The sequence below is a fragment of the Amblyomma americanum genome, chromosome 5 (genome assembly GCF_052857255.1).
Source record: "Amblyomma americanum isolate KBUSLIRL-KWMA chromosome 5, ASM5285725v1, whole genome shotgun sequence".
In the NCBI taxonomy this organism is placed as follows: domain Eukaryota; kingdom Metazoa; phylum Arthropoda; class Arachnida; order Ixodida; family Ixodidae; genus Amblyomma; species Amblyomma americanum.
In genome coordinates this window covers 175,977,482-176,121,660 of record NC_135501.1, presented here as the reverse complement: position 1 = coordinate 176,121,660, position 144,179 = coordinate 175,977,482, and the positions used below count along the sequence as shown (strand labels likewise).

The 144,179-nt window shown below is 47.4% G+C and overlaps 2 protein-coding genes and 1 long non-coding RNA gene across 4 annotated transcripts; all 3 read left to right on the top strand.

Annotated features, from left to right (window-relative positions):
• The first annotated feature begins 39,024 nt into the window (after nucleotides 1–39,024).
• Fntb (Farnesyl transferase beta subunit) lies at nucleotides 39,025–97,396 on the top strand. Of its 2 annotated transcripts, none has more exons than XM_077665903.1 (12): nucleotides 39,025–39,053; nucleotides 70,384–70,451; nucleotides 72,596–72,671; nucleotides 74,690–74,781; nucleotides 77,455–77,504; nucleotides 80,019–80,115; nucleotides 81,560–81,643; nucleotides 81,868–81,954; nucleotides 82,063–82,192; nucleotides 85,767–86,011; nucleotides 88,897–89,011; nucleotides 93,427–97,396. In XM_077665903.1, the coding sequence occupies exons 3-12, from the start codon at nucleotides 72,636–72,638 to the stop codon at nucleotides 93,529–93,531; spliced, it is 1,041 nt and encodes a 346-aa protein (XP_077522029.1). In that variant the 5' UTR covers nucleotides 39,025–39,053; nucleotides 70,384–70,451; nucleotides 72,596–72,635; the 3' UTR covers nucleotides 93,532–97,396. The 2 variants fall into 2 exon arrangements, with proteins under 2 accessions (XP_077522029.1, XP_077522028.1); XM_077665902.1 differs by lacking the exon at nucleotides 39,025–39,053 and adding an exon at nucleotides 69,929–70,135.
• A 12,076-nt stretch (nucleotides 97,397–109,472) lies between these two features.
• LOC144135329 (uncharacterized) lies at nucleotides 109,473–117,791 on the top strand. The gene is made up of 4 exons (XR_013315453.1): nucleotides 109,473–109,648; nucleotides 111,765–111,861; nucleotides 116,387–116,458; nucleotides 117,777–117,791. It is a non-coding gene; the product is annotated as an uncharacterized LOC144135329 (long non-coding RNA).
• A 1,736-nt stretch (nucleotides 117,792–119,527) lies between these two features.
• Nucleotides 119,528–141,569, top strand: LOC144134383 (uncharacterized). Its single transcript, XM_077667306.1, has 10 exons — nucleotides 119,528–119,551; nucleotides 120,353–120,545; nucleotides 124,439–125,128; nucleotides 128,158–128,371; nucleotides 130,611–130,761; nucleotides 132,114–132,235; nucleotides 135,476–135,596; nucleotides 136,846–137,028; nucleotides 138,078–138,194; nucleotides 141,348–141,569. Exons 1-10 carry the CDS (start codon nucleotides 119,528–119,530, stop codon nucleotides 141,495–141,497), a joined length of 1,965 nt encoding a protein of 654 aa, XP_077523432.1. The 3' UTR covers nucleotides 141,498–141,569.
• The last annotated feature ends 2,610 nt before the right edge of the window (nucleotides 141,570–144,179 follow it).

Below are 144,179 nucleotides of genomic sequence, written 5' to 3'. Positions count from 1 at the left end.
GTTCGTTTTGAGAGACCACTGTAAGGCAATGAATGAAGGCACCCCCGGTGTAACGTTTAGCTGAGTGCAACTCAGCGTAACTTTTGTGGTTGCCCAGCTGAGACTGACATCGCGAGTGCGTTCATCAAGCGCATTAATCAAGGCACCCGCGGCACAGCGGTAACGTTTACCGTGGAAAAGTGCGCTGTAGGGTGCACCATGGCTCCATGGTTCTTGCCAATGACTGGTTCGCGCCAGTGTTGAGTACGTGCTGTATCACTGACGATGTCCTCCTTATTGTTCAGCTCTGTTCATTTCCTGTTCACTTTTATTTTTTGCTCGCGTTGTCAATCCGGATTAGAAACACACAAATTTCAGAGGTGTAATTTCTGTTCTAGCGGTCAGGCATTACACGGATGCAAGGATGCTTAAAAAGACGAATACGCCGATTACAGATACACAGAGTGCCCTGTGTGTTTGTATTTCACTGTCTTCTTTTCGACCGTTCTTACATCGATAAAAATTTGGCTTGTGTTTGAAGACTATTTGTTAGTTAGTAAGCTCTCGTGTGTATCTTGGCTTTGGTTGATCATTTGGCAATCGTACACGATATGGACGCATTCCAAACTTTCCCGCTTCTATTTCAGTCTTTTGAAGACTCTTCCGATCGCAGAATTCATTTTACGATTCCCATTACTGGCGCTAATCTGACGACACACCTCCTGGCAGCCCAAGACGATTGGGTGGGATCACGGACTAAAGCTAATACTTTTTACGAGTGCTTTTCACCCTTACTAAGCTAAGCAGAAATTACGGAGTACGATAAGATCACAAGAAGGAAATATCCTCTTCCTCACAAAACCCGAAGTAAATATGAAGAGCACACAATCAGGTGACTACAAACTAATACCCTGCCCAATCCTTACCTAATGAGTAAATGGTACCCAGACACCTACAATTCGTCCTGCCCCTTCTGTGGAGCAGTTGGCACACTCTTTCACGCGGTTTGGGAATGTCAAGAAAACCCAGACTTAGACAGCAATCCCGATCCGACTTATGAGCTCTGGGAGGCAACCCTTCATAGCCACAGCCCACTCGACCAGAAATCGCTGGTTGAGAGGGGCCGGATTATAATGGCGACCAATGGGTTCTCGTACTCAACCCACCCAGTTTTTTATGCTCTGAATAAATGTTTTTCCTCCTCCTCCTCCTCCTGCCTGGCATCGCCCTAGTTTCGAACGAAGAACATTTCTTTTTAATAGCCTCAATTGTCCAGGCAGCATGTAAAAAAATGGAAGATAGCGTTGTAACTTGTCACGCGATGACAACACGTGACACGATAAGCAGCTCCCTGGCGAGGCCACGCGCGGGAGAGGTGGCCGTTTTAACGCATTTTGTAGACTGTATTGTAATACCCCTGTCACACGGGCATTTCGAGGGCCCTCGAACCGATAGTCTATCGACTCAAAGGCGATCGAGCGCTGCCACACGGGCAGTTTCAATGGCGATCGAGTCAATAGCCTATCGAGTCAACGGAGTAGCACAGAACTCCATCGAGATTTCGAGGGCCTTCGAGCGCTGCCCAAGGTTGCTAGCGTTGCTTCGAGCGGCGCCAAGCGCACTTTCGTACACGGCACATTCACGGTGCAAAAACACGAACAAACATTATTGGCATAAAATTTAATGCAAGCAGTCTGTAAAATTATTTTAAAATTATATTAGACTGGTTTTAAGCGCATTAAGCGCATTAATTTTGCGTTGCAGTCTTTGCGTTGCTTGCGTACTTAATGTTGACAACATGGTGGAACCCTGCCCGCCCGCTTCACAGCGATAACAGCTTCGTCGCTAATCCCTCAAAGCAATATCGTGTTCTAAGCTGTTGTATTCGCCTTCGATTTGTCCATTCTTACCCTCGCATAAGGTTTCCAGAGACAAATAGCTCTTGCTTTTCAGATATCATGGCGATTTCCCAGGTCTTAAGCCTGACGAAGCAGCGCTCCGCCAAAGTTGGACTGGCTTGGTTTTGGCTCGTCTTGTATTAGAGTGGCTACAGCAGTGTAAGCATATGTCCGTCGCGTACGTGCAATTAAAAGGGTTTTGAACGACTTTCGCGTATGCCTGTATTTCAGCATTTAGTATACATTTATCAAATATTTTTGTTATTTTTGCAAAATCCAAAGTAGCGATTGTGGCGCCACACATCCGTGGTGTAAGACACGAGAACCATTTCAATGGCCATTGAGATTTGCCGTGTAGCAGCGGCGAGTTCGATGGCGATTGAGAATCTCGAAGACCCTCGAATCGAGGGGGATTGAAACTGGCCGTGTGACAGGGGTATAACTCTGTTCCCAGCGAGGTTGTATTTCCGAACCTTCCTCGCGGCTCACCCTCCTTCCAAGAATTCAAGAGCCGCCCGTTTCTGAGCCCTCGAGTCTCCTGGACGCAGCTGCGTTCGAACGCAGAATGCAGAGGGCCCGTGCGCTGGAAGCTTGCAGCTTTGCAATGCAAGCTTCCTTGGAGAACCAGAGAGATGCATTCTGCTTGCGTGACTTTCACAGGGCAAGTGATGCCAAGCAGGCCATGAAAAAAAAAATGGCGCTCATTTTTATCGCGTTACCCGCCGCGGTGGCTCAGTGATTAAGGCGCTCGTCTACTGAGCCGGAGTACCCAGGGGTGGCCGCCCCGTGTGCTGTGCGATGTCAGTGCACCTTAAAGATCCTCAGGTGGTCGAAATTATTCCGGAGACCTCCGCTGGCACCTCTTTCTTCCTTTCTTCTTTCACTCCCACCTTTATCCCTTCCCTTACGGCGTGGTTCGCGTGTCCATCGACATATGTGAGACAGTTACTGAGCCATCTCCTTTCCTGAAAACCAATTTTCAATTTCATCGCGTTCTCGGATGGACAACGACATGGCAGCCAGTATGACATACGTCGGTGCAAGTCCTCTTTACATGCGCATTAGTTGCTTGCTACCTTTTGTAACACTCGAGCAATGATATCTTTTCACTGATTCAAAGGCAGCCCTCCCCGCCACGGTGGCTGAGTAACGGTTATGGCGCTCGGCTGCTGGCCCGAAAGATGCGGGTTCGATCCCGGCCGCGGTGGTCGAATTTCGATGGAGGCGAAATTCTAGAGGCCCGTGTGCTGTGCGATGTCATTTGGTCGAAATTTCCGGAGCCCTTCACTACGGCGCCTCTCATAGACTGAGTCGCTTTGGGACGTTAAACCCCATAAACCATAAACCATCAAAGGCAGCCCTCGAAGCGTTACAATCTGTTCTTCGTCATGGGTCCCATGAACAACTTGTCGCCGAAATCTGAGAGCTCCACCACACAGCCATCAACAAAGGGCACGATACTGTTTACCAATGGCTGCCAGGACACAGCGGCATCGCAGGCAACCACCGCGCGGACGAGGCCGCGTGAACTGCTCACCATGAGGACGGTTGTGTTTCCATCCCCATCTCGAGAGCCGACGCACCGGGTAGGCTTAGACCACTGTCGCGGGACATCGCGCTTGCCGCGTGGAATTCAGGCCAATTCTCGCATTCGCGTTTAAAATCCTTGGACCCAGATCTGAAGCTTCGGCTTCCATCCGGCCTACCACGACGTGAAGCAACTTTGTTGTGTCGTCTGTGGCTTGGTGTAGCTTTCACCAAGCACTACTCTTCTTAATAGGTATGGCTGACAGCCCTGAATGTGCCACCTGCGGGTGTGACGAGACTATAGCCCACATTCTGTGTGAATGCCCTGCCTACAGCGCCGAAAGACAGTCTCTGTGCCGTGCACTGGAGCATCTCGACCTGCGCCCACTGACGGAGACGAAGATTCTAGGCCACTAGCTGGCCGCGGCGATCGTCGGCGGTGAAGGCCTCCAAGGCACTCCTCCGCTTTTTGAGGACTTCTGGCCTGCACGATAGGCTGCGACTTTAACGAACGCTGTGACTTTGCGTAGTGACTTTAATTTCCTGCAACTGTCTTTTCTCCTTCATCTTTTTATCCCCTCACCCCTTTCCCCCCGTGCAGGGTAGCAAACTGGCTATTCGTCGGGTTAACCTGCCTGCCTTTCCTCCTCCTCCTCCTCATTGTCCCGTTTTTTTCCCAGTTCCTCCCACACTTGCAGTTTTCGCTTGCTTATCCCCATATGACTTCATTCTTTTTTAAATCTTTGCAAGCAATCCGCCTGCCGGCGTTGCTCGACGGGAATTTCTGACGGTTTCTATTCCTCACCCCCTCCCCTCTTTTTCCCTACCTTCTTTATCTGCCATACAGAAATTATATCTGTGCCCGACTGGAGACGAAGTATTTGTAGGACTGTAGCAACAGACCAACTAATTCAGAGCGGTGTAATCGTCCGGATTCGCAGATTAATTTTAAATACAGTAAAACTCTGACAGACTAGAAAGCGTGAAGCTTCCCTTGAAATTAGGATGTCAAAATAGGCTGAAATGGAAGAGTGTCTTTGCCTAAGAGCAGTATCGGCGATGCTTCCTCTTATCGGTGTGCGCTGTATTGAAGCGCATTGAAACAGCAAGTAATGGCCGTGTATATTTTTCTTCATGTACATCTTATATACGTCATGAACAAGTGATTTCTCACCTTAACGTGGTATACATTCCTGCAGCAAATATAAAACGCGAAAGGGACATTAGGAGAATGCCGACTGTGAAGACAGGATGTTCAAGACAGGCCGTAACGAGTAAAGTTAGTATTTTTGTTTGCTGACGATGTGGCATAGGTAAGCTTAAAAGCCACTCTACCGCATTTCACTTCTTCATTCCATCGTTCAGATGCCTATCATTCGAACGTACAGCCCACGAAGATGTTCACCCTTAGGGTGTACACTTAATTGATCGGTGCACATCACTGAGGCACCCATACATGCCTGGGTGAACTTGAATCGGGTGCCGGTGTGTATAGCGGAGATATGGCGCAATGTAAATTATGCACATATACTCCTCTGGAATCACTCAATCGATCGATCGATCGATCGATCGATCAATCAATCAATCAATCAATCAATCAATCAATCAATCAATCAATCAATCTTTACTTTCAACATCGTGGTGTCTAGGCGCGAACCTAGAGAGCCAAGAGAAAGCTTGACGAGGAATGTGCCCTCTGTACAAAGAGTTCACACACGTAATAGAAGATACGCAAATTTTTAGTGTGCATAGCCCTCCCCGGTGCCTTCTCGCCATCGCACTCATCCGTACTTAACCTTGTTATCATTCCCATGTCCGTTGTTTTCTTGGCCAGCCGCAGCTCGGATGCTTAACATCCATTTTATTCTTTTTGTATTGTTTTAATGAACAACTACTACCAGGTTCGTATATTCCGTAACTAGACTTCAGCTGTGCTGTCTGAGCTCCATTTAGTACCGGGCCAGTTTTAAACAAGAATGTTGCTATGCGTTATTCCCTCCGGTGTGTGTCGCGACATCGGAGAGTTTGCGCCGAGGTCCACAACAAGGAGCGAAGGACAGGAGCTCGATATGCAGTTATCCTCCCGACAGCGCCTCAATGTATACACGCAATGCGTGTGACGTTGTAGCTCCGCATCTTACAGTGCTAGCGAATCTAAACGACGAATCCAAGTGAGGACCGAGGTGACATGGTGGTAGTGGTTAATTTATAAACAAATAAAAAAAAAATAGAAAACAAGAATTTTGCCGGGCGCGACAATTGGTATCTAATATCTTAAGCACCCGAGCTGCAGCCGGTGGAGGTGAAAGGGAAAGGGAGAAGATAGCGAGAAGTATAGAGGGGAGCGATAACAAGAAAGGACAGGGGAGAGCTTTTGTACACTATTTACAAAATACATAAAACAATAAAATTCGCGCCGCTCGCGCGAATGTTCATGCCCTGTTCAAAAATAAATGCGCGCGAGCGGCCACCGCGCACAATTATTTACAGGAAAGAAATAAACTATATATACGAAGTGACATAATAATAATAATTGGTTTTTGGGGAAAGGAAATGGTGCAGTATCTGTCTCATATATCGGCGGACACCTGAACCGCGCCGTAAGGGAAGGGATAAAGGAGGGAGTGAAAGAAGAAAGGAAGAATAGGTGCCGTAGTGGAGGGCTCCGGCATAATTTCGACCACCTGGGGATCTTTAACGTGCACTGACATCGCACAGCACACGGGCGCCTTAGCGTTTTTCCTCCATAAAAACGCAGCCGCCGCGGTCGGGTTCGAACCCGGGAACTCCGGATCAGTAGTCGAGCGCCCTAACCACTGAGGCACCGCGGCGGGGCACGAAGTGACATGCTGTTCCCGCGCTCTGACTTGAGGAAGCCGGTGAGGGCTGCCTGACCAGATTTGTTGAGAGAATGTGCCTTGCACATTCTTACAAAATATCCAAGCCAAATCCTGCGTCTATAGTACGTCCTACGTATTGAGAACCTAAGAGTTAAGAAGTCAAAATATGTGCGGTGCAAGTGCCGCGGGAATACGAAGACCTCGTACGGTTTACCAAATAGTAAGCGCGAACTAGGTTATTTTTAATCCTTGGCAATTCATACTGCATTTTTTTTTCATAAGCCATAAACAGGCTCTTATGAGAACCAAAGCACGAAATAGGCGCGACTCATCATAAACGTATGCCAAAATAGAAAGAAAAATACACAGAATCCAAAAACAATGTGTACTGACGAAGAGGAAGAATATATCGATAGGCGTCAAACCGACTCGGATACGAATAGTGTAGTTGTGCTACTGAATCGGATACGAATATCTTAGCTGAGAAACCAATCGAATATTTTTACTAATATTCGCTATTTGTGTGGATATTAAATCAGCAATCGTGAGAAACAGCGAAGTGCTGCTTTCGCAATTATAGCTGCATCTGTTAAAAGACGCAACACTGACCTCCATCTGGAGATTCGCGACTCGCAACACGAAGTCGGTGTATCAGCTTCTTCATTGTCATGTTTTGCGCATAGAAAAAGTGCCTTTAACGGAACGGAATAGCGGAATATAATATACTACAGTGCATAATAAGGGCGAGAGCGACGTATGAGACATGGCCTCCGAGATCAGGCACAAAGGCCGGTTTAGCTGAACCTCCCTTGGCCATGCCAAAGTCTCCAATCTCTGAGGCCATACATTAGTATTATGAACACCGCCACGCGAATGGACCGCACCGTGGCGCTGAACCCACTATCCGGCTAGGTGGCTTGAGCCACCGCCCGATGTAAAGGGTTCAGCCGTATCCATCCATCCATCCATCGCATCCCGATCGCGGCAGCATGATACCCGGTGTGCATGGAACATGTTTTCGGAATAGGCCTGGGAGAAATATACGGCAGGCCTTATTCGAAGTACGTGAAAATTATTCGAAACATTGAGGACATATTCCATTCGTTTCGTACAATTTGGAGCATACACAATTTGACGCGTTTGAATCAAATAGGTGGGTGTTTGATTCGGTATTCGAAATTTCCGAATAATACCGCATCCCTATATAATACTGCAACAGGGCCACATAACTTAAGAAAGGAAGAATTAGCAGCTCCAATTGCAAATGATAGTAATAGTAGTAGTAATCGTGGTTTATTAAAATATTAATAAAGAAAGGAAGAAAAAGACTTGCTATCCCCGGCATCTGCCGCCGCTACGGAAGCACCTGGGCTTGGGCGGCGGAAATAAAGAATAGCAGGCAGACTGTTAACGCGCCTGCAGCGCGGTCGGAACACGGACAAGAAGCTGTAAGCTGTGAAAAAGATGTTGTTTATTCAATCCGCCTCGCATGTGGTAATATCTATATCGGCCAGATGGGGAGATAGATGCCTGAATACAAGGCTACAGGAACAGAAGATGTTAACTCGGGTGAGCTAAGCAAACACTGCAGGCAATGTAAAAACTGCGCACCTGCCTTTGAAAGAACGGCCGTGTTGCGCAAGTGCCGTGACATCACCACAAAGGTGATAGTAGAAGCTGAGGCAATATCAATATTCTCTGATAAATGTGTCAGAAAGCCATCCGTACAGCTGAGCAAAAGAGACCTAATCTTTCGAAGCGCCCATCAGCATGCCAATGTCTGGAGGGAAGTTTACGGGCCAACGAGATAATTGTGCCACGGGAAAGTGGTTTGTTGTTTCCCTGAGTTCTCACGGGACTGGGCCTATATAATCCAGTTCAAGGCAATAAACGATGTTGTTAGTCAGCGCCTGTGTTTGCGTCAATCTTCCTTGTCCGTGTTCCGACCGCGCTGTAGTCGTCAATATGTGTAACGAACAAGCCAGCCACTACATATTAGGTAGGCCTACTGGAAAAATGAAATGAATGAGGTGAGCGGACAGATAGAAGGAATAGGGGGAGAAGTCCTATATACAAATAGTCCAGTTACATATAATATGCATACAAATCCAGAATAAAGACAGTAAAGCACGCGCGCACAACACAATGGATAGTAATACACAGCTTCCAGGCCGTCGGCTTATTTTTCAAGCGATGCGCGGCGGCGGATTCCGTCCGCCCCGAACCTGTGACCCCAGGGTGACCGCTGACCTGCTGTTCGGGCAGTGGCCACCACCGGAATCTGTTCCGAGAAACAAGAGCGGTGAAACCGTCCCCGAGAGGCCGCGAGGGAAGGCCAGGAGGCAACGCGCAAGTGGGAGTTCAACGCTCGCTCAACCAGCCATAACCAGTAAAACGGGTGGCAAGCGACGCACGGGAGAAGTCAATGAATTAAACTAAAAAGAACAGGAGAAAAAAGAGGATACGAAAGGAATAGAAGGAACGAAAACGAAAGACGGAGGACCACCTTGCGGGGAAACCGCGCATTTTCTCCAAGAGCCGAAAACGAAGCACAAACAAACCGACGCCACACGGGCACTGAAGCGGGCACAAGGACCCGAACAGCTCGGACCGAGAGTCGTGTCATCCATCTCTTCATTTTACCCCCCCCCCCCCGACTTTTTTCCCGAGCCCCCATTCCCGGAAGAAAGAGAACGTTCCACACGCGCATGCGCAAAAAGACACGCGTGACGGTTTCGAAGGCAGAGCTGCCGGCGGGCTCTCGGAACCGCGAAGACAGGGAGCCCGTTGCAACGCGCGCGCCTTCTGCTTGGTATGGTGCTTGCGAGCAGAAGAGAGCGAAGAGGAAAGAAAGCTAACGAACAATGAACGCACAAAAGAAGAAGGAAGTAGTAGCCAGTGAACGGCCTGCAGCTATAGCAGCGGTGGCGGCAGAAGCTTACAGCCAAGCTGTGGACGCCTCGCCGAGAGCAAAGCGAAACACAGCATTAGCCACGACTGTCGAGAGCAACCGGTAGCTCGCGGAACTGCTTTGAAAGGGGTGAGAGAGGGAGAAGAAGGGTAAAAAGGGGCTGTGAAGGAAGAGACGCGTGCCGAAAGAAGTGGAAACACGTGTTCAAAGAGAGAAAAGAAAAAGCGAGTTGAAGAGTGAGAGCGGGGTAGGACGAGAGGAAAAGATAACGATGTGCCCAGCATAATGACGAAACTCATCGCGCATGGGCCCAAGATGTTTGTTATTTCCGTGTGCTCCGTCTGCTCTCAGGAGCAAGGCAATAGAACGAGAGCGTTTCGCAAAACGCATCCCCGGCTTTGCAAAATACGCAGATGGGTGGAGATAAGCGAAGACAAGTTTTGGGGAGCCTTGCACGCAAGGCGTATCGAAGAGTCCCGGGAACGAACACTTGCGGGTCCCTTTTGCCGCTTGTCAGGTCATTGACCTTGACCTCTGGCTGGAAGGGTGCTGCCTTGGTGTAACGTCGTACGTTTGCTGTAACTAATTTGGAACCATAGCAAACACGTTTTCTTTCACAGATCGGATTTTGTAACGTGCACTTCCAGTTACCATATTTTCCCGCGTAAAGAATGCACTAGCGGAGTAGACACGCCCCTACATTAGTCGTTAAAATTAGCCGGAACTATATTTTAGCTGAGTGTGAAGTTCGCCCTGAGAACTACTCGCCTCTGCCATATCATCGCCTTCTTTTTTTGTTATATTGAAGAGAAAAAGTCGCAGGGCGATTACAATAATCGGTAGCACGTTATGACATAGCAGTTATTGCGGGTGATTTCTGCGCCCGAATGAAGAATTTTTTTGGTTATTTCTGACGCTGATTGAAGGATTCACTACATTTTAATTCACATCCGCATGCTTTGTCGTTCATTCATACCCAACAATTTTGGGCAAAAGCGTTTTTGAACGAGAAAGAGTTTATGAACACATTTTTTTTTTTCATATAATATATCCGCAGATCTCTCGTCGACAGGCTTGCATTTTTTTTTCCTGTTAACGTTTTTGTTATCGTCAAAAGCGTTCCTATTGGTTTTCTATGCCAGTCCTAACTGCTCCATGCGAGGGATGGAAAAACTTTAAAAAGATTTTGCTACGCATAAGAGGAATGGACCATTACCTTCAATATTTCTATGCCAGTACCGTACAATTTTCCAATATTCAAAATATTCAAAAAATTGCCAAAAATTGCTCTTTCTGGTTAACGTCCCTGCCTTTCCCTCCTCCTCTTTATCTATCTATCTACCTTCCTATAGCCGTTCACTTATTATTCTATTATTGGTTGAGGCAATGCATTCTACTTGGCAGCACAGTTGTAGGGCTTGCATAGCAGTTAGCACAGTATATATATTATATAAGACGGTAGGTTTTGAGCCTCGTGATTTTTTTTTTGGGGGGGGGGGGGGAAATCAGGTTGTTTGCGACTGCTACTCGAAAATGAGCAGGGTTGCCAGTGCGTATGCTTGCGTGTGCTAACTTCGCCGTCTTCGGAACTCGGCGGGCACGTGACGTCACGGGCGCCATTTTGTTATCCAGGGAGTGCGGCTTCAGTGGTGGGACAGCCGGATCAGGAGGCGATAATTTCGTGAGACATGCGCACGGCCTTTCGCAGTGTTTCACAGACAACAAATTGATTGATTGATTGATTGATTGATTGATTGATTGATTGATTGAAACAACTTTTATTTCCATCAGAAAATAGGCGCTTCCCTCCCCGCCCCCGGCAAGCAGGCCTGGGAAAACAAATTGGCCGCCGCTGTGACGTCATTGAACACTCCCGGTACCTAATGAGTTGGAAGAAGCCTTCACAGCCTGAGCGCCAAAGTCTCCACTGACCTCGCCTTTACCTCCTCCTTTCGCACTCGCCCTATCGAAAAACGCAACAATTTTTTCGTAGTCACAACAGATATTGCTGTAGTATTTTGGGACCTGAAAACACAAATTCTTGTAGTAGTAACAAGATGATTTTTCTGTAGTATTGAGCAGCCTCGTGTCATAACGACAGATTTAATTCGGTCCCAATAGACAACTTCACAACACAACAGCAAAAAAACCTGTCGTAACTACAGGAAGAGAAAAATTTCTGTTCTATTTTGGGACCTCCCGGCACTCAACCCAGGCATGAGCGCCTAATAGCTGCACTGTAAAGGTGCTTCCATGATGTTATTAAATATAGTTACTTAGTATAGTAGCAACGTTTCCTAAGCGAACCGGTAAGTGACCTCAAAACGCACACGTGAGCATTTAGTTCCCGTCTAACGAGACAAAATTGCAGGCACACGTTGTAGGTACCGCGAAGCGCTCAGACATCATAGTTTTGTGGAAATTTTGTTCTGTTTTCTTTTAGTTCGTCAAAGCGCTGAAGTAAGAGTAGCTGTAGTGTAACTACATTCCTTATTTGCCTTTACGTAAAAATTATTGTATTCAATTGCTATGGTCACCAAGAACGTATTAATTTCTATTATGTACACAGATCTGTAAGGGGCACACACCTGACAAATCGAAACTGTTCTCAACTTTTTCTTTGTGCCGCGAAAGTCACGCATGGTTATCGAATAAATTTGAATGGAGATTTTCTTTGATTTCGTTACACGTAGAACACTTGGCTTTCTCTTCGCTGTTCGCCCCAATACAACATTAAAAACTGCGGAAACGCTTACACCTTATGAGTGGAATGTGATAACATTAGATTTCACATCTGTCGCAGCTTACATGGCAACTACATTGATTGATGGAATGAGTTGCTTTGCAATTGTCGCTCCTTTAAGCGGCATCCGGTGTGCACTATGATGTTATGGGGGCGGCATTTGCGAATATCATTTTTTTTTCTGATTTTCGACTTTGACTCTCTATCTGGGTTGCTGCCTAGAAACTAGTTTGCTAACAACCCGCTGGAAAGGTTGTGATAACATCACAAGGTCATGTGACCCCTCTACAGCAATCATTAATTGAATTTCCATCTGCCATGGTGGGCAGATTGCTCACAATGCGGTGGCCATGTTTCCGCCTTCCATGGTGGGCAGGTTGGGATGATGTTCCAATGTTACAGGACCTTTCTCTACCAATCAGACTGGCCCATCAGGGCAGGTTGTGATGACGTAACCAGATTATTTGACCTCTTTCGACCAATCAGCGAATTTCGAGACATCGGAGGGCGGCCTTTGCCCCTGATGTGAACTCTATGCTATCGCTTTAAAAAATGCCTGCAAGAAGCGTTAACGCCGAGGCCAAGAGAGAGTATCCATTTCTCGACGTGGCAACGGGTGATCAAAAACCGGGCAACTTTCGCAAGAAACAATAAACAAGTCCGGAGCCGAAACAGGATCGTGCTCTGCGTCTGATTCAACTCGGCATAATATCGACCGTCAAAATGAGCCGTTGCACATCGCCGTCAGGCTACAAACTTATTGCATGTGCAACCCGGCGCTTTGCTGCGAATCCATTCCCGTTGATCCGAGTCTGAAACAGGTCGCGTTGGTGCAGCTGCAAGGTTGCACGAATGGGCACCGAAGCCTCCGATAATTCCGTGCAGCAGCTGCAACGTAGCAGAGTTCATGAAACAAGCGGCGACTGTTCCAGGGCGGGCGTGCATTCTAAATACAAGCACGCCTATATGGGAGTAACCAATTCTCTAGCGCACTCTCTTTCGACAGCTTACCATCTTCTTACTCCCTTCGGTTCACAGTGTAGTGATGCAATAATCTCTCACATAACACTGGTTTTGTTTATGATTTCTGCCGGTTTAACGTCCCAAAGCGACTCAGGCTGTGAGAGACGCCGTAGTGGAGGGCTCCGGAAATTTCGACCACCTGGGGTTCTTTAACGTGCACTGACATCGCACAGTACGCGGGCCTCTAGAATTTCGCCTCCATTGGAATTTGACCGCCGCGGCCGGGATCGAACCCAGGTCTTTCGGGCCAGCAGCCGAGCGCCATAACCACTGAGCCACCGCGGCGGCTCTCGCGTAATACTGACTCTTCTTTACTGTACGCTTGCATGCTCTCTGTCACAAGTATATACACTGCGCTGCATACTAAGCGAGAACAGCTGATTAGTTTCCGAGCACTGATAACATCTCAAGCTCGGCATGAAAGTCTTCCAGGCAAACTTTTTTGAAAAATAAACACCTTTTCTCTAAAGCTTCATATCGCTCGCTGTCTTCCGGGTAAGGGAAATAAATCTAGCAGCTTTGACATTAGTACAAGCTACCTGTTCCCTCTAAATGTGAGCGCTGCTCTACTCTAAAAACTTTTGTAACGCTTCATAAGTGACACTATTTCACGGGTGAAATAAATGTTGCAGTGTCGTACACAGCTCTGCAGCCCTTTCTGAGAAATCAGTCTGACAGAGTGACGCATATGTTGTAATCTAATCCAGTGCATTGCACCTCCGCAGATCACTGGACCCCGGTCGTCTTCTCGCCTTTGCCACCCACGATGGCGTACACTGCACGTAACTAGCTACAATGAGCATGGCGTGCAAAGAAGACGACTTATGCAGCAGTTGCGTGCAATGCGTGTACATACGAACGACCCGAGTGACGCCGGCGTGCAAGCGCGGAGCGCCTGTTGAAAATTACGCGATGATCGCCAGAGAAATCGAATCAGAACGGACGTCCTCCTAGCTCCCCCCCCCCCCCCCCCCCTCACCACCCACACTTTCGGATTCACAACGTCCACTGTTCGTCACGTGATTCTCGCGTTTCAGATCATGAGACACGAATGCATTGCGTGTTGCATAGTCCACACGCAATCTGGTGCGTGCTAATGCACATCGCGTGTTGTTCACGCTACGTCCGTTATATATACGCATATTATATTACAGTTCTGAGAGCTTTGGGCGTAAGCGCGGCGGACATGGTCGTAATTGCGTGACCCGACTTTGCATTTCAATTTTCGTGTTTCCTAGACTTTCAAAGTTTTTTTTTTAAGATTTGTATTGTTGCCGGCAGTACCGGGCACCAGTCGACCAAGCGTGGGCGTTTGCGACCGGCGACACCTAGCAGCGTCTGGCACTGGCTCACTGGCCTGGTGAGGAGTGAAAATTACGCACGCGTCGCAATGCAATGCACAGCGGGAATCGATCACACGTAGGGTGATCGAAAAAGTTTTTTTTTTCTTTGAAGACAGACAAGCTAATGTCCAGTTTCCGTGTATAGAGCAGTACGCGTATATGTTCTGACATATTAGACAGTGAAGGACAGCCTTTCTAAATGAGTGAACGCTTCTCCAGGAAGCGTTGTGTTAGCATTACAACAAGCGTCATACCCAGCAATTATGGACAAAAGCATTTTTGAGCGGGAAACCTTTATGAACGCAATTTTTTCACAATGTAATAATAATAATTTGTTTTTTGGGGGAAAGGAAATGGCGCAGTATCTGTCTCATATATCGTTGGACACCTGAACCGCGCCGTAAGGGAAGGGATAAAGGAAGGGGTGGAAGAAGGAAGGAAGAAGAGGTGCCGTAGTGGAGGGCTCCGGAATAATTTCGACCACCTGGGGATCTTTAACGTGCACTGACATCGCACAGCACACGGGCGCCTTAGCGTTTTTCCTCCATGAAAACGCAGCCGCCGCGGTCGGGTTCGACCCCGGGAACTCCGGATCAGTAGTCGAGCGCCCTAACCACTGAGCCACCGTGGCGGGTAAATTTTTTTTTTAATGTAAGATTTCACTTTAACAATCAATATATCCGCAGATCACCCGGCGGCAGTCTTGAATTCTTTTTTTCTATTAACGTTTTTGCTATTGTCAAAAGCGTTCCAAATTGGTTTTCCATGGGAATCTTAAGTGTTCGATGCGACCGATGGAAACACTGGACCATGAACTGGACCATAATGGACCATTAATTTCAATATTACCGTAAAATTATCTTACAACTTTGCAGTTTTCAAATTTTTCTTTCAATTCGCTGGACTTAATTGCTTGCGTATAAGAGCGTTTGGGCGTGTCACTCGAAATGCAAGAAAGGGCAAATGTATCTTTTCTTTCCCTGTGCGCATTTCTCGTAAGACAAAGAGCTTACTTGTTCTGTCATAACTACTTTTTGAAAGCAATTAAATAAAATGACATAGATTTCATGAAAATGGCAATTACATTACCAATTACTGTCCAGAGAAAGTAATTACGTAACATTACAATTACTTATGGAAAGTGATTTAAATTGTTCTTAAATCACTTTGTAATGCTCGTGCATACAAAAATACACCGGATGCAGACGATACAAGCATATTAGATATCTGAGCTTCAAAGTGGGCGTTGAAATTTTTGCCCTTTGAATGTATCCTATATACGCCACGCACATCTAAATAGAAAGGAGTCAAAAAAGAGTAAGCTCGCCTGTGGGCACTCCCTTTTATAAAGGGAGGACGCTAGAGAACGACTTACTCCCTTCTTTACTCCCATATTGGAGTCTTTGGGTTCAGAAATTCTACTGATGCTTTTTGGGGCAACCCTGTCTTGTCTATGCTCGAAAGGCCTCCTGGGATTTTTAACATGTATACTGACGTCGCACAGTCAACGGCCGTATTTTGTTTTACATCCCGAAAGAAATTGGGACTCCATTCCGGGACCTGGCTCTGAGCAGCAGGACCTCTTATTAGCTACTGAGAAAAAGCTGTGGGTTTCTTTTTTTGAAGCGTATTGATAAGATGGTATTGATAACCAGAGAGCTTCTGCCAATAACGATATAAATTGTTATCTCCTAGGTCTTTTTCGCAGCTCTAATTTGCGGTTACTGCTTGAGCGATATGTATGCAGTACGTCACTACTTGTAATGTACGTCATTGCCTACCGTTAACCATTGTTTTTTACCCGAACTACTTAACATTGCTCAAATTTTTCTGAAAAAAAAAATTATCAGTTTTAACGTACAGTGCTCTGTATTTTTAGGCCCTCGATCATGCGTTGCCACATAAAATAATAATTGGTTTTGGGGGGAAAGGAAATGGCGCAGTATCTGTCTCATATATCGTTGGACACCTGAACCGCGCCGTAATGAACGGGTAAAGGAGGGAGTGAAAGAAGAAAGGAAGATAGAGGTGCCGTAGTGGAGGGCTCCGGAATAATTTCGACCACCTGGGGATCTTTAACGTGCCCTGACATCGCACAGCACACGGGCGCCTTAGCGTTTTGCCTTCATAAAAACGCAGCCGCCGCGGTCGGGTTCGAACCCGGGTGCCACATCTGCGCCGAGTTACTCAGCAGAATAATGTCACCTTCAAATCGAAGGTTAACGTTTCCTCCACTGACTCATTCCAAGCTTTTACCACTTCGTCTCTCTATGTACAGTCTCTCTTATAGAAGTAAAAAGTCCAAGAACTCTGGTTCTGAGCCGTGCGGTGGGGCTCTCTCAGACTGCTTTGAAGTCTTAATTATAGGAGAGACGGTGACGAGAGTGCATCCCACTTCTGAGATTTTAAACGCTGGCGAAACATTATACAAGCCACACAGCTAGCGTGATCTAGAATGTAACCCTCCCTCTTGGGCTCTATACCTCTTACAAAATCTGTACCTCTCGTTGGACATGCAGGGAATGAAGCTGCAGTCGAGAACGACCAACTAAAATGTTCTTCAGCATAAGCGCCCCATACACTAACGTCTTCTTTGCTACCGTGGGTCTCATTATCCTTGTTCAGCTCTTTGGTGAACGTTCAAGCGGCACATGTTTAGATAGCGCCCAATGGGAGAGGTGAAAGTAGTGGTAAACAGTAAGAGTATTAGAGCAACCGTAGGACTAGTTTAACTAATTAAAAAATAAAACTATAATTCGTAGGAAAGCATAAACCAAGATCGACCACCGGCCCAGACATCAAACTCAAGATCATGGAACGAGACCGAATACGTAGGCAAGTTTCCCACAGAAACAGGAACAGAGTTAAAAGCAAACAAGAGGGGGGGGGGGGGGGGGGGGGGGATTGGAACTTATGGCTACAGCAAAGAATAACAAAAGAAAAAAAGAATCACACTCGCAGATATATCCAGGGGGCGGCTGTGGTACGCTGAGGCAAGCGCCATCTATGAATAGCGCATTGCGTACCCCGCAAACATGTCGCGACCCGGCACGGTCGTGCGGTCTACGGCGAAACGCTTAAATATCGCGCTGTCACGCATTCATTGTTGACCCCACTCTACCCAGACCTCGTCTGTATGTACCCCGGGCTTACGCCAAACCCGCGACGCCCATTACGCAGCTCGATCGTCGGAATAAATCAGCGTCCAAATGCGTACCTGTCCGCCGTATATGGCGATCCGTCGCCAGATCTGAAACGCGCGACACGTCACCGCGACCCTGTCTCCGGCATACTGATTAGCCGTGAAATGACATCGCCGCCGGCGCAACACTGGAACGAGCACTTATCCCAACTTGCGACCCAAGAGTCGATTTGTTATAAAGTAGACTCCATAATGCGTGTGTGCGTATACACTCTAGATGGGGGGTGCTGACATTGGGGAAAGAGTAGTACTCAAAACTTCTACCAAGTCTCTTTCCTCCCTATCTCCTCCCTTTAACTCCCCTTTCCCCGTGTTCCCTCCGAGACCTCCCTATTTATTTTGCTTTCTTTTGTGTCGCTCAGGACTAAGTAAGTCATTACAGCGCTGTGCTCGCAATGTGCGCTGCTTCTGGTGTGGTTGTTTGGCGTCGAGTAGTGCTTTCGGCGCCGCGGCCGCAGAACGGCGCGCCGTGATGCCGATAAGGAGCCTGGCGTAGCGCAGCTCGGACAATTAACCTGCCCCCCCCCCCCCCCTACACTCTCTCCCGGCATCAAAGAACATGCCACGACTATGGATCTCAGTACCAGTCTCAGTCAGCTCCATTGAGGTACTTTTTTGACATTTTTCCTATGCAAACTCCCTTCTAATTGCTGCTTTGATTTTGATAGGGCACTGTATCTGCCTGTACAAAGGGAGGGACAGTACCATCATATGTGTGCACAGCCGCAGCGGCCGTTCATTGCTTATGGCACACGGCTTCTGACCCGAAAGACGCAGGTTCGATCCCGGCCGCGGCGGTCGCATTTCGATGGAGGCGAAATTCTAGAGGCCCGTGTACTTGCCATGTCAGTGCACGTTAAAGAACCCCAGGTGGCCGAAAATTTCCGGAGCCTTTAACTACGGCGTCCCGCATAGCCTGAGTTGCTTTGGGACGTTAAGCCTCCATAAACCAAACCCATAAACCAGACATGTGTGCACGGTCAGCGACTGCATGGCACCGCATGATTGCTCCGTTTATATATACGCAGGCATACGTATAAACGCCTACGCTAGTACTCTTCCCCTGAACTATATATGACTCACTGTAGTCGGATGCAACTCAAGAACAAAGCGTCTTTTCCCCGTCAAAAGACCCCATTCCAGCCAATGGCGCCGGCCGGTTCTCTCCACCCTGCTAGCGTGACAATACAAGGAGTGGCAGACGAAAGGGGATAATCTCCTCCCTGCATTGTCACGATAGCAAGCTCATGAGAATCGGCCGACGCCATTGGCTGCAGGGCGGTTCTTTGTCGGAGAAAAGACGCTTTGTTCTTGAGTTGTATTCGACTCTAGTGACATTGAGAACAGCGTGCATGCGCAAACCACTGACTTGAGGTGCGCTATTGTCTTGCGCCTGTGCAATGGCGCCCCACCATTCCCATGTCCCCCTATAACAGATATGATCACCCTATACTAAACCCCTCTATGCTTAGAAAGTTGGCACACTAGTGTAAACGTATTCTGAACCAGCTGGCTGCCAGATGCGCACGCGCAGTAGGACTGCGCGTTCCTACCCAGCCACGGCGCCAGCCCAGGCGGCTCCCGACCGGTCCGGTATACGTCAACGCTGTAGTACGTCTCAGCGATAGGCTAAAGCTCCCTATGTTAGTAATGAATACTTAATTGTTAAACGTGATTTGTGTTTCTTTTGCCCTGTAACGGCAGCATCTGATGTCATACCTGCCCGACCGTCAGGTGAACCGCTTTTGTGCAACTTGCTTTGAACACATGTGCTTCCAACACGTACTACCCATCGCTGTTTGCAGTAAACTTCATCTTGCGCTGAAGTTTTCGGCGCCGATTGCAGCGCCATAACACACTGCCTAGCGAGAAGAGCAAGCAGTTTTGGGTAGTACTCTTAGTACTTTTCCGCGCCACCTTCAGGCGCTTATTGGCGCGAGCCTCCGCTCTCTGTCGAAGGCGCACGTGCCGTGCGCCAGCTATCTGGGCTACGCCGAGAGAAGCTAGGCAATGAATGCTGTCAGCCAAACGGGGGTATCTAATCGCGCAGAATGTGTTCTCGCGTTTACAGCGGCCCAAGCGGCTGACAAAAGCAGTTTTGAGTCACCGAATGGAACCATTGCAGTGCCACCTTGGCAGCGCAGGTTCCCCTATCTCAAGAAAGCCTAATTTGAGACGATGTTTTTTTTTCTTTTCGGCGTCTCTTAATGGCCATTCACTGACCTTCAAACGTATTATTTCCTTGCGTATTTCAGCGTCTTGTAAGAATCAATATTCTTTAATGCATTGGGCCTCCGCAGTAATGCGGCGAGAAAAAAGCATAATCGTGCGTAATTGGAAAATTATTGTTATTCGGATTTCGGTGCAGGCGATATTCTGGAGGCCCGTGTACTGTGCGATGACAGCGCACGTTAAAGAACGTACCCCAGGTGGTCGAAATTTCCGAAGCTCTTCACTACGGCGTCTCTCATAGCCTGAGTCGCTTTTTGGACGTCAAAGCCCCATAAACTATAAACAAGTCCCTTCGTTGGTTCGCTTGTTTCTTGTAGAATTATGCGCTGTTCCCAGCGGTGCTGATTTATAGTAACTGATTTCACCGAACACAATGCCTGGTTTCATAAGAAACGCTGGTCTCACAAATTGCGCACGACTCTTACATGTATTCTGATAAAACAAAATGATAGATTTTGTGGAGTTAGCCTAAAATAAAATTAATGAACGGCTTCCCTATTAGGAAAGATTGCAATATGGGTGTTATAACAATTTTACCAAATAATGCTGTTATGACGATGTTTTAAGTATGGGAAGCAATGCTACGCAAATGTGGTACGCAGTTGCGAGGTGAATTAGCGGAAGGAAGCCCCTCCGGTACCGCAGTTGTCACTCCGCTTTCATACAACAGTGAAAGAGAGGTAGAAGAGGGGGCGGGGGGTAGATAAATGAAAAAAAAAAGCTCAAAATCGGGAAGGATCACAGACATCTTGCTTACAACACACAGAGCAGTACGTATTGGCCTCCGGCCGGAGGTCGAACAGGTCATCAGAGGTCTAGATTCACAATCGTTCTGCATTAATTATGGATAAGGGCATACACAGAGGGAGCGTTGTTACTCCAGACGGCGCTTCAGGTTACTCAGCTTTGCAGCGGCGTTACGAGCCCCGAGATTTGAGATAGCCTGGTTGGTACGTGACCGGTCGGACAGAAACGTCTAGTGCGTCTACGATTAGTACACTTGTGTTCTTGGAAAGAAAAAAAAAAACAGCAAACGTGCGGAACGGATCGGCGACGTATCGATTTTCCGGTTTTCTATTATGCTGCTGCCATCGTTGTAGTGTGGTTGAGGGAAAGGGAAAATACGTGATGTCATCTCGCCGACCAGCACGCACTGTGTCCGCTTTTTTAAAAGAAGACACTACGCTCAAAACAGGGAATCATTAGCTAAAATAGATTTGACAAGGGTTTCAGATGTTTGTGGCGCCGACCACCCTTTGACCAATGTGTTTCTCTCCAGCTCATCAGTTTCTTCTCAATGACGTCATAATTGCCGCGGGACTACATGTCGACCAATGAGAAAGGGTCCCTTTTGCAGCCAATCAGCATTGAAACTCTGCTAGTGCGTAGCATATCGTTTATTATGCGAACAAGTGACTGCTAACTGGGAGGGGAAAATGAAACTTTTCTTCCTCATTTTTTCCCTTTTTTTTTGTTCCTCAGACAGTGTCTAAGAGGAGGCCAAGGCCTTGGCCCCTTGTACAAGTTCTTGTATCGATGAACAAAACTCAGAGATAACACTTCGGTCAGCAGTAGAGATAACATGTAAACAACCCTCTAAAAGGCAAAAATTGTACCGCCTTGTCGAATATAGGGGCGTACGGATCTTTGGGAGGCAGAAGTGTGCGAACTAGATTGCCGCAGTTAATTTTCACCTTTGTCCAAAGTCGAGATATATGGCGTCCTTCCATCGCATTAGCTTCATTTCGCAAGAAACCCAAAGCTGCTTGCGCTGAATATACAGCAAATGGCTGACGGTTGTGTAATGGTCTCTTAGCGTCTTGAATTTTCGGCCACACCACTGAGAAGTCATTATGGCGGGCTATGTCCTGTTCTTTCTTTGATATTCTTTGAGCCTTCACTGCAATCGCAAAAACAATTTGTTCATTGCCCGGCTGGGTGATGGTGATGACGATGATAGTTTATTGGGAAAAAATTAAAAGAGCGCATAACTTTTCGGGCACTTGTGAATGCAAAAGTGCCCGAGGGATGGTTCTCTGCCTCCAAATATTGATCGATAATTTTGCCGTTATTGCCCCGTATGAACGCTTGCTTGGGCACACCTAGAATGCAGGTAATAGTAATATTTTAAGGCTTGGTGTTTTGGGTGACGTGAGCTTAAGAAAAAGGAACTCAAATCAACAAAGTATGGCCGCGAAAGTGGCGGCCGCAAATCTGAGGCCTTTGTAATGGCGGAGACCGACGCTCATAATGAGTCAACGGCTCGAATAAGTTGCGGCATCCCTTTTCGGCGGTCCATTTAACCTGGACGCTGTCACGAATTTGAAACTTCATCTGCTGGTTTTACAGTGCAGTTAAAAACTAGCTAACTCATCCAGCCACAGATGGTCATGCAGCGCCACCTTCTTATCGGCAGGACTTGCGCAGACACAACGCGAACAGGACTGCTGGCCGCGCATCTTACTCAAGATTCACTTGCGCGCAAGAAGCATAAGATGAAGATGATTCTCATTTTTATTCGTTGTATATTTGGTTTCTGAAAATTTCTGTTCAGATCACACGTTTATACATAGTTCATCAGGTAGGCAAATAAAGACTAGACCGAAGAAAGGGCCAGTCAGGCCGACTGGTACAGAGCTCCCCTTAGTTATTACGAACTTGGAACGCGGGTCAAAAGTCACAAGACCAGGACAGTGTATGCAAGGCATAACATGAAACGAGTACGCGTTCGAGGTACGTGACCCACGCAAAGGCGACTCAGTGATTCCCCGATGGAGAACAGTGCCAAACCTTTCTACTTGACGGCATTCATTCAGTGAAGCAGATATTTCGTTCGGTGAAGTGTCTTTCTACTCACCGATAGATGTGCTACGTCAGGCGATGATCGTATTCCTGACCGCAAATGCCACCAGAACTCCACCGAGCATCGTTCGAGATAATGCGCGAATGCGTACGCTGGCACACGTTTGGGACAGTATATATTATGACTATATAGTCATATAACTGGCAGAGATAAGGTTTAGCCCGTGATTGCCACGTCATTGATAGTGAAGTTTTGTGCGACGTCTAATTATGCTGTAGATGACTTACGCCGACGTCACAGCAGCTGCCTTTTTGGCGAGCTGTAAGCGCAGCTAGAACTTAATCTACTTATTCACTTATCGCCATCTACTGCAGCCTGCACCATGGAAGCGGTGATTAGTTAGACAGAGTTGCTGGAAAAGAAGAGCGCGACAGGTTTAACCTACGTCATTAAATGGACGCAGGATTGTTTTAATCACTTAAGCTTATCAAATTAAAGTCACGCAGACTTACCTCGTAGTAAGGGCTGGCTCTGGCTGGCTAGTTCGACCTTCTGGTTACCACCACGGGCATGACACATGTCATTGATGAAGCTGCTATTTGCATGTCGGCGATGTCTCTTGAAAGCACACGAGCAAAACCTCCGACGCTCAGAAGCCCAAAAACTGACGGAAATGGAGCGATCAGTGTTCGGCGTTTACACACGGGCACGAAGAGGAATTAAAAACGGAGGTGGCTTATTCACGAAGAGGAGTATAGTTGAAAGAGTCCTGTACCCGCTATAGTGACACGTAGTGCGGGAAATAATCGATCACACTTTCGGACGCGCGCGATTTCAGCCGAGAATCTGGCGAGCAGCTTTCATGAAAGCGACAGAGACGTCGATACGCGCGCGCTCTGCACGCGTTTACTGTCGCTCCATCTCGATGAACAAACTTTGCGCAGCCTGTTGTCGTTGCGACCATACATCGCCGATGTTGGATTGGTGGGACGGCGCGGAGGATGACTCGGTTTCTGGCCAGTCCGCCGCGACATCTCCAGAGCTCCAGCTCAACAGATGCTCCGCTTTTTCCGTCGTCCTCGCTCGACCAGTTGTGTAATCAATCACGGAACGTAAAAGAAAGAGGTGAGAGAGATAAAGAGGGGAAGAAAGGAGGGAAGAGAGGGAGAAAACAGAAAGAAAGAAGTGAAGAGAAAGAACGGACGATGGGAGGAAAGCGAGATGGAAAGAAACAACAAAAGCAAGAAAGAAAAAGGGAGAAGGAATGATAGGACGAATTGAGGAATGAAAGGAGGAAGTAAAAAGAAAGAAAGAAAGGGAAAGAAGGAACGCAAGAAAGAAATAAAGAAAGGGAAAGAAAGAACGCAAGAAAGAGATAAAGAGAGGGAAAGAAAGAAATAAAGAAAGGAAGAAGGAAAGAAATAAAGAAAGGAAGAAGGAAAGAAAGAAATAAAGGAAGGAAAGAAAGAAAGCAAGAAAGAAGGAAAGAAAGAAGAAAGAAAGGAGGAAAGAAAGAAGGAAAGAAGGAAGGAAAGGAGGAAATAAAGAAGGAAAGGAAGCAGGAAAGAAATAAGGAAAGAAAGAAAGAAGGAAAGAAAGAAATAAAGGAAGGAAAGAAAGCAAGAAAGAAAGAAAAGGAAAGAAGGAAAGAAATAAGGGAAAGAAAGAAAGAAACAAACAAATGAAGAAAGAAGGAAATAAATAAAGAAAGAAAGAAATAAGGAAAGAAAGAAAGAAGGAAAGAAAGAAATAAAGGAAAGAAAGAAAGAACGAAAGAAGAAAGAAAGGAAGCGATAGCAGTAAGAAACAGCAGCTAGCCTTAAGCAAGCAAAGCCCACATATCGCTGCTTGTGCGTTACAGTATACGTTTGTCAAATTGCCTTGCAGCTGTCAAGGCAAACTCTAACGGCCTCATCGTCCTATTCGAAGGTACGCCGGTGTTGCTCAACGCTGCGACGAAGGATTTCGTCAGTGCAGAGTCAAGTTGGACGCACAATGTATATAAATATCGCGTTTTCGTAAAGCGGGTGCGATAAAAAAACGGGGAAGAGAGGGGAATGTCATGCGCGAAGGAAGCCGAGAGATTTGTGACACATTACGCGAATTCCGCTTAGCGTCGCCTGCTTGTAATAGATGGCGCAGTCGCAATATGGCTGGAGACGCTTCGCGGAAATTTAGAGGCAGGTGACGGCCGACGACAGGCTGGAACAGGACGGGGCTAACCTGAAATTATTGGGAGAGGCAGTTGTTCTGTAGAAGATGTGTGGCGTTGTTGGTGCTGCTGCTGCTGCTGATGCTGGTATTAAGTGGCAATTAGGAGGAGGACCAGAACGGTTCCTGTTCACATGAAACCACGTTCATACCAGGCAATTCTATCCGTCGCGATGGCGCAGTGATTAGTCCGCTCGGCTACTGATACGGAGTTCCCGGGTTCGAACCCGACCGCGGCCGTAAATGCTTTCCCTGTAGGCTTACCACATGACACGTTTGTCATGGTCTTGATTAAATGCACTGTTATTGCTGACAACACACTGTCGCTTTCTCGTGTCATAGACGACTCGGGCACAGAACAAGCGCGGAGTAACACGGCTCCCTTTATTTTCCCGTCCGGACTACTTCCGTACCTTTCACAGCGTTGCACCTGATGTATGAAACGGAGTATAGTATAGCATAGCAGCGTAACTCCGGTTATAAGCGCTTCATGCAATTCCTTATAATTTCCAACGGGCGTATACGCATTGGACGAGATCCGCTTTCGCAGTAAATAAGAGATAAATCAAAGCGGGAATCCAGGTCGTCGTCAGTCAGCTGTGTTTGACCAGAAGCGGCTCGTGTCCAATCTGGCGCCATCGTTTCATCATCCAGTGGGCACACACACGTGCACTCGCGGACGAGGCGATCCGAATAAAGCACAGAGAAAGGGAAGATGGGGGAGAGATCAGAGTTTCATTTTTTTTTCCCCTCCGCAACTCATGGCGCCTGCTTGCATCACGAAAGAGCAAGTCGCGTTCGCACATGCCACGTCTTTGTAGCGTGACTGGTTATGTCTTTTCCTCCACTCATGGCACGACCGTGACTTATGTGGCTTGAATCTGGCATCCGCTTGGAGATTCCACTCCTCTTTTTATATCAGCCTTAATATTGGTTCCACATAGGCTCTGCGGGTGGCGCATATGAACACTTCTGTAATGCCTCTGGCCCTGAGGGTAAATAAATAAACAAGTTCCCGTTAAAAGGACCCTGAAATTATTTCTAGGGGCATGTTCTAGTGCAACAGATCTGTAGATGTGGTCTTTGTGGTCATTCGAGTCAAATTTAAGAGCTCTGCGTGGACCCTGTAATCCAGAAATAATTTTTGAAAAATCACTGCTCGCAGTAGATCGCTACCGATTAGGGCGACACACCTCACAGCGCGTGCCCTTCTCCGATGACGTCAGTGGGCAGAAGAGCCAACCCTCAAGATCACCCCATCTATTTAAATCACAACTGTTCAGAAACATTGGACAGAAAACTATCAGCTGCATCCACAGGACGCACAACTATCACCTAACCTAGAGGAACTGGCCGCTAAACGTGCCTGAGCTTCGATTGGGTGCTTCGAAAGTGGATCGATTGCAAAACTTCTATGGAATCTCGATAGATCGAAGCAGAACAAAACAAACCCGAAGTCAGCACAATACAGTTAGAAACTCGGAGGACCACACAGTAGCCTAATCCAGACAACTCGCAAACCAATGAAATTGGGTGGAATCTAAATAAATCTTTCAAATATTTTCATCCATCTGTAATGGGGCTAGGGTCGTACTCCCATGAGAGCAGATAGGAGCACCTGCTTGAATAAATGCTTAACTTTACCCACTCCGCTCCTTCATGCACACTATCAGACTTTGAGACAGATCTCTACAGGATTCTTAGTCCTTAGTAAAATAGCATTATTTTGCTTACACAGCGCATTTAAGCAAAGGTGTTCGAAAGTGCTTGCGAACAGGTCATGCATAAGATTTATGCCGAACGGTTTGATTACAAGTCCCTCTCAATCAGGATGAATGAAAGACTAGTTAGGCGCGTACTTAGTCAAAGTACACGGCTGGCGGACTTATAAAGAGCCATAAATTTGTGTAGACAGAGGAATCGAAAGAGGTGCTGGTTATGACATACGTGACGGAAGCGAACAGTCATATCGAAACCAAAGAGCATAAGGGATGCCTTTCTTTTTAACTATGTTGTGGCTTTCATCAATGGGAGATTAATAAAAGCAGAAGGAAAGCAGCCACACGTCGCCGGTGGGATTCAAACCCACGACCTCCTAATTTCGCGTCCGGTTGATAAAAGCGGACAAAAAAGCAGCCACATGCTGCTGGTGGGATCCGAACCCAAGACCTCCGAACTTCGCGTCCAGACGCGAAATTGGGAGGCCGTGGGTTCGGGTCCCACCGGCGGCTTGTGGTTGTTTTCCTGCTGGTTTTATTAATATCCCACTGGTGAAAGCCATAATTAAAACAAAACGACATCCCCCCTGCTCCTTGGTTTCGGTGACTGTTCGCTTTCGTCACAAAAGGGTGTAGAAAGCAATCCCCCCTCCAGCAACCGTAAAGCATATAGAAAACCTTTTTGTTCGAAGAACGCATTACCTTTTCCTCGCTGGAACGTCAAAATCGGTCCCTCACGCAGACAAGGGGAGCTGTTCCGCACGATCAAGGAAGCGACGACGTCGTCTTCAGTATGCCCCACAACTTCACAGTGCGTCGTTACACAGACATCACTGACCCCACTCTCATTTCGCACTTGAACGCGTCTGATTGCGCATGCGCTTAGTGCCGAAAGTGTCCCAGAGTCGAGTGGAGCCCAGTGTTTGAGCTCCGTGCATATGTCAAAGTTCTAGCGGCCTTTTCCTTCTCTCAGGGCTCTCAACTCGTACACCACACACAAACACAAACACGCACACACAAGCGATAGGCAAGCACGAACTATTGACCGCCACACGCCGTTGTTAGGCTTCGCCGCGCTCACGCCACAGGTCTCGTTTCCCACGCTCCGCACGTTGCCTTCGCGTATTTAAAGCGAGGGCAAAGTAAAATCAAAGTTGGCCCCGCTGCTGTTGCTGCTGCTGCTGACGAACGATCGGCATCACATTATAGACGCAGAGACAGAGAGAAAGACAAAAACAGAAAAAAGAAGGAATAGGAGTGTTGAGAAGGGACACATTCACGCATTTGGGGCGCCCGTAAATGGATGCAACGTGTTTGCAGAAACAATTGAACACACGTGAAAGAAAACAAAAAAATTCGACTTTTTTTTTACTTAAATTTTCTTTCTGGCACACTGTATTTTGTCACGCTATAGGCGGACTTTCTCTCTGGCGGCTCAAAAGTTGTCGAGCCGTGCTTTAATATGCATCACAATCACGGCGCTATTCGAAGGTTTTTATTTTTTTTTTGTAAGCGGTTTTGTTATTGAAAGAAAAAGGGATGTATATATGTTGTTAAATCTGTTGCCCGTTCGAAACGACCTGCGGCCTCGGATTGGATCTAAATGTATTGTGGTTTATGCGTTGCATTACAGAGGGTGCTGACTATAGAGTATGAGTTGCAAGCAGGCATTTCCGAGAGAAACTGAAAATTGTAAAAAAAAAAAACGATCATAACCCGAAACAATGAGCATGGGTCGGGCATGCATGCGCAGCGAAGGCGAATTAGTATTTAGGTTAAACGGTACTTTTGCAATCCTTGGGCTTAACGGCATCCTGAAGATAAATAAGATTTTTAGATAAGAATATAAGATAGGAACTATAAGATTTTAAGACAAGAATACAAGAAAGTGAGACATGAAGGATAAGATTTTAAGGATAAATTTTAAAGTAAAGCTTTTTCAATTTTTCTTTTCAGTTGTGCAAACTTTTCAGAGCATAGTCATGCACTTGACCGATGCCGACTTCGGTGGTTACGTTTGCGTTTTTTTTGTTCTTATTGATGGATTCGTTGATTACCTTCTGCGCTGTAGACTGTTTATTGCATGCACAAGGTATGGTTACAACAGCGTGGAAATCAAAAAATAAAAGAGATGTAAGCATCTCCCTCTTGGCAAATATCACTTTCTGCAATAGTAAGATCCTATAGCAATTAACAGCTGCAAACCTGATCTTCGTTCTTGAGTATCCAGTCCGCCACTAAGTAACGGGTATCTCAAGGGTAATAATTTTCAAATAATTGAAGTTCTCAGAAAAATGAAGAAAAATCTGTTCTCACTAAGAAATAACTCTTTTTCATGCAATTAGTGCAAAAAAAAATCTTTCATTCAACACCTCACTTTGCCCATTCAGTAACACCGATGACTTATAGATAACAACGGATAACTAATGAGGAGTAAATATAGCTGAATCCTATGGCAATAAAATTAATGCGCGAAAAAGACAAATAACATCTCCGGGGCTCCATGTGTGGGGAGTCGTGTCCGATTATATAAAGTGTAACATAACGTTCCTATTCTTCCATTCGTATTCACTTTATCACTGAAGAAGGATCATTATCACTCTATCATTTATATGCAATGGCTACCTCTTAGAAACTCCTACGCCGTATTGTCCAGTTCATTGCCTAAGTGCAATGCAGAACATCTCCAACTCTCGTCTGCTCCACAATCCTTGCTTCCATTTTCTTTCTCTGTCCTAAAGCTGCGAAAAAATAAACACACACTCACAAAGCTATCAAATATAAACTAGTAAGTCACTCCCAATCCACTCAGCGTTCACAGGGAACAGGGGACCAGTTCTATCCTCCTACAACTCCCGCTTTCTCGGGAAAAAGTTTTGAAAATTGGAAAATTGTAAGACATTGTTATGGAAATGTTGAAGGTAATGATACATTGCGCTGATATTTAGCAAAATATTTCTTGTCAAGTGTTTCCAGCGATCGCATCGAACTGGTAAGACTCCCGTAAAGAAACCAATGGGGAAAGCTTTTGACGCTAGAAAAAAAAACGTGAATTGGAAAAAAAATACAAGACTGCCGTCGGGTGACCTGCGGATATATTAATTGTTATGGTGAAATCTTGTTATAGTGAAAGTTGGGTTCATAAACAGTTTCCCGCTAAATAATGTTTTTGCCCAGAATTGCTGGCTATGTTTCGCATTTTATTCTTTGTTTTTTTTTGTGTGTGGCTGGAGTGTGTTTGCAATTTGCGCACCACGTTGCGCTAATAAAAAGAAATACAGTGACTGCCATCGGGTGGCCTGCGGATATATTGATTGTTATGGTGAAATCTTGTTATAGTGAAAGTTGCGTTCATAAACGGTTTCCCGCTCAATAATGTTTTGTCCATAATTGCTGGCTATGTTTCGCATTTTATTATTATTATTATTTGCTAGAGTGTGTAATTTGCGCGCCACTTCGCTCTAATCGCCTCACTTCCCAACGCTCGCGCCGGCGACTCCTTTGAAATTTTTTCGCCATTCATTTTTCAAGCACTCTCACTATTCGTCCACGAAACCTGCAGCGGCGCCAGCGCTCTTTAGTCCCGCCTTCAACGGCGCCACAGCTCCTCGTGCTCAAGAGCTGCGCAGATGGCGAAAGCGCTCCGGTTCACCGCGCATACCAAAACACGCAGCACTGCTAACACTCGAGCATTCCTTCTGCCGCGGTGCTGCCGCTCAGTTGTTTTTCGCCAAGAAGTAAGAGGATTCGTCCGAAGAGGGAAGGGGGGGGGGGGGTAGGGGGGGTGGCGTGTTTTTCCGAACGCCCCCTCCAGAAAACGCGGGCAGGCAACAGCGACGTAGGCGTGCCGTGCAGAAACGCCGGACTCCCCGCTGCGAAATGCTGGCACGGTCCGCGGGCAGCGTTTCTGGAGGAGCGGCTTGCGAAGTAGGGTGCACTGGCTTCGTAGAAAGCATTCTCCGCTTGCGGAGACGCGAAACACATGTGGCTAACGGGGTGAGAAGTGCCCCTTTTGTTATCACTTTCTGCTCGGCGTATAGTAAGAGTCCCTAGAGGGAGTAAGTGAACGGACGCGGGGAAAGGCGCGGCAGGAATGCGGTGGACACGGAAAGATTACCCCCCCCCCCCCTCCTTTTTTTTTCCACATGAGTGTACAGAAGAGAATTAGCAGAGTGTGATCGAGGTCCGGCAAACTTAAAGCAAGCCATGTGTTTACTAAGCAAGCCGGTTGGGGGCTTCGAACTAAATGACCAACTTTAGCAGTTAAGCAATAAGCGGCGCTGTTTTTGGGTCTGGTTTTAGAGGACGGCTGCTAGCGGCATGCCCTAAGCGGAGACACGTGTTTACGAACAACATTCAGACTGGTTCTGACAGTGGCGTAGAGTAAATTTGGGGTGAGGTTAAAGAATTGAGCCGCTGCCGGTTTTCCTCACAGGCACTTCCTCCTACACGTGCAGCTCAGGATGGCTTAGAGCACTGAAATTTAAATGTTTCTAACCCCATGCGGGGTGATCCTTGAGGGCTCAGCCGTCTCCGCAACAAACTGCCTGATATCGTAGTTTTATTTAGTTATTTTTTTTGCAATTTAAAACCGAAAAGGAGCGCAGCAAGTGAGACAACTTCCATCGGCCAAGTTGCAGCCTTCTGTTAAAGTGGCTTTCCGCGATTTATCGTATCCCATGCGACGCTTGGTGAACACATTCTGGAATTAGAACCGCGCCATTTCCTTTCCCCCAAAACACCAATTATTATTATTATTATTATTATTATTATTATTATTATTATTATTATTATTATTATTATTATTATTATTATTATTATTATTATTATTAATTAGAACCGCAGCGCTTCCAATGTGTGCATGAGGCTTTGGAGAGAGATAATTAGAAACTTAGGAGTTGCTAAAAGGGTATATGCATTTCTGTCAGAAAGCTGCTTTTTTTTTGCTATGTTGTTGTGCTTTGTGTGCTGTTCTTGCGCGCCATATTTTGTCGTTTGCTACGTTTTCGTGTCCGCTAGAACAGCCGGGGCCAACCTCCTTCGCCGGAGAACGACATTACCTGTTCACTAGCACTTCTCACGTCACGAGTTGTCGCTGCCAGCGATAAAAGTTCAAAAGAATAATTCGGTATGCACTCATTTGAGTGCGAAATGGTTTCACTGAAGAAATCCTAAGCGGTAGTGGAATGCTTTTTGAGGAAAAAAATGACAATTTTCCTTAACTCTAATCACGCGCACAACATGGACACATTTCTTATTGTGTAAATAGTTTGTACATATTACTTCTCCCCCTATCCTCTCTTCCTGTCCCCTCACCTCTTTCATTTCATTTCTCCATTCTGCCTGCTATCCTTTACTTCCGCTGCCCCAGCTCAGGTGCTTCAGTATCGATGGCAGATGCCGGGGCTAGCAAAAATCTTTTCCTTCCTTTTTGCTATTATTTTAATAAACAACCACTACCACCACCACCACCTTAACTCTGTTATACCAACTTGTTGTTGACCACAACCACATCGATTTATTTCAGAATAGGCCTTTACTAACAAGTGAAATCGTTGTAAACAGCCCTTTATAATGAACATTTCCTAGTCATTGAATCTAATAAGGGAGTAATTACTCACTGACACCCACCCCAGCGGAGTCATTCGGCTACAAAGGAAAGCTGTACAGCTTCCACCGAAACTACGTAGTTAAAGAAAAATTCGTCCTGGAAAGCCCTGGATGCATGCACATAGCAAAACACATATGGCAGCCAGGGATGGATTTAAGGGGCGTAATGAGAGAGGAGAGGGAAAAGCTTCAGCAATAAATTCTAAAATGTTGGACCACCTGCCCTCCTCAACCACGCCCTCCAAGTCACCCATTATAATACGTCGCAGAATGCAGCTAATTCGGAAAAGCAAAAGTAAGTATATGAAAAGAACTCGGTGACAATTGTGGGTAAATATCATCGCACGCACACTCCTTGATGATTCTTATGGAATCAACATAAATGCCTTCTCAGTTTTTTTTTACTTTCAATCCCTTTCTTCAACTACAATGTTTGCCATAGAGAAGCCGCTACAGGAAACTAGACGGAACTGCACGAAATACCTTCTACTGTGCTTATGGTGCCTGTTGATGCCTCTTCCCGGCGAATTCTCGAGCTCACTAAGTGAGCTACAACTACAAGTCTTGTAGTTGGACCAAATTTCAAGCGGACGTGTGTGAGTCAAGTTACCCGGGATATTTTTGAGCTCCACATTTTAAAGCAACGCTGCAGAGGCTGCGGGTACCGCCGATGAAATAATCGATGAAACAACTACGTAAGTTTGCCATAGAGAAGCCGCTACAGGAAACTAGACGGAACTACACGAAATACCTTCTACTGTGCTTATAGTGCCTGTTCATGCCTCTTCCCAGCGAATTCTCGAGCTCACTCGTAGTTGGACCAAAGTTCAAGCGGACGTGTGTGAGTCAAGTTACCCGTGATATTTCTGCGTTCCACATTTTAACGCAACGCTGCAGAGGCTGCGGGCACCGCCTATGAAATAATCGATGAAACAACCCCGTTTCGACGCCATTATCGAACGTGAAAGAAAGAAAAATAATCACCTCGCATCTTTTTTACATATCATTTTATCGCACGTTTCTGAAAACGGGGCGTGCGTTCAGGTCGCACGTACGCATACGCACGCGACACCTGAGCGACGCCAGCGCCAAAAAGCAGTGACTGTGGCCGCGCTGGAAGATCGTGCAACCATCGGTCACGCTTAGCAAATGGACCTTTGACGCGGTGAGCGCTAAAAGCCGATGGGACGCAATAATGCCTCCAGCGCCCTCCGGTTCACACGCGAGCTGCTGCGTAGGGGGTTTCTAGGTGCGAGGGGTGGAGGAGGAGGAGGAAGTGCAGCGGGGAAACCGGAAGCTGCCACCGGGACTTCCGGTCAACCTCCTCCCGTCCACACCGCTCCGTGGGAGGCGCGCGTTCTTTTTCCGACTCTCGTTTTCAGGGCTGGCGTGCATAACGTTAACTTTCACCTCCTCTTATCCTTTTTTTTATATTTATTCATAGTTTTCCCTTCGCCAGTTCGATTGTTCCACTTCATGCACGCTTTTACAACGCTATGGGCGGCGCAACTAGCACGTGAGCTCGGCGTTCGGCCGTATTCCTGGCAGACTTACTTGAGCAGCAGTCGTTGGGCCGAGGGAGTACCGTATATCCTCGGCCGTTACTAGCTAAGACACGTTAAAGATCCCCACGTGGTCGAAATTATTCCGGAGCCCTGCACTACGGCACCTTTCTTCCTTTCTTCTTTCATTTCCTCCTTTATCCCTTCCCTTACTGCGCGGTTCAGGTGTCCGCCGATATATGAGACAGATACTGCGCCATTTCCTTTCACCAAAAACCAATTATTATTATTAGTATTATTACTAGCTAAGAAAAGTGGGGTTGGTTTTATGTTTTTGGTTTTTGAGAAAAGGAAACGGCGCAGTAACTGTCTCACATATCTCGGCGGACACTCGCACCGCGCCGTAAGGGAAGGGATGAACTAGGGACCGAAAGAAGAAAGGAAGAAAGAGAACTGGAGATTTTTGTGAAATAAGATGGCCGCTACTGGTGCCGGAAAAGATTAATGGCAGGTGGATGGGTAATACCTTTGTCTTGAACAGGACGTATTCGGATTCATGATGATGCTGATGATGATGATGGTCAAGTGCAGAGCTTGGGAAGTAGCCCGCTGGCCACACTGCAGTTCAAGTTCTACAGAAGTGTGCGGTGACGGGTTAGTTGGTGCGACTTTATAAAGAACAGGAACAGCCAGCCCCGTACTTGTCGAGCATTTCTTTTTTATTATAATCACATCGATTAGCTGACCGCTACTCAGTAGCCCTTACAGGGGGTCGGGGCAAGAGATAGCTAATTGCTCTGATCACGCACACATACAACCCCCCCTTTCCCCGACGTGTTGTTGAGCTCATATAAATAGATACAAAACTCGTTTTGCGCTTCATTTCCATTCCTGCATCAAGAACCACGACATCTTCCACCCCAATCCCAAAATTACGCCACATCGCCAGCCCTCTCTCTAAATAATGAAAACTGCTATCTCTCTAAATGCGGCCCTGCTTTAACGCTATAGCGTTAAGGCTGCCGTTCTGATGATGCATGGTTATGGATTTTTATGGCGCAATGGTATCTATGGCCAAAGAGCGCCATGGCACAAGGTATTTTCGTTTGCTCAAGGTAGGTTCAAAGACGCATTTCCCAAGCATTTCACCCTAAAGAAGCCGAGCTCCAGACCAGGGGAAAGCCTGTACCCATTGTATCACCGGTGGGTATATACCTGGCGGCACTGGGGATCGAACCCCGCACCTCCCGCACGCGAGGCGGTTGGTCATGCCACTTGGCCTCCACTGCTGTAAGGCTCCCGTTCTGCACAAAATTCGGTGTCGTCGGCGCTGTCGAGAAATCCTCGGAGAAGCAGCCAAGGTGGGCCACCCAGGTCACGTGACCTTGTGGCGTCATCGCAACCTGTCCACTGGACAGTAAGCAATATGAACACCATGGCACCTGGTGGCAGCACCTGCCATCGCAGAGCAGTGGCGCATCGCTTAACCGCTGCATCACTGCGCCAGGAGTGGTATGAGGACTCCCAGGGTTCTATGAATGTAAAGTGGAGAGTGACCAATTCTGCATATATGGGCATGGTAACTCATTAACGCTATCGCGTCATACACTTAAGGAGGGGCTTAAGTGTCCCGTTAAGTTTTCCATTACAAGGTTGCCGTTTCCACTGCAGGGCGCTACACGGACTGTTCGAGCCGCCGCAGTGCACAGCCACCCGGGTGCACCGGAAAATGGAGGGGCTTTGGATCAGTTCCGATCCGATCACAAGCGGTGTTCAAAGTGCACCGAAATCTCAGTTTTACACGGACCTTCTTGCACATCGCCCGCATCGAACCCACGACCTTGGGTTCAGCGTCCGAACGTACGTCACAGCCACCGAGCAACCACGGTGAGTAATAATCCAGTAATTCTCAACAAACAACGGCCGTATTTGTGAGGTTGTCCTCTTTCCTCCCCAAGAGACGAGGCTTGGACTCTTTCGCAGTGGACCAGTCCGTGTTTTCTCTGTTTCCTTTAGCTCATGTATATCTCTCGAGCCAAGAGTGCTCCGCCCACTCAAACCTCCGTATAGAAAAGGATGAATAAATAGGAGCAGGAAAGACCATAAATAATGACTTCATCCTTTATATGTTGCGAAGATGAGTGTAGTTTTCTTTCTAATATATATATATATATATATATATATATATATATATATATATATATATATATATATATATATATATATATATATATATATATATGCACACTACTTTTACATGAAACAAGGTATTGCATGGTATACCCATCACATCCAAAGCCAGTGTTTTAGTGTCAGCCTCATAATAGCCAGCAGCGTAAAAAATTTTCGGGCGTAAGAATAGATAAAAGGAAAAAAATATCACTGCTAAACGGCGCTGCTAATACTACTACTAGTAGCAATAATTATAATACTACAGCATTCTTCTGAACCCATTGTGGACCAAGTTAATCCACTTCTTTTTAACGCTAAGCTTTGCAGTAATAGACAGAACAAGTAAGCAATGCATTAATGAAATGAAATTGCATAATAGATTTAATACAGCCATACACCTGCCTCTCCGTAACACTTTTATAAGGCGTGTGTTTTAGCCGTTACACCGCAATGCTTTCCTTTAATGCATCACGCCGGATTGGATGCTCGTGAACCCCCCCGCGCCAGCCCGCGCAAAAATGCATCCTCTGTGGTGAAAATGCGATATGAGGCAGCGTTACCGGCTTCCAAGCCGGACCAGCACTTATCGGAAAAGCAATCACCGCGAGGGTGGAGCCGCGCTTTATCGCTTTTCGTGCATCGCGGCCACCCGCGCAGGAAACGCTCAGCGTGAATGAGGCCGGAAATGCATAATGACGGGTGCCATTATCGCGTTATACGAAAACCGCCACAACACCTATGCGATGAAAAGAAGCACAATTTTTGCTGTCCCGGCCCGTTGATGAGATGATGGCAGTAGGTGTTGTAAGCCCCTCTGTGGCCTACCGCTACCAAGCATGCATGAAAAAAAAATGGAGAGGACACTTTAGCTCTGCCTCAAGGCGTGACGCAAATCATAATGGGTTAATAGCCATATATATAGAAGGTCATTCTCTACAGGCATAGATCCCTGGGAGTCCTTATACTCCTCCTGGCGCAGTGGTGCAGCGGTTAAGAGATGCGCCACTGCCCTGCAATGGCAGGTGCTGCCATCTGTTGGGCCTTGTGCGGACCAGGTTGGTCTTCCCGAGCGAGCAATGATTAATTTAACTGCCACCTGCCACGGTGGGCAGTTTTCTCACTATCCGGTGGGGCAGGTTGTGATGACGCCGCAAAGTCACGTGACCTAGGTGGCCCACTATCTGCCTCCTAGGTTGCTCTCTGGGGACCACCTGTCAGAGCCATGCCCGTGATTTTCCGCTCACAACGCCGACGCCCACAACGCCTTAAAGGACGCCAGCCGATTTGCGTAGTTGGGCCAAATGTGAATAAGTTGCGCCAGCACTTCGGTTTTTACTTTGGTTGCGATGGTCAGGCGCATTGTTCACGGATGGAAATTGTTCGGATAGCGTTAATGGGTTAATTCCAATATATGTGCGGAATTGGTCATTCTCTGCTTTAACATTCATAGATCCCTGGGAGTCCTCCTACCATCCCTGTCGCTGTGGTGTAGCGGTTAAGCGATGCTTCATTGTCCTGCGATGGCAGGCTTATGACCCAGATTGCTCCTCCTGAGCAACATCTCGCGATTAATTGAACTTCCGCCTGCCACGGAGTGCTCACAATCCCGTGGGCAGGTGCGCAGCCTGCCGCAAAGCAGGCTTCAGTCAAACAAACAGACAGACAGACACACAACGGCTAAAGCCTGGGAATGTCCTGTGTAAGTGTTAACGCACTATTATATCGTCGTCGTCATCATCATCATCATCATCATCATCATCATCATCCGAACCTCGTATATAACGAACGTTTGTCTGCTAACGCATTCAAATGATCCACCGAGGATCACTTAAGAATTTTTCTTCCGCTTTGTCACCGCTCTCGATCAAGACGCCGATCTGCTGACCTGTGCTTCGATTATAGGATTAAAATAAGCAGAGCATTGGCAGCGGTGGCACCACGTTACCTGAAAACAGATTATTGTTGCCATATTTGTACAACTAAAAGCTGCTCATTTGGTTCGTATATACGCTTCGTATCGCCTTATGGTGCTCTCATTTACTTGAAAGTTCCCTTATTGCAGTCAATTACCCTTTGACATTCATTTGTTACCAGTTGGCATTCCAAAAACTATCCGGTAATTATCAGCTGTTTTTTTTTTTAGGAATCTCACAAATTCGACTGCAAGCTCAAGCCAGTTTCTCGTGCGTCACTGCTTTTTCGTAATCAAGCGTGGATTTGAAGCCAGTTGCGTTTATATTAACGATAACCAACAGAACACAGCGCCTATGCGCCGCTGACGTAACCAATCACCTTGTATAACGCCATTTTAAGGCATTTATTTTTTAAGACGTTGCGGTTAACATGAAGCAGTAACTATTCTGTACCGATAGCATGCATAGCTCCGCACGGAAACAGTTCACGGCAAGACCCACAAGTTTCAGCTCTACAGGAACCATCCGGGGCTTATCACTGCCTAGAACCGAGTCCCCTCGTTGAAAACAAAGATAATAAGGGCCCTAATAACAAGCAAACGGTCCGAGAGGCAACTCGGGCGTAAATCGAACGCAAATCTTATCGCCACGGTCCGAACATTAAACCATCCACACACAGTTTCTCAGAAAAAGCCCCGTTTCCGCCACCCCCAACCCTTCAACTGCGCCTTCGCTATCAGCATAGGAAGAGGGAGGGCTTCGTCCTTGAAACTGTTTCTCGGGGTTGGCCCGGACCTTTACCTCGATAAGGCCACCAGGCCTTTGGCGCAAGCCCCCGGGGTCCACGCAAAAACACTCTCCTCCCTACGTCCAACAGCGCCTCACCCCGCGTAAGACACTCTACTTTCAAGGTCATAAACTCCCTTCCCTGCTTCACTATCAACACTATCACAGTGTCAACACGACTACGTGGCTGTAAAGGGCCGGCGTGTACGTGCCCGCGGACCGGTTAGAGGCGGTTAGTATTTGACGAGTCTCGAATCTCACCGCCAATTTCCAAAGGCATGTGGAGTGCCGTCCGTATCGCTATCGACAGCCGAGCCCTGATTGGGGCAGCAGCAAAAGAAAGGGGGGTTATGATGGTGGTGCCACGATGCTTCGACAGAGTGGACGCTCGCTCATGCTGTCGCAATAACAGCCGCTTTCTTATCGAGATAACTCGCCGTGTTATCGAAGACGGCGCAGCTACGCATATGCGGCAGTGCTGCTTGTCGGGCAGTTGTAAACACTCTACACACAAGTGGCTCTATCGGGGAGAGCAAAGAGCAATCCCCTGCGCTCTCTGGGGCCGCTCAAAGGGTCAGTGTGTCGATGTTGCTGGCGTGCAAAGGGTTTGGCGAAGCGGAGATAACTGAGACGGGACGGCGTGAGCTAGCCCTCCATGCATGGCTGCCTATACTCACCGTTTGAACTGCCTGGTGTACGGAAAAACGATGCTGCACCCGACCGCGGCGGCCGGGTTTCGATGGAGGCGAAACGCAAAAGGCGCCCGTGTGCTGTGTGATGTCAGTGCACGTTGAAGATCCCCGGGTGGTCGAAATTATTCCGGAGCCCTCCCCTACGGTACCTCTTTCTTCCTTTCTTCTTTCACTCCCTCCTTTATTCCTTCCCTTACGGCGCGGTTCAGGTGTCCGCTGATATGTGAGACAGATACTGCGCCATTTCTTTTTCCCAAAAACCAATTTTAATTATTCCGGAGCCCTCCACTACGGCACCTACTTCTCCCTTTGTTCTTTCACTCCCTCCTTTATCCCTTCTCTTACGGCGCGGTTCGGGTGTCCAACGATATATGAGACAGATACTGCGTCATTTCCTTTCCCCCAAAACCAATTATTTTCATTTTCACCCTCAGAGACGCGGCGGCGCTGGTAGCGCGGACCTCTTCTATTCGAGGCTTTAGTTTGACTGCCGTGGAACACGAGTGTTTAGAAGAAAGAGACACCAATACGAAAATAAAATAAAAAAGCTCTGAAAATAATCAAACGCAAGCGATTTAATTGCACCTTTGGTTACGACGAGGTGTACACGTCCAACATTCCTGGACAAAAATTTTAAATATTGGAAAAGTGTGAGGTGTTGATGTGGAGATATTGAAGGTAACTGTCCATTCTTCCGATATGTTGCAAAACGTTTCTTTTGCAATGTTTCCATCGCTCGCACCGGAAAGTTAGGACTACCATATAAAGCCTATTGGGAACGCTTTCGACGACAGCAAAAACGTTAATAGCAGAAAAAAAAGAAAAATTAAAGCCTGCCGTCTGGTGATTTGCGGATATATTGATTGTTAGAGCGAAATCTTACAATATATGCAAAAAATTGCTTTCATAAACTCTTTCCCGTTCACAAATGCTTTTGTCCAGAATTGTTTGGAACGTTTAAGTTGCACAGCGCAGCAATTACAGCGACCAGACACAATTACCACCCTAGTTTTTCGATTAAAACGAAAGCTCTAAAGGCACCGAGTCCTGACCTGGAAGAAAGCATTTGTCTCACTGAAAATGCCGCAAACACACGACCATCGACGCGGTGACTGGCTTGCCAATCCGCGCTTTCCGCTCCCAAAGCTGCCTTCTCTTCGGGCTGCTATAGCAGTTGTTAAGCAATGTCTAATACAACTCAAGAACGAAGCGGCATTTCCCTGACAAAGGACCCACTTCCAGCCAATGGCGTAGGACGATTCTCATGAGCCTGCTAGCGTGACACTGCAGGGAGTGGCATGACAATAGAGGAGGGCACTATCCACGACCATTGAGTAAGGGGACTATCCCTTTCGTCTGCCATTTCCTGCATCGTTACGCTAGCAGGCTCATGAGAATCGGCCGACGCCATAGGCTGGAAGTGGGTCCTTTGACGCTTAAAAGCCGCTTCGTCCTTGAGTTGCATCCGACTATAGTTCGCGGCGTCGATTTCGTAAAAATCGGCGATAAACAGCAGCTACTATGGCTGCACAGAAGTATACTAAGTACTGTTATGTAATATCCGACCAGCCAAGATCGTGAAACTATGCTCACTCCCACAGAGAATGGAAGCAGGAAATACGACCCAGCAAATTAGCTTGCGACAAGTGCAGCCGAAGCTGGCCAGGCGAGTATGTACAATCTGGCTCAGTGTTGCCTGCATCACACCGACGTTGTCCGTATACAGCGGCTTTGCCTTTAATAGCAAATCAACACCCCCCTGACGTAGGACAGGAGCTAACAGAACCGTGCCGGCGCTGTATCGCAATGTGAGCTTTCCTTGCGCATTGTGCGTCGCAGCTAACACTGACCTCGGTTGTAAGCTACCCTCGTTGGTATCATCCAAGGAACTTGGAGCCTAACAAGAGCAGATAGGCCACCTATAAGCGTGCATTGCATGCGGCTAATGTCTTAGACCAAAATACCATGGTACGGATACTGAGGACAGTCAAAAGTTTTTCTGTTTCGTGACTGTCTTCAAGGGCACGATAACGCCACCTTTATATATTGCCACAGTACCAATCAATCCAGTGGCGCCATACTGCGGCCGAACTGTTGCTCCAGGCCCCAGAAAAACGGTTCGGAATCTTTCGTTAGGCGAGTAAGGGGTTCAGCGATCTGGGAGAAGTTCTGCACAAAACGCCCATAATAGGCGCAGAGACCCAGAAATCGGCGCACGCTTTGCTTATCGGTGGGCACAGGAAAAGCAGCCACGGCGGCTGTCTTACCGGGGTCGGTACTAATCCCTTTAGCACTCACGATGTGACCCAGAAACTTCAACTCTTCGAAAGCGAAGTGACACTTTTCGGGCTTCAGGGAAAGACCGGCCGACCGAATTGCTTCGAACACAACGCGCAGGCGTCTCAGGTGCTCTTCGAACGTGTCAGAAAAGATGACAACGTCATCCAAGGAGGCAGGACTGCCATTTGAGATCGGCAAGAACGGTGTCCATCATCCTCTGGAAGGTTGCAGGAGCCGAGCACAGGCCGAAAGGGAGCACCCGGAATTCGTACAGACCGTCCGGTGTTATAAAGGCGTTCGTCCACCTCGATTTTCCAATAGCCGCTGCGTAAATCTAGCGATGAGAAGTACTTGGCGTGGCGCAGCCGATTCAGGGAGTCATCAATGCGCGGGAGAGGATAAACACCTTTTTTTGTGATTTTGTTTAAACGTCGGTAATCAACGCGGAACCGTAGGGTTCCATCTTTCTTTGCTACTAGAACAACAGGCGACGCCCACGGGCTCGTCGACGGCTGTATCACGTCGTCCTGGAGCATTTCTTGAACTTGGCGGCGGATGCCATCACACTCCTTCGAAGAGTTTCGGTAAGGCGGCTGACATAACGGCCGCTGGTTGGCGTCGACTATAATTCGGTACTTTGTGAGCGGTGTCTGCCCAACATTAGAGGTCGAGGCGAAGCAGTCACAGAAAGACTGGATAACGCTTTCGAGGCAGCGTTTCTGATTAGACGGGAGGTTCGGGTTCACGTCAGTTTTTATGGGAGTGGTCGGTGCCTCCACTGATGCCGAGGCTTCGGACAAAGCGTGCTGTCCCGCGAAGTCGCCGCGTTCTTCGAAATACGCAATAACTGTTCTGCCAGGCAAACACTGAGGTTCACAGCCGAAACTGGTTACCAAGAGCTCGGTTCGGCCATTGTTCAGCTCAACAATTCCGCGAGCAACACAGACTTGCCGACCAAGGAGCAGCGACATGTTGGTTTCAGCGATGCCACGAGTTCCAGTGATGTCGCAATCTACCGTATCAAACGTGCTAGCTCTCGACGGGATTAATACGTGGATTAATACAGAAACAGTGCTGGCGTGGCCAGTTCCAGAGAGATCGTTCATATACTGCTCAGAAAAGAATCGTATAAATGCGCATACAGATATAACACACCGGTGTGTGCCCTTCTCCAGAATGCTGCTGCGTCCACATTTCCTCCATTCCCATTTTAACCCTTTCAATCATCACACTGGGAGGCGGGTGGACGGCAAAGAGCGGCCGGTCACTCACCCGCTACGGTCACTCCAACCGTAGCTGCGCTAACATTCTCCCTCCTCCTTTACCTCTTCCCTAAAGCTTTTCTCTTTTTTATTTCTTTCTTGCCTCCCATCCCATATTCCTCGTTCTCCTCGACACTCACTCAGCCGCGGGTTGATTCCCCCCCGATTGCCCTCCAACCTCTCCGTCCAGAGTGATATCCCGAGTGACGCACTGCCTGTCCTCCACTGCCCAGCACGGTCAGTCCCCTCCCTTCTACCCCCCCCCCCCCTCCCTCCCCAATACAAGCCGGCCCAGTCTCCCTTTACGGACCAGCCTTTTGCGGAACCCTTTGGACCCCAAAAACAGACTCCGCAACGCAGGCAGTAAGGGGAGGGCTAGAAGAGCAGGAAAGACCTCTTGCGCCGGCTTGGCTCACGCGGGATGCAAGCCCTCTGCAAGCAGACCCGAACGAGGCGCACGCTTTTTGCTGGCGCAGACACTCCCGCACACATACGCGCAAGCTCCGTGCTCCCCCCCCCCCCCCCCCCCCTTTCATCTTTACCTCCACTCTCTCGAACCGTTCTCCCTCCCCTGCTTAGACCGGTCCCGCGTTCCATCAATGCACTTATAACCGGACAGGAGTTCAGCTGTGGTCTCAACATGCGGAGCGGGCGTCGCGCGTCGTTTTGTGAAAGTTCTCTTTGAGGATGCTGAGCGGTACGCACTGATTGTGATAGAAAACAGTGTCTCCCCCCCCCCCTTTTTTTTTTTCACAGCTGTTAGTGAGGGCAAACAGACTCTTCGTATTAGTGTGGTTTTGCTGAAAACTCCAGCTTCCACCCCCTGTCCGAGAAGAATGTTGTTCAGGTATAGGCATGTGCCGTAGACGACATTGGACAGGATGTCGATTTCAAAATCCATAACGTAATCTTGATGGACATGGAAGTAGTCACCCTTACTGGGGCGGATAGAGTGATACACCGATTTTATTGTATCGTCTTTATTTGTTTTTTGTGTGTGGTTTGCCCAAGGTTCGCGCATTTCGCTTTTTTTTTAGACCCGCATTCGTAGGCGCCTTTGAAGAACAGTGAACATGGTGTAAATGTGGCTTCTTTTTCTAGACAGCTTAATTTAAAGCGTATGAGATGCTACGATGTTGCGATGGTTTGTGCACCCCGAACGTGGAATGCGCACATATGTTTTTATTATAACGTTCACAAGCATTTCACGACGCCTTTCTTAATGCGCCATAACTCTGCAGTTGGTTCGTAAACACATAGGAGATAGCCTCGTCTTCAAAATATCGTATATAACAGCATCAGCTAGATCGTGAAGGAAGTTGCTGAGTAAGATGAAATTTTTACGCTTCTTTGTCTGGTTAGGATACCCTAATTTCGGTGCGGTTTGACATAAGTACACGCTTACGTATTCGACATGTGAAACGTGAAAACTAACCACTGTGCAGAGCATCGTCGGAGTAAGTTTATGATCATGAAAAAACCTAAGGTGACAGCATGCGAGTGTTTCACTGAACCGACAGCTGCCAAAACGGCTCAGATTGAAATGCGTCGTAATCATAAAGAACTATTGCCTTTACTTAGAACAAATGGCGCCTAATTTCCTTTTGAAACCTAACGCAATTTACTCCGACCGATGCAACGAAACATTAGCTTTAGCCAAGCAATTTAAGCGTTCCCTCAACACCGTTAAGACAGCCTTTGTTAAGACAATGTTCATCTTAATTAAAGTACCTTTGCGTAGCTACGACAGATCACAACACAACGTTACCGATCTTAGAGGGACACCAAGAAATAGTCCATTTAATCTTCGTTGCGAATAAAAATCTTTGCTGCGGTTCTTTCCGGCTACATATTGATGTTTTCCCACCAGCACGAGACGAATTTCTTGCTGAGAAATGAGCAGTTAAAAATTTTCCCGCCAGTCCACTCACACTCGTTACGCCTACACCGATGATCACGGCTTGGCAGTGAATGGCAGTTTGCCTAGCCCCTATGATCTTACCTTGCGAAATCAAGCGATGGTGGCGACATCTGCATGCCATATTTTGCGCTGTCTAGCTTACAGAAACTCCGTTTGCATGGAAAGAAGCGTGTTTGGAATTGTAATGCGGCTATTATACCAATACAGACCAACTGAAATAAGTCCCCGAGGTTCCTGCAGAGCTTGGCTTTGAGGGTTTCGTTTGAACGCCCCTCCCCCCTTTTATGTCTATTCATTTATGACTTAATATTTGAAGAAGAGTCTGCAAATTTTGTTAAAAAAATAAATTCACTAATTTATTGCCACACTTCTAGCACTCTGCTTGGGTTCAATTCGTCGCGCAGGTGCTAACCGCTTACAAACGATACACGCTAACACACTTCACCTTATAGGCTTCGTTATATTCGTTATATATATAGGCCCATTTCTTAAAAGCGAATAGAGTCGAGCCCGGACATATCGAGCCAGGATACTTCTAATCATTGCACATATCGAACACACAAATTAACGGCTTGAAAATTCAGTGTAAAAGTACGGGAAAGTCGCGTAGTATATCGAACCCCAAATCGCCGGTCATTCGATAAAGCGAACCTCTTTCCGCACCCCTACAAGCCGCGTTTCTCCTAACGGCACTCTTCGATCACTTTTCGTGCGCTGAGACGGATGAGCTGTGTGGCCTTGGGCAACTGCTGGCAGCGCTAACACTGTGAAATACGTGACGGGGTGAACTTTGGATGTTCTTGAGGGTCACCTTCGGTCTATTGTACTCATTTTCCACAACACATAGTTGCCGCGCGGTGAAGCCAGCCTAACTAAAGCCTAACCGCGGCTCATGCGTGTCGTGCTTCGCTGCAGAAGGCGTTGCGGAAATCGACTGTACCGTAGTCTTAATGATCGATTATTCTATTAGTGTGCTGGGAACAGGATTAGACGTCTCGTGATAAGGGAGTACTTTATTACGGCAACTCGTGTCCGAGCAATGTTTGTGTTGGACGCACTCGAGCGGTGTGCTGCCAACGCGTCACTAGCGTGCGTACAATGTATCCTTGCTCCTAGGTAACAGATGCGATTATCTAATGGCACTTTTTATATGTCGAATTCTTGATATATCGAACTGCTTAGTGATCTCCTTCGAGTTCGATACATACGGGTTCGACAGCAATATCGCCGAACGTGTATCTGAAAAGCGACAGCGCGCTCCTTTACTTTTATTAATTAACTGAGGCCAAGAAGTTGCTTCAACATGCTCCACCTGGGTATCGCAGGTGAAAGGCGCTAATAAAAGTAGGAGCCAAAATAAAAGTTTTCATAAAATGAAATAAAAATAGAGATATACAGAAAACAAATGACGAAGTCGGGTGCAATAAAGGAGCCGGAGATATTCGAAGGGTGGAGTAGCTGGCTGAAATGAGTTCTTGAGGCACCCGGTAAAATGTTCTTGAGGAGTCAACTTCATTTGTGGCTTTTTTTTTGTTTGCAGTCACTACTGCCAACGACTCTCATACGAATGGGATGCGCACCAAAATCTCAGCACGTCCACTCCGTTCACACGCGCGAATTTACATCCCTACAGCTCCGCCGCACAAAGAACCCCCCTAAACCAGCCGCAACCCTTTGCGCCCGAAAGCTGGAGCAGCGTCAGGAGCTTACCGCATAGCGCACGTGCGCTGGTGTTCGTGCGTGCGTGCGTGCGTGCCTTGTGTGCTCGTGCGCTTCGAGACAGCAATGCACTCTCTTGTTGTCACTGACCGGGCGCGCGAAAGAGAGAGAGAGGGGGGGGGGGGGGGGTGGAGGACAGTCGGTGATTGCGAAGTGCGGGAGCGGGTCGGGTGGTGCTCCCGTAACAACGCCAGCAAGCTGCGCCGGCTGTTTTGCCGGCCACTGTCCAGTCCAGCGCGTGCAGCGGTCGCCATCGACGCGCCCGGACTACACGACGGCGGTGCGGCTGGGTTCAAAGGGTTCGGCTTCCCCCCCCCCCCCCCCCCCCTCCTCCGGTCTCAGGCCTGGAGGCCGCAGCGCGCCCGAATAATTGAAACTGGCTCGCAGTCGGCGGTGCGGTGAGGTCCGGAGGACCACTCGAAACGACAGACGGAGGAGTAGTAGTACTGCTGGCTGCTGCTTCTGCTGCTTGGGATTTAGTGCATGAACAGAAAGGGCTATAGCTGGGGAATAAAGGTGAAAGGAGATGGGGGCTGGAATCGAACCCCCGACCACCACCACGGGCACGCGCTGGGAAGAAATTGTCTCGTTCACTCCCTCATTGCGCCTCCCTTCCCATCCGATTGGTGGACACCGTTTCCTTCATATTTGTCTGCTTTATTTTCTCTTTTCACAGTCCGAGGATTGTTGTTTGCCAGGCGCTGCCACTCGCGTGTGAGGACAGCAGAGCTGTGCGATTGGTTTACGCGATTTTGATCTGTATAGGTAAAGGGTTGAGCCGCAAGCTTTTGTTTTGGTTTACGTCCTATTTCTTATTTCCGGCTCGGTCCGGTTTGATGGCCTCGTTGGGTGTGCTTTCCCACATTGCGCGTAGTTTTATATCGGTCTGATACTCTTCTACGGGTGTGCTTTGTGGAGCGCCTGCAGCTATATGCACCACGACATTAGTCACCGACATTTACTTGAAGCTAACTAAGCTTTCTTCACTGCAGAGCTTTCATTTTCAGCACAAAAGTAATCATTATACTAATCTGCTTGTCAAAATATAGACCATCTTCACACACTCATTCAAGACCTTTGTGAACCGCTTTTGCCAAGAGTAATCTTCATTATCCTAATCTACTTGTCAAAATATAGACCATCTTCACACACTCATTCAAGACCTTTGTGAACCGCTTTTGCCAAAAGCAGTCAAGTGACGGTGTTTGTTTCTTCGTAGCAGATCACATCTGGCACCCCTTAAGCTCTAAATGTGCGTAAAGCAAGCAGAACCCTTGACTTCGCTTTTCGAGGCCTATTAGTCCTTTAGTCTATCTGTCTGTTAGTGCAGGAAGGGCTCCACTATACAGAGCTGAGAACCTAACACTGATGCGTTGTCACTTGTGACAAACTTCGGCACGTTGAGTACAGTGCCGCATTAATTCCTGCCTGTTTGTCTGTCGATATCAGGAACATCCCGAGCGACATTTGGTACTCTAACCGGTTTCTGTGTTTGCCTTTTTTGTACATTTAGGAGTTGATCATGGCCTGGAGTTTAGATGCTTGCGTTCTGAATAACAATTTGGAACAGCGTGCACGAGCGATGAACTGTCATATAGTGGTGTGAACATATAAAAAAGCGGTTTTTAATGCACTTTTGTAAAAAAAAAAAGACATCTTTTTTTTAATAGTAGACTGTAGCCGAATACAACTCAAGAACAAAGTGGCTTTTCGCCGTCAAAGTGCCCTCTTCCAGCCAATGGCGTCAGCTGATTCACATGACCGTGCTAGCCTGACAATGCAGGGAGTGGTGTAGATGAAAGGGGATAGTTCTCTCCCTGCACTGTTGGGCCACTCCCAAGTTCACGCGAGTAGGGTCATGCGAATCGGCCGACGCCATTGGCTGGAAGGGTGTCCTTTCACACGGAAAAGCCGCTGCGTTCTTGAGTTGTGTCCGACTATAGGTATAGAACTTCCATACTCGAGTCAGGGGCGCGCTCGTTACGTCATTCTTTCTCGCTTTACACCGAGATTCTCGGTCGCTGCCGCACAACGAATGGCGCCGAAATGAGCGCTGGTTGGTACAGCGTACGTGCCTAAAGGGGTGCGTGTCTAACGTCCAAAGATTGGACGCAACAGTGAAGCGCTCCAGCTATGGGTATAGATGAGTGAAAAGGGGGCGACATCTGCGTTTTGAAAACAGGCGATCCATAACTCCCCTGACAGCATCTCCGGACGCCCGATGTGCCTTGTCGCCTTCCCCTCGGCTTCCTCCTTTCCGTGTACTCTCTCTCTCTCTCTCCCCCTCCTGCTAAGAGGAAGAGGTGTGATAGCGCCAAGTGGGCTTTGCGTTGACGTAGAAGCAATGCAAAAACCGACTTTCCCAAATTAGCGGGCGGAACAATAATCTGCAAGTGATTTTTATAAATTGGGTTTTCGAGGTATAAAGTCTGATTTTGCGGCCTAGTAATACGAGTGAGCTGCCGCGGTGGCTCAATGGTTATGGTGCTCGGCTGCTGCATACCCAGCAATTCTGGACAAAAGCTTTTTTGAGCGTGAAGCCGTTTATGAACACAATTTTTTATATAATGTATTGATTTCGCTACAACAATCAATATATCCGCAGATCGCCCGATGGCAGCCTTCTATTTTTTTTTCGATTCACGTTTTTGCTATCGTGAAAAGCGTTCCCAATTGGTTTTCTATGGCAGTCTTAACTGTTCGATGCGATCGATGGGAACGCTTTAAAAGAAAGATTTTGCTACATATCAGAATAATGGACCACTACCTTCAATTAGTTCATAGCAGTGTTTTATAATTTTGCAATTTTCAATCTTTTTGCCGAGAAAGCTGCGCTTGCGAAAGACGCGGGTTCGATCCAGGCCACGGCTGTCGCATTTCGATGGAGGCGAAATGCTAGAGGCCCGTGTATTGAGCGATGTCAGTGTTCGTTAAAAAACCCCAGGTGGTAGAAATTATCTGGAGCAGTCCACTACGGCGCCCCTCATAGCCTGAGTCTTTTGGGACGTTAAACCCGATAAAATCAAAAAGCAAAAAAGCCTTGAGTATGAGGTTTTTTCATAAGGTAACGGCGAAGTTTCGCGACCAGTAAAGAGGTGCTGAAGGATTTCGCTGGTAGTGGCAGCACTGCTACCACCACCACCACCACCACTACTACCACTACTACTACTACTACTACTACTACTACTACTACTACTACTACTACTATACTACTTTGGGTAAAGTTAAAAATATTGGTTGGCGTCAGTTTTCTCTCAACTATCTCAAGAACCCAACAAGTACTACAGTGTCCAAATTGCAAAAGCTTTTTCTTCAACAGAAGAAAATGCTACGAGTCATTACAAATTCCTGCTATGACGCCCCAACTCGCCCCATTCGAATAAAATACAAAATAATTCCAGTTCCTAGGTTGTTTGAGTACAGGTTTGCCTGTTTTTATAAAAAACAGACTGCAAGAGATGACCCCTTTTTGTCCCGTATTGTGCAGCTGGTACCACACAACACGCCGTATACCACTAGAAACGCTGAAATGTTTTCGGTACCCAGATGTAGAACAAACTATGGTTTTGCTATGCTGAAATATATACTATCAAGATGTTTGAACTCTTCTCTTTATAACAATATAAACACAATGTCTTTTCGTGCACTTCGTGAAACTTATTGATTAGGTTGTATTAGCACTGAAATACATATGTCGACCGTTTTTTCTTTATTTGTCATTGTTTAATATATCTAACCCCCTACCTGCATTATAGCACAATCTGTTTTGCTTGAGATGTGAATTGTTATTTGTATGCCGCAAGAACTGCCGCTGCTGTCATCGTCGACTTTTTCGGGTGACGAAGCCCGTCAAGCGGTTATTGTGAACCGCTTTTATTTCGTCACCCACGCTTTCTGTAATGGCAAAAAGCGAAATAAACAGTCAGATGTTTTCATTCAAACTACTACTACTACTACTACTACTACTACTACTACTACTACTACTACTACCACCCCTACTACTACTGCTGCTGTTGCTGCAGCTACTACTACTACTACTACTACTACTACTACTACTACTGCTGCTGTTGCTGCTACTACTACTACTACTACTACTACTACTACTACTACTACTACTACTGCTGCTGCTGCTGCTGCTGCTACTACTACTACTACTTATACTACTGCTGCTGCTACTACTACTACTACTTATACTACTGCTGCTGTTGCTGCTGCTGCTGCTGCTACTACTACTACTACTACTACTACTACCACTGCTGCTGTTGCTGCTGCTATTACTACTACTACTACTAATTACGTTGACTGCCATTACAATTAATAGTAATATTTGTAGTAATGGTATTAAAGAATATTTTATAGGCAACAGATCGACAAAAAGTCAATCCGAAGTCACTCGGCGTCCACATACTCGTGTAGTCCTTGCAAGGCTAGTACTCTACTCCCTGAGCCATGAGTGAATTAACGTTGGAGCTCTCTCAAAGGAGTGTTCGGTGACGTGTTCTTCCTCCGCTTCGGAGTGAGCTAGCCCATGAACGAACTTCCTCAGCGACCGCCTTCAACAAATCAGCCTAGCTTTCACCAATGGACTACCGTTCCCTGCATCTTCCCTTGTTATGTGTACCCAAAGTCCCCGCGAAAGAAAAAAAAAAAGAAGCAACATAAAACACGCACTGCTCCCTTCCTTATGCACGAAATGTCAAAAACCGGACCGCAGAGATGCATCCGGCCCTTTCTCGAAGGAAGAACCTTCCTTCCTTTGCCGCAATCTTGAACCCATCCGGCCAAGCGATCACCCGCCTCGAAGAGGGCGAAACAAGAAGCCGTGCTAGCTAGAAGCAGCGGCTTCAAAAAAAAAAAAAAAGAGCAGCACCAGCGGCGCGCTCAGATTGCACGCGCCGCTGCGTCGCCTTCACTCGCAAGCCGCACGAGCATCTGTTCCGTTGCGAAGATGGGGGGAGGGGGGTGCACAAACCCTTTTCTCCCCAAACATTCCCAAGGACTTCTTAAGCCTCGCCGCCGCACACAGCGGACGCGTCCTGCTGGCCAGCCGGCCCCTCACGCGCTGACCAAAACGCCGATCGTTCAAGGTCACGTAAGAGGGGAAGAGAGAAGAAGAAGGGTTATGACGGCTCATTTTTGACGAGCCAAGCCCCCAACGGGGCGCCACACATGCCGAACGCAAACAAGTATCGAAAACGCAAAAACGCAACGCTCCTCAAAAGCACGGGCACGGCTCGAAGCCTGAGGGAGAGGGGGGTTGGGTCGTGTTACGCGGCAAACTGTACTACGTCGAGCTCGCCTCTGCTGTGCATAGTACTTTAACCCTTCTACCCTCTCTCTCTCTCTCTCTCTCCCTCTCTCTATCTCCCTCTTTCTCACGCATGCCGGATGTAAACCGCTGCGTTGTGCCACACACAGTGTGAACGGGCACTCTCGGACCGTCCACCAAATGCAAGACTCCAAATCCCCTCTTTCCTCCTAGTCTTCCCCTCCCCCCATCACACACTGCTTAACCCTCTCTCCCTGGAAGCTCACACAACCCTTTTCCTGTGCCAGAGCGAAAAAGGCCCGGAAAAGCGTCACACATATAAACACACCCCTGCACACACACGCTCGCGCGCGCATGACGAAAACAGGACCGGACGGAGGAAGATAGGAAAGCCATGGGAATAGGAAAAGATGACGGATTCGGGCAGAGGGCATATGCGCGTTGTGTGTACGGCGCCAACTCCTGTTCCCCCTCTCTCTCTCTCTCTGCTATCCCCGCTTCTACGGGGGGTGGGGTGGGGGTCCTTCTTCGACGCTGCTTTTCTTGCGATGGGAAGCGTCACTCACGAGCGCGCAAGACGCTCAGTTTACCCGCTCTATTTATGAAAGACGGGCGTCCTGTTTACGAACGCGCATGGCTGCTTATTCTCACCTTCTATTTTTACATTTTCCCTTGCGAAGAGGACGGGGGGGGGGGGGGGGGGGAGATAGGGAATGGAATCGCGTACCGAGCATTTGCGCAGTCGAACAGATGCGGCTTCGGTTCGTCAGTGTGCGATAGAATTTCGATAATTCGAACTCAAAAGAGACAGAACGTTTGTTCGATTTAAGCGGAGTTCGATTTAAGGGGAGTCCGACTGGCTACTTCATGCTGACGGGACTAAAGCGGCGCTTCGAATAAACGGGATGTTCGAGTTAAGCGGGTATGAAATAACTACATTCCACAGTGTTGTTTGAATTTTCAAGGAGATATTTAGCTCCCTGCAGACCCAATTGTGTATGAAATTAATTACAGTAATGTACGTGTAAAAGTCACTTTCAGCCGTCGCTGACACTTGCGCGAGTGCCGTGTTTCATTGCACTTGCGCATTCGCGAATTAACGTCACCCGAAGACGCCAACCTTCTTCAGACCGATCTTACCTATGTTTCTACTTGGTGCAGTGATTGGCTCATGGACCTAAATGCTCACAAATGTAAAGTTATGAGAATATCCCGACATGCTAACACTCCTTCCAGGTGCTACTTAAATAACGTCCCCTTAGAATATATCACTACATATAAATGCTTGGGCGTCGACATTTCTGCAGACCTCTCCTGGTCGCACCACATCGAGTACACTACTAAGCAACGCTAACTGGGCTACACTCGCCGAAACTTTACGAAAACCCCGTCTTCTCTTAAATTCTCTTTACAAAACGGTGATTCGTTCAAAACCGGAATATGCAGCATCGGTATGGGATCCCCACTACGAAAAACTAATAACTTCGCTGGAGATGGTTCAAAATAATGCAAAGCGTTTTATTTTATCTAACTTTAATCGAGGCGCAAGCGTAGCCAGCATGAAAACTTATCTCTCTTTGCAGCCTTTAGCATGCTGCAGAAAGATAATTCGTCTCAGTCTTGTTCATAAATTGCACCATCATTCCACTCTACGGAACGCACTCATTGCTCCTCCCCACTGCGTTTCAGACAGCACCGATCATCGCCACAAGGTCGGAATTTCAACATTTCACACCTTATCAGCATTTCATTCCTTCTTGCCTCGTGCTTCACGTGAATGGAACCACCTTCCTGCTGAAATCGTCGACATCAATAATAACCAGCATTTTCGCAACGCAATAGCTAACATTGTATAAATAGCAGAAATTTCTTATAATTATAATTTTCTTGTTTATGTATTTATTTTTTGTATCCACTCCCCTCATTAAATCCTCTGGCCCTGAGGGTTCAATAAATGAAATGAAATAACCACACGCATTAATGAGCGCAGATTCTGCATGCAAGTCAGAAGTTTTTCACCACGTAGCGCTTTATTATGTATAACACGCGTCGATTGAGCGACAGTCGCAGGTGTAAAAGAGTTCGATTGGAAATTGGACGAATCACACTCTTGTCCGTATTGTTGCATGGAAGCCTCCACATCCTTGAAAACTTGAAAATCGCGGATTTGGCGTGTAGCTTACATGGTTCGTGGGGACACAGCGAGCAACGTGTTACGCATACGAATTAGAAATGACTTCAGCGAGCGACGTCTGCCGTAGTTTTGATGGGTATCAACTGGATACGTCAGACGTTTGGAGCGAAGGCTGTCCCGAAAGTTCTGAGCTGCTTGTAGCATAGCAAGATGGATGCCACTTTCAGCAAGGACAGATTCATGCTTTTTAAGTTTAACATAACGCAGCAACAAGCAGGTGGTGCTGGACGCAACTGCCACGGCTGTTATCCACCAGCTCCGTGCATCCAGCCTACACACATTTTAGAGTTTTAGTGCACCCTTACTGCATGCCAGTACTACTACCGTTCCTGCTCGGCACCAGCAGCGCACGTAAATAACGTGCATGCGCAGTTTATTGGAGTCTTGCTAACGGTAGCGGTGTGCTGAGTCACTCCGCTAACCGCGAGTTAGGGTTTGTGCGTTCTTTGGGCTCCACAACAGGTGCCCCGCCGTCCGAGACGGTATAACAGACGAGATCAGGCAACACTTGTCTGAAGGAAGGCCAACTGAATCTTTATACAGGAATTCACATATTTACAACAGAGTAAACAGCGAGCATAATTACATGGAACTGGCTAAGAAAAAATCTTCCCTCCTTGGCATCGCCGAAGATGAAAGGGATATAAGTCTAGCTCAGAACCGTTTTCCAGGGCCCGGTTTTAAAGACCTAGGAGCCTGGCCCAAATTTTGCATCACTCAATGACAACAAAGCAACACATGGTTGGTTTACAGACGGCATGGCACGCCTTGCAGTTTCCGCAAGGTTCCAAACCCTCTCCCTAAAATACACAGTGCGAAAAGAACATCAAAACTGCTTTAAGAAAATGAAATTCCGGGAATGGGACCCTTAAAATGATTGGCCCATTAGGTTTACCTGCCACGCCCCATACTTCCACATCATTACTCAAACTCTCTCTCTTAAAAAGTAAAAAGAGAAACACACGAAAATACATCAGAAACACTCTCACGTGTCGCCGGCTTCCTGAAAAACTCGTCACCCTGACGACTCCCAGCATTAGGGCAATTATGGATCACAACCGAGCCGCTACCACCGCGAGTAACAAACGGGAACGTTACACCCTGTTCCTAACTACTCTTCGTGACGACTGTTGACAGGCCTCCCCCAAAATCCGGAAAGTGGCGCCAAACATACCGTGGCTGCCTTTGAAAGCGCGCCGGCATCCCTTTTGTCCATCTACGTTTCGCTAAGCCGGCCCATTCCCCGAGAGCTGTTGGCATACAACGTCCTTCGCGTTGGAGTCGCCGCGACCCCTGCTAGCCGCTTCCGCGCCCGGCGGTGATGACCCTTCAAGCCTAGACGGTCTTTGCTATGACAAGGCGGGACAGGGTCACTGCTCGTGTCTCCGCGCGCAGCCGCATGCTCGCCTCAAAACGGGGACCTCGGGGAGTTCCGGGAAAACCTGTCCTCTCCTTTCCTCTAGCTCTGTCGCTGCCTTGGCTGGTAAGTGTCCGCCTGCCTTGCCCTGCACGCTTCTTGCTGACGCACCGTCGGGGATTGACCAAGAAATCGCTGCTTCACGGCGTCGGGCCAGCAACTTAAGAACGGATGGTTCCAACAAAGCCGCGGGCATCCACCTATCCCTTACACCACGCATGTTATGTTAGCAGTATACGGTATGCTAAATCTCTCCAAATTAGAGAGTTATAGCATATCGTTACCGTGTTTACGTTACCGTTTACCGTGTTACCGGACGCCGGATTTTCCGGTTAGCGCGGCGCACGCCAGAAGATGTTTTAGCGTACCGTCTGTCCCGTAACAAGTTACCGTAGGTATTCTAGGCACTGTACCGTAGGGCTAAAACGAGTGATGATGATGGCAGATGCCCAGCTTTTAATGATAAAAAAACGGATGCATTGCAATCATTTCTATGAAGTGAAATGCTACACTTTAATAATCTTTTTCTCTGCATATAAAGACGTACCGACCACACTTCAGCTAACAGCCTACTCAGCGGCTTTTCAAATGTGCCCGTGAAGCTAGACACCTTTGCCTACCCTGGCCAGTAGACAATTTCACTACGTAGACCTCAGTAAGCTTGCATACACAGCGCACGTTGCGTCGCGAGCGGTGTAAAAAAAGCGCAACTACGACACCTGTTCGCCGTGCCGCAACGTCGCTTCTTTGTTTTTGGATGTGAACACTGTGGCGCCATCTAGTGGCAGTAAGTTAAAGCGCGCCAACACCGGCCGAAGAAACTTTTATTTTCTGAAATTACTGATGAATATACCAAGAGAATTACCAGCCTTTTTTTCGAGGAAAAAATCATGAAAATATAAAAAAATGTTAAATCGGGCACGAAACTGAAGAGCTGCAGTGTAGTCGTTGCTATTTGGCTATGTACACGACATATAGTCAGGCTTAACTGCTCAAAAATCGGCAAATAATCTCAAAAACATGGCCTAGTTGTTACTCAAACCTCAAAGTATGAGTGAGAGTTTGCAAATTAAAAGCGAATGCCTTCATGTATAGCGAGAAATGGCGCCGAAGAACGCGGAGGCGGTGCTGTATTTGGTCCGAAGCGGCCGTGCAGGGCGCCGCCATGTTTGTTTACAAGCGAACGCTAACTCTCCGCAACGCTAAAAGGGATACCGTAAATTGTTTGCGGACCGGTAAGTGGCGGCGCATGCGCAGACGTCGCTTGCCGGGCCCGGTAAACGGTAACGTAAGCAAGGTAACGATATGCTATAACTCTCTATTATCCCTTCCTAATTCCACTGTAAATGTTCACGCCACGTCAGTCTCTATGAACAGTTTTAAACCGTGGCAGTTTTATAATTAGTGCTACTGGCCGATGTCGTGCACGTTTGAGCTAGTGGAAGCACGATTAACAGACTTCGTTGCCTGGCAAAGTGACCAGCCTTCCCGATTTAGGCGGGACATTGTAGTAGAACACGTTCTTGGGCAAGTTGGTTCATAGCTTGAGTGGATGAAGCGCACAAAAGACACGGCACATAGGCAAAGACGGACACGACACAGGGCATGTCCCTCTTTGGCGAGCGTGGTCCCACTGTCCCGCCAGCATGCTTGTGGGACGGCGTTTTGTCTAGTCTTCGCTACACTGGCTACACCTCCTCTGCCTAGCTCCACAAAATCAGCCTAAATAATGGAAGAAACAAGCCATAGCCAGGCGCTCATAACTTCATAGTTCAGTCACATCCGTCTTGAAGAGAATGTTTTAATTGGCGGAGCCTGTAACGCTATATTATGTCACGACTGAAAAACTAGAGGAATGGAAGAGCCAGAAGATTGATTGATTGATTACAAACGTCTTTATTTCTTCAATGTTCTCCGAACATGTGGGTGGACCGCCTAGTCCGGTAGTCCACTGGCTGCTGCTGCTGCGCTGGCCCTCCCCACCAGCCAGTGCTGACGGTCAGGATCATCGCTGAGCAGAATAGCCTCCCACTGCTCCTCCGAGGGGTTGGGAATGGGGTCAACTAAGGGATTAAATTGGCATGCCCACACCATATGGTAGAGGTTAGCTACCGCTCCACAATGTGGACACTGTGGAGAGTATAGTGTAGGGTACCACTGGTGTAATTTAGCTGGTGTTGGGTAGGTGTTGGTTTGTAGTCTCCTAAGGGTGTTCTCTTCTAACTTGTTGAGGGATTTGTGTGGTGTTGGGTACTCCTTTCTGGCTGTTCTGTATGGCGCAAGATTGTCAGCATACACTGCTAAGCCTATTAGGTCGCGGCACCCTTCATGGTCATCAGGGGGAGACGTCCGGTATAGAAGAGCTCGGGCATGCCTGTGGGCGGCTTCGTTTCCTCCTGGTAGTTCCAGGTGACCGGGGAACCAGATTACTGAGACCTGGTTGGGTGGATGCTTAGTCAGCAATGACAACCCTGACTTGTGAATTAATCCGTTATTGAAGTTTCGACAGGCGTTCTGGGAATCAGTGAGCACAACGGCGTTGGGGTTAGATGCTACAGCTAATGCAATAGCTGCCTCCTCTGCGTGAGTGGGGTTAGATGTTTTCACCGAGGCGCAGTTCACCATCGACCCTGAAGGCGTTGAGACCACAATAGTCATGACTCCATTATTTGGTCCTGCTGCGTCCACGTAAAGGGTGTTAATTTGCTTGCCCCATTTCTTCTGCAGGGATTCACCTCTTGCTTTCCTCCTCTCGGTGTTATATGCGGGATGCATATTCCGCGGAATGGGGTGCACGTTTATGCGTCTTCTCACATCGCGTGGGACCTCTTCCCTTTGGTCAATTGTATAGGGCAGATTAACATGGATTTTATCGAGCAGTTCTCTGCCGGGTTTTGTGAGTGCGAGCCGATTCAGTTGTGAGAACCATTGTGCTTCCCACATCTCTTTGAGGGTATTATGTACTCCTAGAGCCATGAGCTTTGCTGTTGGCGTGCAGTTTGGTAGCCCCAGTGCCGTCTTGTAGGCTTTCCTGATGAGTACCTCCAACTTTTCAATTTCCGACCTGGAGAGGTTAAGGAATGCCGTCCCGTACATTATCCGAGAGATTACGAAAGCTTGCACTAAGCGGATGGTGTCCCTTTCCTTCATGCCATGGTGTTTATTTCGGATACGATGTATCATGCGGAGGATTTGCTCGGTGGATGTTGTAAGCTTCTTCATAGTGGTGGTGTTCTGTCGCCCCTGCGGGATATACTGCCCTAGTATCTTGATCTCCGTGGGTTTCTGTACTGGGTGGTTCTCTATATACACCGAGATGTTCTGCGCTAGGGGTGTCCTCGGGTTCTTCAGGATTAGCAACTCGGACTTTTCCGGCGCACACTGGAGACCTCTCTCCCTGGCGTACCGGTCCACCGTGTCGGCTGCTGCTTGAAGACGCTCCTCGATCTCGGCGTCACTCCCCGAGTTGCACCAGACAGTGATATCATCCGCATATAATGTGTGTTTGACGCCGGGGATTTCGGAAAGAAGGCCTGGTAGATCTTTCATAGCCAAATTGAACAAGAGGGGTGACAGTACCGCCCCTTGCGGAGTTCCCCTCGGGCCTAGAGTGATGGGATCTGATTTTATTCCACCGAAGTTTATAGTGGCTTGCCTGACTGATAAGAAGTTTTTGATATAGTTGTAGGTTCTTGCGCCACAGTTGGTATCGGCGAGGCTTTGCAGGATGTTTTTATGTAGAACGTTATCGAACGCTCCTTTCAAATCAAGTGCCAGGATGGCCCTTGTCTGTGACTTGGGAGGTGTCTCAAGGAGGTCTTTGTACAGGTACAAGAGGGCGTCCTGTGTCGATAGGTGAGGGCGAAAGCCGAATTGAGTATTAGGTAGGAGGTTGTTTTCTTCTAAGTATCTGCTCAGTCTCGTGTTGATGACCCTCTCTATGAGCTTCCCCAAACACGAGGTCAGCGATATCGGTCGTAGATTATCCAGTTTAAGGGGTTTGTTCGCCTTCGGAATGAACCGAACCTCGGCTGTCTTCCAGGATATTGGTAACGTTCCTGTAGCCCAATGCTGCTCGTTGAAGCATTCCACCAGCGCGGTGATGGTGTCATCGCTGAGGTTAAATAAGAGCTTCGCTGTTATTTGATCTGGACCTGGAGCTGCATTTTTTCTCATGGCCGCGATTTCTGCTTTGATTTCTTCTTTCGTGAGTGGGAGGTCCAGCTTGGGATTTGGCAGTCCAGGATACTCCGGCTGTTCCACGACTTGGTCCGTGCACAGATACCTGGTCTTGAGCTTTTCGATCAACTCTGTGTCCGTACCCGGGGTGGTGTGTACGATCTTCGTGAGCCTGTCTTTAGTGGCCGACTTGCTGCTGCTGGGGTCGATTAGGACACGTAGGAGCTTCCAAGTCTTTGACACACCTAGCTTCCCCTGAATACCATCGCAGAGCGAATGCCAGTTCTGTCTGGTTAAGGATATGGCATAGGATTCTGCCTTTTTGTTTATCTCCTCTATTTTTTTCTTGAGTTTGCGGTTAAGCCGTTGTCTGCGCCATCTCTTTGTCAATGAGTGCCTCGCTTCCCATAAATGTAGAAGGTGCGGATCGACCGCTGGGCAATCTTCTGTCGTGCAGACCTCTTTTGTTACGAACTGGGACAGGTGGAGAAAGGCCCAGGCATCTACTGCAAATACTATCACCGACCTAGAGGAATGGGTTAAAGATGAGGTGCACTCTTTGAAAGCCAGAAGAAGCCGTTCGCGGAACGGTGGGCGTATGTTCTTCAGCACTTTGAGACGAATGATGCGCCTTGCGACAACATGAGGGCAATTATTGAGTACTGCATGCGCTTGCCAGGAACAAATGTACCAGATGGAGATGGTGTTTCCTTCGATGAACAAGCTGTGGTCTGCAGAGATGACGCGGCTTCAAGTGACTACACTTAAAGCGATGCTGATGCTCAGAGTGAATGTGCACATGATGTGCGAACAGTACCTCGGACACATCTGCAAAAAGTGACTGCTGAAAAAGATCTATTCAAGCCAGAAGTATTAGCTGTATGCGCCAGCTAGGCAAAAGCTGGAGGGAATGAAATTCTACATGACATATACAGAATAATAACAACTATACTAGTCATGTCATTATGAGGCAGCCCCCCTGTCCCGCTTTGGGGTCTGAGGAATATGGTCGGTTCACGTTACCAATAAGCAGTCGCGTTTGACACACATTCCAAGAACGCATGTACTTGACAGAAAACGCAACCCACACTCACATTTAGAAGAAGCTTTGCCTTAAAGACGACGAATCTTTAGGTCCAAGTAGGTCAGTACGCTGCCTCCTGGGACCAGTAAACAGTGACGCTGCCGGCTCGCTGCCGAAGGAGTTCTCCGACACCTCCAGATCTCTGGATCGTGTGCGCCTGCAGCTTCTGAACGCACCAACGACCAACGACGAAAGTTGTCAACAGACCGCGCCACCACACCCGGCTAACACCGGCATCGCTCTTCAGACACCTCCACAGCCATCGCGCACAGGATCTCGCTCTCGCTGCCACGGTGTTTGAAAGGCGGTGCGTTGCCACTGGCTCGGAAGCGGACTCATTAAACAAAAAGACATCGTTGCTCCTAGAAAACTTGGAAAGTAATAGCCATTCGTTGTTGTTATACATTTCTTATACACAGCTCTCAAGCGTCCAGCCACATCTCTCCCCTCTCCGTAACAAATGTCCACTAAAATGTGAGAGAAAATAGCGATCGAACTAGATTGGACTTTCCTGTTTCTGCTCCAGAGAGGAAAACTATCCCTCTTTCCTTTCCTCCTACTGGTGGCAGTTTGTGGAGGAGGGGACAATTTCGGCGCCGCTCATCTCAAAAGGCGACGAGGGGGCGCGTAACAAGTGACGCCGCCAAGCGTAGCTTGACTCACGCTCGAAATTCGAAGAATAGGTCGCGACGCGGAGCATTTTTTGGCAATTGCTTAGCCGCTCGGCAACGAGGCCATAAAACCATAAAGCGGCCTCGCCGACTAGTGCCGGCGCTACAAATGAGAAATATTTAAACAAGTAACAACAAGAATAACAACAACAACAACAACAACAAAACGGAGCACACGTAACGAAGGCGAGACGAGCCGAACGGCGGTATACGGGAGCTTGAAGGAAAGCGGTTAGTGGGGTACGAGAGAGAAAAAAAAGAAAACGTTGTATACGGGATGCCCTTCGGCAAGGCCCTTTCCTTTTCAGGAGCCGCCGAAACGGGAGTCGTCTTGCCTATCTTTCTATTTTTCTCAACTTGGTCCTTGGTCTTCTTCGCGTTCCTTCGCTACGTCAGCAAGAAGTAGCTCGCAGAGGGGGAGCTAGAGATTGAAAGAAAGTGAGCGTGAAAAGTGTGAGGCCATGCGTTTATGTCACCGTGGATTCTTCCCTTTCTTCCGGCGCATGAGGGACACCTCCTTCGTTTGTCGCGCTCTTTTTCAGCGCTTCTTACTTTCCCTTTCACATCGCAGAGCCTCGCCTAGAAAGGGAATGAGCGATGAGAGAGATAGGTAGAGAAAGAGGTGGAGAGGGCAATGGAGAGCAATTGGCGAGGGAATTCGCGCCACGCTCCGCCCCCCCCCCCCCCCCCCCCTCTTTATCTCCTTTCTCCCGGTTCGCACAAGTGATGCGGATTGTTTGTTGTCGGTTTTCAAAGGCTCGCCACTGGTGCCGCCGCTAGCTGGTGGACCGCTACTCCCGCCATTTTGTCGCCTTGCGATGCCGACAGGGTTTAAAAATAATAATTGTTTTTTTGGAGGAAAGGAAATGGCGCAGTATCTGTCTCATATATCGCTGGACACCTGAACCGCGCCGTCAAGGAAGGGATAAAGGAGGGAATGAAAGAAGAAAGTAAGAAAGAGGGGTCGTAGTGGAGGGCTCCGGAATAATTTCGACCACCTGGGGATCTTTAACGTGCACTGACATCACACAGCACACGGGCGCCTTAGCGTTTCGCCTCCATAAAAACGCAGCCGCCGCGGTCGGGTTCGAATCCGGGAACTCCGGATCAGTAGCCGAGCGCCCTAACCACTGAGCCACCGCGACAGGGTTTTGACGAACCGGAAATGCCCGACGATCTTTACGTAGCAAACAATTGTAGATCGGGCCGTAGTTATGCTTTCATCAGAACCGGTAACATCTGGGAGGGAAACCAAGGACGAAATAAATTTTATTGCGAAGCCCGTGGAAAATGTAGGCTTGTCAACCCGCCGAAGAAAAAGCTTGAAGCAAAAGCATAAAGTAATATCCCGAAGGGAAAGAACGGAAACAGAGAGAGAGGGAGAAACAACTTTATTGAGCCGAGCTAATTACGACGTCTTCTGAGACGCCGTCGATGGAAGTGAAGTGGTTTCCTCTTCACGGGACCCATATTCTTCCCTAGCCGCCTGGCCCCCGGCAATCAGGACTACCTGGTCTTCCAGGGCGGGGCTGTTTAGCAAGGTCTCCCATCGCTCGGTAAGGGAGGGTGAGGGATGGGGTGGGGTAGTTAGGGCAGGTAAGAGGTGGGGGGATTGCCTTGACGAAATCGCATACTCCAATGACGTGTGGGAGCGTGCCTAACTGGGTCTTGCAGAAATTACATTCCTTCTCGTACCTTTATGGTATACATCTTGTTTTGAAGGTAAGGGTGCGGGAAGGATCCTGCCTGTATCTGCCCGTAAATCGCTTGCTGTTCTCTGCTAAGCGATTTGTGAGGATCGGGGTAGCGTCGCCTCTCCGTCTTGTAATGGTTCGTAATGTCCCTATTATGGACTGTGGCTCGCCTTCCTCTACCCGGTGTTCCATCTCTCGGGCGAACTGGTGGGCAAGTTCGTTGCCCACAATACAAAGGGACCGTCCACATAAACACCTACATATAGATTCGAAGTCAACCAAAATGTTCTCACTGTAAAAATGACCGTCCACATAAACACCTACATATAGATTCGAAGTCAACCAAAATGTTCTCACTGTAAAAATGACCGTCCACATAAACACCTATATATAGATTCGAAGTCAACCAAAATGTTTTTACTGTAAAAATGACCGTCCACATAAACACCTACATATAGATTCGAAGTCAACCAAAATGTTCTCACTGTAAAAATTATCGGAAGCACTTACTGAACTTACGTGCGACTAATGCGAAATCATTGCAGTTCTATATCAATTATATTCTCTTTCGAATTCTATTCCTTTGTAGTTGGTGCAGTTGCAACCACTATAGTATGAATGAATGAATGAATGAATGAATGAATGAATGAATGAACTTTATTCCCGTCATCATGGGGCCTCACGGTCGGCGCGCAGCAATTAGGAGGGGGTGCCTCGCGGCCGGCTCTCAGCACCAGAGACCGCGAAGAGAGTCTTGCAGTAAACTGTCTCCGCCTGACGGATGAGGAGTCTTTGCTGATCCGGTTCGTGGCTCCGGATCAGCTCTTCCTGGGTGGTAAGGTCTGGGATGCTTTGTGATTTAGCCCCAGGAGAATCCTGACACTCTCAAATTTAGTGAAATTAAGTGATTAAATCAGTACTATAGTGCTTACAACTACTGGTTAACATTTCGTATTTTTCCGCATTTGATGACGTCACAGCATTTCGACCAATCTCGATCTTTGTAAAACATCGCCACTTAGGGGACGCTGCAGTTTTGGTGTCGATTAACTATCTAATGTTTTCGCATTAATAATTACCCGGCCTTGGAGAATCTCCTTTAGGAATGTCGTTACGCAAAGCGCTCGGTGAAAGCTCTACTGATCCGTCCACTGCCCGTTGCGCTAGAATCAACTTAATCTCCTCCAGCACAAAATTTTAACCGACTTCTGTCCGCCTTCGTTCAGCATGTCATGAACATGCTGATATACTGGGCGTTGCACCTGAGACTTTACACAAATGTTTAAGTATATAGGCTTTTTGAGTTAGAAGAGCACTTTTTTCGGCATAACATTGTCAGTATTGAAGAACATCAGAATACAGCTAAGGCGTGCTAACTAGGTAGCTGGTTGACTGATGTTGAATAGTTAGCTTTTCAACTATTAATTTTAGGCTACTTAATTATTGAGAGGCGTGTAGCCCACAGTAAGTAATATCTATATCAGTTTATGGAATTTCGAAAAGGCGGTTATCCTCGGCGCTGCGGCCCAACAAATTTTGCCATGCGCTTTCGTGAAGCTTGCAATCAAAGCAATTTCTGCAGTGCACGTAACTCGCCGAAATTTGTTGGTCTACAGTGGCGAGGATAATAGCGTTTTTGAAATTATGAAACTGATATGGATATTACTTACGGTGCGCTTTACGCCTCTAATAATTCAGGAGCCTAACGTAATAGTTAAAAAAGTATTCTGTTAGATATTAGTTAACCAGCCTGCTAGTTAACACGTCTTGGCAATATTCTTAATATTCTGATGTTCTTCACCACTGACAATTCTGTGCCGAACAAAGCGGACTTCTAACTCAAAAACCTATGTCTAACGTAATAGTTAAGAAGTTTTCTGTTAAGTATTAGTTAACCAGCCTGCTAATTAGCATGTCTTGGCAATATTCTGATGTTCTTCACTACTGACAATTCTGTGCCGAACAAAGCGGACTTCTAACTCAATAACCTATGTCTAAAAATTGTTAAAGTCTTGGGTGAAACACCCTATATATGTAAACGTAGTTTTCAACCAACGCGGACATGGTTCTATTAATGAGGCAGTGTTTAGCATCTGACGTTCTTGTCGTCCTCGTCTGCAGCACTGTTTTTACATGTTACACGCACGATCGAACAAGCATAAAATTACATATCTGGTCTGGAGATTCTCTGTATGCCTAACGGTATCATCTACACTGCGCGTATCATACTGCAAAAGAAATCAGTTCTGCAGTTGGTTTAATGTTTCCTGTCTGTGCGACAGTTGACGGACTCCTCTGACGTTCTTCTGTTGTATAAATTGGGGTAAGTGTATATGAAATAGTGTGTTCCGAACCTCTAGGTAGGAAACATCGGAATAACCTTAACTGCGTGCTCTGGGACAAGCGTGAGTCAGTATGTGATGACTTGTTGGCACACAACGAGAGGCGTGAATAGGCTGGTTGTTTTGTTCGTTTTTGCTTTTGTTCAACACTCGATCCTAAGAGGAAATTGAGCATCGAGGGAAAACGTATTGATCAGTGCCTAAGTTTCCACAATGACTCGACACAAGCAGACTTTAGAGGAACAGCAAATGGGTATTCACTTCGGCAGCAATCACCACGGCTGATTACCTATTATTTAGGTACAGGAATCAGTGAATAAAGTATACAGTAACCAAAAGTCTAAATCACCTTGACGTACAAAAAAAAAAAGCAGACGTTTGGTCAACGCCATGGAAGACTGTTATTGAAGTGATGTCTTAATCGCCCTGTAAACGTCGTTCCACTGTGTTGAAGTGAATTGACTACTTTTATTTTATTATCACTGTTTGCTGATTCCTATTTCAAAGTGTTTTCTACTTATTTTGACCAAATCGTCCGCGCTGTACAAGCCATTGCTCTGCGGTGCGTAAGATACATGTCGCCTATGCAAAAAGCAGAAAGCACCTTTCTGTCGTGCCATCTTTTTTGGTGGCAGAAAATAAACTTCTGCATCGACTGACTAATTAATTGATTGTCTGGATTGACTGATTGATTGATTGACTCACTAACTAACTAACTGACTAACTAACTAACTCACTCAGTCACACTAAGTCAGTCAGTCAGTCACTAATTAATTGATTGATTGTCTGGATTGACTGATTGATTGACTCACTCACTCATTCACTCACTAACTAACTCACTCACTCACCCACTAAGTCAGTCAGTCAGTCAGTCATTAATTGATTCGCTCGCTCGCTCGCTCACTCACTCACTCACTCACTCACTCACTCACTCACTCACTCACTCACTCACTCACTCAATCACTCACTCACTCACTCACTCACTCACTCACTCGCTCACTCAGTCAGTCAGTCAGTCAGTCAGTCAGTCAGTCAGTCAGTCAGTCAGTCAGTCACTTACTCAGTCAGTCAGTCACTTACTCAGTCAGTCAGTCACTCAGTCACTCACTTACTCACTCAGTCAGTCAGTCAGTCACTTACTCAGTCAGTCAGTCACTCAGTCACTCACTTACTCACTCACTCAGTCACTCACTTACTCAGTCAGTCAGTCACTCACTCAGTCACTCACTTACTCAGTCAGTCAGTCAGTCAGTCAGTCAGTCAGTCAGTCAGTCAGTCAGTCAGTCAGTCAGTCAGTCAGTCGATCGATCGATTGCTGTGTGTGAGTGCTTGCAGTGCCTGCACGTAATGTGTGAATGTTTGCAGCCGGCTGAACAAACAAGATTAAAATATGATATAGAAAGATAACAATTCCTGACAGCGAAATAGATTGCGAGGCACCCGACACTGCAGACAAGAATAATTGGACGCCTCTTTTCGTGCTTGGAAGCATTGAGAGGCGCGAGGACATAGCCGTATAAGTATACGCCTAGCAGCCCCAATGTGGACATAAAACAAAAAATGAAGAATGGGGAAAATGGACAATGTTTGTGACCTCCTTGCGTGCGCCAAACCGCCGAATTGCCGGTCACACGTGCGTAATTTATGGCCGCTCCGTATATGACCAGCGCTGTGACCCCGGTTGTCGTCGTTGCAGCGGCTGATTCAACGAGCGCGGCACTTCGACTCCATCTAGCCACTATGATGAATGGGAGGAAGTCTTGTGCACGTGTGATGCGCTGTCCGCGCACCGGTGCAGCATGTGTGGGCGGGCTGTGAGGAGTGTTTCTTTCATTTCAGTTTCATCCCCAAGCAGAGTATTATGCAGGCAGGGTGTTTCGCCTATTTTATACACATTTTTTTTTTAATACGCTTCTTGAGTCAGAAGAGCGCTTTTCTCTGGCAATATCATTGTCAGCGTTGCAGTACACCAGAACACAGCTAGGACGTGCTAACTAGCAGTTACTCAATAATTAACTTTTTGACTATTACAGTTAGGCTCTTTAATTATTTACTGAGAGCCGTGGAGCCTACCGAAAGCGATATTCATATCAGTATTCAGAATTTCCGAAAACGCGGCTACCCTCGGCGCTGTAGCCCAACAAATTTTGTCTATTTCGACGAGTTACGTGATCTGGAGGGGTTGCTTTGCCTGAGAGCTTTTCGAAAGCGCATGTATTTGGGCGCGATGTAGCCAAAATTTGTTGGGCCACAGCGCCGATGGTAACCGCTTCTTCGAAATTCTAAACACTGACAAGGATATCAGTAACGCGGGTCGACACACCTCTCAGTGTAGTTAAGGAGCCTAAGAGTAATAGTTAACAAGTTACCTATTCAATATTATTTCACCAGCCTGCTAGTTATCACCTCTGCTGTATTCTGATGTACTACGCCGCTGACAGTGTCATGCTGAAAAAAGCGCGTTCTAACTCAAAAAACAAACAAACGGCCGTGGCTTAGCTTGGTTAAGCCTGGTGATTGCGAAGCAATAGTGTGTTATTCTCGGATCAGCTGGTAGTATGGCTGGTGGTAGTCTTGGGTTATGCTAGTGTTACGGCTTACAGTGAATCATCTAAGAGGAAGTCATCCGTCGAATCGTTGTATGCCGACAAACATTTCCCTCACCAGCGTGCCCATTACAAGAGGAGGTTGCACGTTGTCGCCGAGCTGCATACTTTGCACGCCGCTTAGAAAGTCGTTCTTCTTCCGTCTCCGTAGCTCGCTGATGCTTCCTCTTTGCATTCTGCCGAGCTGCCTTGTTCGTAGGCACCATCGTAACATCTGGCTGTATGACTGCCTTGGCGAGAGGAGCGGAGCTGTTGTATACAGCTGGTGTGACGTCACTCTGACCGTAGCGCCCCTGGTGAGAGGAGCGGGAGTTAGGCCGCCGTTTGTGGCTACCGCCTCGCCTCGCGACGGCGTGAGATGGGGCCCCGTTTTTACACAGCTGGTGTGACGTCACTCTAGGTCACGTGGTGTGACGTCACGCAGCGAGGTCACGCTAAAGGTTAATGGTGCCTACCACCGCCTCGCCACGGAACGGGCTGAAGTGCGACCTAAAGTAGTATTGCTTCGCAATAAAAGCATATGTTTAAAAATTGTGTAAAGACTTAGGTGAAAAACCCTGTACACTCCATCTGGGTACAGTTCCTTGCTACATTATAAAAGCTGCCATGAGTGCAGAGGCGTCGTAGGCGGAATGTAGTGCTAGTATAAAAGGACATGTGGGCATAGGGATAACTTTGTTTAAAGTGCGCATGCGCAAAAAAAAAAAGGCTGATCCAGCCTTTATGTGCTATCGCATTGCGTATAGCTGTTTTTCCGAGTTTTGCGTGCACGACTCTTGCTTACGCCATAGAGTTTCTTAATGTTAGTTGCAGGAAAATGCTGGGAACGCTGCTCCAAGAACAGGCGTAGGAATGCCGGGAAAATGAGGTTTCGTATTCGGCTTGGCCATTGTTGGCTTAAAGCGTGGATTCATCAGTAACTACACCACTTTTCTCGAGGCATACCTCGAAGAAATGCCGTGAAAGTTCCCATACCAGCCTCACATCGCTCTTTCACTTGCGTTGAATTTATTGAAGAAGTGAAAAACGAACTGTTGAAATTATTTATATACCGATTCCGAGCCAGAATCCACGCTTTCGGTCCGACATTAGCCAAGTAAAATAATAAACCTTGTCTTCCCGGTATTGCCGCGGAGAAACGGGCAATTTCAGGGTGGTGTGCAGTAAATTTGTTAACGCGAGAGCGTTACCACCCCCATGTAGGAAAAAAAAACTATCCTTCGTCTGTGTTGGTGACCGCTTGAAGCTCGCAGCCGGAGCGGACGGGGCACGCAGTGGGGATGTGGCGTCTGCTAAATACGTCAGGTGACCTTGCGATGTCCTCTCAACTTGCCTGCCGTGGCATATGGCGACCTGCTCGGTGGACTGTGGCAGGTGGCAGTTAAATAAATGATTGGTCGAAAGACCCACAGTGGCTGTGCTTGAAGCGGCCACCGGTTGGGGCAACGGCGCATCGCTTAACGGCTGCACCACTGCGCCAGGTGGTATGACGACTCCTAGGGAACTGTGAATGTATAGTAGAGCATGACCAATTCCGCATATATGGGCTTTAACCCATTACGCTACCGCGTCATACCCTTAAGGCAGGCGGAGCTTAAGTGTCTCCTGTAATTTTTGCTCTGGTTTTTGTCGTTAATTGGACGTCGGTCGGATGTCCAGTGGCATTTTGGATAATTATGCAGCTGGGAAAATAGCGGACCTTTCTTGTCTTTCTCTAAGTTTCTTCTTAGTGCAAAATAATGCCTCGTTGCCCTGACCAACACTAGTCCGGCCGATGTACTGGTTACCGCATGGCAAGACATTTTGTAACACGGCACCTTTATCGCAGGCGACGTACGGTTACTGATATTTAATTGTGTCCACACACATTGTTGTTATCAGTGCTTCCTACCATGCACAGCGCGCGGCGAGTTTCTTCGGAGCCGAGAACCCGACGGTTGCATTCACGTGTGGTCGAAAAGTGGGCTGTTGGATTGCTTGTCGATCACATTTTTTAGTGTGAGCGACGGAACCGTATGCCTTTTCTTGTGAAATGTGTTGTAATGGGAAGAAGAAAAGCTGAAATTCATACCTGGCCACTCGTTTCAAGTTTCCCGCCTGGAGAACACGTATTTTAAACTTTAGCCGGCGTATGCTCAATGCGCCTGGCAACAATTTAGTTGGCCAGAGTCGAATCCAGATTTGAATCCAAATCCATATGTCCGCGCTGTGGCTGAAAATGGCAGCTAAAGGTGTCATTCTTGGGCGGTGACATTTGTGATACCCGTAAACATCGGTTGTCATGGCTGAGGACAGTGGTTGCTGCGTTTTCCCCACACGCTGCTGCAGTCCTTCTATTGACGCTCAGCGTTACAACGATGATGGCTACCCGACAGCGTCTTCCGAAGAGCAGGTATCACTTACGAGCGGCTCGTTTGTTTTGCCGGGTGTCACCCGGTGTTGACGCCTGTCGCAGCGTACCCTGTTCTGTTAGCTGTGTTGCTGCCATTTTTCTCTCATACTTTTGGCATCGCATGCTTCGGCTGCCAGAGCATCTAGAAAGCTAAGGACTGAAACGAAGTTTATTTGTTTGGTTTCACTTATGATAGAGTAGTGGACGATTGCAAACCGCTCAGTAATTTGGTATCGTTTCGCTTTCAGAAAAAAGTGGAGGCCTCCGTTGATTGCTTCTTCAAAGGTGCTCGGACCACAGCTAGGGTAGAAGGAGGGTAAGTCATGGCCTGATGCACCCGCACCGCTTCGTGTTTCGCCACTGATTGGCTACTTAAATCGAAGTACATCAGTTCTTTCCCTTTTTCTTGGCCCCGATTCCCCTGGGACTGTTCATCGGGGCCATGTGCTCGCGTGAAGTACTTGCCAATGATACAACTTGAGCACAAGCTTGAGAGTAGTTCCTTTGCTATTTTTGCGGCCCCTCTCGATTAGCGGGAACCTTGAGGCCCTGCAAAAGATCTCAGTCCACGCGGCTCGACACAGCCAAAACAGGAAGCAATGAACGATAGTTTGCGCATAGTACAACAAAAAAGGATAATCCCAGCTCGGTCAACATAGCAAAAGGATCATCTAAGCTCCATTTAGATAGCACTGTAGTGGTTTGCAGACCACGCTACAGTGCTTGGAAGTGTTGAACTCGTTTGTGAAGTCTTCGCACGTTTTATTAATATTGTCTGCCATGAGTAAGCTCCCATTGGGCTGCACTTAGGTCATGTTCAACAGGCAGAACTTCAGTTCAAGTCACGTCTGAAAGCTGTGCGATATTTGGCTGACATGCATGTTGACTGCTACAAAAGCATGGCCCAGATACATCCCTTCCTTATAGTCGCTTGTTGTCCCAATAGCATTGTAGTTTCTTGCTGACACTGCATTGCATGCAGCACGAACCTTTAGTTAGGAGCACCTTATTTGCCGAAAGATGGCTGTGAGAGCATAAGCTCTCCACTTGAGAGTGCGAAAAATCAGTCAATCACTGCTGTTTTCATGAGAAAATGTCGCATGACCTTCCGTAGCCAATAAGAGCCCTCTGCAAGGAGAATTTTGCTCAGGAAGTAGTGCTGGCTGCTGGCAGAATAGATGCTGCCTTAACAGTATAGTGCTTTTGCCTTTCTTCTACAGTAGAGGAGAACTGTTAGCTGACGCTCAGCTGTCGGTGCACAAAGACTTTAAAATGAAGACTGCGCATGTTTTTGGGAAAACAAAATCAACCTTAAGAATGGCACGTGCAAGTTTTTCATTAGGGCTTTCAGCATTAACTTCGTTAATTAATAAGAGCTTTGCGTTTCAGCACCCTTGCAGGAGCAGATAAACGGTTTATGTCTGATCACATGTATCCTTTTATGACCCTTATGAGTTTAACTGAAGTAGCGTAAGGGCTCCCGTTCTGTAAAAAATCCGGTGTTGCCCACAGCTTCGGCATTGTGAGCAAAAAATTCCTGGAGAAGCAACCTAGGTGGGCCACCTAGGTTGCATGACCTTGTGGTGTCATTACAACCTGCCCACTGGATTGTGAGCAAACTGACCACTTTAGCAGGTGGCAGTTATATCAATAGTTGCTCACGAGAGGTTGCTCAGGAAGAGCAACCTGGGTCGCACAAGCCCCACAGGTGGCAGCACCTGCTGTCGCAGGGCAATGGCGCATCGCTTAACTGCTGCACCAGGAGTGGGGTGTGGACTCTCAGTGATCAATGAATGTAAAGTTGAGAATGACCATTTCTGCATATATGGGCGTTAATGCATTAATGCTATTGCGTCATACCCTTAAGGCCGAACTTAATTGTCCCCTCCAGTTTTTTATTCTCTGTCACACTTTCTTTAAGTTTTCCTTTTGCTGTTTCTGAAGTTTTCACTTATTTATGTAATTTTGGCTTTGCACAGAGAATGGTATTACCTGGAAGAATGTTCCTTGAGTGCAAGACTTTTGGAATGAGTACCCTTGGACTACAGCCATAAGCAGGCTTGTCTAGACCATTGGAGTTTTTTTTATGGTTGAAAATAAAAAGGAGCAAAGTTACTTTGAGAGGCGTGGTGCTTGTGCCTTTTGTTGCTCGCATATCTGTACCTCTCTCTACACTCTAGTGCAGAAGTTGAAACCCTGCACCTGCCTTAAGATTTCACTTCCTAAGATCTTCAGGGCATTGCTTGAATGCTGGAGACAAGTCTACTCATGTATGTTAGAGGCTTGAAGGTCTGAGCTAGGGAATTCGAGATTTAGAGGCTACAACAATGAAATTAGATGTGCTTGAAGTAATGTTTTAATCAGATAGAATGGTTTTCAGTGATCTTATGTTTACCTTACTCTATATAGGGCCTGTTTATGTCGCACATACCTGTTCATGATTCATCTTTCCTTTTTCAGATTTCCGCTTCTTCAGAGGGAACGACATGTTGCTTTTCTTATGAAAGGCCTAAGTCATTTGCCACAAGGGTACCAGGTGTGTAAGAAGTGCAGTCAACTTTTTTGTATGCCAATATACACCAATTTTTCATAGGCGCCACTATTTTGTAAAAGTAGGACTATCAGGTTCCTTGTCTGGTCATGATCGCTGCGCCAGCTTGTTCGACCAGGTCACTGCTGCATTTGGCCGAACAGGAGCAGTCGCCAGCTGTGCTGTATGTTCTTTTGAGCATTTAGTTCCTGGGCAGTGGCTTTCTTTAAATAACAAAAATTGATTTTCCACAGCTCTGTCAGTTGCGTCAATCGTTGTCTCACATTGCCGTCACCGACACGGCATGCCTGTGCACATGCCAAATGTTGGCAAATAAACGATGCGACTGGAAAGCTAGGTGTTTGGAGCTTTAAAAGACCAGGAATTGTCATGGTATATTGACATTATCGTATTTTACAGCTTTAAATCCAGCGTACCGGATGCAATCAGTAATGCGCAATACATGAGAAAAACGCTCTCTGCCTACTCATACATAATATTTCAACACTTAATCAACTCACAACTGGTTCTTAACACTTTGCATGCATTTTGCTACCCAACACTTCTCCCGTTAAGACATGAAAAAAACGACAAAGAAATCACCTTCAGGCAAATACTGCTCATTTGAAAGATTCAAATCTGTAATCACATTTTTGAACTTTTCTCTGAAGGCATTCTTGAGAGCACAAATTCGATATGTCCTCAAGCGGAATAACTTTGTGCTTTATTGAAAAGGACATGTTCTGTACACAAGGGGACCTGAAATTTTCATGTTAAATTTGATTTAAACTCTACAGCATGCTTTTTTTTTTTTGGTATTGAAAACATTCAGGTGATGCTTGATGTGTTTATTACGCTCCTATGTGACAGTCCCTGAAAAAATCGACCACAGGGTATCGTATATGAAGGTTCAAAGCATAGCAGTAATGCTGCACCGGCTAGCACGGAGCACCTTTCTTTTTCAGTTTTTCTTTTCTCAAAATCCAAGTATATCAATCAATCAATCAATCAAAGGAAGCTTTATTTCATAATTCACAAAAAAAATTGTACAAAATATTTGGACCGATAGCCTGCTGTCCAAAAACTATGCTTTGTTAAAATGCCCTGAAAAGGCTAGAAAACAACTGATTTCCAAGCCCAGCACACAGCTTATGCAGACAGACTGCTTGTTCGTCACACATTTTAGCGACAAAAAGATAGTCCCCTCCCCTGCTTTGTGGCTGCTTTCCTTGTCACCTGTGAAAATGATCTATAAGCATGACTTGGAGGCAGGAGCAGGTAACATGTGCATGATTTCATAGCACAACAGAGGAGTCACTGGCTTGTGGTCAGTAAACTAGCATGCTGCTGACTCTACTGTTGAATCTTAGACAACAGTGTAGGGATTCTAAATGCTGAATCGCATGCAGAAATTAAACTAAGCTATCGTTTACAATAGTTTCCATAGTAGAAGTCTTGGATTACTGTTGCATATTGCTCATCCATGTTCAATGAAAATGTAAAAAAATTATGTACAATTTTAAGAATGCTTCCTTTATTAGTTCCCACCCCTTATGTAACACCCCAGTCATGGGACCTTTAAGGAAATAAAGTGAAATGAAATTTGTGCTCGCTTGCATTAGACAAGACACACACATTTAAGATTAGGCACATTTAAGATTTGCTATACCACGTTTGTATACTGAGATGTTCTTTAATTGGGCCTTGTTTCATGTGTTTTTAATATCTAGTAAGTTGGTACTGCATTTCACCATCGCATGGGCAACAAGGTGATGTTTACGGTCACCAAAAACAACTTGAGCAGCTCCTACTGAAAAACTACCTGACAATACCACACTGAACCTTGGCTTAAAGAAAGGGATTTGACTTGTTCGTTCTTTGGATTTGTGTTCTTTTTGTCCTTTAGCACTGTTGATACTTGCGCTATGTTCTGCTTGAATTCCCTTTGAGGAAATGCAGTAATATGTGCAAATGAATGTATTTTCTTAGGCTGCCATAAGCATTCGTTGATTCATCCATTTCAGGACCTCGATGCAAGCCGACCCTGGTTATGCTACTGGATCCTGCACGCCATAGAGCTTTTAGACGTTCAGCTTTACTCAGAAATGAAACTAAGGTAATGACTTGTGTAGTGTTTATTAGTCAGTAACCCTGCGACATTTTTTTTCTGGTCTCAGAAATATCCTTGTGGTCCTCGCATTGAAATCCTTCTATGCTATAAGTTCTGCAACATTGAGATTGAGTGCACCAAACCTGCTTGCTGGACATCCATACATGGGGTCCACGAATGCTAAAGTCTCATTATCTGTAAAGCTTGCCAGATAAGTGTGATATCAGCTTTAAGAATTTTTAGTGCGCCTTTTAACTACCTTTGGTGTAATTTCGCTTGTTTCAGCAATTTTTTTGCATAGGTTGCACCCATTGCAGGGCATGTTCATTGCCTAGTAGTTTCAGGCAAAGTCGTATTGACTGCACAGTGCGAAACACACAAAAACAGGATGCATAGAAACATGAGGATTGGTGCCTACAATCCACTATCTTTATTCCAGCATACTTACAGTAATTTATAGGAGGCCATCTGCCCATGAGGACTGAGCAAACATGTTATGGCAAGAGGCTGAAGATAGCTTTTTTTTTTTTTGTCAGCACTGAGCAATCAGCATGGTGCAAACTGCAAAGTATAGTATAAGACCTGAATACACAAAAGCATGAAGGCAACCATGATGTGGACTTGGAAATGAGCAGGGCAAAGCCAGGTGATGAAAGCCAGGTTGAATTGAACTTGAACAAACCAGAAAGAACACTTTACACAGGTAAATATTAAACCGAATGATGAGCTTAAAAACCAAACTGAGCTAAGCATGGCTGAGCAATCCCAGATTTACAAGATGAGAACACCAGGATGTAGAAGCAAAATCAGAATAACATCAACAACAAAAATTAAAGTAACAAAAGGTGGTAAAGTTACTTGATGGACAAACTAGCTTAAACCAGCCTTCTGATCAGCTGTTGCTTCGCCACTGGTTTTACATTTTGCCCCTGCATAGCTCAGTTCGGTTTTTGAAAGCTCAATGCAGAGTTCAACACTCGTTTCTAAGGCGCTCTTTCTGGTTCATTCAAGTTTAATCTGATCCGGTTTTCGTCGCCCTGGCTTCGCCCTGCTTATTTTCAAGATCACGTCATGGCTACCTTTTTGCTTTCTTGTGTTCTCGTCTTATCCTGCCTTTCTGCAGTTGCCATTATGTCAAAGACTGCTCAGTAATGAAAACAATAAAGCCGTATTCAGCCCCTTGCCATATGATACTTGCTCAGCTGTCACGAGAAGGTGGCCTTGTTTAAATTACTGTGTGTATGCTTGAATAAAAGTAGTTGATAGTAGGCACCTCCACTTGTCATTCTTTGTATCTTATCCTTGTGTGTTCTGCTGTGCAGTCAACACAAAAGTAGACTAACTTGCCAAAACCAGAACTCTGATTCAGGCAAAGCACAAGGCACATGCCATCTGCAGGGTAATCTGCAGGCACTTCCTATCAGCACTTGTAACTGCAGATAGCAAAGGCTCTCTAATTACCACGATGTTGTAGCAACAGTTGGCTCACGATAATTGAACACAAGGCTGTCTTTACTGACGAAACTCAATCGAACTTCGTCTAGCACTTGGCCGCAAGTGTGCACACTCTCGCTAGCAAATGTGCACTCTTGTCTTGTGTTTTCTCTGCACACACGCACATGCATATGTTGGTTTCACCAGACATCGCAAAGGGTGGGTCCTGTGCCTTCTCATGTGAATGCATGCTGCAGCAACACCTTTGCCTTCCCAGCTTCCTAGAAAAAGCTGCCTTCCACCATTCGCCATGAAAAAAAAAAGGGGTGGGGGATGCTACATGACAAGGGAGTGAACAAAGAACAAAAGAATGCTCATTTACTTATCTAGGATCATTTTGAGTGTATGTTCAGCCAAGCCTCTTAAAAAGTGCTGTTTAGTTATCGAGGTACAGAAGCCAGGCTTTGATTACATTTAGAACGCTAGATCAGGAGAAAGAAATAACTAGAAGAATGAGAGTGAGGTGGAGTGCATTTGGCCGGTTCTCTCAGGTCATGAGATACAGTTTACCAATACCCCTGTAGAGAAAAGTATCTAACAGCTGTTCTCGAGGTTCTCGAGAAAGTCATAATAATTTGTGTCACCAGGAAATGCCTCCATTGTCATGTCTGTGTTGTTAAGAAAATAGATATAACGAAACGTTGCGCAGATACCGCAGCTGGGCTTTGGAGGGAAAGGAAAAATGCAAGAAATGGCACAGAAGTAGGGACCGCAGGGTTAGAACAGCCCTGGTGCTCTTGGCAAAGGAACGTCATTGAAAGCCGTGACCCTCTTAATGACCAACGATTCAGCAAAGGAGCCACAGGGTTTGACACTAAGCGCTCTGCATCGCTACGCATAGCCAGGTGCCTGTGCACGGTTTCAAAAAAAATGGGGGAGGGGTATGTTGGAAGACGTTCGCAACCTATTTAGAGCATAGCTCTTCCCCTGTTATCTTCAGTCCCCACACGCTGGCTTTCGTTGAACTTGAATGCGCCGAAGACGAAGCTTTTAGGAAGGCTGCAGCAGCCTGCATGAGTGGTATCAGCGATGAATAAATGGGGTTGGACCGGGATTACGTCTGCATCTCATCACCTGCATTACCTTGTGTGTAATCGGCACAAATTTTTTTAATACCACCAAATGAAAAGTGTGCTTACAAATCCTTTCTGCTTTGACACCTGCCTGTACACTACATTGTTTCAGTGTTGCCAACTTTTTGGGGCGATGTCAGCACCCAGATGGAGGCTTTGGTGGTAAGTTGTGACACTTCCTGCTATAAATTCTTTTATCGCCTCGCTCTGTTGGCCTTGTCGCAAAGATTGGTATTCAGTGCAGTGTAAAGGTGTATAAAATTGACATGTCGGACAGTTTAAGGAGGGGACGTGGCTTTCAGAACAAACTTCACAAACTTCTTCATTTTGTGATGGATTTAGGGGAAATCATTTTTTCGTGGTAGTAATGCTTCCAAAACTGTATGGACAGTATTTCAGCATTTTATCTTGAGAAGTTTGTTTTTCTTCTAAACCTTGTGGAAAGCCTGCGGGTTTGACGAAATGTGGTAGAAGACTGGTTCAGCCTTCACTGGATTTATGAATGTACACTACATGTCATGACGATCTTATATTTTTTTCCCCCAACAGAAATTTAGTAGCCATTTTTTTGCAGTTGTCATTTCCGTAGATAAATGGGGACTGCAGACAACATATACTGAGAATTCACTGTTCATCAAACTTAAAAAGTGAGACTGTCGTTGCAATTGGCGTGTTTCTGGGAGTGCTACAAAGCAAATGGGGTCAAAATAGACAACAGTCACGAAGAAATCAGTTCCACAAGTTCAGTAACTGCTCAGAAAAACACTATAAAAGGCATTTCAAGGTTGGGCACTATGTTTACTTCTGAGGGCATCGCTTGTTGTAACATTTGGTGTTGTTTTAAATGTGCATTGCTTGACTACCTGGCCTTTAGCCTGATACACTTTGGATGCCTCCTTTCTCCACACGGCATACTTCTCAGCTGCTTGTAGTAGATTGTTGTGTAGTAGCAGCAACGCCCAAAGAACCCGGCTGCATTTCCGTGACATGCACCGCTCGGCTTCCCCCACAGATCAACCCCCGTGTACTGTGTGATGTCAGTGCACGTTAATGAACCCCAGGTGGTCGAAATTTCCGGAGCCCTTCACTACGGCATCTCTCATAGCCTGAGTCGCTTTGGGACGTTAAACCCCCATAAACCAAACCAAACCAACCACAGATCTACCCACTTTCTGCAGATTCGTTACCAGCAGAGCCTGAAGCGCTCAGATGTGCAGTTATGACACCCTCTGGGATAAATTCACTCACAGGAGCCCACAGAGAGGTCTTCTTACCGTCCTTGGCCATTGATGGCTTTTGCTTGCGGCCGCTGTAACAGTGCAACATTTTGTACTTCTTTTCGAAGGCATGTCAGTGTCCAAAGTTAGGAGTGTCGCCGAAGTTCAGACATTAAACAGTGTAATGGGAGATGAATTTGCACAGCTAGCCGAGTGCAACAGCAGACACCGCACCATCGACTGCAGCGCGAACTTCACCGTTTCTTTGATGCAGCCCCTAAGGAGGCAACTGCCGACATGGGGCACTCATCTATTTGCTGTGGGTGTATTTGGTTGGGTGTGTGGAATCAAGCTGAGGCATGATTTGAAGAAACAAGCTTTCTGTCGAACTAAAGATAGCTCCGTTCGGTAGTACCACTGCGAAGATGCAGGAGGTTTTAAAAATGCCTATTTTTTTCCCCATTGCAGAATATGCAGCACCATTGTGGCTGATAAATCAGTTCTTTTGGAGTACTTTCTGTTAGATTTTAGCAATGAAACTTCGGACTGCAAAGAATATTAGTCATATGAGCGGATACTTTGATTTTTAGAAAGCCGGATTTTTCACCATTTTCCGTGATTTGAAAGCCGCGTACCCCCTTAACATCAAGCCTAAGGGAGACGGAACAGCAGGACCTCCTAAAAAAGTGTGGCAATGATGCTGGATATTACACCTATAAAAACCAATGTGCCATTAAGCTCCTTTCTGTAACATTAGATGGCACTAAACTATGAAACGCAGTGCATCTAGTGCTCACGTGTACTACTCTTAGTGACGATATCAATCAGGATTCCAAGCTGCTGTGGTGGCTCAGTGGTTATGGCGCTTGGCTGCTGACCCGAAAGACGCAGGTTCGATCCCGGCTGCGGCGGTCGAATTTCGATGGAGGCGAAATTCTAGAGGCCCGTGTACTATGCGATGTTAACGCATGTTAAAGAACCCCAGGTGGTTGAAATTTCCGGAGACTTTCACTGCGACGTCCCTCATAGCCTAAGTTACTTTGGAACGATACACACCCATAAACCAAACCAATCAGAATTTATTTTTTTCTTCGTTCTAGATAGTCAGACCATCACGTTTTGAAAAGAATTTCTTCCCGATTGGCTAATACTGTGGTGTACCGACATCTTTTCTGTTTCAGAGCAGTACTTCCCACATGAAAGCAAGTTTTTCTCTTGGAATCTGTTACAGTATCCCAGAGTTGCAATTGTAACAGATTGAACATTATCATGAAACTGAAGGCCCAAGCCTAAAATGATAAGCAGGCATTTGGCTGCCTATTTTTATCTCACAACACCATTGCTTAGTGGCATTCTCGCAACAACATTTGATCCTTGTGTCACATGCAGGCATCTGGCTTTCTTTACTGTGCAAAATGAGCGTATAGTTTAGCTGTTGACCTTACTGCTTTCCATTTAGGTGGTCCTGACCAGCAAGCTCACCTGGCCCCTACGTACGCAGCCGTGAATGCACTCTGCATACTTGGCTGTGAAGAGGCTTATAAGGTCATTAATAGGTATACCAATGGAGCCATTACTCCTCTTGTGATATAGCCTAGCCGGTTAGAGTTAGCCCAGTTATCTCAGTATTGTCCCATTATTCCTAAAGTGCCAGCTTGCCAGATTGCCACTAATTGCAGTTTTTATTCGAATGTGTGGTATATTGGATGCCCATAGCACTAGGAATGTACAGTTAGTGTTGATGTACAGGACACCACAAGGCATGTGAATAGGTAGTGGTAACGTAAGCGGGAAGTCCTTGATAATGATGACAGCTTGATAAATGCTCAGATCATGCTGACATGTCTTGCATAAAGCTATGCATCTACCTTTAGTTTTAGTTAAATTGCATGCGTAGGGTGTAGCCTGCCGGTAACTCTGTCGGTGTGCTGTCGGCACTACCAATTGACTTGTGTTTAGATAAAAATAATTTTGATACAGCTACGTGTATAATATGTTGTACACATTACCAGATGCATAGATTATTGTGGTGTTAGCATTACATTGGGCATTCAGGGCTATTTATTGTCTGTATTAGTGTAGCTACTAATAAACACTTGTGACCTGTCTATTTGCTGGCTCCTCTCGTTTGCAATGCTGTGAAGCATGAGCACTCCACATAACATCTGAAAATCAGCTTTGTATGGGATCTCTCTGGCTTACTCGTTTGTGCTTACAGCAAAATCTTGCTCCTAAGAAATTGACAGAGATCAGAAAAACTTCCATTGTGTCAGGAATTTAATTGTGTTTAAAAAAATGAGAAATTAGGCTGGCTGCATTTGACTATTAAGGATCTGTTATAGTTGGTCTCATTACCAGCAGTGAAGTCTGCTGCCAGATGTTCTATAGTTAAAGATTCCAGCATAACAGATGCACCATAGGTTACCCAGAGTTTTCTCTCATGCTGTTTGATTGCTCGCACACAAAAGTGATCGTCGGTGCAAGCGAGCTCGGTAAACTTGCACGCATTTCGAATTTTCGGCAGCGGAGCAGGTTTAATTGCATTTGAATTTGTGTGTTTTTGCTCGAGACATGGAGCTCCACACAGTCTGGCCGGAACAAGCACCAGCATAGGGTGTGCTACCCACAGCTCATCTGAAGCTGTCTTATACCCACATATAGGCTGACTCTTTGTATAGGTTGATTTCCCATTTTCAGATGGTTATTTTTGTTAGAAAAGGTTGGCTTATTCATCTTAATGTATTCATGGAGGCATGTGTAGCAGGAGGTGGCGCAAAGTTTGGTAGGAGGATGGGATTAGGAAGTTTGCGCTGATAAGGTAGCCACAGCTGGCACAGGACAGGGAAACATATAGAAGAGATATGGGAGAGGCCCGCAGTGAGTGTAGTCAGGCTAATGATAATACGCATCAATATAAGGTAATATGCTGTAGCAAAAGCCTTGTTGTAGTGCTAAGCATTCATGCGCAAATCTCACAAGAACTTCTTGTTTTGCTTGCAGGAAGACATTGTACAATTTTCTGAAGAGAATGAAGCAGCCCGATGGATCCTTCATAATGCATGAAGGGGGTGAATCTGATGTGAGGTGAGTATGAAAAAGTAAATACATAAATATTCTGCTGGGCTTACCATACAATTTGATTTCGTGTATTTTTCTGGAAATGTGTCACTTGAAAGGTGGTAGTGCACTTTCTCAAACATATGTCTTACACTAGCATTAGTTGCTTTAAAAACTAACCTGTGGGTATTGGTAATTGCAGCTAATAACGGTAGTATATTCCACTTGATTGACTGCCTGATGATTTTCAGGGGTGCCTATTGCGCTCTCTCAGTGGCCAAGCTGACCAACGTTTTCACGCCATCACTATTTGAGGGAACTGCAGAGTGGGTCGTCAAGTGAGTACTTTTGAAAAAGAACTAATATTTCTGGCCTGTTTCAGTTTTCAGTTTGCAAGAACTTCATGCAGTTGATCTTCCTGCCTATTTATTTTTCTCGCCCCATAGGTGCCAAACATATGAAGGAGGTTTTGGTGGTGTACCAGGCATGGAGGCCCATGGCGGCTACACGTTTTGCGGCTTTGCCGCACTTGTTTTTCTCGAGAGGGAGATCCTTTGCGACCTCAAAAAGCTGTTGGTATGTGGCTGAAAACGGCGATTTGTCTTGCTTTGGTGTCAGCTTGCAGTTTTATGCGTACAACTCGTGTTTTTCTCTGCTTTTTCCACAATATGTGAGTCAAAAATGTCGTGCCTAAACGACTGGTTCTCAAATTGCGGCCCATGAGTTTTTCATGGTTCTAGACAATGTCTTCAAGGTTCATGAGGGGTTTGCTATTCATTGGAACTGACTACTGGGTGATTGTGCTGGACGGTGCCTTGCGCTTTTATTTGAAGTCGGTGCACAAGTCGAATTGTGCCACTTCTGGAACCCGCACGATTCAATGTAGCTTATTTTTCTGTGTGTGAGTCGCACCCACCCCAGTTAATGGCAGTTTTTCCAAAAAAAAAAACCATACATAAGTAGCACCAATGTATGACGTTTCTGTTCATTAAATAAGCGCCGTAAAAATGCGCCGAGGGTCCCTCCAAAGTGCCATCTAAAATACACGCTTGTGGCAGTTTCTACGCGCGGACGATTCTTGCACCTCGACATACATTCTTTAAATTCTTCCCATGGCCTGCCTTTTTTTGTTGGCTTCATCGACCGAAACGGTCTTGCGGGTTGAGCCAGTTCCAGCTAATTTTTTTTGCTCAAGTTGAATCGCCTCCCTGCTGCCCCATTCCCGTTTTCCAGCGCGCAGGCAGCGGCATGCAACTTGAATTTTGCATTGTAGCTCTTTTGCCGCGCAGGGGGAGTCATGTTGAACAAGAACAACACACAATTTGTGAAGCCATTCAAATGTGGCGTTAAAATTGAAACTTTCGAGAATATGGCTGGACCAATTGGAGTGGTTGTGGTGGTGCCACGCTGTGCCACCGTTGCATACAGTCCGGTTGCGGCGAGATTGTGCAATTCTACCCATAGGGTAACACTTAAACAAAGGGGCAGTTTTATTATAGAGTAAATAGCTACTGTAATTCGCAGAAATGGATTACAGTAGCGGAATGCGGATTGCACTATGCTACAACTGTATGCGCAGATGGCTCCAAAGAGCGAGCACATGCTACTGTGCAGGCGGGTCTCCGCCGAAGCGGATCACTGTAGCGGAATGCGGATAGTGCTGCACGAAACCTCTCTAATGACTTGATTTTTAGTGCAAGCACTAAGACCCCCCACTCACTGATTTCAGCACTGTCTGTCTGACGATGTGGGTTGCCTCTGTCTGTCCAGTGACTTGAGTTGCTCCAGGAAGAGCAACCTAGGTCGCACTAGCCCCACCGGTGGCAGCATCTGCCATCACAGGGCAGTGGCACATCACTTAACCACTGCACCATTGCACCAGGAGTGGTATGACGGCTTCCAGGGATCTAGGAATGTAAACTGAGAATGGCTAATTCCGCATATATCGGCTTAAACCCGTTAATGCTAACATGTCATACCCTTAATATGGAGCTTAAGTGCCCACTCCAGTCTTAGTCCGCTAGCACTAAGCCCCCGCTTACCGATTTTACTAATCTTTGTCTGAAGCTGGACCTAGAAAACCAAGCCTCAAGCCAAAATAGGAACCGAAATGAAAACCCAAGTGCTAGCGCACGTAATTCGCATTTGGCCTAACCACGCTAAACTGTCCATTTTTTTTTCTCTTTTGCATGCCAATTTTCTTTTCAAACAAAGTTATTAAGGACAGCAAAAGATGGTGTGCATTGGCGCATCATTTTTTATGATATATAAGTTGCACCGTTGTATAAAATGCACAAACTAAGAATTCCGACAAAAAAATGCGAGTTGTACTCTAGAAAATACGGCAGTAGCATCAGTGCGCTAACAAAATGAATTTGCATAATATTTCTTAGGCTGTTTCTTTGTGTATACTGATTAGGCAGCTCTTTTTTATGTTAACGTTTAATCCTGTGAGCTATTTATATTTTTTTTGTTACATGTTCCATCTAGCATGTCATCCAATGCTCCACAGTGACCATTGGTGGTGCTCTAGTGCACCTCAGTGCACCCATAGCTTGCACTGAGGAGGAAATTGAGCCAAGGGCTGATACACCTCACAGGGCCCCAGCTTTCAGTACTGTGCAGCACAAAAATAAAATGTTCACACAGAAAGCGGCTCACATAGTACATCAAAAGTACACAGCAGAATGCAAAAACATGGGAGTTCTCCGCTCTGGTTGCATCACTTCCATCCAGCCAATGGGAATTATCCGGTCTGGTGGCATCACCTGCCTCCTGCCAATGGGCAAATTTTATGACCGACAACACATTTTTTTCTCAGGCTTTCAATGCTTCCAAATAACAATTCGAAATGATGGTTGCACCCAACAAAGAAGGCCAGTAAATAGTATGAGAACACCAAAATATTCATCATCATTATCATCGCCCTTCCTTATTGGAATTTTATAGCTGAATTTATGGACGACTATGGTAGCTGTGCAGTTGCCATAGATATCTTCCAGTATTTTGACATAATGCTCTTCTACACCCTGATTCCGCAATGCCTGTATGACAGCTGAAGTTTCCACAGAGTCGAATGCGTTCTCGTAATCAATGAAGGCTATATATAGGCATTGGTTATATTCAGCGCGTTGCTCTATTATCTGATTGATAGTGTGAATATGTTTTTTTGTTGAATAACCTTTACGAAAACCTGCCTGATCATTTGGTTGATTAAAATCCAAGGTTGCCCTGACTCAATTGGCGATTACCTGAGTAAATACCTTGTACAGTACAATACCTTGGGCAGTAAGCTAATCGGTCTAATTTTTCAAGTCCTTGGTGTCTCCTTTCTTATCAATTAAGATTATATTTTCGTTCTATATTAAAGGCGCTCCAAAGGGAAATCTCAAATCATCTTTTTACCACTTTAACTCGATCTGCACTCTCTGAGCATTCTTAGAAACTTCAAATTATTGTCCTGTTGGATGATCTCCCTTTCAAATAAAATTAAAGATGCCGGCTCCCGCAGTTATTTTTAACTCTCCTTTGAAGAGAGAAGGAGTCCTGTGGAGGTCCTTTCAGCCAGTCGTGTGACGGTTTCGCTTTTGTTTTGTTTTTAGGTTTCAATGAATAAATAGTTTCAGTCACAGACTACATCGCTGCAATTTAGGCCAACGGATATAAAAATACGCTTGGACTCTTTGCTTTATGTATCTCACAGCGGCAAGCCGCCACACGGCTGGTTGAAAGGTGCGCCATGCTTTAGCTGACTCCTCCTCTTTTCGGAGGTGAGTTAAAAAAAAATGGCGGGAGCCGGGACGTTTAATTCGATTTAATTGGAAAATCGGCTGGACAGGAAAATAATTCGCAGTTTCTAAGAATGCTCGGAGCATACAAATCGAGTTCCTGTGGTATTAAGACGAGCTCAGAATCCTCTCTTAAATGCACCTTTAAGGCAAGCCAGTTTGAGGATTTTACTTGTAATCATACATCAAGTACCATTTGATACTTTATTAAAATGTTCTGGAGAAAAATTCAATTCAAGCTCATGAACCAACAGCAGCTCACTAGTATGTTCTACCACAGCTGGGCTATGCTTTTGTTACATCTTCCTTGGTCCTGGCAAACATTTGTGAGCTTATCCTTCGCTTTTCTTTCCGACTCGCAGCGGTGGCTGGTGAACCGGCAGATGCGGTTTGAGGGTGGCTTCCAGGGACGTACCAACAAGTTGGTGGATGGCTGCTACTCCTTCTGGCAAGGGGGCGCCTTCCCACTGCTGCACAAGGTTCTCTTCTCCATGGGCAACGAGTCCCTCAGCATGGAGAACTGGATGTTTGACCAGGCGGCCCTCCAGGAGTACATCCTCATCTGCTGCCAAGAACCAAACGGCGGCCTGGTCGACAAGCCTGGAAAGTGAGCCCCACCACCCTTCAGAGATTGCTTGCCCCTTCCACAGGACTGAACGCAGACTAGGAAAAGGGCAGTAACTTTGCCGAAAGAGAAGTGCAGTAAAAGCTCGTTAGTTTGAACCTGGTTGAAAATTGGCTCAGTGGTTAGGGCGCTCGGCTGCTGATCCGGAGTTCCCGGGTTCGAACCTGACCGCGGCGGCTGCGTTTTTATGGAGGAAAAACGTTAAGGCGCCCGTGTGCTGTGCGATGTCAGTGCACGTTAAAGATCCCCAGGTGGTTGAAATTATTCCGGAGCCCTCCACTACCCCTCCACTACGGCACCTCTTTCTTCCTTTCTTATTTCACTCCCTCCTTTATCCCTTCCCTTATGGCGCGCCCAGTTCAGGTGTCCAGTGATATATGAGACAGATACTGCGCCATTTCCTTTGCCCAAAAACCAATTATTATTATTATTATTATTATTGAGGGAAGGAAATGGTGCAGTAACTGTCTCACATATCTCCATTTCAAAAGGTGCTGTGTGTTGTGTGATGTCAGTGCATTTGAAAATTAGTAATTTGAACTGCTGATGCGGTTCCGGCCAGCATTCATGTGCCGTAAAAACTGGAATGTAGGTCGAACTTTTTCCAAAAAACAATGGTGAAAATTCGACCCCCGTCTTATATGCCGATCATTGGCGGAAAAACTACGGAAGTCTTGCAACAATGCGTCTGAACTCAACAGCGTCCCTCCATCACCATCGCCATCAGCAGCAGTGCCGCCATTTTGCGTTTCCGTAGTTGCAAAGCTATTTTGGTTAGAGGCTGCTTTTTCACATTTTGTTTCAAAATGAGCGGAAGCCGTTGGCAATTCACCGTCGCCTTCAAGAAAAGCGCGATTGAGTACGCGGAAGCTCACGGCAACCTGGCGGCACAGCGCGAATTTGGAGTATCCGAAAAGAGCATTCAGTACTGGTGGAGGCAGAAGCTGCGTATTACAACTTGCAGCAACCAGAAGAAAACATCATTTCGTGGGCTGACCGCAGCGTATCCAGAATTGGAAGGAAAGGTTGCGCTGCGTGCAAGATCGCTGCCTGTGACTGCCGAATGCATCCGCGTGAAAGCGGTAGAGATCGCGTGTGTCTCTAGACTCATGAGGGCGCAATTCATGGACTCGCCTTCCTATGACGCGGGTCGATGGGCGCGTGATACTGTTAAAAAATTGGCCGGGTGTAGATTCGAGCAGCATTTAAATGAAAATAAATAGTGTGACCATTGTGCAACCTGTCGAGTCATATTTGTTTCAAGGTAAGGGTATCTCTCGGTACTTTTTCTATTGAAAAAGATTTTTTCATTTTTAGAATTGGTTAACTAGTGGGGGGGTCGGCCTATATTCCGGTCCGACCTATAGTTCGGTTTTTACGGTAAGTCACTGGCACCGCACCCTCGCTAATTTGGACATTACATGCATCACAACGGCTAATTTAAACGTGCTCCTGAAGGGAGCCCGTCAGGAGTTTGTGTTCACATATGACTGATGCAGCAAGCGATAGTACAAATAACCCAGCTCAAATCTGAATTCCAAGCTGCTGACTTGCTCGCACACCTCTGACGTATGTGCAGTGGCAGGCGTGACGAAGCATGGTGTGACGTCTCTAAGAACAGTCACACCGCATAGTCTCGGTCTTGCTCTTATGAGCTTCACGCCAGCCTGCATCAGCCAGCCAACAGAGCTTAGCCACGTGCCGTTAGTCGCTGATTGGTCATCTCACTAGTCTTTTCTATCCCCCCCCTTTTTTTCTTGTTGCTTCGCTGCTGCTGAGCGTTTCTGAGCGCATGGTTTTTCCTTTCTTTAATTGTGCTGAAACTGTGCGCTCTTCACATGCCATTTGCACTTAAATCAGAGAGAAGTGAAAAACTGTTGCAACTTCGGATCCAAATTTTGCAGCAAAAATTGACAGGCAATTACAATAGTCGGTAATGAGAAATTTGACAGCGCAGCTCTTCAGACGCCACCTGCCACTACGTGGCACGCTGCTACCCACCCTCCGAGATCTTCCCGTGGCGGCCACCTTCCGGTTGTCCCTTCCTCCGCTCTCACCGTGGCAGATGACGTTTCTCTCTACTACCACCTGCCATTTTCGTCAGGTGGCATGTTACGCTGACTATGCCACCTCCGCCGACTACGATGTTGAATTCATGAACAGACGCTTAAGAGCAGCTGCGCTGTAATAAATGCGTCTTGTGTTGCTGGGCAAATGGCAAAAACACCCCGAAATATCGAACTATTGGATTTTGCTAGCAACAAGGATTCAGCAGGGTTGTCCTTGGTGTCCCGTTAAAGTTGCACTTAAGAAGAATCTGAACTCTTCTTTTTACCGTGAGAACTCGGTGTACACGTTCATTGGATTAAGCGTCCCGGCTCCTGCCTTTTTTAGAACTCAGCGCTGAAAGTTGGAGGAGTCAACCGACGCGTCTAGTGCCTTTCAGCCAGTCCCGTGGCGGCTTCGCTTTCTATTTTGTTTTGTTTTTTAGGTTTCTGTGAGTAAATAGTTTGAGTAGCAAGCCACATAGTTGCAAATTAGGCCCACAGAAATAAATATACGCGTGGACTCTGATTTACATATCACTCCGCTGATGGCAGAGCGGCAAGCTGCCACGGGACTGGCTGAAAGGCACTCCACGCGTTGGTTGACTCCTCTTAACTTAAGCGTATAGTTAAAAAAAAAGACGGGAGCCGGGAGTTTAATCCGATTGAAATTAGGGAAATTTGAGTGTCCAAGAATGCTCGGAACGTGTAGATCGAGTTCCCATGGTAAAAAGATGAGTCCAGATTCCTGTTTAGTGCACCTTTAAGAAAACAAAATAAAAATCTGTTCGCTCTCTTTCTTTTCCTTTTTGTTCCATGAAGGCCACGAGACTACTACCACACGTGCTACTTGCTAAGTGGTCTGAGTGTTGCACAACACTTCGGTGGAGGAATTCTGGGCACCACCTGTATCCTGGGAGACCCCAAGAACGAGCTTGTGAGTTGGAAAGCATATCTGGGTTTTTGGTGTGAGTTGTACCTGCAGAATGAATCCAGTGTTTATTTCAAGGATCAGTAAAACGGCAGCTTAAAGAAAATATTCTTAGCGTATTGGTTTGTTGGTGCTGAAGACGTAGGTGGGGCAAATATTTTGGAGCGAAAAGCTCCACTTTTCGCATGCTGAGCTGAATGTCAAATGATGCTTGGATTTGACCTTTAACTGGAGGCTCGCTGTAGGTGTGGCTGTGACGTCATACCACGTGACTTGTCGCAGCTGTTACTGCTCGTTCCACCACTCTGCCAACTGCCGCTCCAACCGACCGGTCGCTCCGACCGATCGCTCTTGCCAGTTGTGTTACGTGACTAACCACGTGATTCGCTCTTGCTGAATAAAGGCCAGTGCTCGCCGCCTGCACACCACAGAGACATAGAGCCAGACCGCCGCTCCGACCGCTCGCTTTTGCTAGTTGTGTAATGTGACTAACCACGTGATTCGCTCTTGCTGAATAAAGGCCAGTGCTCGCCGCCTGCACACCACAGAGACATAGAGCCAGACCGCCGCTCCGACCGCTCGCTTTTGCTAGTTGTGTAATGTGACTAACCATGTGATCCGCTCTTGCTGAATAAAGGCCAGCACTTGCCGCCTAGATACCGCAGAGACATTTAGCCAGATCCAGTCACCGGGGCGAGTTTTTCGACTGAGCATTGGATGCGCCAGGCTGCTTCTAGCGATCGCTATGACAGAGAGCATCGGGAAGTCACGTTGGCTAGAGATAAGTTAGATAAGTTGATGAAACTGATTAAGAACGGGAGGTATGTCTGGAGAAGCAGTGGTACAGGCAACAAGAGTATCTCAAGCGGAAAAAGGCAGCAGATGCTGTCAACGTTTCTGTGTCGACATCGGCCACTGGTTTGGTTGCCTTTCACTCCGAATAACCTGGCGCAGCCGAGTTGAGCCACTGGCACTTTTTTCTGCCTTTATCTAATTGCTCTTTCTGGTTTCGATGGAGACGAAACGCAAAAGGTGCCCATGTGCTGTGCAATGTCAGCGAACGTTCAAGAGCCACCGGTGGTGTGAATTTATCTGGAGCCCTCCACTATGCCGTCCCTAATAGCCATTGTGTCGCTTCGATATGTTACACCCCACAATTAACAATTTTTTTAAAGATAGTAATTCCATCTAACTAAAGCTAACTGAACTCATTCATAAATAGGATTGGTAGTTTGGAAAGGTGGGAAGTATTTATGGTGATTCAAAGGCGCACAGAAAAAATTCAAGGAGCACCTGTCAAGAGTTACCATTTCAAGTAAGTTATCTGTTAGGAAGGTTTACTAAATGATGAAGTGGTGAGCTGCGCAGTGCCAAATAATTTTAGTTCGTTAGTATGTCACCTTCTCAAGTTCTGCAGGTGCAAATGCATTTTACAGCAAGTACTTTTTTAAAAGTAGGAGAGCGGTTAGTATGTAATGCATTGCACGCCCTCTATTATTACATGGGTCTAACATCTGTGCCATGCAGGTATCCTGAAACCGCATTAGGTTAAATCACATTTGTGACTGCAAATTGCACTCGGACTCAGTGGAGTCTGTGTTGCTGTGCAGAAATTTCTTAACACACTTGAAAGCTTGAGAACTCCCATCGACACCAGTACCACATAGTTTCATTTGAACAACTAGTGAAACCAGTTATCTACATAGCTAAATTATGCCATAAAACCATGTTTAACAGTTGTAAAAGGTGGTTATGAATGTAACAAATCATTTAATTGTCACTAAATGTTACTATATTTCAAATTTTTCCTTCAAGCAAGTGCTTATTTTTTGTTGTCACTGTTGTTGTTGTTAGTGGCTATTTATTAATAAAGTAACAGTGGAAGGAAAAGATGTTGCTAGCCACGGCATCTGCCATCGAAACCTGAAGCACCTGAGCTGCGACTAGCGGAAATAAAAGGACAGGAGAGGGAAAGAAAGAGGGGAGCGATAGTAAGAAAGGATAGGGGTTTGGCTAATATACACTATGTACAAATACAAAATATGGAAATAAATTTTGGATGCTGCTCCGCACATGATAGGAGTACTCGGTGCAGGGGCATGCAAATTGCAAGGTGGGGGGGAACGGCCGGTGACGGCCCACGCGATGTCTTCCACGCCGGCACAGATGGGTTGCCCTGCACCAGGCCGAACGTCACGCGCGACCATTGTCTGCGTGTGGGGGCATCAACACTCGCACACTCTCTCCCTTGGCCGCCGCGCGCCGACCGCTCAAAGTAATTATTGATATGTCGCGCTCTTGCCGTGTCCTACCACTAGAGGGGGAAAAAGAAAAATATGATGTTACTGTCTGGCCATCTTGGTTTTCTTCCAATGCTGTCATCACACCACTACTGTAATTTAACACGTTCACTGTGTCGTGGGTCACCGGTGGGTCACGTCATTTATTTATGCTCTCCATTCACGAATATTGGGGAATCCTGGGATGCAGCTATGGGCCAGATGTTATTGTGAGGCCTAAGAAGGAGAACCTGACAATAAAATTAGCAGTGGTTGGACACGGTTAAACCAAGTTCATTGAGCGATAACTCGGTTTTAGGTTTGTCAAAGGATGAGACCGTTGCTTTGCAGAGATTTTGCTTTCTTCTTCCTGGGGAGACACTCGCTATATCTGTCACCAAGTTCGCTGCTGTTCGGGCTGCTTGGTGTGGGTGCCCCAGTTTCCATGCGCCCGCTGCACGGTTGCCAGCGCCATCTATTGAGAGGCGCTGTTCGCTCCGGCAGAGTGAAAGGCGCGCCATAGGCCACACAATTTTCTCGCTTCTTCGTGCTTGCGCTGGTCACCCCGAGTGGGCATTTTCTTTCTCCTTTGTTCTTGCGCCGCTCACCTCAAGCGAGGCCTGACCTTGGCTGAGCTTGAAGGTGAAATTGACAGAACCAGCTGTTGTTCTCCGGGTTTGTATGCCAAGAATAGAGCTTTCGCTCTAAAAATCTATCCCACAACTTCACTCTGTGACCCGGTATTTGTGGCCGCACAGCATGAATAAATGTTGAGACCCACCGGTGTCCAATGACGCAGTGGATTTGTTAAATATATTGCACATGGTATGTACTGAAAATTTGTTAATTTAAAAACATGCGTACTTATGATAAGCACACTTTTGCATGCCTTTTCTTCTTTTTTGTAACCTCCTCCTCCTCCTCTGCCGCTGCAACTCAATTTGCGCTTTTCCAGCACTGTACATGAACTGTTTGCATGGGACCCCATGTCATCGAGTTAATTTGAAATGGATAGCAATTGGTTCCCGAGGGCTTTCACTTTTCACTCGTCCTTTGTCTTGGTTATTTCATGTCTTCTAAGTGTGAAGGCTGTGGGCAGCTTTGGCTGGAACATTTTGCATGGAGCAGAGAAATTGTGCATGAAGTTCTGTAACCCTTTAACCACCAGTCCTGAGTCGTACTGATCATGGCAGATTGTATCAATATCGCCAGTGACGAGTCACACTTGTCCAGCCCAATGTTGCACTGCTCCCACCACCAAGGACAAGTTACGGTCAGCAATTGCGTTGATTGTAACTTTCAACGCTAGAGGGCAGTACCTGTCCGTGAAAAGCATTTCGCACCTCTACTGTATATTTAAAGTCTGACAGTAGTAATTTTCGCCGATAGTTGCCAGATAAATTTGGCAATTTTTTGCATCTTTTGGGAATTAATTTTATGGTTAAAGGGTTAAGGAATACAGTCCTAAAATGTAACTGCAATGGTGCTTCTTGATGTTACTACACTTACATGCAAGGCACTGGTTTGGGGCTGTGGTGTATGTTTATAGCGAGTGCTGAAATTCTCGCACATGGGTATAGTATGCTGCCTAACTTTCTCAAGGCCATGCATCAGTGCACTGGTATCTTATAAATGTGCACTGATCGATCGTTTCTGATACCATTTGCATGTGTTGAGGCCCTAATGCGTCTATATTTCTCTTCTTTCCCCACTCTTCTTTCCCCACTACAGCTTTAAAGTATTGGGAAGCGCACAGCTGTTTTCATTTGCGCTCCAGATTTTTTTGCTTAGTATGCCCACATGCACTGTGACGTGTTCCTCATTATTTCGGTTTTTAAAGCCAAAATTTGTACTGCTTAGCAGTGCTCAAAATAGTTTTCGGTTGCATTTCAACAACTCTAGATTTATGCTTTTGTCTTGTGATGTGCATATTTAGTGTGCTCCAATTAATTACAGTGTGCTGTAGGGCTTATTAGGCATGTGGAGACATGCTCCAATGAGATTGCTGTGTAGTTTGTCTTTGTTTACACATTAATTTGAAGGGGAAGTTCTCCACATCCTGCATCATGCACCGAGTTAAGTTGTTGTGTAAGTGAGGGCACTTCAGTCATCTTTCTTTTTTCTTTTCTTTCTCTTTCGTAGACCACAATCCATCCCCTGTACAACATCGGCATGGAAAACTCCGTCGCTGCCCTGAAGTACTTTGGCTTGCAACCCGTACCTGAAGGTGATGGCGAGAACTCCTGAGCTCCATTCGTAGCCTTTAAGAAGGCTCCAGCCTGGTTACTTTTGCGGAGTTTGGATGAAAAGCGCTTGACCTGTGAGAGCCTGCCAGCATTTCAACAACCGCTACTTTCTGTGTAGCAGTCTTTCAGAGGTGCTTACTCTGACCAGTGAAGTGGGACCGTGTTCTCAGGTATACAGACTTTGAGCTACTTTGGTCTGCAAAGATGCAGCAGCCAGTGAATGCTTGGGGTGGCCTTCTAGAAGTGCCATTGCCTGCTTGCACCTGGTGTGCAGTGCGGCTCGGCATAACTGGGAATGCCTGATTTGTATTTATCCAGCAGTTGGTCCCTAATTATGACTGGCCATTGCTCGTTAGTGTTCCTTCCATCCTGTTTGATACATCTGGGAGAAGTATAGTTATGGTCTTCTTGATTTATAGCTCCAATGGGGGTAGCTTGATGCAGTGTGAGGAGAAATCGTTACGTGGCAGTGTATGATTGCATTTTTTCAGAAGTGAGAAATATGTGAACCTAACCTGCACACTCAAGTATAGAGGCCAAAACAACCCATTATGCAATGGCACCTTCAGCATGAAGAATTTCTGCACTGATAAACTTTTGTGAAAGAAATGGTGGTAACATTGATACTACAATACCAGCTGATGGATGCGAAAACTTTATCAGTGCTTCTTTCCTTTAATATAATTGCCAAGGTACTTATGTCATGATTGACACAGAAGTTTAACTTGTGAGCATGCAACAACTGATATCCAGTTGTGTTTATAGTGTGACGGGGGTGATATGCTTGATGCACATTGTGCTAGTATTCATGCATCATTGTTACGTCACAGACATGTGTAATGATGTATTAAGTGGGCTTGCTTTTCATTTCTTTCATGTGTGTTTTATTCCAGACCAACAGCACATCTCAAATGTCTGTGCAAGAGTTGGTAGCTCTTGGTCAGAGGGGCTGCATTGAAGGTGGGGTGTTGCTTTTGTGTTTTGCTGGTAATTACTGACCCAAAAAGGACTTTGCCCGTTATTCATGCTGTTGACGTTTTGTGGCGAGAGCTACACTACGCCAATTCTTCGAGCCTTCAGCGTGGCACCCCTTGAGCTCCGTGGTGGCGCGCCGTGGTCACATGGCCACGGTTGGTCACGTGGTGCGGAGCAGCTGCTTCTGCCGGCGGCACGGCGTGCTGGCGAAACAGAGCTGCAACAGCTGTGCGTATGCGCCGTGTCGAGTGTGGGGGGTGGGGGGGGGGGGGGGGTGGGGGGGGGGGGTGAGAGAGTGAATCCACGTCCAGGGACTAAGATGAAGGAACGCCCAGCGAAACAGAGCGGCGAAAGACTGACTTTGCAATTCGACGGAGCTAGTTCCACTTGGCCAGATGTAGCTCTCGCATCACTCCAGGTTTAACCAGAGCTAAACCACAGCCAATTTTTTTATGACTTTTTTTTTGTGTACACTTCTCATTTTCATTGGCTGTATATTTCTGGCCTTTTTGCATGTATCATATTAGGGGTATGAATTGTTGCTCATTGGGAGTTTGGAATGACAGCCAAATGCGCTCCATCAAGAGGGAAGTTTTCACTTGGGCCAGAAGATTATGGAAATAACCAGGAGTGGCTTAAAGGGACACTGAGGAGAACTCTATCATTTTTTTTGTTAGCAAAATCTGATACTTCGGCATTTCATGGCTTTGTTGCCGCTTGTCCGGGCGCGAAAGATGCATTTATTTCAAAGAAATTTGGATTCGAAGTTGAGAAAGTTTTTCCCGCCGCTCTGATTCAAACTCGAGAACTCTTATGACGACACGGAGAACTCTTATGACATCACAGAACGGAGTGACGTGATACGTGACGTAAATGCAGACTCCGTGATTTCTGACAGCTAGCGGTGCGTAGCGCAACCTTCCTTTGCCAGCCTCGGAGATTCGTGGCTTCCATGAAGTAAGGAATATTCCTCCAAGGTGGCGCCTCTTGTCCTAGGAAGTCATCACGCTTGTACTTGCGAGATTGGCCTGTGGCGGCGACACCTGTATTTTGGTTCTTGCTATTTTCTACATTACAAGATCTTTGTTTTCAGTAAGAGTGGCGGTTTTGTGATCAGGAGCTGCTATTCTATCGATACAAGCCAACTTCAATTTCTCCTCAGTGTCCCTTTAATTTTTAGGTTCTGTTCAGTGAATGGTTGTTTGACACAAGGATGAGTTTTCGTGCTTTTTGGGTGAATCAGAGTTGCCAGTGATCACGGTAATCGATTTTTTCACTGGCTCACATACAAAGGTGCTGTGTTGGTAAGAGCACTTAGGCCAGGTGGCGTGCAAATCTTGCAGTTAGCTAAATTCCAGAAACCACTGAACCCATGATTTCTTGAAAGCATATGACATTTTATCATGGTGGAGAGTCTGTTGTGGGAAAATTTTATCAGGGCTACTGATAACAATTTGTTCAGTGTTTACATTGAACTCTGCGATTCCTGTAAGTTCTTGAAACTTTTACATAGACGTGAAGAGCCTTCTCCTAATGACTGATTCATTCATCGAACAACTAACTGTCATCTTTGAACATTTTCTATAGCATGTGTCCATGCATGAGTTGTGCTCTCCAATGCCTTCACACTGAGTTTCCTTGTTGCTGTGGGTCATAACGGAAGAGGAGCAGTGGGCGTCTGGTGTACAAGGAGTCTGCTGGATAGCACAGGTACCGATTCACGCAACATTTCAATGATGACCCATTTACACTAACTAGCTCTGTTAATTGTGCTGAAATTTGTACTAGCTCTTTGAGGCAGCTTCTGTAGAGTATGTACCTACTCTTAACAATCGAAATTTCTATTACACTTCCAAGGTTCCTGCAGTACTTTGCATTGGCAGCATGATACAAGAGCCTATCTAATCAAAAGCTGCCACTTACACAGTTTAAAAACTTTACCGGTGCACACAAGTGTCACACATTTGCCAAAGATTTATGCTGCTTAGCAAAGTGCCTGTGAGTACATCAACTTGTTTAGCCAGCTTCTGCTCGCATTAGTAACTCTTGGGCATTAATTAATAGATTAATTAGCATGTACAAGGACAAGGAAGGATTTTTGTTTAAAAATTACTACTAGTTAAGGATACATTCTGTGATTCCTGGTTTTCCCCACCATTTTTTGTTGAAAGATGTGCTATATTCGTGTACAACCGATCTGCAATAAAGCTGTGCCTACATTCAGGACCACCGCACAGAATTCCTCTATAACAGAAAAGTAGTCCATAGTTTTTTTGTTACTGAAAAAGAAGCTAATCTGAAGATGGAATTAAAAACTCAAATATTGTCAAGCATTAAAAAGCTCATCTCGTTTACTGGTGTGATTTTTCAGCGCAGTAATGTAGTACACCACAGATGGCGGCGTACTGTTAGCAACTGCTGTTTTTGAGATTTAGCCTGCTATAGTTTCTTTATTTGTGGCTTAAGTTATGTGGGCGCCGCTTAAGTTGGCGATAATATGTCACCACTTAAACCAACGCTGATACTCATAACCGAAAATTTCAAAACTTGATGGCTTCACCTTGAGTTAATGAACACCGAAGGCGCTCTCATCCTGCAGTTCTGGAAACTGCATGCATGTGATTTATTGTGTGAAAAATGTTGTCGTTGCTCGCAGCTCATTTCTGATCTTCACTGCTTAGTTGTGCCTCTTTTCCTCATTCTTGGGAGCCATGTTGCGATTGTTTACAAATTTTTGTGGTGCTTCTGTGGTGGCTCTCTGCGAGACTACAGCCTTCAAGCCTGTGAATTTTATGCCACGTGCAGTGCCGAGTGCTGTTGTGAGGTGACGACTTATGTTCATTCAATTCTTGTTTTCTCTCTCTTGAGAATAAATGTTTATGCTAAAGCGAGCTAGTCGTGTGGTCTTTGTTTTCTGAAAAAAAAAAACCAACACGCTTGCTATATAGGGTGTGTTGCTGGGCTATAGTCGGATAGAGCTTAAATCTGCAGTGAAGCTCCGCCCACATTCAGGATTTCCGCACAGATTTCCTCCACGACAATAAAGTGGTACATTGTTAAAACTTTTCTTGTACCTAAACAAGAAGCTAGTCGCAAGAAAAAAAAATTATAAGCTCTAGAATTTTGTTACCTGGCTTGTTTGGTATAGTGAAACACTAAAAAGTTGATTTCGTTTACTATTGTGATTGACCAGCAGAGTAATACTCTATGCGACAGACCGTGGCCTAGTGTTCGCAACTGCTGTTTTTTTAAGTTGTATCCTACTATAGTTGGTTTTTGTCAGACACCATGGAATCGCAGCGCTTGCAGATGACACAGAGCGTTGCGTGTGTGTCCTTTCTGTGTCCTCATCTGCAAGCGCTGTGATTCCACGATGGTCATGAAACCAATGACTGATAGGCTTAGTTTAGGCAACTGTAAAGCGAAATAAGATGTCTTTCGTATGACCACGGTAGTAGCATTTTAACTGCTCTGTTGTACAATAATTCATGACTGAGAAAAAAAATGGGGTACCAAAGTCTATTCTGGCACAATACTGTGCACGGAACATTTCATTTCGTGCCCTTTTTGAGCAAGGCAAAAACCAGTCATTTGTATCACCAGCAACATGGTATGCGTGATGGAGATGTTCACTTGTGCCTCAGTAACAACGTAATGCATCAGGAAGCAAGTTATCAGAAATCAACTACAGGACCGATGTCTCTACCGGTCAGGAGAGAACGGCCCTATTAAGCCCGGTGGTGATTTCCGTGGTTGTCGTTTCGCCCTCTCCGGGTAGGCGAAGGCACCAGTTCAGGAGGATTCCCGACCTCGCCTTTTTTTTTCTTTATGCAAATAAATTAACGCAAAACTATTTAAAGATCGGACAGAGCGCAGTTCTGTTCACTGCGGGCATGTATATCCTCCTATAATTGCTTGTCTCAATGTTTACACGAAATAACCGAGCTGCCGCGGGGCTCAATGATTAGGGCGCTTGGCAGCTGACTCGAAAGACGCGGGCTCGGTCTCGGCGGTCGCATTTCGATGAAGGCGAAATGCTAGAGGACCGTGTACTGCGCGATGGCAGTGCACGTTAAAGAACCCCAGGTGGTAGAAATTTCTTGAGCCGTTCCCAACGGTGCCCCTCATAGCCTGAGTCGCTTTGGGACATTAAACGACAACAAAAAAATTGAGGTAACCATGGACATTCACAGGACATGCACGGCCAGAAATCCCAACATCCGCCAGTGCTGATATCCATTATTGGATGTTGAGTGGACGCCCACATGTCCTCAATAGCCACTTCCAGATGTAAAATCGGGATCCGGAAATAGCACGAGGATCACCTACTTGTCTAGCGAGTGCACTGTTATGTTGTTTTCTGTTGTATGTGATGTTTCTCTGAATCACTGATTTGCTTGCGGGCAAGCGAAGCAGCCATTTCATGCCAAGCAGTCGGTTTCGGGAAGTCAGGTCAATTCACGAACAGGCAGCTGCATCAGTAAGCCATGGCGATGCAAATTGTGTGCAGCCTTTTTGAGAGGTATACAGTCCACAGGGGCTTGCAGGTCAGCCGTGCAGTGTCGCATGTTTTTTTGCCCGTATTCGAATTTCCGGGATATTAGTTCCAGTAGATCTAAAGCATTTTCGTTTATGGACGTGGAGGAGAGAGAATTATTGCAATATGTCCTCGCGAACTGAAAATACTCTCGAGAATGTGTGTAACGCCACTACATCTGATCAGTATCTTGCATGAAAAGGTTGAAGGACCACAGTATGCCGAATGGATATGCAACTTCATGTGGATGTTTGCAAGATCGTAAAACTGCCGGAGGCACTGAAGTCTGCTTACGTCCTATGAATGCGAAGGCATTGTGCACTACTGCTGTTTCTGTTTGTGCGTTTGTGTAACTTAATTCGCATTGGTCAACCAAACCACACACCATTCGGAGCTCAGTGGGTTAACTAATGCCCATATGGGCAGAATTTGTCATTCTCTACTTAACATTCGTAGATGGTGGCGAGTCCATCATACCACCATTATACTGATGTTTCCGTTGGTACATTTTTGGTTTGTGCATTTCTGTAACTTAATTCGCGTTGGCCACCAAACCGCACCCATTCTGAGCTCCGTGGGATAATGCCCATATATATACAATTGGTCATTCTCTACTTAACATTCATAGATGGCGGCGAGTCATTATATACCACTGCCAGCGCAGTGGCGCAGCGGTTAAGCAGTGCGCCACAACACTGGGCCGCTGGCTGGTGGCTGTTCTTGTCACAGCCAAGTGTAGGAAATGTGCGACCCACGTTTCTTTTCCCGAGCAACTTCTCGCGCAGCTGGCGCGACGCTCCTCCGCACTTACCCTAGTTAGTACCCGAGCTTCCTCCCATTGGCTGCAGCTTGCGCGGCGCTCCTCCGCACTTACCCGAGTTAGTACCCGAGCTTCCTCCCATTGGTTGCAGCTGGCGCGACGCTCTCCGCACTTACCCTAGTTAGTACCCGAGCTTCCTCCCATTGGCTGCAGCTGGCGCGACGCTCCTCCGCACTTACCCGAGTTAGTACCCGAGCTTCCTCCCATTGGCTGCAGCTGGCGCGACGCTCCTCCGCACTTACCCTAGTTAGTACCCGAGCTTCCTCCTAGTGGCTGCACTGCAGCTGGCGCGACGCTCCTCCGCACTTACCCTAGTTAGTACCCGAGCTTCCTCCCATTAGCTGCAGCTTGCGCGGCGCTCCTCCGCACTTACCCGAGTTAGTACCCGAGCTTCCTCCCAATGGCTTCAGCTGGCGCGACGCTCCTCCGCACTTACCCTAGTTAGTACCCGAGCTTCCTCCTAGTGGCTGCACTGCAGCTGGCGCGACGCTCCTCCGCACTTACCCTAGTTAGTACCCGAGCTTCCTCCCATTGGCTGCAGCTGGCGCGACGCTCCTCCGCACTTACCCGAGTTAGTACCCGAGCTTCCTCCCATTAGCTGCAGCTTGCGCGGCGCTCCTCCGCACTTACCCGAGTTAGTACCCGAGCTTCCTCCCATTGGCTGCAGCTGGCGCGACGCTCCTCCGCACTTACCCTAGTTAGTACCCGAGCTTCCTCCTAGTGGCTGCACTGCAGCTGGCGCGACGCTCCTCCGCACTTACCCTAGTTAGTACCCGAGCTTCCTCCCATTGGCTGCAGCTTGCGCGGCGCTCCTCCGCACTTACCCGAGTTAGTACCCGAGCTTCCTCCCATTGGCTGCAGCTGGCGCGACGCTCCTCCGCACTTACCCTAGTTAGTACCCGAGCTTCCTCCTAGTGGCTGCACTGCAGCTGGCGCGACGCTCCTCCGCACTTACCCTAGTTAGTACCCGAGCTTCCTCCCATTAGCTGCAGCTTGCGCGGCGCTCCTCCGCACTTACCCGAGTTAGTACCCGAGCTTCCTCCCAATGGCTTCAGCTGGCGCGACGCTCCTCCGCACTTACCCTAGTTAGTACCCGAGCTTCCTCCTAGTGGCTGCACTGCAGCTGGCGCGACGCTCCTCCGCACTTACCCTAGTTAGTACCCGAGCTTCCTCCCATTGGCTGCAGCTGGCGCGACGCTCCTCCGCACTTACCCTAGTTAGTACCCGAGCTTCCTCCCATTAGCTGCAGCTTGCGCGGCGCTCCTCCGCACTTACCCGAGTTAGTACCCGAGCTTCCTCCCATTGGCTGCAGCTGGCGCGACGCTCCTCCGCACTTACCCTAGTTAGTACCCGAGCTTCCTCCTAGTGGCTGCACTGCAGCTGGCGCGACGCTCCTCCGCACTTACCCTAGTTAGTACCCGAGCTTCCTCCCATTGGCTGCAGCTGGCGCGACGCTCCTCCGCACTTACCCGAGTTAGTACCCGAGCTTCCTCCCAATGGCTTCAGCTGGCGCGACGCTCCTCCGCACTTACCCTAGTTAGTACCCGAGCTTCCTCCTAGTGGCTGCACTGCAGCTGGCGCGACGCTCCTCCGCATTTACCCTAGTTAGTACCCGAGCTTCCTCCCATTGGCTGCAGCTGGCGCGACGCTCCTCCGCACTTACCCTAGTTAGTAACCGAGCTTCCTCCCATTAGCTGCAGCGGGCGCGACGCTCCCCCGCACTTACCCTAGTTAGTACCCGAGCTTCCTCCCATTGGCTGCAGCTGGCGCGACGTTCCTCCGCACTTACCCGAGTTAGTACCCGAGCTTCCTCCCAATGGCTTCAGCTGGCGCGACGCTCCTCCGCACTTACCCTAGTTAGTACCCGAGCTTCCTCCCATTGGCTGCAGCTGGCGCGACGCTCCTCCGCACTTACCCGAGTTAGTACCCGAGCTTCCTCCCAATGGCTTCAGCTGGCGCGACGCTCCTCCGCACTTACCCTAGTTAGTACCCGAGCTTCCTCCCATTGGCTGCAGCTGTCGCGACGCTCCTCCGCACTTACCCGAGTTAGTACCCGAGCTTCCTCCCATTGGCTGCAGCTGTCGCGACGCTCCTCCGCACTTACCCTAGTTAGTACCCGAGCTTCCTCCCATTGGCTGCAGCTGTCGCGACGCTCCTCCGCACTTACCCTAGTTAGTACCCGAGCTTCCTCCCATTGGCTGCAGCTGTCGCGACGCTCCTCCGCACTTACCCGAGTTAGTACCCGAGCTTCCTCCCAATGGCTTCAGCTGGCGCGACGCTCCTCCGCACTTACCCGAGTTAGTACCCGAGCTTCCTCCCATTGGCTGCAGCTGTCGCGACGCTCCTCCGCACTTACCCTAGTTAGTACCCGAGCTTCTTCCTAATTGGCGGCAGCTTGCGCGGCGCTCCTCCGCACTTACCCGAGCCTACTCGAGTTACTACCAAGAGAAGTAATTTAATAGAGAGATTTAGCATATCGGAGACACATTAGCGCAGCCAGAGTCCGGGAAATCGGTATACGTCTACGCTAATACGTATCCGCTATGCTAAATTTCTCTAATGAAAGAAAATTAGGTGAGGTCGACCAGCGGTAAGGTGACCCTTGCCTCCTACTCCACTCTGGGGAGGAGGAAAGGTAAAGTAAAAGGACAGTGAGAATGCGAATGGAGGGTGATGATGTCATAATACAGCGAATTGCTTGGGTTGGTCTCAGTTATAGAGGAGAGACCACGCACACATTCGGAGGCGCCCATCTCGCGTAGGCGACCTGTAGCACATGCAGTGTATGTCTTGCACTGACACCATGCAGTTCTCATTGCACACACACCGCACACGGTTGTAGAGAAGAGCTGTACAGAAGGAATGAAAGTGAAGTGACGGCGCTATTTCGGCGCACAGCGCCGAACTTCAACGGTTTCCGCCGGCCGGAGCAGGTGGCGTTAAACCGCGCTGCCCTTCGCTGCGCTCCACTTATGTGCGCCAACGTGGCAGCCACTGTGTCTTGAGGGTACGGCGCGTACATCGCATACACGGTCGCGTAAGTGGCATATGATTGATTATTCATGCTATCAAGATGTAGTATATGGAAGAATGTCAAGCAATTGTTTTACACACACGCACACAATAATAACAATTGGTTTTTGGGGAAAGGAAATGGCGCAGTATCTGTCTCATATATCGTTGGACACCTGAACCGCGCCTTAAGGTAAGGGATAAAGGAGGGAGTGAAAGAAGGAAGGAAGAATGAGGTGCCGTAGTGGAGGGCTCCGGAATAATTTCGACCACCTGGGGATCTTTAACGTGCACTGACATCGCACAGCACACGGGCGCCTTAGCGTTTTTCCTCCATAAAAACGCAGCCGCCGCGGTCGGGTTCGAACCCGGGAACTCCGGATCAGTAGCCGAGCGCCCTAACCACTGAGCCACCGCGGCGGGTACACACGCACACACAAAAACGCTTTCCGTGGGAAACCGATAGGAATGCATTTCTGCCGCGGCAGCACCCACCGTTACCAGGTTTACTTGCAATTGTTTTTGTTTTGTTTTTTCCGCGGGCTATGCGCAGTGGCGATGGCCACGGCTGGGGTGCTCGACCCACAACCTTATAGATATTTATCGCTCTTACAGCTGTACGTCGCGCCAAATCAGGATCAGGACCGCATGCCAAGGGAAATATCGTTGGCCCTGTCAGACGCGCCTCGCTCTAAATATTGGCAGGAAATACGCCCAGCCCCCTCGTATATTTTCGCCTTTATTCATTAGCAACGATTCGCACGCGGGAGGCGGTATGGGTAATTATGGGAGCAAGTAACAATTCTCCGCCTCCGTGTGACGCCATCTAAGCGGTTCCTTTACGCCCACTTATAGAGACCGGCACGCCTGTTGACCACAGTGCAGCCTCGCGCGCCTGCGCACGCGACATATCGCAAGCGAGGTGGTTGTTCCGGTTTTTTCCACTCGCAAACTGCGTAGTTCGCGCCCTTATACAAAAGATCTCGCTATAACACCGATTTCTGCAAGACGTATCGTTTCATATGCGAACGGCTTTCTGCAGGGAGAACGGGTCTGGCGTTAGCGTAGTACGTCGAGAGTTAAATTCTGGCATTCTCGCTGTGGGTCTTGGGGGAGGGAATGGAATCAGGAGAGGCCGTTACGTTACATTTTTTTTGTAGTTGTACGTGAGCGCCCCCTCGCTAGTTGGCCTCCGTCTAAGCGCGCTTGCGCATGCGCAGCAGGCAATGAATGCAGACGACGACGCCGCGTCCAACGTTACTATTGGCTGTGCCATCGACCAAAGACTACCTGTAAGTCCATAGATACCACGAAGGAAGGAAAAAACTCAGGAGAGGCGGTTACGTCACATTTCTTGAAGCCGACTTCCCCTGCTCCCCCCTTACTTGACCGTCGTGTCAGCGTGCATGCGCAGTAGGCAGTGCAGCAGACGACGCCGCTGCGCCCAGCGTTACTATTGGCTGCGTCGTCGGCCAAATACTCCCAGCAGTCCTTGCGAAAGCGCGTGACCTCCGGCACATTTTTTGTCATGCAACTCGGGTAGCGAGAGCCTCTCCTAAGCTTTCCTTCGTGCATGCTGTGAGTTATTTACCGAAAGAGGGAGTGGCGAAAAGTATAGGAGTTTATTTTATTGATAACCATTCACAACCTTTATACAGATGGTGCTACATGTGCCTCGATGTTAGGGTACTCCGAGAGTGTCTCTTTGGTATGCTGGCGACACCCATTGTTCGATCCGGAGACGCCAATTTGAATCACAAGGACTGTGCTTTGATTGTTCTGACCTTGAAACGAAGAGAAAGCTACCGATATTTAATCTGAAGTAAAACTTAATTTCAGAAGTACTACTGGACGCTCTGATGGGTCAAAGACACGAAAATGCTGATTTCCGCAAAAATATTTCGATATGGCTAATGAGCCCGTGCTCCAAAATAGCCGGAATGTCGTACCGCCGCAACCAAGGAAAGCTGCATCCAGGCACCCTACCATGCACCTTATACAGTGGTAAATTAAAGCACCAGGATGTAAATTCCGATGTTCAACTTCACCGTCTGCAATTTTTGGGACGCCGCAAGATTGCTCCGCAAGGCTGCATTTTCGGCTGCCTGGTCATAAGATCGTCTAATGCATTTGCCAGGAATAAAAGTCTTATTTTAGGCGTAAATTGAGTTTCGTGTCTATGCCGCAGGTCTATACGCAATAACTGAGAACTAATATGCCGCTTTCCGACCGAACAGCGGTTGTCACCGCCCAACATCTACGCGCTGGTTTGGATTTATAGCCAGTGGCAAAAAATTTGCCGACGCCCAGACAATGTCCATCCTGGGTTGCTATAGCACAAGGAGCCCGTTGATGGGCTTGGCTTCACTTCCGGTTTGATTATATCACTTCCGGCCGTCACTTCCTGTTTAGTGTTGTCGTACGGGACGTCACATGGCGTGCATGCTTGTCATGACCATTGCAGACGTCGTGCAGGAACCCAAGCAACGCGCTGCTAAGCAGGTCGACGACATGCGTATTAGCCATTTATTTCTTGCAATGACAAAAAACATGTTACACCTTCTTCGCTCCATCTTTTGTTGTATGTGTAGCATGTATTAGATTAAGAGCTTTCGGTCGAAGCCTTGGAAAAAAAATTGGGGTTCATTGTTTCTTTCTGTTCATTTTTAGTTATAACTGCATACCTGCTGAAATTAGGCATCTACCTATTTTTGGTTCCATCATGAGTAACCCTCATTCCCTTAGTCACTGCTCGTTTCATGATATTTTTTCGGTACGATTCAGTCACAGAACTTCGTAACTTTTCCTTTAAGCTCTCACACACACAAAAAAAAAATACTGAGCAGTAATAACTATGGTATGATGTGTCAATTTAGTGCGCAGCTTATTTGACTTATCTCGTTTAAAAATTTTTGTATGTTTGTTCATATCTTAAGGACTCTGTTGTTATCGTTTGTTAGCATCGCTTGACACGCTGTCTCTGCATAATACAATTTTTTGTAACAAAATCACGCTTCACTGTGCCTGGCAAAGGAACACACGATAAAGAAGGAGGCTAGGAAGGAAGAGTAAGGAATTAAATCAACGAACGAATGAACCGTTTTTGTGATTCGTGATAGCGAAATTTAATTGAATACCCCCACCTCGACTACGATTTCCCGTATCAGCTTTGAAAAGGTGTTACCGAAGTGGCCAATTACGGCTACGCGCCTGCTACGCACAACGCCAGATTGAATGCCGCGGGCGTCGAAGCGCGCTGCGCGGCGCGTGCGTGAACGATTTTAGTCGCACGTGGGCGTGTTTGCGTGATTCAGTGAGACGGCGCGGAGACCCGCGTCGCCAGCAGGCACCTGCGAAGCGACCTTGGCCGGGCGTCACCGTCGCCGGAGTCGCGTGGTTCGACTTCGCGACCCAGACAAGGTCGACTGTTCGACGCCTGTGTCTCGCGAATAATCGCTGTCCGGTGGCGGGACGTCCCACGCTCGGACAAAAGTGCTCCCGATCCGCGCCTTGAAAGGCGAACCGCTCCCGGCGTCCGCAACCCGCGAATACATAAACATGCGCGTAGACACAGTTTGAGAGACGCCGGCGTGGGCACTGCGCCCGAGTGGTTTGGACCGTATTGCGGTTTTTATGCGACTGAAGAAACAGTTTCGCAGACACGCCTGGCAAAATGTCGGGTGCAACTGCTGCATGTTTATAGGTCCGGAATAAATGGAATACATTTGTGTAGAAAATGAGGGCCTGTGGTCACTGAATGAGGAGAGGTAAATGATAAACGAAGGAAAACAAATTTCAACTGGTCCTTGCTTACCCGACCGCGGCGGCTGCGTTTTTATGGAGGAAAAACGCTAAGGCGCCCGTGTGCTGTGCGATGTCAGTGCACGTTAAAGATCCCCAGGTGGTCGAAATTATTCCGGAGCCCTCCACTACGGCACCTATCTCTTCCTTTCTTCTTTCACTCCCTCCTTTATCCCTTCCCTTACGGCGCGGTTCAGGTGTCCAACGATATATGAGACAGATACTGCGCCATTTCCTTTCCCCCAAAAAACCAATTATTATTATTATTAACTTGTCCTTGCTTGCAGCATCAACCGGGCGCTAGGAGGAGAGAGAGAGAGAAAAACTAATTCCTTCCCGCGAGGGAAGGAATGAAAGGTGTGAAAAGGTGGTGTATAAAAAAAAATCTAGAAAAGGGCTAATACGTGCTGGTTGGTACATGTTGACGGCAATTATGTAACAGCGCTAAGACGCGACGAAGGGAACGAGACAAACACTCAGCACAAATGCTTGTATTGCTCCCTTAGAAATGTATATACACTTTCTATAGGCTACTTATAGATTTTATTGCCTTCTTATAGATATTTCTTTTTGTCGATTGGTAGTCTATAGACTGTATATCGACAAAATTCTGCTGAAAGCGCACGGCCATAAATCTATAGATTGTCAATACGCTGTCTATATTCTATAGATTAGTCTACATGATTTGCCTACAGAAAGTTTATAGACTTTATAGACAAACGTCTGTGGACAGTCTATAGACTGTCTAAGACATTTGTAACGGTGTCCCGTCTTGGCACTGTTAGATCCTTTCTGTCAACAACAACAACAACAAAAAAACGCGCTGGCGATCGTGCAATCTGACGCGACATATAGCAATATTGGTTGTACGTTTCGCTTTTACTTTGATCGCCTTCACATCGCGTCTTCGACGTTAACAGACGCGCGCGGCACCTCCGGCGTGTAGGTACGTGGTGCAGTAAAAATGGCATCACTTTAGAATGTTTAGTTTCTTGTATAGATTCCCGGGGAGTTTTGCTTTCAGTCATATATTTCCTCCGGAACGACATAGGTCTTTTATTTTTTGTGTCGCTTCAGAAGTTGTCTTTTTTTTTTCCTACTTACACGCTTCTCAGTGTGCGGTGTCTTTTTGAAAATTTTCGAGTGCTCGGGTTTCAGAGTCACGCAAAAGTCATATTATTATTATTATTATTATTATTATTATTATTATTATTATTATTATTATTATTATTATTATTATTATTATTATTATTTAGGTTTAACGTCCCAAAGTGACTTAGGCTATGAGGGACGCCCTAGTGGAGGGCTCCGGAATAATTTCGACCACCTGGGGTTCTTTAACGTGCACTGACATCGCACAGTGCACGGGCCTCTAGAATTTCGCCTCCATTGAAGCTGGACCGCCGCGGCCAGCATCGCAATCGCGTCTTTCGGGCCAGCAGCCGAGCACCGTAAGCACTGAGCCACTGTGACGGGAAATCGTAAATTCAGTAGACGAGCAAATTTTATTCACGCACCAAGGAAGCAAGCATATTTCAACTACACTAAGATTTAAAAATACGAGAGAAGGACCCCTGGACGTGGGGCCCCTCATCGTTATGGTGATGCATCCTCAAATGGAAAATGGCACAGACCTGCTGTGGGTGATTGCGCGGCAGCATCCTAATGCTGAATAACACCTTGTAGTAATGCTATTGGAAGCAGCGGACTAAGTTATTAAAGTAAACAGCGGATCGATTTCTGCGGAGTAAATGAGAAACTGGGGGGTGGAAAGCTGGATCTGCGTACAGGAATTGAAAAGGTTTTTAAAGGAGCGAACTGCGGGCATAAAAACTTCAACAAGGGGGAGCCGTTAGATTTAAAATGTGTATAGTATGGCGTAGCACACATTCCTGTTTCTGCTTGTGTCCAAACTGAGGAGCCCGGTGGTTAAGAACGACCCCTGCAGACAACCCTGCATGGTCCAAACTGTTGAAGCGATATTGCTTGGGAGATGATGTTGATGATGTTGTTTTTGATGATGATGATGATGGTGGTGGTGGTAGTGGATTTTTATGGCGCAAGGGCATGTGTGGCCAAAGAGCGCCATGGCACGAGGTTTTGACTTCTTAAGTGACCACTTCCCAAGCATTTCAACCTAAGCCGAGCACTGGACCAGGGGAAAGCTTGTACCCATTGTATCACCGGTGGGTACCCGGCGGCATTGGGGATCGAACCCCGCACCTACCGAATGCGAGGCGGATGCTCAGACCACTAGCATCCTTAGTAGTAGCGGTTTATTTGATATAATAATAAAAAGGAAAGAAAAAATTGTTGCTAGCCACGGCATCTGCCATCGCTATGGAAGCAACTGAGCTGGGGCAGCGGATATATAGGGATAGTAGGCAGACAGGAGAAATGAAATGAAAGAGGTGAGGGGACATGAAGAGAGGATGGCGGAGAGAGAGTTACTATATACAAGTATTCTATTTACACTACAGCATATGCATAGGTCAGGCGCGTGTGATGTCCTTTGCTTGCTAGTTAAGACTGAGGCTTGGGCAGGCTGGTCCCGATTCATTGTTAAACAGCCCTTGTGTTGCATGCTCTTTCTTTCGTCTGCCCTGTCTTCCCGCGCTGTTTAACAATGAACCTTTATATGCTGTTGTACAGTTTTCTTATTCGTCAACCCACCTTAAGTGAGCTGGACCCTTGGGTATTCGGGTATTCTTTTTTTAATTTCAAGTGGTCATTAGCACCACCAGGAGCCGTTAGCGGGAGGGAAAGAAGATGACAAGCGTGTCTGAGCGTGCTGTGCGCGCAGTTGGCCGTTGCAAGCTTCCCAGTTGGAGGTGCAAGCTCTCGGCTCCTGCTGGCCTTGCTCCAGACGGAGCTGCGACGGTCTTGCGGGGTGCTTGCGTCCTCGGAGGAGCGCCGTAGCCTCGTCGACGTCACCCCATCACCGGCTCGTGGTCAAGGCTCCGGAGACCAGAGGTAAATGAATCGTTCACGGCTGAAAGCTGATTGCGACTGAGGATATACCCAGTGCAAGAGAGAGCAGTTTTGACCGAAAAAAGTCATAGGCGGTAACAGAGCTGGCGGGGAAGCGATTTTTGCTTGCGTTGGAGACAGTTGTAATCTGAAACGCGGGACCATTGGATCTCGACTTCGGTGAGCGCAGTTTGGCGACCGTTGGCCGTTGAGATTGCTTAGGATTGCTAAGCTGGCGATGGCAAATGATTTCCGGTGCGAGCTGGTGTGCTCACGATTTTTTGGCGTTGCCATTTAAAATGCCAACCCTGTTGTTTACTATCGGCGTAAATCGTTCAATTTCCCGTCGCTTCGATGCCGTTAGGCCTAATTGACCTTAATGGTCTCAGCGGACGTAGTCACCCGACGGCGCTGCAGCCACCGAAGGCGCGATGTACTTTTTTATTGACGGCACCTGTTCTTGTGTTGGCTAGTGCCCGATTGCATGCGTTTTCTTTTGCAAGGGATGACTTTGTTCCTTTAATTTTTTTGCTGGTATAGTATTACCTTTCTTGGATTTCTCGCCTTTGCATTAACTCGCATTGCAGGTTCTTACATGTGTTTGAGCATTTCCCTGCCGTTTTTTAACTGCCACTTGCTACGGTGGACAGTTTGCTCTCAATCCGGTGGGCAGGTTGAGGTGACGTCATAAGATTCGTACGCGTCACGCGTGACTGAGGTCGCCATTTCCGCCTGCGCAGAGGCTTTTAGTGCTAACGCATTATTAAAATAACTCTTAAGCGATCTTCTGTGGATCGTTTGAATGCGTTAGCATTTTGTGTTGCTGCTGATTTTGTTGTAGCTCCGCCTTAAGCGTATGACGTTACAGCGTTAAGGGGTTAATGCTCATACATGCGAAATTGGTCTTTCTTTACATTCATAGATGGGTGATTGACTTTCCCGCTTGGGCAGACACTTCTAATGCTAATACCCGTTAATAGGAGGAAACCTCTGCACTTATCCGGTGAATGCATGAGGCGCGTTACCCGCCGTAAACGGAGTTGCCTTTGACACAGACACCTTTAAAGGATAGTGGACACCAAATATTTGCTTGTGCGCGCGCGCGCGCGTGTTTCAAATGATGCGTTAGACATGAATATACACGAATAACCGCGTGATGTTCAGCCACTACAGTTAAATAATTATTAGTCGAATTTCTTCTTAACGCTGTTTCGGTTCAATCACCCTAACGATGGCTGTGACGTGTTGTCGACCTTGGGGTCATGTGAGGTGCAGAAAACTGCTGGTTCGTCGTTTGATGTCATTCCAGCTCTTGAAGCAGGTTGGTTTAAGTGTTGTAGCGAATTAAAACTATGTATCAGCGTTTATATTGCAGGTTTTTTCCTGCCTCACGTGGACTAAAGGTCAGCTATACGTCACAGCCACAGTTTAGTTGATGATAACGGAACCAAAACGGCATGAGGGAAGAAATTCGATTATATATTATATAGTAGTCGTAGGCGAATACTACGCTGTGATCCGTGCATTCTAGTGCATTCGAATGTGTTCTGATGATTTTGATATCAGCATATACAGCTGTTGTAAATGCTTGCTAGCGCTAATTTGCACTGAGGCAGCTCTTTTGTGCCATTGTGGATTTGCTGGTATAGTCAGTGATCATAGCGCCAAATGTATCGTGTATCTCTTAGCTGGTGTTTATTTAGACAGTGGGAACTCACATTGCTGTTTATGATGCGACTACTGCTGCCTTGGTTGGGCCATGCACTAGGCACTCTTCAAGCTAACAAAAACAGCCTTTTCGTTTGGGTACTTTCAACCTCGAGTTGGAAATAACTGAAATGAATTACAATGAATTGCATTGACGCATCATTTGAAAGAAGCAAACAAAGTAACTAAAAGGGGTGCTGCGGCGGCTACCTAGAGCCATGCAAAGGTATATAGAATTGCCAGCTGCGAGGCATCGGGTTACACCACTTCGCGACTGCGTTCACAAGGTGAGCGGGCGGGCATACACCTCCTCACACGACTTTTGTTTTATCCAGTCTTCGCTTCGGGTGCAGCTCTTGTTCCTGCCCGAAATGTGGGGTATTGCTCAGTACGCGCTTTCTGTGCGTTTCAGGTTGCGGAGAAACAAGACCGGGCGTTTGAAAACCACCGCCCTGTCGTAAACCTCGTTCCTTTCGTGTGAACCCAGCTATACCGTAGATCAAACACAGGTAAGCACATTGTCCTTCGCGTAGCTCGTTTGAGTGCACTACGCGCTCTGGTCTGTGCCGCACGAACCATCGTGTTCATCATATGCCCTTTGTGCGTTATTCTTGAGGATGTTTGTGCCTCATTTAATTGCTCCAGTAGACAGCTGAAGAGTGAGCAACGCTGGCAGCACCGGACCTCATTTCTACCTATAGTTCTCACTCCAAGGTTAGCTTGCTTCGACAAATGTGTTGAATTATATTAATGCGCTGCTTTGGAAATATGGACGGCAATGGTCCATTTTTTCATAATATCTTTGTTTTCAATGTTCTCTCATCTCTCGCATCGAGTAGTCAAGACCACTAAAGGAAATCAATGGTGAACGTTTTTAACGATAAAAAATATGTTAATAGCAAAAAATGCCAGCCTGCCGAGAGGAGATCGGCGAATATATTGATTGTTGTTGTGAAATCATACAATATATGAAAACAATTGAGTTCATAAACTCCCGTTTTTGTCTAGAATTTCTGGGTATGAGACGGAAGAAAGATATCTGGTGAAGGTCCCATGCTAAGCTGCAGCTTCGGTCTAGGCTTCCCGGAAGAAAGCGATGCCAGGGCCACCTGTATAAGGGACGTGAATGCATGGCGTCGCGGGTGCCATTATAATGGACCACGAATAGCTTAAACAGCGCACATGTATGCGACTAGCGATGAAAAGGAAAGTGTACGGGCCTGTTGATTGGCACGAACTGGGCCACCACCACTGCCTCGTGAGGGCAAAAGAGAGCTGAAAGAAGCAGAAAAGTGTGAGAAAGAGAGAGAGAGAGAGCAGACGCTCCCTGCTGCCGTCCGGGTCGAAGCGAGAACACGTGTGTCCCGTTTATCATCGGAGCATGTGATAATAAGCGGATTAGATAAGCAAGGTGACTTTTCTAGCAGTCCTTGTCCACCGTCATGGCTGCCAATACGACGTCGGTGCAAGCCATGTGCAGACGAGAGTAAAGTTCCACAGAACATCTCGTACTTGTGCTACACTTAGAGAAGCCTATTTAAAGGCCGTCAGCGTCGACTGTTTTGTTTCCTTTAGAATTTAGAATAGTTAGAATTTTTTTATTACGCAAATTCGCCCCTTGGCATAAATTAAAGGAAGAGGTACAGGCTGGTTTCGTTGATGAAGGCAGACACGGCTGGATGCTCAGCCGCGTGTGTCTGGCATGCGGCTCTTGCGGTAGCCCTGGCTGCAGAGATATTCGCGGAGATTCGCATAGTTACGGCTTCGACCAGTGCTATCCAATCAAGCCACATGTGAAGCTCTCTTTCTTGGCATCTGTGGATTTTTTTTCTTCGAAAATTAGCTCTCCACTTCTAAGCTGTATGGCACTAAGAATCAGTGGAGTATAAATTTAAACAGCATCCTAAGTAGCACTCGATGTCAGGCGCCTGTGTACCCTACATGAGCAGGTGGAGTTGGCATAACCCCTTTAATAGCTACGTCGGCCACCTGCGGGGTGATAAATGAGAAAGCCCGAATTGGGCTTGCATCTCTTGATCCTACATAGGTCCCATATTGGCGTTTCAAGGGCAAACTGAGCCCACATTTCTGCGTCCAACCTTCATTGGACGCCGATTCGCTTCAAGGGGACATACTAAAATACCCGGATGTGAGCCCCATGCTTGAAACACTGTGTCAAGCACAAATGGGGTTGCCCACTCAATCACTGCAGGTTCTACATCAGCCATGGCGGGGCTGGAAGGTGGAAATACCCTCATACTACCCACATCGGTCCCTTGCCGAGTACGTGAGGGCAGATGCAACCTGAATGTGGGCTCTGGGTAGGATAAACCTCGCCGAACCCAACTGATGCTGCGCACACAAAACCGCTGCAAGCCCCACGTCGGTCGGGTCTTGAAGAGGATGATCCCGCATGCTGCCCACACCCGCCCTTATCGGGTACTTCAGGACAGATGCGACGAATTCGGGCTCTCAGCGAAAAAATGAAACGCGGAAAGTCCAAATGAGACTGCCGATGCAATGTCTCAGTCTGCCCTACATCGGCCGTAGCGGGAATGAACAGACCAACGTGCCTGTATCTTATCGTGTATGAATTCTTTTAATTCGCTGTTTTGAACTATAAGCGATCGTTACTTATTCTTACAGATGATTTTATGCATTAATTATGAGCGTCTTTATCCGACTGCAAAAATTACACGTTTTTGGCTCTCACACTCAGCCAAATTTTGCAAAATGATTAGACCATACGCAGGAATAGCTGCGCCATCTCACCAGGATGCAGTGAACTACATACAGCTCTCCGAACTTCATCGCATTTCGGAACACACTCATGGGCTATCCTCGCTAGGCCGCACTTTGTCGGGGCAAAGTGGGCTACGTGCGGTAAACGCATACGTTCTCATATATGGGCTCAGTGTGGGCAGCCGACATTGCCCATATTGCCCATGCGCTTACAGAGAAATTTCAGGTGGCTGCTCAGATGAGGCTGCATGTGGAAAATTCATGCGCGATGTTGTGCCCTTGAATGTCCCACGTGGACAACTAGGGCTTCTGAAATACCCACATCGGCCACATGTGGGCGAACCCACGTGGGCGAACCCACTAGGCTTGTCCCCGTAGAGCCAATGTCTGTCTCATGTCGGTATTGGAAGGACTAACCAAGATGAGAAACAAACTCTCGCCCTCTGGGACAAAATGCAATGCGGTTTTGCTGTCCGCATCTGTCCAAAGTAGGACCGACGGGGCTGCTTAGTGTAGTCTGCCCATGTGGGACTACACGGGTCTGAATTTGTACCGATCAGGGTTATCTACAGGCATTCCACAGGAAGCCGATGTAGGACTCTGTTGTAGAACCTACATGGGCTACCCCACATCTCACTCACAGGGGCTCCACACTTCGTAGCACACTTTTTGCTGCATGGAATTAGTTCAACTGCTGCTGACGCGGAGGCTTGTAGATGCCGTCTCCTGTCTACAGAACTCGGGAAATAAGATGACCGCAAATAAGTTGAACGCCCAGGACACAACACTCAATGGACTTTAACAGCGAACTCCTACTTCAGGGTCGGGCCTGTGTCCTCTGTACATCTCTACGCATCTCTCTGCACATTGCTATGCAGCGTCCCTTCTCTGTCCGTGTGCCGTTGCTCTATGTCATCATGTCAGAGCGCTTCAGTGCATACATGTGTTAACGCAAACTAACCATAGTTGCTTGTTATGTTGTAAAAATTAGGTTGTGCGGAATGTTGTACGATCTGAATTATTAATTTATTAATGAATGTTAACAGCTACATTTTTTAGTTGTAAATGTTGAGTAGTGTTGGGTGAATGGGTGATTTTGACGCAGAAGTATGTAAAACCTCGTGGACAGAAAAGGGGCGATTTTGCTGCTGTTCTTAGTAAAAATCGACTCTATGGCTTCTCCTGGGTATGTGTTTTTGTGAACCTTGCCTCAGAGATGCGCATCAATAAACGCTTTGACGTAACCGCAGTTTGCTTGCGAAGGGAGGCGTTAGTGGAGATACCTCAATTCAATTGTTCTAAGTTTTCTAGGTCAGAACCTTATACTCCCTCCCATAAGTTTCTTGCAGTAAACTGGAGCTGCGCGGCCAATCAGGAGATTGCGTTAGACATGTTCCTCTGCGAACCGTCGTCTGCTTGTCTGCTCGTGGCGTGTCCAGATATGCTTGGAAAACAGTATAAATAGACGCTGTCTAGGTACCGAACACTGAAAGAATATTAGGCAGTTCTAGAATAGTCTTTGCTCGCTTATGGGCGCTAAACGCAACAATTATGCGGGAAGCTGCGCTGTTTGTCACGGGCAACCGGACATCAACGATGACTTTAGCTTAGTGGCGCCTTCTGGTCTCTAGAATGATCACAATTTTTCTCAACAAACCGATGCTCCTGTTTAGGTCTGGGACAGGTGGAATCATGACTCAAAATAGAAATTAAAGTAAATTTGTCGCTCATGGGTTTTTATGTAAGTCAGAAGACAAAATGAATGCCCGATGCCCCATTTATGACTAACGAACCTACTGAGAAACATAGTAGCAAAGACGAATTCACTCCGAAGTGAGCGGCCTTGCTTCGTAGCGCGCCGCCATTTTTGAAAACTTGTTTGGCGTACGCCAGAGTCACACTCGCTAAACTCGGGAAATAGGCGACCCTACCTTACTGCTTTATTTGAAACAGCTTTTGGGCGTGCGCAATTTAAATGACGTTATCCCGTATATACTCATTTTATACTGGCACACTACATTCCGCATAGTCAGAACGCCGCTTCTTCACTCATCGCAGCCTTGGTAGTGCTGCAAGAAATTACTGAGGTGGAGTAAAAGGCGTCGTTTTCAATGAAAGTGGATTCAGCGTGGTTAAAACGCGGAAACTGATCGATACAATCTAGCTTCAGTGTATCGATCGTCAGTGCAATTTAGTGCACCCCTCTCGAATCCTGCACATAATGCCGACACGTCGACTTGCTAACGACTGAAAAACGCTGGTTGCTATTTATTTATTTTTATCTCCTTCAAGGAATGACTGAACTTTCGGTGGTCTCCGGGGTTTCCGGGGTTTCCGGGGTTTCCGGTATTGAGAGCCAGTCGGGTAAGTTCCCGCAGGAACCAGTTCCCTCTTCTCTTAATTACAAAGCAGTCCGCATTAAGTGGTGATAAGGAAACTTTGAAGCCTATCGACGCCCCAAGAAGTTTGGGGAGTCGTTGATACCCATGCGCAGGACTTGATGCATGCCATTCATTTCGTGCTTGCGTTAAGACCGAGAGCTGTTTTTCCCTAACAGAGAACACTGGAATGGTGTTAAACAGCATTCACTTTCAACTCAGTACTGCCGCTCATACTGAATGCTCAAAAAAATAAAAACGAAAACTGCCGAAATCAGTGTCGCCAATTCTCGTGGACATGCGAACTATAATTGGGCTCATCGCGGAGTTTCATGTATGTTCGGCGAGAAGGGATTGCTAAGCGCGCTGTATGACTTGTAAGCAACGCGTCTTAATAGAGAGATTTAGCATAGCGCGATTCGATTCCGCGCGCCACCAGTGCGCATGAGCTGATTGGTCCCGACGCGGCACACGTGCACGCCGTAGGGACCAATCAGCGCATGAGAACTGGCGGCGCGCGGAAGCGGATCGCGCTATGCTAAATCTATCTAATGACGCTATTGAGGCATCGTAAGGGAAAAAATGAGACAACAGGAAAGAATCAGGCGGGGACTAATAGAGAAAGTTAAAGGAACACTTCGCGGGCAATTCCATTCATTTTTTCTAAGAAATCGATTCTACGGCTCCTTCAGGCTGTGCTGATGGATGTTCGGCAACAAACAGATGAATTTATCAGTGAAAAAAATGTATTTTAAAACGGGACATTTGTTTCCACGCCAGCCGATTCGAAATTGTGATGTCAAGGCCGAAAAGGATTCCGTGATCCGTTTGAAAGTGAATGGCGGTGCAGCCTACAGCCTCAAAGATCCGCAGCGGCCGTCTTGACGTCACCGCTGTTGACTTGCCGAAACGGCCGCTGGTGGAGATACGTGTATTTCATTTCTCGTCTTTTGTATAGCAATATTTGTTGTGGCTACAAAAAAAATTTTCTGCTGTATTTTTCGATAGGGCAACATGAATTTATGCTGTCAGATCCCAAAATACTGCAGCAATATCTGTGGTACCTACAAAATATTTTCTGTTGTGTTTTTGGATGCATCAATTGGATATCTTTAATTCCACGCAGCAGCTTATCCTTCATAAAAGACGACCTCATGGGCTCGGTATCATGTGGTAGCGGCCTAGGTGTCGGTATAGGTCGTGAAGAATGTGCATACGAGAACGCGCATCAGTCGGGACACACAGCGAGGTTAAACAATGAGCGAAAGGTGTTTTAAGTTGCCCACGGTTTTATCTTATTCCAGGATTTCAGTCGGGAAGTAAGTATTTCTTCATCTTTCTTTTCGCGACTAGAACGCGCAAAAAGAGCAGAGATCGAGCTCAATGGTATTATTGCACAATTCCCAACATGTTGACGCTGACTGTACCCACGAGGAGTGACGACTATGCGACGAGCAAGTTTCTGGCAGTGCTTCATAAAGTATTAGTAATAAATAACAAGGCATGATTCGTAATGAGCGAATGAATACATTTATTGCAGGGATGAAGCCTTGGTAGTTGGTTAGTGCAGTGAGGAAGAGACAACCGCGAGTTGTGAGACAAATGCGTATCCTTTTATTCAGTTCCGACCTTCGAGTCCGAAACACAACAGCAAAACAATAAACGTATTTGCTGGCCGATTAAGATATGCATTAAAAAATGAAAGGTTCACTAGATTAAGAAGTCCTTTAAAAGGCTCGATCGCGAAACTCTCTTCTCGCGAGCTTCTCAGATCTCTTGTTCGAGACGGTCACAGAGCACGTTCACCCGGGCTGCCTTTCAAGAGATGAGGCAACAAATGTACAATCTGCTTTCGGCCTGTTTATGTGACATAATGCTCTGTAGTCTGATAAAACTCAAGAAAAACGCGGCTTTTCCCCGTCAAAGGACCCCCTCCCAGCCAATGGCGCCGGCCGATCCTCGTGAACCTGCCAGTGCGACAGTGCAGGCTGTGGCAGATCAAAGGTGACAATCTCCTCCCTGCATTGTACGGGATAGATGACTCCCTGCTTTGTCACGCAACTCCCTGCATTGTAACTATCAGGTTCGCGAGAACCGGCAGACGCCATTGGCTGGAAAGCTGCCACGCCGTGGCTGCGCCGCCACGCTATCACGTGGTGCGGAGCAGCTGCCAGCGGCGCGGCGCCGTAGCTGATCACGTGGTTGGTCGCGTGACCAAGTTCCACCCAGCCAGCTGAAGCTATCGTGTCACTCCAGCTTTAACCAGAGCTAAACCACCGCCAGTTTTTTTTTTATTGACTTGTATCAGATTACAACTGTGCCGACGGAAGGCTGAGAGGAATGCTAGGACATGTTCTCTTCAGTTATCCGGTAAAACCGCTATCTAGAGCGATGCCTGGTACAACTGCTCGACTATCGTAGTGCGCCGCGAACCGCTAAAGTCCAACCGACTCTGCTATGTTGTGCAACTGCTGTGAAGCCCCAGTAGCTATCTTGCACCATACCAGCGACTAAATATGTAGCCAATCTAAAATCGTGGCCCTTGTACAACAGCTATCTAGTATTTTTACTTGTACGTACTATAGCGGTCAGCATTTGTATAACGTCGGATATAGCACAACCGCTATCTGTTTCTTACGGGCACCCAGTTAAATATGTAACGGCTGAATAGGTTACCTTCCGTGCCCTTTTCGCTGATGTATTGAAAAATTTAGGACGCGGAGTTTTCTTAATGTACAAGAAACGAATGCCTGACAGAAACACTGACTAATAAGTTTTTTTTCTTAAACCGCAGTCGATACAGAGTAAGTACACTGCAGTCGAATTGTTTTTTCTTGTTTCTAACTACAAACCCTCCTATAGCCTCTGTGGCGCCCATGTCCGCATGTCCTGGAGAGGGGGTCGCTGCGTAAATGCGTGCAGCGGTTATCCGACGTCACGCGGTCGATTTCAAAGGAATGGAGAAACCTGAGTAATAGACAACAAAAACTCTTCTTTGAATATTATCGCTCGACGTTGTGTATTTTTGTGTATGCCATGATATGTCTGATAGCGCATGTTAGTGGGCTGTCTTGGTGTGGTAAGGCAGCCTAAGCAGCCCGGTCGTGCGCTATCAACGTACATTCTATTATACAATTACACTGGAAAACCTAAAGAGCCGCCGCGGCGGCGCAGTGGTTATGGTGCTCGGCTGCTCATCCGAAAGACGCGGGTTCGACCCTGGCCGCGGCGGTCTCATTTCGATGGATGCGAAATGCTGTAGACCCGTGTCACTAAGCGCCAGTCAGTGTGCGTTAAAGCGGCTCTGAAGGGGGCTCTAATAAAGTTGCGGCATGCCTGGGATATTGAAGCACGTCTCTTCACGAATAGTGTCCAGCAAGGATTTTTTAAATGCGCTCTGTAGAAGCTGAGTTATCTGTAGTTAAAATTTGAATTTCATCGTCTTCGCGCCTTTCCCTCTCCTCTTGTAACTTTTTGCGAGCTGGAAGGTAGGCGCTCCTTCGCCGACCCACCTCTGGGAGCGAAGCTTCCCTACTCGCCGGAGATAACCGGCTTATTGGCCACGACCACGGTAGCTGCCTGACGTCTGAAAGAATCTAACCAATGGCCACCTCTCACATTGTCTACGAAGATGCGGGAGACGGAGGAGGGTGCGAGCATGAAAAAGTCGCCGGAAAGGGCTCGCCAACTTTGGCGCGTGATTGTGGGCTGTCTGCTGCGTGTAGAAGAGTATTATTTGCCTCTGGTTTTCATGGCAACACAGTGCAGTGATTAAGTGAGTTAATGTGCTCTCATCGGAAGGCGTTTCAGAGCCCCTTTAAAGAACCTCATGTGGTCGAAGTTATTCGGAGGCCTGTACTACGGCGTACCATCATGCTAGAGTCACTTTAGGACGCTAAACGCCATAAACCATAACCTAGATCTGTGTGTCTGTCCATCCGCCCGTAAATGCACTGTCATTCTTTTTTTTTTTTGCAGAAGCGAAAGTAGCAGCATTGTGGCCATCATCTTCTGCCTGACAGTCATCGGGCTCTTGGGAGTGATCGGCTTCTTTGTGATCGGTGCCCTCGGACGTAAGCATTACCCCTGCACGCTTACCACTCGCGCACTGGCTTTGTAGCCCTGTGGGGTGCTTCTTTATGCATTAGAATCAGGTGAGCGCGCAGAATGTTTAAAACGCAACGATTAAGAACACACAGATACCTGCGAGAAGCACATATATGTCAGTGGCACCAAACCATGTGTGTGTGCGTGTGTGTGTGCGCGCGCGCGATGTGTGCGTGTGCGTGCGTGCGCGCGTGGGTGTGTGGGTATGTGCGTGCGTGTGTGTGAGTGTGTGCGTGAGTGTGTGTATGTGTGTGCGTGCGCGCGCGCGTGTGTGCTCGTGTGCGTGAGTGTGTGCGCTGGTGCCACTGGCACCAACATTCATCAGCAAAATATAATGCGATGCAGAGACCGTCTGAGAAATGTACTACTTGTGAGAACTGTATGCTCATGCATACGTAAGTGGCTAAAGTGCTATTGCAAAATATCTCTCTCTCAGTCTGATTGTAATTATGCTCTGCGATTTTTGTCCGAGCATTTTTGTTTTAAAGAGAAAATTGGGTTCCAGGGCCACTGCCGGTGATTGTTGTCTCGTAACGCCATCGCGCTGCTCAATACGGCTGGAGCCCGCCACGGTTGCTCAGTGGTTATGGCACTCGGCTGCTGATCCGAAAGACGCGGGTTCGATTCAGGCCGCGGCGGTCGCTTTTCGATGGAGGCGAAATTCTAGAGGCCCGGGTCAGTAAACAATAAAGAACCCCAGATGCTCGAAATTATCCGGAGCCCTCCACTGCGGCGTCCCTCATAGCCTGGGTGGCTTTGGGACGTTAATCGCCGTAGAAGCAAAAGCGAATCAATGCGGCTGCGGTATTGCTCAAATCGTAATCTACCGTGTTCATGTTTCCACGCCCTGAGCGTTGCTGGGCCCGAGGTATCAAGTGACTCTGGCGGGGCCGCAGCGGTGGCCTAGTCGTTTGAGCATTCATCTCGCATGCGGGAGGTGCGGGGTTCGATCCCTGGTGCCGCTGCGCGAGCATACCCTCCGGTTATACAATGAGCACACGCTTTCCTCTGGCCTGGTGCTCGGTTTCTTAAGGGAAACTAGCATTTATCCCCACCTTGAGTAGACTAAAACACATAGTACCATGGCGCTATTTGGCCACAGATGCCCTTGCACCATAAAAAATCATCATCATCACGTGGCTCGGGACATCCGTGCAACGCCACCGCTCCGCTTTGACTTCACTTGTTCGCTCTAAACTCTCTGCCGCACCAGACACATTTGGCCGGGATCCTGAAATATGCAAGAGCTGTATTCGCCTAGTAGAGCATATGCGTTGCAGCAGCCCATTACATGTGGAGAAACCTGAGCAGCCATGTCGAGACGTGTTGTTCTAGTGACGGTGTTAATAATAAAACCAGTTCCACGCCACAGCTTCAGCTATATAGTAACATACTATATTCGCCCCGGTAAATATCAAAGAGGTAATCCATTGATCACGGTGAGCCGATAGATTATCGTCCAGAGAGCTCATTGAGTTTTTTGTTTTCATAAAATAACAAATAGGATACTAGCCGACGGCTGCACCTGTCACTTTGGCTAAGTGGTTAGGGCGCTTTTCTACTGATCCCGAGTACCCGGGTTTGAACCCGACCGCGGTGGCAGCGTTTCGATGGAGGCGAAACGCTAAGAACCCGTGTGCTGTGCGATGTCAGTGCACGTTAAAGATCCCCAGGTGGTCGAAATTATTCCGGAGCCCTCCACTACGGCACCTCTTTCTTCCTGTCTTCTCTCACTCCCTCCTTTATCCCTTCCCTTACGGCGTGGTTCAGCTGTCCGCCGAGATGTGAGACAGATACTGCGCCATTTCCTTTCCCCAACAGCCAATTTCCAATTTTTCATTTTATGTCAACGGATCGCGTCCGAACACAGCTCTTGTATTTTATATCGTATGACACAACCCCACAGGACCAAACGGAGAGCGTACACTGAGGGAGAGGGAGAATAAGCATTGAATTGCAAAACGAAGACCGGAGCGGATTGTGGGTGGGGTCCTCACAGTCCAAGACTCCAGTGGCTTCCGCAGACGCTTTGGCGATGGCGACTAGCGCCTCCTGGTCTTCCAGGGTGCCACTGGCCAGCGTCACCTCCCGCTGCTTCAGCGCCGCGTTGTGCGGCTTTAAGTGGTTCGGTTTATCTGAGCATGTCCTCGTAATGTGCGTGAATGTGGGAATTTCGCCACACCAAGGACATGCATCTGCGTATAATTTTTCGGTGAATGCGATGTAGGTGGTGGTGATTGGGGAAAGTGTTTGGATGCGTCTTAGGTGGTAGGAGTCCTCTGGGGAAAGTTTCCTATGTGGCTGGGGATAGAGACGCCTATTTAGGCGGGTTGAAAAATGGGTGGAGAGGTGGTAGAGAGTAGAGTCAGTGTGCCCCGCTCGGTTGGTGTAGTATTAGGCATCTGACCTAGTATTGCTATCGATACCTGCATGTCCTGGGACCCAGGTGATGACACAATCATACTGGAGATGGACGCCCAGTATGGGGAAAGCCGTGCGCTGGACATGTCCACTCCTATAGGCTCTACAGGCGGCGTGGGAGTCGGTAAAAACGCTAGTGCCGTGGTATTGGGTGCCCCTCATTTTGATGGTGATGGCTAGCTATTGCAGCGGCTTCTGCGGCCGCCGGATCCGGTGCCGTGAACGACGTTCCAAGAAAAGGGGTGTAGGCGTGATTGACAGCAGCGCAAGCATATCTGTGGGGCTGTGCACAGGAAGCCGCATCCACTTACATAGCCAGGTGTCTTGGCCGTATTGCCTGCGGAGGCTGCGAAGACTGGCCTGACGGCGCGGTATCTGTGACTCGTGGTTCATGGAAATGGAGCAGTAAGTGTCTCACAAGCCTCGGTGGACACCCGAACCGCGCCGTAAGGGAAGGGATAAAGGAGGGAGTAAAGGAAGCAAGGAAGAAAGAGGTGCCGTAGCGTAGGTTTCTGGAGGAGGAGGAGGAGGAGGAGGAGAAAACCTTATTCTAGCCTGTGGTTGTGGGCCGTCTTTAGAGATGTTCTCTCCTTGGTTGTATCCCCAGTAGTGTTCTCTACGAGCTCGAAGAGGTCTCTGGAATAATTTCCACCACCTGGGGTTGTTTAACGTGCACTGACATCGCACAGCACACGGGCGCCTTTGCGTTTCGCCTCCATCGAAACGCGGCCGCCGCGGTTGGGTTCGAACCCGGGAACTTCGGATCATTAGCCCAGCACCCTAACCACTGAGCCACCGCGGAGGGTTCAGGCTAAATCTTGAAATAGAAATAAAGCAGATTTCAGTTGGCAGTTCATTGTTGGCTGGTAGTGAAGTACAGTAGTTCTACATTCCTTCGAAAAAATATTTAAGCGTAGGAAAAATAATTACGATGCCTTTCTTAGTGAGGTCTATTTTTTGACTAGTCTGGAAAGTTCAAAGGGCTCTGACTTGACCTGAAAAATTTCCCCAAAAGTATCGCGGGAAATTATTTTCTATGGTGCGATAAAGAGCCATAAATTTTCTGTAAGAAATCGGGGAGGGTCGGTTGCAGTCTGGTGCGTTTAACGTGGAATTGTACACCACGGATGACATTTTCTTGGGGTAGAGCACCTGCCTCGCTTTCGGGAGGTGCTGGGTTCGATCCGCAGTGCCGCCGGGTATGCCCACCAGTTTTCTAACGGATACAAGTAAAGCAACCAGCCTTTTAAAAACACAGAATGTCCTAACCACGTGAGACCAACTGAGGGTTGTTTAGAGTCGTGTGAGCTAGAGTCGCGCACTTTTAGAAATACGCGTGCCCAGCAGCTCTCATCTGTTGTTGACTGGCCAAGCGAACTTGTCGCATCGACGAAACAGCAGAACTGAGTCGTCTTTGTTTTCACGACTTTGATCGCAGCAGACGAAGTACTCGACGATGACACGTCCGGCGTTGGCGAAGGCGGTGGAGGCGGTGGCGGCGGTGGAGGTGGCGGTGGCGGCGGTGGAGGTGGCGGTGGCGGTGGCAGTCCGTCGTCACCACCTCAGCCCGCCCCTCTTCCCCCGCCGATTGTGATCCCAGCTCCCGACAGAAAGCAGGGGACAGGAGCGACACCACCCCAACCGCCCGGACCACAGCCCATTACCTTGCGACCGGGACCGCCCGTAACCATGTTTCCGCAGCCGCCTCCACATCCACCACCGGGTCCAATAGCGCCACCACCCCCGCCGCCGCCACCACCACCACCGGGCCCAATAGCGCCACCACCACCGCCGCCGCCGCCACCACCACCGGGCCCAATAGCGCCACCACCACCGCCGCCTCCACCGCCACCGCCGCCACCGCCACCGCCTCCGCCTCCACCGCCTCCACCGCCGCCCCCGCCGCCCCCGCCGCCACCGCCCCCTCCGCCCCCACCGCCTACACCACCACCGCCAACGACGCGGAGGACAACTAGGACAACTACTACAAGGAGGACAACTACAAGGACGACAACCAGGACTACGACAAGGAGGACAACTACAAGGACGACAACCACGCCTACGACAAGGAGGACAACTACAAGGACGACAACCAGGACTACGACAAGGACAACCACGACCCCTCCGCGTAAGGAACTTTCGCAGCCGTCAGAAAAATAGACACCACGCAAATTCAAAGATACTACAAGCCACAAGTCAGGTTCTTAACTGAGAGGGGAACTTAAGTGGAACGATTAGACAGATAATAATAGAGAAGAGTGACCTTACAGTGGAGGGAGGCGGGGACATGCGCACTGCTGGAGTGGAAAGTAAGAAATAGAGAAAAAAACGGTTAGGGTTCAATGTGGCTTGCACCTAGTTATGGGAGCGACAGCTGTGTTAAGCATGGTCTCCACTGTCTCAAATCAAATGTCAAAGGTCAAGGCCATATACCCAGTGGTCATCGTCATATGATCACGTGGTCATACTACCATAGCTTGGGCCATACCAATGCGCAGTGAAGTTAGGTTTGACCTTGTGGTGAATTGAAGGTCATTGCTCATCCACATCGAAATCGGTAGTTGTACCCTGAAGAGTGGAGCTGTCTCTTTAAATTACCGAGAGCACTTAAGATACTTAAGTGAGAATAATTGAAATTCTACTCCAATTATATTTTAGTACTTATACAACTCTATTCTAGTTCTATTTCTTTGTAGCAGTGGTGCAGTTGTTCATTCCATATTTTCCCGCATTTGATGACGTCACACTGTTTCTGCCAGTCGCGGGTTCTCCGTCACTCCGTCACTTTTTGGGCGACGCCTGGTTTTCGTGTCGGTGAGCCATCTAATGCTTTCGAAGTTATTAAAATTCTAAAACAGGAACGTTACAACGAAACTTTCTCATGAGCTGAATACACTCGGTGAATTACTCAAGGTATCATCGCGTAATTCTGCCCAGTAATTTGTTTCTTTTCATTTAAGACACTTTTCAAGAACAGGCCAAGCGAGATATCGCTGTAGAGGTGGTGAGGAAAGCTAATTTATTCGCAGAAACAGAACGCTGACGGCCAAAAAAATGTACACCCGCTCGAGGGACGTGGAAATTTGGGCCTGTTGGTACTGCATTTCGTTAGTCAGCGCACAAAAAACACCAGCACACTAAGAATGAACGACACGGGCTTCCTTAGGGGCAATTGGCGCCCAGCAGCTCTCGGAAGTCTGTGCTGAAGAGGGGGGTCAACTACCGCCATATAAGGCAAACACACGGTGCTAAAATATCTATCTAGCAAATGGCCCACTATTGCTGCTTTCGCTGAGAGGCAAAATGAGGTGAACAGTTATGTCGTTGTTGTAAAACTGAGAACTGCTGTGTTGATAGAGCTTGGAGCTTTCTGCAGGCAATTAAAACATAGATTGCTGTGACGAGGTCTTCACACAACGTTCACATCTAGGTTAATATTGTGTTGTCTGCAAAAAGTCGCGTTAGAAGCTGCCATGTCAAAGACAGTATCGCCTGTCACACTTGCCGCAGTTTCGTTCAATGCAGTCATTGGTGCACAGCTGTGAAACTGCAGTGCACCACTGCCGGAACGTCAACATGAAATTTCAGTTTACTGGTCTCTGTTTTTTGAAATGCAGTTTCACTCAATTTCAGTTTATTTGACAGTCCTTCCTTACTGCATGGTAAGAGTTTGGCTATACTCGTATGCAACTCAAGAACGAATCTCCTTTTCCCCGACAAAGGATCTCCTTCCCTCCAATGTCGTCGACCGATTCTCATGACCCTGCTAGGGTGACAATGAACGGAGTGGAAGATGAAAGGGGATTGATTGATTGATTGAAGACATCTTTATATGCTGGATATTCGTAGAACACGTGGGTGGGCCGCCTAGTCCGGTAGTCCACTGGTTATTGCTGCTGCGCTGGCCCTCACCACCAGCCAGTGCTGACGGTCAGGATCATCACTTGGCAGAATAGACTCCCACTGCTCCTCTGAGGGGTTTGGAATGGGGTCAACTTTTGGGTTAAATTGGCATGCCCACACCATATGGTAGAGGCTAGCTACCTCTCCACAGTGCGGGCACTGCGGAGAGTATAGTGTAGGGTACCACTGGTGTAACGTAGCTAGCGTTGGGTATGTATTGGTTCCTAATCGCCTAAGGGTGTTCTGCTCTAACTTATTGAGGGATTTATGGGGTGTTTGGTACTCCTTCCTGGCTGTTCTGTATGGTGCGAGATTGTCAACATACCTTGCTAAAGCAGTTAGATCGCAGCACCCTTCATGGTCATATAGAAGCGCTCGGGCACGCCTGTGAGCGGCTTCGGTTCCTCCTGGTAGTTCCAGGCGACCGAGAAACCAGATGACTGAGGCTTGGCTGGGTGGATGCTTAATCAGCAATGACAACCCTGACCTGTGAATTAATCCATTATCGAAGTTGCGACAGGCGTTCTGGGAATCAGTGAGCACAACGGCGTTGGGGTTAGAGGCTATAGCTTTGCAACAGCGGTTTCCTCTGTATGAGTGGGGTTGGGTGTTTTCATCGAGGCGCAGTTACCGATCCTGAAGGCTTTGAGACCACAATAGGCATCACTCCATCCTTTGGTCCTGCGGCGTCCACGTATAGGGTGTTAGGTTGCTCGTCCCACTTGTCAAGCCTTTCTATGTCGTCGCCTGCAAAGCTCCCAGCTACTCAGCACTCCGTTGTGAACGAAGGTTAATGTCTGGTAGCAATTTTTTTTTACAGCGCCTGCTTTTTATAGCAACTCGTTGCCATCGTTCGCCTGAACTGACGTCATCGCAAAGCAATCTGACGTGACCCTCACTTGACCGGTCACTTGTATGACTCGTTCAAACTTGTCAGTTCACCAATGTGCACCATCCGTCACATTAATGGGAGAGGTGACGTATTAACTGTGATCGTTACAGTTGGTTTAACTATTGACTGACCCTTCGAAAAAGCCTTATCGCATTGTTTCTTCCACACACCCCTTAGACACTCAGGTGACACTGAGACGCATGACGCAAACCTACCTTAAACTTTTCCTTTTCCATTCTTACTTTTTAACTGAAAGTTTGAAAAACTAAACAATTTCCCTAACTTTCATGAGCGTTTTTTTCTTTCTCTCTCGTCCGTGACGTCAGCGCCACGTCACGGTTCCGCATCTGCTTTCGTTACAGCCCGCAAGGAGCTGGTGTGCTCGGTGAACCGCGCAGCCACCGTACCTTTGCTTTACCCACCCGAAGGACTGTGCCACTACCTGTACTACGCCGACCTGTTCGTCCACAAGGAAGAGATTGTGGCCGCCGAGATCGAGGAGAGCTTCGAGGCCTTCAAGACACAGTTTATGACGAATTACAGAAGAACCGAAGGAGGCCTCGCTTTCGACATTAGGTGAGCGGCGGTCGGCCAGCGCCACTTGCGCGGGTGCAACACACACGCACACGCACACGCGCGCACACACACACACACACACACACACACACACACACACACACACACACACACACACACACACACACACACACACACACACACACACACACGCACACGCACACACACACGCGCACGCACGCACGCACGCGCACGCCCGCACGCACGCGCACGCACGCACACACACACACACACACACACACACACACACACACACACACACACACACACACACACACACACACACACACACACACACACACACACACACACACACACACACACACACACACACACACACACACACACACACACACACACACACACACACACACACACACACACACACACACACACACACACACACACACACGAGCGGAAGCTCGCTTACACTTGGCTACGCTAGGTTCGATGCTTGAAACGGCTCGCAGGCGTTTCAGGCACGCTGTCAGCTGCGTTCTCATCCATGGCGAAACTGCATGCGAGAAGGGACGTCGCCTCCTTAAGCGAGCGCCGAGTCACGTGCACCATCACATGACCACATGTGGCAAAGCGGCGGTCGGAGCAGCGGCGAGTCACGTGGTCTGACGTCACAGCTGCACCGGCGGTCCTCTTGTTGAAGGTCAAGCTTCAACTTTCGATGACCTTGGCGAAACATGCCGTAGTGGAGCTCTCGCTCCAAAAGCCCCTGTGCCATTCCATGTAACTGCATTATTGAGAACCCCGCGGGGGTTGGATTAAATCGGAGCTTTCCACTACGGCGTCTCTCACAGCCAGGTGCCAGTATCGGACGTTGAGACCTACGTACCGTACCAGAGCTTTCTTTCTTTTTTTTACTTGTTGATATTCCCGTCTTACAGTTTATTGCTCTGGTGTGCGAATATTGCGGTGAGCTTTTCTCGGGCGTCCGAGGCTGTGCGCGAGAAGGAATGATTAAAAATAATTTAGTTTCTCTGAGAAACTAGGTTCTTATTCACCATTACTATTCTTAAAACGCGAAGATAAACTCAGCACGTCTTACTGTCTCGCCTTAGCTACCTCCGATTCATTTTTATGTACAAATTGGTTTATGCAAGCAGCAGAACTCCATGATCGCGATCCTGATTTGTTCTTACGCCCTAAACACAAGTTACTCAATAAGGGAGTAAAAAGGGAGTAGGCGGTCCTCTAGCCCACTACCTAATAGGGATAGGGTTTGATTTGCAAGAGAGTAAATTTGCACCTTTAGAAATACGAATACTTGCAGTTGGGATCGGAAACAGATTCCGCCATAGTTAAGACCATTCAGGAGAGCGTTCATCATAGCATAGCTAGACCCATAGCTGCATTGCTACGAGCGGAGCCTGGCCGGTCTTGGGGGGGGGGGAGTTAGTGCCACATGGTTTGGTTTGATTGGTTGGATCATAGACGGTTGTGGCCAAGTACTACACCAGGGTGGCCAAATCCTGCTCTGGTGAGAGAGTGCGTTGTCGGTTCTGGTCACCGAGATCAGGCCGCACTCCAGGCCTGGTTATGCAATTCCGTCGACACGCGGATTTTTTTTTAAAGCCCGGTGGAGAATTGCGCGGCACCAGGATTTGAGCCCCGGTCCTCTTGCACGCGAGGCGGATGTTCTACCTCTACGCCATCGCTACATCGCTGCATCGCTGCATTTGGGAGTTTAACGTCCCAAAGCGAGTCAGGCTATGAGGGACGCCCTAGTGAAGGGCTCCGGGAATCTCGACCACCCGGGGTTCTTTAACGTGCACTGACATCGCACAGTACACGGGCCTCTAGCATTTCGCCTGCATCGAAATTCGACCGCCGCAGCCGGGATCGAACCCGCGTCTTTCGGGTCAGCAGTCGACCGCTATAATCACTGAGCCACCGTGGCCGCTAGCCAAGTTTATAGGATTCCTATATTAATTAACTTTGAGTGTGCTATCAATTTGTATCATGCTCAAGCATTCCCATCAGATCGAACTATAGGTCATCAAGTTCTTTCTACTTCACCTGCACTGAAATGCAGGCGGTTTCCAGTGCTAAATAGCAGGGACCACAGAAACTATAGGCGACTACGACGGCACACTTCTTGTTGATATCATCACCGTGTTGCCTATCTATCTTTTGATAAACTCCCTTGACAAGTCTGTTGAGGCATAAGGTCTTTGAAGTCTCAAAAACGATCGTTTTGATTTTTCTCCGTCGCTTTTATTTTCAGATACACCTCCGAAGGCGACTTGAATTCTAAAGTTGAACAACAACTTGGCGATCTGACCAGGATAAACATCAAGCACTACGGCATATTGAACGTCTTGGCTCGTGTGGACAAGATGCAAGCACTCATGGACAAGTCCAGGGGCCTGCTCAGGGTAAGTGCACAAATGTTGGCTTCTTGTGCGCACCTTTTATTGCGAAAGCATTAGGTGGCTCATCGACACTAAATCCCGGCGTCGCCCGAAAAGTGGCGCGTTACAAAACTAGCGATTGGTCCCTCAGGTATTTCTGCACTGCTCTGACTATACTTTTCGAGCAGTTATTTAAAATGATTGAGAAGGTAGTTCGCGATGGTGTTTCTCTTAGTGCAGCGAGCGTTTCATTCACTGGCTAAATTAGCAGAGAAAGTCCGCACGAACATAGTACTGTGGAGGCCTGCTGCGAAGTTGGGCGCCAGTATCCGTAAACATGGCGCACGCCGAGTCGGCCGAGCCTCCTGCGCGCAGCGCTGAACAGTGGTGTTGCTTCCTTCTCAGGGATGGAGCCACCAGTCGCAGTGGTGAGGGGGCACCGAGAAACAAATTTCGGAGCGCACGCCCTTCTGATCGGCTCAGACAGCCGTAGCCTTCACTGTTCCGCAATGAACTTGCGAGATGAATTACCGACTTAATTTCAGTTGTTGCTCTACGTTTAAGCTCAATAAGTATATTAAGGACTACCGATCCGTCCCAAACTTTAGCATTTAACTTTCGCTAAAATGAGAACTGACTCAGGTTGCTGCCGCTACTTGCTATGCGGCGGTAACATGCCTCTCCTGTCGGCTATCTCTACCGCTGGAATTTCCGCATTTTTTCTTTTCACATTATTCGGCATATAATCGTATACTGGCATTGAGGAGTGAAAACAATGCTTCAGTTTTCACAAGAATGTAACGACGACAGTCAGGGCTACCTTCAATGTGACCAGTCCCAAAGGTCCACTTTCCTAATGTGTGTGTGTGTGTGTGTGTGTGTGCGTGCGTGTGCGTGTGCGTGTGCGTGTGTGCGTGCGTGCGTGCGTGCGTGCGTGCGTGTGTGTGTGTGTGTGTGTGTGTGTGTGTGTGTGTGTGTGTGTGTGTGTGTGTGTGTGTGTGTGTGTGCGTGCGTGCGTGCGCGTTGTGAGGGGGGGGGAGATATGTACGTTGAAGCAACCAACTCGCCCTTCTCAGATCCTAAATCAGCCCCGTATACAGCTTGCGTTGTAATATATCGGCTTCAGTGGGAGCCCAACTCACCAATACAGCTCAGCTCGATAATAGAGTACCTGTGTATGTACTGCAAGCGTTGATTGCCTCGAAGGATGTATGTAGTATCTCCATGAGACCTAAGTTAAGTGAAGCAACAAAATGTTAAGTGAAGTCAAGTGAGGGTATAGGCTACACCTAATATATAAATGGATATCGTACTCCATATATTGCAGTAGTGTAATGCAAGCTGAATACGTGATTAGCCTTTATTTTTTTCTGCAGGCTTTCAAAAGAATTCAAGGCGCTGACAAAAATAGGAAGACGATCATAGCCATCGGCTTGATCGACTACAACGAAACCAACGCGTGGGAAAGGTACAAGAACTGGATAAAGGTGGCTGTTAAGTGAGTTCGACTTTTTTTTCTCTCGTTAGCGTCAAGATATGTCCAAGTAATAGCGTCACGGCAAGAAAGCAGAAATCACGCGAGATACAATTGTCTGCCAAAAAGCGCAGCTTTTGTAGACCACACGCACTGTCCTAGGAATTCTCGCCAAGCGCATCTTCCAACGGAAAGTTGGTTATGAAAGCAATTTTTCGCATGTCTATAGCTAGGGGTTGGATTTTTTGGTTTGAACTTAAAAGCACCAATAGAACCATTTTATCAAATTCGATTTCAATCGCATACATGTCACAACTAGCTGGCTATTGAGCATCAGTTACAGTAGGCCACCGGAGAAAATTGAGAAAGAGCTCAGGATAAGTACAGCTGTGAGGCAGCGGTATCTTTGGAACTTAGTAGTACCTAGGTTATAAGTTTCGAGGCATTGTTCCGCGAACTCGACCTGCCGTTGGAAGTCGGGAGGCTCCATGTCCTACCCTTACAAAAATGGTCTATAGAGAGTCTATAGAATTATATTAGACTCTATTGCCTTCGTATAGACATTTCCTTTTATCTATTCATAGTCCATAGCATTTCTATAGACAGAAGCCTAATAGAAGTGTATGGCCATAAATCCATAGGTTGTCTATACACTGTCTACAGAATTTCTACTGCCTATACAATGTTCTAGGCTTTGTCCATAGAGTGTCTATAGACTTTATGGACAGAAGTCTATGAACAGTCAATAGACTCTCTAAAGAAGTTTTTGTAAGGGTAGCCAAGCGCTGTCGGCTAGAGTAGCGCCGCCGGCTCAGATTTATCGTTGGCTTAGGTTCTTCGCACGGTTAAGTAGGTTTTCCATCCACATAGAAGAACATTTAGCATACTGCGCAGCCTACCGCTAGCCGCCACTGTGCACGCCCATGCAGGCTATAGCGCGCTGTTGACGGGAACGTGGCGCCATCTAGCGCCTTCAGGGCGATCTGAACATGAGCAGTGTCGGCTCGCGGTACGCTATAAGCGGTACAGCGGAAGGAGTCTCTCGCATGTGAACCTGCCCTGATTCACATAGAGACCACTGAGCAAACTGAGCGACGGAGCGGCTTATCGCGATGAAAAAGTTTCCAACTTTCTGGAAAGCTGGTTCACATACAAGCGACTGAGCCATGGAGCGGAGCGTCGCGACGAAGAATTTCCAACTTGTTCGAACCTCGTCACTCTCGTCGCTCGAGTTGCCACGACGGCTCGGAACAGGTTTTTGCTCCGCGGCGGCAGGAACCGAGAGTTTTTTCGGTCGCATGTGTAACAGTCTTTATATTCTGCTCAGCTGAGTAACTGATGAAACAATCCAGTCAATAACTGAACGCCGCAGAAAATCTGCTTTCCAAGCAACTGCATGGCGTGTGGTGTGTTGAAGGGTTGCCAGTTATACCCCTGTCACACGGGACGTTGAATGTCATTCGCAGCGAATGACATTACGTTTGAATGGCGTTTTTTTCGCTGCTACACGGGCACAGTCAATGACATTCACAGCTAACGACATTCGCCCATTGAATGAGTTTCCCGAACTCATGCAAGCGCGACCTGTGTAATCTGGACGACAGCGGCTTGGCGAAAAATTACAAAACTGATTAGTGAGAACAAAACGTATTCAAAGAAAACTTTATTTTAATTGCTGCAATGAACTTTTGAATCATTTTTTGATGTAAAATAAGGTATTTGAAGCGATTTGCGCAACTACACTCTTGTTCCCAGTCGCCGCCAGTTACTGTAGAGACGGCCGCGTTTGTTTACAAACCGTCCTCCATCTTGCCTGAGTAGCTTGGTCGTCACTCCATTTGCCTTCAGTGCTCGCAATGGAAAACAACTCTGCAGCTTCGCCAGCCCAGCAGAAGGCGTGTGAACAAGCAATGTTTGCTTGCACTGTTGCTCATCAGCGACTGTCAAGAATTCGGCACCAATTTCGCAGCCCTCCATAGTGCCGACAGCGGGAGCAAGTGCGGGCGGCATGTACGGGAGGGATCGTGAGCGGCTTTGAGCCTGTCTTGCTTTGGATATTTCAGTGGATTGCTTGTTGACTATTGCTGCCGCAAGGCGTTGCAAAAATTTTTTAAAGAGTCTATTAATGTGTAACAGTGTGATACTAGCAATAAACATAAAATATGTGTATGAAAAACATGATTTGTAACGTTCTGCTGTCATAGCAGTTAGCCGATGGACATCGCCATCATTTGCAAATGCCGTTTTGTGTACCCGTGTAGAACGGGAACGCCAGCAGGCAATGACATTCGTTGTGAATGTCATTCGCTGCGAATGACATTCAACGTCCCGTGTGACAGGGGTATTAGTGAGTAGCGATGACTGGCCTCCTGTTACTTGATTCGTTGTAATTAAAAGCCAATTAAGCTTTACTAACGGCCCATTTTGGAGCTTTGGCTCTGGTCAGATCGCCAGGACGACCAGCGGGCCCTCGCCCGCCGGTTTGGAAATATTCTGGGCGTTTAAATTGGCTACCTGAAAAAAACTGGACGAGGCTTAACCAACCCTTCACACGTCAGACATGTCGTTTCCGTTTGTTCAATGTCCGTAGGCTATGTTTAGTTGGTGACGCTGATTGGCGTCTTCAATTAACTGTTTGTTGCCCACGAGGTGGCCACGCAAGGTCTCTAAACTGTATACCGCACGGAAAGTAGGCTCCTAATTGCTGTAGAGCTTGCGCACCACCCTTACAAAAATGGTCCATAGCCAGTCTATAGATTTCTTGTAGACTCTATTGCCTTCCTATAGATATTTCTTTTTGTGTAATCATAGGGTATAGACAAAAGTCTACTAAAAGTGTATGGCCATAAATCCATCGATTGTCTATAGACTGTCTCTCGGATTTGTATTGCCTATAGACTGTTCTCTAGCACTTGTCCATAGGCAGTCTACAGACTCTACAGACAGAAGTGTATGGACAGTCTATAGACTGTATAAAGAAATTTTTATAAGGGCGGGCTGGTGATCCAAAGGGCAACGGTTCGATTCTCGCTGGACCGCTTTTTTGTTATTTCCGGCGAAGGTGCTTACTGCTACCACTCCGCGACCCCCTTCGTCAATGAGGATTTCCTGACAGCGCCGGCGTTTTTTTTGAGAACGGTAACTCTAATACTATCACATTAATAAAATAATATACATCCATCTCTCTCTTTGCACATATTGGTAATTTCGCAAAATACCAGAGAGCTCTGCTGCGACTCACGGACATCTCTATTTTGGTTGCAGCGAGTACGAAGCGGACACCGTCATCGTCATAAGCTCGTACCTAGGCACAGACGACGTCACGAAATGCAGGATCTTCCCTGCCGACTCGCTCAACATCGCTGACGGATCGGCGCCGTCCATTGTAATAACCGCTTGTTTATTTGTTCCCTTGTTCTATTGTTTGTTTTTGTTTTCTCCTCGCTGTTCTCGTGGAGGCGCAAGAACGAATTGCGTGAGGAGTGGGTTAAGCAGATTGGCCGGGAGATACCGTAGGGCATTTTCACTGCTTTAACGGGAAGGTACACGCGCGGTGGAAAAGAAGCGCGTGGTGACTGACAGACGGACGAAGTCTGCACAGACGGATAGTCTGGACTGACAGACTGACGGACAAACAGAGGGACGGACGAATGAATAGGCTTTCATGCAGACAACAAGGTCTCGGGTATATGGGCAAAAGGCAGATGTGCTGTGCCTGACGGGGACCCACACACCCGATACACTCCTATCATGCTGGAAAGGAAACAAGAACATCGTACATATCGTCACGTGCAGAACAGGAATAAGGCTTTTCCGCTTATTTACAGTTATTTATGAGTATATATTATTGCAAGTACCTGCGGCGCCCGAGGGGCATTATTGGAAGGAGACCATTCAGTACGGTATTCAGAGCAGTATAGCGGACATGTAAAAATCTGCGCATACATAGTAGCGCTTTCCCGTACGCGGTAGTGGTAGCGGTACGCGCTATGCTGAAAATATGTAATCTCCTTTAGTCATAACGATAATCAGCAGCAATCAAACTACAATCCAGAGTAGGACCTCGTGCCGCCTTATCTCCGCAACCTTCCCAGTCTCACCCGCCTACCTTTCTACCATCCCCTGCTCTACGTTTTCCGCCTCTTGAATCTACCCCATTACGTTAAGTGGAAATCAGTTATCTTTCCTTCACATTAGATACCCTCTTCTTCTTTATTATTTCAGGTAGGTTATCATTAATATCATTTGGTGATAATAATAATAATATTAATTGGTTTTTTGTGGAAAGTAAATGGCGCACTATCTGTCTCATATATCGGCGGACACCTTAACCGCGCCGTAAGGGAAGGGATGAAGGAGGGAGTGAAAGAAGAAAGGAAGAATGAGATGTCGCCCAGCACACGGGCGCCTTAGCGTTTTTCCTCCATAAAAACGCAGCCGCCGCTGTCGGGTTCGAACCTGGGTACTCCGGATCAGTTGTCGAGCGCCCTAACCGCTGAGCCACCGCGGCGGGTTTTGGTGGTACCTCCGAAACCTGATAATATTAACCCATATATGGCCACAGTCGGTCGCCTGCTTTCACTGTGTCCATCCCGTGCAGAGAGAGAGCGAACGGGTCGCACTTGATCTCGCAGATGAAGCACTCGGAGCTGGTGACGTCATCGTTCCAGTATCAAAAGGTGGACGCTGTGGTCGGCCTCACGCTTTTCATGGGGGCGCGGGAGTACACGACTACCCTGCCGGACGATCAAAAGAACAACACCATGGTCCTCCTGTACTCCGGCTGCTCTGCAGAGTCGTCCACGAATATTGACGCCGTAAGCAACTCGACTCTCTCAAATATAACGAATCTTCCTCAGTCCGCTACCGTGAACAGCTCCGCAGGGCGCCACTGCGCGTGAGCAGAACGCCACGGGGGCACCAGATGGCGCCAGGTTCCCGTCAGCTGTAGGGTGCCTCGATATGTGCCCCCCTACCGAGCGGCGGAAAGGGGCGCGCGCATCGAGGCACCCTATGTAGCTGCGTGCATGCCTGTCGCGTCTGGACCAATCAGCGCCTAGGTAGTGGTGCCCCGCGGAAGCGCATTGCGGTAATGGAACGCGCTATGATATACCTATCTTTTGTTTTATATGCGCTTCCAGAGGAGCACGATGATGATGATGTTATGTTGATTTTAAGAGCGTTAGCTCTTACTAAGTTTGGTTAGAGATTCAGTTGGGTCTGCTACCACCCTGAGATCCCAGCCCATCTGTGGCAGCAACTACTCATCACGTTTAGAGATTCTGTGGGGTCTGCTACCACGGTGAGATCACAGCGCCATCTGTAGCAGCAACTGGAAAACAGCACATCTCTCGTTGAGACCTTTAGCGCCATTGACAATAGCATTGTCGAAGCCACCTGCCGCGTGCCAATGATGACGTCACGGTCGAATATGATGGATAGAGGTGGAACTATGCCGGTATGACGTCAGGGGACGAAATGGCACCACTTGCACTGTAAACAGGGCTTTTATAAGCATGCGCAGCAGACGACGTCGCTGAACCCAATGTTACCATTGGCTGCGGCGTCGGCCAAGACTCCCAGTGGTCATTGCGAAAGCACGTGACTTCCGGCACACTTTTTGGCGTGCAGCTCGAATCACCGTTTATGAAGCTTTTGTCTCGAATGGCGAGGGCCTCTCCTGAGCTTTCCTTCCTCCATGCCCGTTATGCATACCTCATTATAGAGCGATGGGCGGCGAAAGGAAGGTGGCGGAAGTACGTCATCGTGGGCGTCCGTCCCCGCGCACTCCGCCTGCGATGCTCAGCTTTTTCGCACTCTCGATTCGCACTAGGCGTCCCGTAACCAGGGATTTTCTCTCTCCCAGACCTGCGAAGGGAACAGATTCAATCAAATCCGGGGCGTGGAAACGAATGTCAACATCGGGTTCCACGGGTTCGGGCTGTCCTTCTTCTGGGACACGAAGAGGACGCTACTGGCAAAGGTAAGGACAGCAGAGCTCCCTCACAACATCTTGTGCGCTGCCCGCCAGACAGAGATTCCTCAGTATACAGGGTGTTCAATTTTATACAGGTTTAAAAATTATTTGTTTTAACGCGGTAATACTATTCCACAATGTAAAGGTTTTAATTGAAAGCCGTTTTTTTTTTGAATAAGCTATAATTGCTGCAGAACACCGTTTTAGAGGCTGGGCTGTGTGGCCTTGTGAAAATCTTGTTCAGACGTATTTGTAAGTGATAAAATGTAGTAATAAGTATAGAAGTGTCCTACTTAACTTAGTTGTTCACTTTTATAGAACGTTATGAACCGCTGCGCATATAACGAAGTGACGTATGGCACCAGCTGTGCTACTCCCTGCTTAACATGTAGTCAGATACAACTCAAGAATGCAGCAGCTTTTCCCCGTCAAGGGACCCTCTTCCAGCCATTGGCGTTGGCTGATTCTCATGAGCCTGCTAGCGTGACAAAGCAGGGAGTGGCAGATGATTTTTTTTTTTGCCGCAGGCTAGATGCCAGTTCTGCAAAAAGTGTCAACCACTGTTTCATGAGATAACGATTTTAGGGCAAAAGCAAATTTACTAGGGCAAGGGAACTACTGGAGGCATTTCATATAAGGAAGAGAGGCGTATATTGTGTTAGCGATACGTCAGTGAATCTATACAAATCGGAGATGGCATATCTTGAATGGTTCTGTTAATAGTGGTGTGTGTGACCTGGTATCTGCACGTGATCTGGTTTTTTCCTTATATTTGCTGCGCTGCCAATGAATAACGTTAGATGAAGTTTAGGGCTAGTATTGTGTGCCTCTTTCTTGTGTTCGTCTTGGTTGCGCTACAGTTCTTTTTTTACCAGTGGCAGATGAAAAGCGATAATCCTCTCCTTCAATGGTGGGGAGTAGTCTCCTCCCTGCATTGTCACGCTAGCAGGCTCATGAGAATCGGTGGACGCCATTGGCTGGAAGAGGGTCCTTTGTCGGGAAAAAGCCGCTTCGTTCTTGAGTTGTATCCGACTATAAAACCAACTACTCCGAACCGAAGTTCTGCCTCAACCGCTCTAAATTGATTCCGTCTGAAGGGATATCGATGCGGCTTGAAGACGAAGAGGCGTGTCTGAACGAAAATTTCATCCCATATATAGGATGAAACTTCGGTGTCAATAGACACCAGACAGTCAGGGTGTCTTTAGACACCACGCAGTCAGAGTGTCATAGACATCCTTACTGCGGCAGTGAGCCACCGCGCGCGAACTGACACCGCACCTGTGTACGTAGTAGTTAGGGCTAACTTTTCGTATATTCCATGACTACAGCGCAACGAACGGGACGTAGAAGAAGGACGTCCCGTTCGTTGCGCTGTAGTCATGGAATATCGAAACCAACTCGCCCAGCAACTTACCTTGTCGAACTTCATTTGCGTATATATATATTTCTAGTATGACTGTTGTATGCCTGTACAGTTAACTATTTTATCTCTCGTGTGTGCATGTTCTGTGTACAGTCATGAGCAATATGGGTGAAAACAAACTTTTTGCGGAAAGTTGCGAATTTTATGGTTTTTTCTCCAGCAAATCTGACAAGCATTTTTGGATATTATACGCCAAGAGTAAAACTAGTTAGAAATCAGAAGAAAAAGCTATGCAGTTGTCACACATGACTATGGAGTGATCCATTAACGACTGCTTGAACTGTTCCCTCTAATACTGCTCACGACTGTACATGTTTTTTCCTGTACTGGAAGTATAATGTCATTTACTTCTCTCATCTCCAAATTCCTCTCTCTTTTTTTCTTCTCAGTACTATCTCCTTCATACCTGCCGATCGCAGTCTAGGTGCCGGCTTGAATGCCGCAGGTTCTGTGGTCGGCAATCCTCTACTCTTGTGTTTTTTTTACTGCGCTAGTACTTACACTCGCCATTCACCTGCCCACTGTGTCAGGCGGCAACTCAGTTAATCGTGAAAGATTGCTCGGGAATAGCGACCTGGATCTCTTCCCAACCCAAGCAACCAAGTTCCCCTCGTGGGCAGCACCTGCTATAGAAGGGCAGTGGCGCATCGCTTGACCGCTGCACCACTGCACCAGGAGTGTTAGGAAGTCTCCCAAGGTTCTAAGAATGTAGAGAATGACCGGATATATGGGCATTAACCCATTATCGCTATCCGAACAACTGCCATCCGGGAACACTGGATCTTAACACCGGAACCGAAGTGAAAACCGAACTGCTAGCGTACCTAATTCACATCTGGCCTAACTACGTAAATAGGCCGTCATTTTTTTAAAGGGACACTGAGGAGAACTCTATCATTTTTTTTTGTTAGCAAAATCTGATACTTCGGCATTTCATGGCTTTGTTGCCGCTTGTCCGGGCGCGAAAGATGCATTTATTTCAAAGAAATTTGGATTCGAAGTTGAGAAAGTTTTTCCCGCCGCTCTGATTCGAACTCGAGAACTCTTATGACGGCACGGAGAACTCTTATGACGTCACAGAACGGAGTGACGTGATACGTGACGTAAACGCAGACTCCGTGATTTCTGACGGCTAGCGGTGCGGTGCGCAACCTTCCTTTGCCAGTCTCAGAGATTCGGGACTTCCATGAAGTAAGGAAAATTCCTCCAAGGTGGCGCCTCTTGTCCTAGTAAGTCATCACGCTTGTACTTGCGAGATTGGCCTGTGGCGGCGACACCTGTATTTTGGTTCTTGCTATTTTCTAGATTACAAGAGCTTTGTTTTCAGTAAGAGTGGCGTTTTTGTGATCAGGAGCTGCTATTCTATCGATACAAGCCAACTTCAATTTCTCCCCAGTGTCCCTTTAATAAACACCACTCGCGCCACAATCAAACCACCCTATAGGCAGCAGCCCCCCCCCCCCCCCCCTCCCCCAAACCTCACCTTAGCCCGTGAAAGACGCAGTGTCTCAAAGTAAGGGCAATCTGTTTCTAGCCGCAGCCTCCCACTGCATCAGCCGATGCACCAGCGTTCGTGTTCGACGTAGAATAAGACACACAACACAAGCGCTCATGTTGTGTGTCTTATTCTACGCCCCTGTTTTTTTCGCTTTTACGTTCAGCATGGTAAACCAACTCGCCCAAACTCGGCCTTTATTCGATTATCGATTCACTTCCTTGCGTGGCGAACACAGGTGAACTACGTCAAAGGAATTGCCCGTCATCGGTTCGCTTGGCTGTACCTGGACGTAAACCTCGCCGACCCCGACGGCGTCTGCGGTAATCCACAGTGGCAGAACGTTCAGGAACTGAAAACGGCGTTCGCAATCGGCAACACGCCTTGACAACAACGCCCGCGGTTGCCAAGCTGATACCCAGAACGGAGTCCCTGGATGAAAATAAATGGCGTACGTTTGCCCACAAGCGACCGGGTAGCGTATCTCTAAGCCATAACCTGTGCAGACGGAACGAGACGAAGACGCGGGCTCGATCCCGGCCGCGGCGGTCGAATTTCGATGGAGGCGAAATTCTGTAGAGGCCCGTGTGCTGTGCGATGTCAGTGCCCGCTAAAGAGCTCCAGGCGGTCGAAATTTCCGGAGCCCTTCACTACGGCGTCCCTCAAAGCCTGAGTCGCTTTGGGACGTTAAAACCCTGTAAACCAAATGAAATCGAAGCAGACGACACTCATAGAATTGCGATCTCGTGACATGATTTTGGCTAAAAAGCGTTGAAGAATGCAACCTAAGAGACAACACAATCCCAAGGGAAATGCTAAGTTATTTGCATGCCTGTAATTGCTGCGTTAAATAAAAAGTAAAAATTCATTTCGAGCGCGAGGTTTAAACTGCGATTTTTACTCTATGCCATTTCACAATACAACCTAAAAGGTGACACATCGCAACAGCAAATGATGTTTCATTTGTTTGTGTCTAATTTTTCTTTTTTTTACACAAGAGATTTCACTTCTTGGAAAGACGATTTGAAAAAATATTATATACATATGTACAGATGCCAAGGTTACCGGATACATTGACATTCACAAGTAGACGCGACGCTAAGCTTGTAAGGCCAGCCAATTAAAGAGGTACCATAAGCATAAGAAACTGATCAGCTCCCTTCGAAGACGGCCAATTATTGGCCACACAGCGCGGCGTCGAAAGCCACCAGCGAACGCTTTGCATCGATTGCGCCATAAACTAAAAAGACCAGCAACTATTAACAGGCGAGCAAAACGGCCGCTGCGGAAGCGGCCGCAGGAGACAGAGCTCGAAATGCCTGCCCACGGAATCCCGCATGAACCGCGCGCCAAAAGACACGCGCTACCACGCAGGTGACTGTAGGGTGGCGATTACATTTCGGAAGCGGGCAATTCGGACAGGTACTGGAGCGTAAAACACCCCACCGTTCTAGCCGATCACAAGTAGGCAGCACTGCCCACCCAAGTTTCCAAAGTCGCGTAGGTGATCCGGGAGAGGCGTCGACGCTATGCGCGCCCACTGAACGCGGCGCATCGGTGAGCGGCGAGCCGCCCGCACAACAGGCAACAACATTATGTCCACCACACGGTCTGCAACGATGTTGGCATCAGGTGCTACTGCGCTTAAATGTCTGAAAAAATCCACTGACGTAGCATAGGAAGCGGTAGGCTGCCCTGATTGAGGTCCATGATTAACAGGGACCGAGGGATTCAAAAAGCGCAAAGGGCCCAAAAAGTACCGCGCCAGGGCTAGGAAAGGCTCTCTCGCGTTCAAACGAAGTGGTCGTAGGTTGTACACAGCGAGCCGAGCATTTCACATAATCTTGTACATATCGTTCAGCTATAAGCACCTACTCGCCACCGGCCGACCTCCATGTGGTGCCTTTCGTACCCAAAATGTGTCGCACCCTTTGTCGTACAGCGTTAATGGTGGTGTACGATTTCTCATTGCATGCATGTGCTAGTCAAGTTGGAGGCTAGCTTGCGACAGGGATTGCAACCGACTACATATGCAGCTTCAAGTGTATGCCTGCAGGCTACCTCTTCCTTTAAGGCGCGGTTGACGTGTCCTCCGAGATGTGAGACCGTTACTGCGCAATTTTGTTTCCTCAAAAATCAATTTTCTAATCAAAATTAAGGGCGCCTCGCTAAAACACCAGGGTGCGATTTTGAGCATTGGCCTGTTTGTCTTCAACGTTTTTAGTTCAAGGCTGAAGACCGGCTTCTTCTACAAGAGGTGTACCTACCCTGAAATTCCTGTAAAATCCTGTCGTCGTTTGAAGTGCATGTCGCTAAGCCCTACAACTGTAAAGGTCTCTCAAATGAAGTTATTGAAGGTATCCACTGTGAATTATATATCTCAATGGTGAAATTTAAAGCCACTTCTTATCGCCTATCACATAGGAGGTAAGGAGTTGAAGAAAACGCACCCGATCTGTAGAACACAATTGTAAGACTAAATCGTAGTACGTCACCCAGTTACAACTCACGAAGAGCAGCAGCACATTGGTCGCTATCCACTTCACTGCTATCCTCTGCTGTTCCTCTGCGGTGGGTGTAATTGGCTAGCGGACGTCCTTTTTTATGCATAAATATGTTGGCTGTACTGCACCCGCATGTTTTAAATGCAGCTTTTAAAATGTTTTAGATGGCCAAGTGAGCTGAAAAATGCAGAAACACCATTTCTGTTAACGAGAATACTTTTACTTCTCGTCACTGACTTGTTATAATCGGCCGCAGGCTTAGCCGAAAGTGCACTGTCGCTCAAGCCCAACAGTGGCCAGGCGATGTTGTATACTTAAGTTGATTGAAGTTCATAGTTCTTCAGCGCAACGGCACGTTTTTAGCCAAGGAAAAGAAGACAGAAGACAGAAAAGAAGAAGGACGAACAGGGACGAACACAGCGCTGTGTTCGTCCCTGTTCGTCCTTCTTCTTTTCTGTCTTCTGTTGCGCTGAAGAACTATGAACTTCAATCAACAATACCAACTAGCCCAAGAACTAACTCTACTGAACTACTTAAGTTGAATATGATTTCACAGTTAGAGCTTG

Bases quoted from the DNA above. Each gene is read 5' to 3' on its own strand.
- Fntb (XM_077665902.1), top strand. From the start codon at position 70,025: ATGGCTGAGGACAGTGGTTGCTGCGTTTTCCCCACACGCTGCTGCAGT. The intron at 70,136-70,383 runs GTATCACTTACG...TTTCGCTTTCAG, and splicing joins CAGCGTCTTCCGAAGAGCAG to AAAAAAGTGGAGGCCTCCGT. The intron at 82,193-85,766 runs GTATGTGGCTGA...TCCGACTCGCAG, and splicing joins GCGACCTCAAAAAGCTGTTG to CGGTGGCTGGTGAACCGGCA.
- LOC144134383 (XM_077667306.1), top strand. From the start codon at position 119,528: ATGTTAGTGGGCTGTCTTGGTGTG. The intron at 119,552-120,352 runs GTAAGGCAGCCT...CCATCATGCTAG, and splicing joins TAGTGGGCTGTCTTGGTGTG to AGTCACTTTAGGACGCTAAA. The intron at 137,029-138,077 runs GTAAGCAACTCG...TCTCTCTCCCAG, and splicing joins CGTCCACGAATATTGACGCC to ACCTGCGAAGGGAACAGATT.